The sequence below is a fragment of the Carcharhinus amblyrhynchos genome, chromosome 26 (genome assembly GCF_965287045.1).
Source record: "Carcharhinus amblyrhynchos chromosome 26, sCarAmb.v2.hapA, whole genome shotgun sequence".
Lineage (NCBI taxonomy): Eukaryota > Metazoa > Chordata > Chondrichthyes > Carcharhiniformes > Carcharhinidae > Carcharhinus > Carcharhinus amblyrhynchos.
Genome location: NC_137349.1, coordinates 248,493 through 392,671, shown reverse-complemented (window position 1 = coordinate 392,671; position 144,179 = coordinate 248,493). Strand labels below are relative to the sequence as shown.

Here is a 144,179-nt window from a genome sequence, read left to right as displayed (position 1 = left end):
GATTCTCAAATACCCTCAGGGATGGGCAATAAATGCTTGCCCAGCTGGCAATGCCCACATCCCATGAACAAATAAAAAAAGGAATAGCTAATTTTGCATCTGACATTCTCTCTCCTAAAAAAGGTGTGGGGTAAGATTAGGTCAAAACAGGAATTGGTCAGATTTTTATATAAAATTTTTTTGTTTTTTTAACTCAATCCTTAAACTTATAAAGCCAATGCTCAGAGTGGACCAGTCAAACTCAAATCCAATCCTTGCTTGCTCCAAAAACCCAATTCAAAATCCAATTGAACCCAATTCATGTTTCCCTTAAGAGAGACAAACAAGATCCAAGCTGACTAGATAAGGCTCTGCAATCCATCTTGGGCATGATCTAATACTTGATCTTAGTCAGAAGGCTGAGAAGTGATATAAGAGCAGAGCAGGAGTAAGACATAAAGGACCTCAAGCCTACTCCACCATTCAATAAATTTTGTTTGAACTTCTATTGCAACTTACTTTTCTATCCCTGCACCTCTGGTTATATTAATGCCACAACAGTCTCAGTCTTGAATATATCCACTGACCGAGCATTGACAGCTTTCTGGGGTAGAGAATTTCAAAGATTCACAGCTGGCTGACTGCAGTGAATGATCAGGCAAAGTTCATTATGGAACCAAAGCATTTAAATGAAACTTAAAGTAGTGATGATCTACAATCTGATTAAGTGGCGGAAAAGGCTGCAAGGGCTGAATGGCCTATCTCTGTTCCTAACACACAAGGTAAACTTAAATTAAACTAGGAAAAGCATATTCATGTTATCATTTTTAATTGCTTCTCTGATTTAATAAGGTACCTGCCATGGTTCAGTCGTAGTTCTCTTCCCTTGGAGTCAGAAGACTGTGGCTTCAAGTCCCAGTCTGGAGACCTGAGCACAAGATCTAGGCTGCCACCCTCAGTGCAATACTGAGTCGGCAAAATGTTAAGCCAAGGCCCTTGCTTCACTTTCAGGTGGACCCTGGTGATGTCATTACACTAACTGAAGAAGAGCAAGGGGGTTCATCATCATAGAATTGCAGAATCCCTTCAGTGCAGATGGAGGCCATTTGACCCATCGAGTCTACATTGACTTTCCAAAAGGACAGCTTACCCAAATCCTATCCCTTTTTACCCAACTAATCCTCCTACACATCTCAGGACAGTAAGGGACAATTTAGTATGGCCAATTGACCTAATCTGCATATCTTTGGACTGTTGGAGGAAACTGGAGCACCCAGAGAAAACCCGTGCAGACATGTGGAGAACGTGCAAACTCCACACAGTCACACAAGGCCAGAATTGAGCCCGGGTTCCTGGCGCAGTGAGGCAGCAGTGCTACCCACTGTGCCACACATTATCCCTGATGATATAGCCAAGATCTGTCCCTCAATAAAAATCACAACAACAGAATATCTTGTTAGATTCACATTGCTGGCTGTGGGATCTTGCTGTACACACATTGATTGCTGCATTTCCTATATTGCAATAGTAGGTAGGAGTACTTCATTAGCTGTGAAGCAATTTGGGATGCCCTGAGGTTGTTATTGTCAGTTTTTATTTTCCTTTTTTTATAGTATTATACTCTCACCAAAACAAATTGTGGTAGAATTAATCATAGAATTCTTACAGTAGAGAAGGAGGTCAGTTGACCCACTGAGTCCGCACTGACTCTCTGACAGAGCATCCTACCCAATCCTATCTCTGTAACCCTCCATTTTTACTGTGCTAATCCCCTAACCTACAAATCTTGGGATGCTAAGGGGCAATTTAGCATGGCCAATCCAACTAACTCGCATATCTTTGGACTATGGGAGGAAATCGGAGCACCCAGAGGAAACCCACGCAGACACAGGGAGAACGTGCAAACTCCACACAGTCACTCAAGGCCAGAATTGAACCGAGGTCCCTGACACTGTGAGGCAACAGCACTAACTGCTGTGCTCTTGTGGAAATCAACAAATCCTTTACTGGAGTTCAAGAATAGAAAGCAATTTTTTTGAGCTGTCTCTTTAAGAATTGAGGCAATTTTGTTTCAAGGAACACAGCATCAGACTAAAAATTCAAGGCTAGTTCCAGGTATTAACAACATAAAGTCCAGCATAAAGGGTTGGGATGAATTAGGCACACATAAAGGAGAAAATGATTGGTTCGTCATTGCATTAAAGACACCACTCAACATCCCAACAATCTGATAATTCAAATGCTCAATTTGCAATTTGGAATTCACAATCCATGACAGGATAAAGAAATGGTAATCTAGGTTATAATATCAAATGTGAATTAAATTGAACCTCTTCACTTTAACCTATTCAGTACCATACAGGGAACATATTAAACGGCTTTGTATTTACCAGCTTATTCATTGGAAAATAGAACCATCTCAACGGCTGAGAAACAGTTAAATACTGGCAATATCTGTTTTTTAGTGCAGGTTTTTGTGAAAGTGTTCTTTCTGGGATCTTATCATTAATTGTCCATCTGACCTTTGTACCTCTTTTCTTGCAACCTTCACCCTGCAAAAACACCTCTCCTCCCTCCCCGCCCTCCCCCCCCCCCCCCCCCACCCCCAGCTCCACATTATGTCTGGGGTGCTTGGCAACCCTGGGACTCCTTCCTGCAGTAAGAAGTCTCCCAACACCAGGTTAAAGTCCAACAGGTTTATTTGGTAGCGCAAGCCACTATCTTTCGGAGCGCTGCCCCTTCATCAGGCGAGAGGTAGTGGCCTCCAGTGGCCACAGCCTCCGCAGTGGCACTGCTGAGCAGGAAAGCTGCCAGCCTCGGATTAGCTGGTGGTTCTTGGGAGGCAGCACCTCCTGGCCACATCTCCTGTTCTTTGTTGTCACCTCACTGGCTGTTCTTATCAGGCAGTGTTCCTTCTTTCTGCAATGTTTCTTTCTTTCCACACCTTCTTTCCATCCATCAATGCTACTGTATCTCTTTTTATTTTCCAGCCTTCACTACTTTCACAGCAGATAATTTCCTTAGTTTCTAAATTTACACCTTCCCCAATTTGTACCTAATGGGTTCCGCACCATTAATGCCGATAAAACTTATGCCATCCTGATACTTTAGTGCAAAATGTAGTTCTGGCAGCTTTTCATCAATGCTGAAAATGGGGAAATATAATCACAAAGTTTGCCTGCTTTCTGTGGTATGGGAATCCACCTGTGGCCACTGTCACCAGAGTTCCTTAGGCAGCACCTTCCAAACCTGAACCATCACCATCTGGAAGGACAAGGGCAGCTGACACATGGGAATACCACTGCCTGGGGGTTCCCTTTCAAGACATTCACTACCCTGTCTTGGAAATATATTGCCGTTCTTTCACTGAGGCTGGATCAAAATCCTAGAACTCCTTCACTAACAGCACTGTGGTTGTACTTACATCTCAGGGATTGCAGCAGTTCAAGAAAATAGTTCATCACCATTTTCTCAAAGGCAACTAGGGATAGGAATAAATGCTGGCCCTGTGAGCAACACCCACATTCCATAAATTCATTAAAAAACGTAGCGCCAGAGTTTTAGAAGCTAGACAGTTAAAAGAGGCTTTGCATACAAACTGAGATATTGATCACACTCCTTGATTAAACTCCCAGGCAATTAGCTTTCAAAGAAAACCCTTAGCAGAAATGTAATATCCAGCTACAAACTTCAGACAGAATCATTGATTTTAACATGGCAAAGTCAGACCTCACTTTTATTTAATAAGTCCCTCAGTGCTTTTAATAATTTTCTCATTCATTATTTGTTTCATTGGTATAAAATCATTTAATTAAACTGAACTAAGGCCCAAACACACCAAATACATATTAAAATAATATAAGGTTGACTCATGAATTTTACGGATCTTTATTGCCCTTCAATACTGCACCCAAGTGAAGAACACCTAAACAATGAATGTCAGCGTGCTATTCAGTCGTACAAAATTCTATCCTCAGAGAATATCTATACATAGCAGCCAGAACTATTAGCCAAACATCTAGAGTGTGAACTTTGATTAATCTTTTCACAGAAATCATAAAAACCCTATAGTGCAGAGGGAGAGCACTCAGCCCCTCGAATCTGCACTGCCTACAATCCCACCTAGGGCTTATCCCCATAACCCCACATATTTACCCCACTTTTCTCTCTAACCTATGCATCCCAGGACAATCAGGGGCAATTTAGCATGGCCAATGTACCTAACGTGCAATCTTTGGACTGTGGGAGGAAACCGGAGCACCTGGAGGAAACCCACGCAGACATGGAAAATGAATCCAGGTCTCTGGAGATGTGAGGCAGCAGTGCTGACCACTGTGCCACCCATTTGCTTTCCCTTGACTAGGTTGTTGTCCTGATATACTTAAGTTAAGTCATCACAAATCAAGAATTAAAAACTTTCTACTCTCTGGTCTTTAGTGGCTTGAATTTAAAATTCTTATTTGTAAACTCAAATCCCTCGTGGCCTTGTCGGTTCTTATCTATCCAGAAATCAAAATGCCACGGCACTCAGGTACTGGTGTGTTCTTACCCCTCCCAGTCCTGCAGCACTCCACAAGAACATTGCTAAAGCAACTCAACTAGTTCCACTCTCACACCCTGTCTTTTCCCCTGTCACCATGCACATTATTTTTTCTTCAGATAACTGTCAAATTTACTTTTGAAAGCCACGATTGAATCTGCCACCACAACTCAACTGCTGAGGCCCTCACTCTGAAATTCCCTCACTAAAACACTCTACTTCTCTTCCTCCATCTTCTCCTTTTAAGATGCTCCTTAAATCCAACTCTTTGACCAAGCCTTTGCTCGCCTATCCTATATCTCATAGGATTTAGAACCCTACAGCCCGAGTCTGCGCCAACCACAATCCCACCCCAACCTTACCCCTTAATGCCATGCATTTACCCTAGCTAGTCCCCCTAAAAACTAAGGGACGATTTAACATGGTCAATCCATCTAACCCACACATCTTTGGTCTGTGGGAAGAAATCAGAGCACCAGGAGGAAACCCATGCAGACACGGGGAAAATGTGCAAACTTCACACAGTGACCCAAGCCAGGAATCAAACCTATGTCCCTGGAGCTATGAGGCAGCAGTGCTAACCATTGTGCCACTGTGCTGCTCCAATGCTTTCAATGTCAATTTAATTTGTGAAGTTCTCAAGGATATTTGGCTGTGACAAAAACCATTAGATAAATGCTGTCATAAGCATAGTTCAGGTGGAGACAGGAGTGTCTTCTGTTAGGTTGGTGTGAGGCTTTGAACAAAGAACAAAGAATAACACAGCACAGGAAACAGGCCCTTCAGCCCAACGAGCCCGCGCCGCCATTTTAACATTATGAGTGCCCTCCTCTACCCATGACCTTTGTCTGCACCTATTGGGGGAAGATTGAGGCAAGACTAATTTAGGGACAATTTGTTACACCAATCAGCCTAAGAGCACATTTTTGGGATGTGGGAGGAAACCGGAGAACCCGGAGAAAACCCACACAAGCACGGGGAGAATGTGCAAACTCCCGCAGACACCGACCCAAATCCATGTATCTGCACAGCAAACAGTGATAGTCACTGAGCTGTCGTGTTGCCCGTCAGTTGGTCCAGTTTAAGCGTACACTAACGACGTGAAGCACTAGGCAACTCTCGAAGCAACATCCAAGAGCAGCCCTCGCACGACCCACTGCCTGTATGTCCCTTGTTGGCCAACAAGTCGGACCGAATCACCTGTGAAGTAAAAGACATCAATAAACATGAAAAACTTAGACAGACATTTACCAAATCCCCAGAAGCCCAGAAATAAAGCAAGTGAGCCATGAAATATTTTGGAAGATCCATAGGAATCAATTGATTCCCAGGGACATCCCAAAGCTCTTGATCTTTATTTAGAAAAGTCTCCTGTATCCCTCCATCTCTAGTTCGCTCATGTGCCTGTCTAAGTCAGCCTTAAACAACTCCAGCGTGCCTGCCTCCACCACCCTACTTGGCAGTGCATTCCAGGCCCCCACAACCCTCTGTGTGAAAAGCCTCCCTCTAACATCCGAGTTATACCTCGCCCCCCCTCACCCTAAGCCTGTGGCCCCTTGTAATTATTGTATCTTTGGTGGGTGCTTAGGATGGGAAGTAGATTAACTTTGATATTAGCATTCCCTGCCCCGCTTCCCACCCCCCACCCCCCTCTCCTCCAATCCATCCAATTCCCTTCCCACACCCTCTGGTGCGGTAAATCAGGCTTCAATCTCTTTTCATACCCAGTAATTCCTGGAACAGCTTGAGGGGCACCAGTCCATGTCAAAGTTGGCAGATGAGAAGTCTCTCCCGCTCTTACCGCCAGCCATTGGTGTGTTTGGAAGGATTTACAGGCTGACATACTGAATCTGTTTGACCGCGTTATAAACTTTCTTTGGCCATCAAGTCCCAGGGTGGAACTCAAATCCACAGCTTCTGCCTCAGAGGCAGGGTTGCTACCCACTGCACCATAAGACTTCCTCAACCCCACTTCATGCTGAGTAATAGGAAGTGGTGTCTCTATAGAATACATCAGGGCTGTTCTGCTGAAAATCTCAGACTAAAGCAAAGGAAGACCCAAAAAGCAGATGACAGAACATCAAACCTAACAGCAAGGCAAAATACTTCACTAAATTTGCTGTTACTCGGGGGCATAACTGTAAGGTTCATGGTGGGAGATATAGGAGGGATGTCCGAGGTAGATTCTTTATTCAGAGAGTGGTTGGGGTGTGGAATGCACTGCCTGCTGTGATAGTGGAGTCGGACACTTTAGGAACTTTCAAGCGGTTATTGGATAGGCACATGGAGCACTCCAGAATGATAGGGAGTGGGATAGCTTGATCTTGGGATTGGACAAAGCTTGGCACAACATTGAGGGCCGAAAGGCCAGTACTCTGCTGTACTGTTCTACGTTCTATGTTCTATAAATAAATATTGGAAAGTGAGATTACAGGGATTTAAATATCTGGTGACACTTTTCCTCAAACACACTTTCAACTGCCGAAGCTAAGCATCTCTTGTATAACGGTGTCTCAGCAATGGGCAGCCCACATGTACAAACAGAAAGTCTGATGACTGATAATTCTGTAAATATTTATGTACAATTAAAAACAGCCACCAGTATTCGGGTAGTCACTTACATCAGTTGACTTCATATCTACTGAAAGATCTTGACTAGAATTGTTAGCAGTGAGAAGATAAGAATCTCACCATCCTTTTTCCTCAGGTGGATGTAGCTGTTACTCGAGGGCATAACTACAAGGTTCATGGTGGGAGATATAGGAGGGATGTCCGAGGTAGATTCTTTACTCGGAAAGTGGTTGGGGTGTGGAATGCACTGCCTGCTGTGATAGTGGAGTCGGACACTTTAGGAACTTTCAAGTGGTTATTGGATAGGCACATGGAGCACATCAGAATGATAGGGAGTGGGATAGCTTGATCTTGGGTTTGGACATAGCTCGGCACAACATTGAGGGCCGAAGGGCCTGTACTGTGCTGTACGATTCTATGTTCTATGTTCTTCTATTTCTTTTGGTAACCCAAACAGTCAGCATTCTCCATCCACCTGACGAAGAGGGAAACCTCAAAAGCTTGTGAGTTTACTATCAAATAAATCGGTCGGAGTTCTTACTGTGTTTACCCCAGTCCAACGCCGGCATCTCCACATCACGTCTATTCACTCCTCACAGATGTTGTCAGACCTGCTGAGATTTTCCAGCATTTGGGTAGCCACCTTCATCAGTTGACCTCACAACAGTGGCACAGTGGGTTAGCACTGCTGTCTCACAGCACCAGGATCCCGGGTTTGATTCCTGTTTTTGGTCCCTGTCTGTCCAGAGTCTGCATGTTCTTCCCGAGTGGGTTTTCTCCGGATGCTCCGGTTTCCTCCCACAGTTCAAAAGATGTGCTGGTTAGAAGTATTAGCCATGTTAAATTCTCCATCAGTGTAACCGAACAAGAGCTGGAGTGTGGCGACTCAGGGATTCCCCAGTGACCTCATTGTAGTATTATTGTAATGTCTACTTGTGGCACTAACAAATAAAGAAACTTTAAACCTTACATCTACTGGAAAATTTTTATTAGCATTGTTAGCAGTGAGACTATAAGACTGTCACTGTCCTTTTCTCTTTTTTGGTAACCTGAAGCCAGCAGAAAAGCCCACTGCGTTCCCACTTAATGCTGCATTACTCAGCGATCTTTTCACTGGGAGCTGCACAAGTCTGTAGTTTTTTGCCCTCTATTGGGCAAGCTGAAAAAGTGCAATGTTGCAGGTCTGTTGTATATTCCTGGTGAATGAGAGACATCAGCTGAACAGTAACCTTAGCACCATCTCTCGGATCAGTTTTAGATTGCAGTATAATGTGACTCTCATTACACACAGAGGAATGCTTTCTTCAGTGATACAATCAATACCATCTGTTGAAACAGATAGGATCAGTGTCATGTGAAGTGAAGTACTGTGTGGCTTGGCAGCAGGTTTTGAATTGGGACAATTACTAAAGTAGGTCAACCTGGGGGTGACAATGGTTCCACACGGCCGCAGAAGGAGCGGCAGCAATTTCAAAGGATGCTTTCATTTTCTATATCCTTATAACGTGATCCTGCAAAGCCTGTTACTCTCAGGTCACTGGGTTGAAACTCGTACAGAGTCTACGATCACCAAAAAAATCAAAATGTTGTGACACCCACGTACTCATTCAGTTTCACCATCACAAGCTGTGCAGAGTGAACATTTAGTGTAACCTCCACACTGAAATGCACCTTTATTGTTTTAATTACAATGAAGGGAAACAGATCAAAGTCATCGCTTTAAACTCTGTGAAAGTCCAAAAACACCGTTCACTCATGTAGCAAATTTATTTTGCTGCATTAGGTTGGTTTATAAGAACATCAGTTGCCTTTACCTTTCCTTCAGAGAATCATTTTTCTTTTTCACTCCATTCTTTAAGTTACAAAGCTGATGGATGGGGCAAATCCAAATCCATTCGTTGCTTGCTCCAAAAACCCAATTTAAATTCCAGTTGAATCCAATTCCTGGTCCCACATGAGAGACAAACAAGATCCAAGCTGACAAGATAAGGCATTGCATCGCCACCTTGTGTTTGATTTTAGCCAAAAGGCCAATCATTTTACTTTACAATAAAACCTTCCTTTCTTCCTGAATTTGCTTTTATACGCTAATTTAAACACGTCACAAACATCTCAAAGAACTTCACACCATAAATTAAAATCCAATCATTGTCAAAGCAAATACAGTGGCCATTTTATATACAACAAACAGCAGTGATAAAAGATTAATCTAATAGTTGTGATATTCATTGAGGAAAGAATGTTAGCCAGCACTACTGTTTACACTTACTTAAATATTGACATGGGATTTTTAACAGGTGTCTAAGCAGATACAGAGGGATTTGTTTTAATGCACTGCTTCCCAAAACTTTTCCCAGTGTGTCCTTATTTTAATGTCACAGGCTTCAAGTCATTCCAGGGAGGGTTTTTAGTGTATTTGAACTCTGATTATCAATGTAATAACATCCTGATTATTAATTTTATAGGATCATGATTATTAAACTAATTGGCAAATGACTTTAATGGAATAGGATCCCAGTTATTGATGCGGTAGGGCTGATTATTATCACAGAATCCCTATAGCGCAGAAAGTGGCCATTCGGCTCATTGAGTCTTCACTGACAACAATCTCATCTAGGCCCTATCCCTGTAACCCCATGTATTTACCCCGCTAATCTCTCTAACCGATGCATCCTGGGACAATATGGGGCAATTTGGTATGGCCAATACACCTAATCGGCACATCTTTGGAGTGTGGGAAGAAACCCACACAGAAACAAGGAGAATGTGCAAACTCCACACTGACAGTGACCCGAGCCAGGAATCAAATCCAGGTCTCTGGAGCTGTGAGGCAACAGTGCTAAACACTGTGCCACTGTTCCGCCCCTTAATTAAATTAATCCTGGTTAATGTATTTGCATCCTGAATACTGATAGAATAATTTCCTAATTATTAAGTGTAAATATGGATTGAACTGATTAATCAACTGATTAATCAACCAATCAATTTTCAGCTGAAAACCATGTGTACAATAAGGAATGGCACAATGCACAGTTGTTAGCATTACTGCCTCACAGCGCCAAGGACATGGGTTCAATTCCGGCCTCAGTTGACTGTGTGGAGTTTGCACATTCTCCCTGTGTCTGTGTGGGTTTCCTTCAGGTGCTCCAGTTTCCTCCCACACTCCAAAGATGTGCAGGTTAGGTTGATAGCATCAATATTTAGTATGACCAAAGTGTCAGGAGTAAATATGTGGAGTTACAGGAATAGGGCCCGGTGGGATTGTTGTCAGTGCAGGCTCGATGGGCTGAATGGCCTCCTTCTGCATTCAAGGGGTTCCATGGTTCTATGGGACAATTATGCCTGTTATGTTATGAGAATGTGCATAAGATCTGATACATTGGGTAGAATCTTATGGCCATTCAAGTTGCTGGGATTTTCTGGTCCTGCTGCAGCAATTGGAGATTTGACTGGGCCAAATTCTCCATCCGCACCTGCAGTGGCGGCAGGGTGTGAACAGTGGTAGGATCATGTCCATTGTGTCACTGTTGAATTTGCTAGCTTGATCTTTGTAGGAACACAAGGATTAGTGGAAATAGTAAGTGGAAAATAGGAGTGGCCAATTCACCTTGCAAGCAAGCACTTAACAGAAGTATTGTGTGTCTTATGTGCTGCATCTCTAAGATAGGATATGGACATTGAAGTGACCAAAAGCCTGTAATTACAACAAATCAGGAATGGGGTGTAATAACTTCAATGAGTTAATTTTCTTTAAAAAAATGTTTTATTTAAAAGTTCAATATATCCATATGTAATATGTAATAATAATATCGTCTACTAATTTGACTTTGTCTCCCTTCTGCAGTTGACAAAGATTTTAAAGAAAACATTCAACTCATCTCCAAACTCCGTGGCCTGGGCATCAGCCCCTCCCTCTGCAACTGGATCCTGAACTTCCTAACTCACAGACCAGTAAGGATAGGCAACAACACCTCCTCCACAATCATCCTCAACACCGGTGCCCCACAAGGCTGTGTTCTCAGCCCCCTGCTATACTCCTTATACACCCACACATTTTAACTGTGTGGCCAAATTTGCCTTCAACTCGATTTTCATGTTTGCTGACGACTGCAGAGGATCGGATCCCAAACAATGACGAGACAAAGTACAAGAATGAGATGGAGAATCTGGTGAATTGGTGCGGTGACAATAATCTCTCCCTCAATGTCAACAGAGGGTGGTGAGGGATTGGAATGCCCTGCCTGCTGCAGTTGTAAATGCGCCTAGTTTGGGGGCGTTTAAGAGGTCTGTGGACAGGTTTATGGACGAAAAGGGATTGGTTTAGGCTAGTGGGTCATTGTTGTTGTTTTTTTTTTAACTGGTCGGCGCAACATCGTGGGCCGAAGGGCCTGTTCTGCGCTGTAATGTTCTATGTTCTATGTTCTAAAACAAAGGAGATTGTCATCGACTTCACGAAGCATAGTGGAGAACACGTCCCTGTCTATGTCAATGGGGCGAAGTAGAAATGGTTGAGAGTTTCAAGTTTTTTGGTGTCCAGGTCACCAGTAACCTGTCCTGGTCTCCTCCATGCCAACACTGTAGTTAAGAAAACTCACCAACACCTCTACTTTCTCAGAAGACTGAGGAAATTTGGCACATCAATTATGACTCTCACCAACTTTTACAGATGCACCATAGAAAGCATTTTTTCTGGTTGTATCACAGCTTGGTATAGTTCCTGTCATAACCAAGACCACAAGAAACTACAAAAGGTTGTGAATGTAGCTCAATTCATTAAGCAAACTAGCCTCCATCCACTGGCTCTGTCTACACTTCCCGCTGCCTCGGAGAAGCAGCCAGCATAATTAAGGACCCCACACACCTGGACATTCTCTCTTCCACCTTCTTCCGTTGAAAAAAAATACAAAAGTCTGAGGTCACATACCGACCGACTCAAGAACAGCTTCTTCCATAGAACATTACAGCTCAGAAACAGGCCTTTTGGCCCTTCTTGTCTGTGCTGAACCATTTTTCTGCCTAGTCCCACTGACCTGCACCTGGACCATATCCTTCCACACACCTCTCATCCATGTACCTGTCCAAGTTTTTCTTAAATGTTAGAAGTGAGCCTGCTTTCATCACTTTATCTAGCAGCTCATTCCACACTCCCACCACTCTTTGTGTGAAAAGCTCCCCCCCACTTATATTCCCTTTAAACTTTTCCCTCTTCACCCTTAACCCATGTCCTTTTTTTTGACACAATTAAAAATAGTACCAAAAAAAGTGCTATTTAAAAGGGCCATTTAAATAGACCTACTTCGCATTAAGTTGATCTTTCTCTATGCCCTAGCTACAACAACACCACATTCTGCATTCTCTTCTTCGCTGTGAACAGAATGCTTTGTCCTTAGAAACAATACTTTCCATTGTATACATGTGACAATAATAAATCAAATCAAACCTTGAAAAGGGAAAGAGGGGAACCATTTGATGCTTCCTTACCTGATCATAATAAAGTGTAATCAGACACTGATTATCAGTGCAATAAGATTCTGATTGTTGATGCAATAGACCATTAATGTATTAGTATTCCGATAATGAATGTAATAGTATCCTCAATTTGAAATAGGATTCTGATTATGAATGCAATACTGTAGCAACTTTACGAATGATATAATAGGATTTGGGATTAATGTGGTGGAATCATGATTATTACTGCATTATGATTCTGATTATTGAAGAAGTAGGCTTCCTACAAAGGAAACTTTGTAGGAAGCCTACTTTATTTATTTAATAATGAATTTTTTTGTCTCCACAGGCATTTAAGTCCAGCAAGGGGCATGCATGCGGCAGGTTGTAGTGGGCTGCTCTTGGACGTTGCTTCGGGAGTTGCCTATTGCTTCATGTCGTTAGTGTGCTTAAACTGGACCATCTCGAGGCCAACATGACAGCTCAGAGACTATCTCTGTTGCTGTGCGGACACATGGATTTGGGCCTGTGTCTGTGGGAGTTTGCATGTTCTCCCCGTGGTTGCGTGGGTTTCCTCCGGGTACTCCGGTTTCCTCCCACATCCCAAAGATGTGCTTTTAGGCTGATTGATTGGGTACTAAATTGTCCCTATATTGGACCTCCCTGATCCTCGCACATTAGGCGTAGACTAAAATCATGAATAGGTCACTGAGACAGTGGGACGGCGGCGCGGGCTCGTTGGGCCGAAGGGCCTGTTTCCCGTGCTGTGTTGTTCTTTGTTCTTTGTTCTTTGAAACCCTACCTTCTCACAGGCTTTTGTCTTTCACAGTAGCATTCAGGCCTCCTAGAGCAGAACATTAGGCCACACAAAAAAAGAGGATTTATAGGGGCTTCACAGTGGTCAGAAATACCTGTCGGAGCAGCCGTTGCTGCCTCTGAACTGATGACCACAAAATCTCATCTCGTGACCACACTGGGGATTTGTGACTCACCAGGGAAGCTCTGGTTTAATGCTTCATTCGAAGGATGGCACTTCAGACAATGCAACATTTCCTCAAATGTTCTCAAGCCTTGGAAATGGGCTTGAGTCAACCACCTTCTGATTCAGAGTCAAGGTTGCCACCAACTGAGCCAAACAAATAGTTAGGGTGGGGAGGGAGCATAGATGCATTAACTTACTAGAGATGCTTTTCACAGAATCATAAAATCTCTACGGTGCAGAAGGAGACCATTCAGCCCATTGCATCTGCACCAGCCACAATCCACCCAGGCCCTATACCCCTAATCCCACGTATTTACCCTGCTAAATCTCTTGAAATTGTGGGTCAATTTAGCATTGCCAATCAGCCTAACTTGCACATCTTTGGACTGTGGGAGGAAAGCAGAGCACCTGGAGGAAACCCATGCGGACACGAGAACATGCAAACTCCACACAGGCAGCAATTTTAAAGGCATTTTTTAAATCACTTCTATATAGATTAATCATCAGCTCAGAAGCTGTTGGTGAAACTGGTTTCTAGACCTAGTTTGCTATCAGGGATGAGCGAATGTGATTTAGAAAGTCACTATTCCGGCCTGGTAGCCACGATTGCTGTCAATTTGTTATGCCATCGAAGTTACTTATATCCAGCCCTCCAAAATATTTAATGCAATAAATCAGCTGCGTTCTGTCTATGGCTATTAACCGGTTTTGGTTAATAACCGTAAATAACTATGGTTATTGACTGATTTTTACAAACCTTACCCAATCACGGTGAAAGCCAGTAATGGTAACTCAGCTATGATTTGACTTGACATTAAACCTAGGACCTTCCGCAATCTCTGCAATTCCGATTCAGTATTAAACCAAGCTGCTCATTCCTCAGATAGTTATTGCAGTCATATAAGGTTCAAATTGTAATCTGCTGATACAAGTTGTAATTTAAACTTCTACACATGGATTCCAAACTAAACAATACTATTTAAGTGGGTTTTGCAACTGGTCTTTTGATTGCAATGTTTTGCCTAATGTGGCCAGGTAGCCCCACAGCCCCCTCCCCCCAACTTAAAATAATGGAGAAAGCAATTTCCCCTTGGTGAAGTGAAATAAAATGTTACACTTTTAAATTATTTCATAAATTCATAAAATTCCCATAGTGCAGGAAGCCATTTGCCCCATCGAGACACTAACTACAAACGTCCCCAAGCCCTAACTCCATAACCCCAGGTATTAGCATGATCAATCCAGTTAATCTACACATTTTTGGAGTGTGGGAGGAAACCGGAGCACCCAGAGGAAATGCACATGGACATGGGGAGATCGTGCAGACTCCACACAGACAGCGAGGCCAGAATTGAATCCAGGTCTCTGGTGCTCTGAGATAGTAATGCTAACCACTGTACCACAGTGCCAGCTTCCGGTTATTTATTTCACAGATGGGATCCTCAAGGATGTTTCCGATTGCCTGATTAGTCAGGGAGTATTGAAGGTGACGAGATGATAAGACAGGCAGGTGGAGCTGAGGATTGGATCAAATCCACTGTGACCTCACTGAATAGCAAAGAAGACCTGATGGGCTGATTGACCTACTTCTGCCTCTTCGCCTTACGGTCTTATAGTTAATCACAACTTTGTAAGTATCTGTCACCTTGTTGTTTTGTGTCAGATGTATCGCTATTAATTCTCAATAAATTTGGCACCTTCAATCTCTTTGTTAACCCAATGGTAAGACATGATTAGTTTGATCAACAGGGGGCACTGGGAATCGTACAGCACAGAAGGAGGCCATTTGGCTCATTGTGAAGGCTGCCCCTCCCCCAGCAGATCCCACCACTTGGATCCAACTGATTTTCTTTGGAAATCAGATTGAAATTCCACTGGCTGGAGTAAAACATAGAAACTAAAAGCAGGATTAGGCCATTCAGCACCTCCCCCACTTCAAACCCACCTATAGCTGATCATCAACTTCAATACCATGTTCCCACCTTTTTCCCATATCCCTTAACCTCTCCAGCCCCAAGAACTACATCCAATTTTCTTGCCCATTGTCACTTTTTGCCCCCTCGAGGAGGGAAAAGAAAGCACGTTCATACGGATAAGCACATTTTCTCCTCACCGCAGTAAGGATTTGAAGGGATACAGTGGCATAGTGGTATTGCTAATAAGCCAGAGACCCAGGGTGCTGTTCTGGGGATTCAAGTTCAAACCCCACAATGGCAAAATTAGAATTCAGTAAAACAAAACCTGGAATGACAAGTCCAACGATGACTATGAAACATTGTTGATTGTTGGAAAAACCCACTTAGTTCACTAATACCCTTCAGGGAGGGAAATCTGCCATCTGGTCCACGTTACTCCAGATCCACGACAGCATGGCTGCCTCTTAAATACTGTTCTGATAAGGGCTCACAAGCCTCTCACTTTAAGGGCAATTAGGGATGGCAATAAATGCTGGCATAGCCAGCAACACACATCCCATGAATGAATTTTTAAAAAACTAGAGACATTGGAGATCACACATGGCAACATCTACCTAACTTTCATTTTGGCATCTTTTTCTTTGTTAAGGCCCAGGATATGAAGGAATGAAAAATAGGTTGCAAGTGAAATACAGCTAAAGCAATTGCTTCTTTTTCAGAGTAACGTACACACTGTTTCTTGGCTCTCTTCCAGCTCAGTGAGATTGAAGTATTCCTTGTTCTGTGAGCAATTGCAAACTTCAGCATGTAACTTGGTTCTCCTTTTCATTACTGGGTGCCCATCTATGCTTTTCATTCAAACAATATGTTTGGACAGGCAATATAGAAAAATTACAGCCACATGCAAGTGTAAAAAATTAAATCAATAATACACGAGTCTAGACAAATAAACTAACAATGTTAGTTGCAGCGTGACATAGATAGGATGCAAGACTGGGCAGAGAAGTGGCAGATGGACTTCAACGCGGATAAATGTGTAGTGGCCCATTTTGGCAGGACCAATGGGATGAAGGAGTACAATATCAAGGATTGGAGTCTTAGCTGTGTTGAAGAGCAGAAGGATCTTGGGGTCCGGGTCCACAGGACTCTTAAATTGGCCTCGCAGCTGGAGGATGTGGTCAAGAAGGCATATGGTGTGCGAGCCTTCATTAATCGAGGGATTGAGTTTAGGAGTCGGGAGGTAATGCTGCAACTTTATAAGACCCTTGTCAGACCCCACTTGGAGTACTGTGCACAGTTCTGGTCGCCTCACTACAGGAAGAATGTGGAAGCTATTGAAAGGGAGCAGAGGAGATTTACAAGGATGTTGCCTGGATTGGGAGGCATGCCTTATGAAGATAGGTTGAGGGAGCTAGGTCTCTTCTCCCTGGCGAGACGAAGGTTGAGAGGCGACCTGATAGAGGTTTATAAAATGTTGAGAGGAATAGATAGGGTGGATTCTCAGAGGCTATTTCCCAGGACTGAAATGGTCGCTACGAGAAGACACAGGTTTAAGGTGCTGGGAAGCAAGTACAGAGATGTTAGGGGTAAGTTTTTCACTCAGAGGGTGGTGAGTGAGTGGAATCGGCTGCTGTCGGTGGTGGTAGAGGAGAACTCGCTGGGGTCTTTTAAAAGACTTCTGGATGAGTACATGGGATCTAATGGGATTGGGGGTTACAGACAGTTCTATGGCTTGGTAGGTATAGATGTGATCGGTGCAACTTGTGGGCCGAAGGGCCTGTTTGTGCTGTAGCGTTCTATGTTCATTTTAAAAATGAAAAATTACATTAATACACTCAAATACATGTCTATTTCACTTTGAACTATTTGTCTGGACAGTTCTTAAATCCATCATCATAAAGGATGAAAAAAACAAAGGATGTAAAATATCTGTCCAGATGAAAATCAGACATTTTGTTTCTGGAGACAAATAGTTAATAACCAACCTGCACCTGTTATACCCCATCAATAAAATGATTACTAGTGTAAGCCACCATTAAACTGCAGCCTGATTGGGAGGTGATGCATTTGGTAGGAAGAGCATGGACAGAAAATACAGAATAAGAGGTGTATATATGCATAGATCATTGAAGATGGCAGGACAGGTGGAGGGAACAGTTAATAAAGCATACAGTGTCCTGGGCATTATTAACAGGAAGTTTCAAACACCAGGTTAAAGTCCAAAGGTTTATTTGGTAGCACAAGCTTTCAGAGTGTCACTCCTAGTTCAGGTGAGTGAAGAGTCGTGTTTACAAACAGGGCATATATAGACAAAAACTCACTTTACAAGATAATCGTTGGAATACAAGTGGAGTACAACAACGTGAGTGGAGAGAGGGGTACGCACAGGTTAAAGAGGTGTGAATTGTCTGCAGCCAGGACAGTGAGTGAGATTTTGTAAGCCCAGGCAAATTGTGGGGGTTATAGATAGTGTGACATGAACCCACGATCCCAGTTGAGGCTATCAGTTTCTGCTCGGCAATTCTGTGTTGTCTTGTGAAGGCCGCCTTGGAGAATGTTTACCTGAAGATCAGAGGCTGAATGCAGAATCACTGTTAACTCCCAGTCTTACAGTGATCCTCAAAAATGTGTTGCTACTTGTCAAGACTTCTTTAACAACATCTCCAAAACCTACAACTCCTACCACCTTTGACATGGACAGTAGGGAGATGCAAATGCCATCACTTGCAAACTCAAAGAAGAACAAAGAACAGTACAGCACAGGAAACAGACCCTTCGGCCCTCCAAGTCTGTGCCGCTCATTGGTCCAACTAGACCATTCATTTGTATCCCTCCATTCCCAGTCTGCTCATGTGACTATCCAGGTAAGTCTTAAGTGATCCCAGCGTGTCCGCCTCCACCACCCTACTTGGCAGTGCATTCCAGGCCCCCACCACCCTGTGTGTAAAAAAAGTCCCTCTGATATCTGTGTTAAACCTCACCCCTCTCACCTTGAGCCCGTGACCCCTGGTAATCGTCACCGCTGACCTGGGAAAAAGCTTCCCACTGTTCACTCTATTTATACCCTTCATAATTTTATACACCTCTATTAGGTCTCCCCTCATTCTCTATCCTTCCAGGGAGAACAACCCCAGTTTACCCAATCTCTCCTCATAGCTAAGACCCTCCATACCAGGCAACATCTTGGTGAACCTCCTCTGCACTCTCTCCAAAACTTCCACACCCTTCTGGTAGTGTGGTGACCAGAACTGGACACAGTACTGCAAACGTGGCCTAATTAATGTTCTATATATCTGCAACATCAGACTCCAGTTTTTATACTCTATACCCCATCCTATAAAGACAAGTATACCATATGCCTTCTTCACCACCTTCTTCACCTGTGCTGCCACCTTCAAGGATTTGTGGACTTGCACACCCAGGTCCCTGTGTGTTTCTGTACTCTTGATGGTTCTGCCATTTATTGTCTAACTCTGCCCTACATTAGTTCTACCAAAATGCATTTATCACTTCCCATTTATCTGGATTAAATTCCATCTACCATTTCTCCGCCCAATTTTCCAGTCTATATCCTGCTGTATTGTCTGACAATGTTCATCACTATCAGCATGTCCAGCCATCTTTGTGTCTCCCCTCCAAATCACAGGAAAGTTATCTTTTCTTTGCTGTCACTGGCTCAAAAGTCTGGAATTCCTCACCAAACTGCTTTGGAACAATACCTTCACCAAGTGGATTGTAGCAGCTCAAGGGAGAAGCTCACCACCACCTTCTCAAGGCATGGGGTGAACTTGCTTTGCCAGTGCTGGTCCCATCTCATGAAGGAATTTTTTTTTTTAAATAAGTGCACAAGCACCACAGAGGATCTGTTTTAAGCAGCATAAAAGGAATAGTGAAGGCTTGATTATTCCAGATGCTGGAATGCGGAAAAATATACAGTGTAAAATAAGCACAGTGAGTGGTGTTGCATCTTCCACACACCCCCTCCACTCCCACCGCCTCCCCCACCCCCCTAGACTATTGCTCTTTTACTGAAGTCATTAACTCATACTGGAAAACAGTTTCACAGGCACTATTCCCTGGTGGTCATTCCTTACAAAGAAGCCTTGACAGGAAGTGGCTGGAGGCTACGTTATGATGCAAAACATCGCGGGCAAACTAGGTCCATCAATCTACATGCAGTTTCTCGCGACAGTCCTCAGATAGCAAACAGTAATGGGAATTTTTTTTATTTTTCTCGCCAGAAAGACAGGCCAATCATCACAGCTTCTACCTCTACCCTGGCTGCGATCAGATCACTCATACTATACCAAAGGCAAAATGTGTATGGTTCAATATCAAAGTCAAACACAGTGACACTGAGAAAGCACCCCATCTGCTCTTCAAAAGTACAAAATAATCTTTCCACATCATTTGACAAATAAACATAATTGAGCTTTTATATCTTTTCCTTGTATTATCTGTTTTTGATTCCAAAGCCAGTTTTCAGGTTCACTGTTTTAATCACATCCTCCAGCAGATGACAAAGAACCTATTGCTTCTAAATCCTTTTGTGATCTTCCACTCTTAACTGATTAATAAATTAACAAAATACTGAAGTTTACTTCCTCTCACTCTGCAACCATTTCATCTCGCTCCTTTCTTGAGGATCAAATTTTTACTACCTGTGTTTAGGCAGCTAAGATTTTATAGAGCTCAAATTAGCATAACATTTCAATTTCATAATAAATATTAAGCTAAAGGTTTGCTTGGTTCCCCCACTCATTTTTTGTAAGCAATATACCTGGACTACCTCTAGGGATGAACAAGGGAATGGCTGTCACTTATTTTGTTTAGCCGAAATGCTTGCAACATGTGTACATGCTTTTTCTGTCTGCAAAGGGTGGTGACTCAAAGGGTGGTTCACTCAAAGGGTGGTGAATCTCTGGAATTCTCTGCCCGTTGAAGTGGTGGAGGCTGCCTCGCTAAATATATTTAAGACGCGGGTTGATGGGTTTTTGATAAGAGAGGGGATTAAGGGTTATGGGGAGAGGGCGGGAATGTGGAACTGAGCCACGACAGATCAGCCATGATCTTATTGAATGGCGGGGCAGGCTCGAAGGGCTAGATGGCCTACTCCTGCTCCTATTTCTTATGTTCTTATGTTCAAAGAACAGGGCCCTGTGAACTAACATACGTACATGCAAACGTACCACACTATGAGCCTAACTGACAACCGCGAAATGACTGTCAGCATAATTCTTATCGTACTGAAAATTATTTAGTGAATGCTGTCCAATCACATTGTTTTGATTTTTGTAAACGTGGGCCATTTGAGCACAGTTGGTACCTTGCCACATCCTGATGAATACAAGATGAAAAGCTTCAGCAAAAGGCCTCTTTTTCAGCAATATATTGAAGCATTTAAAAAGGACAAGCAAAAACACTGACTTAAGATGGCTGCCACAAATCACCCGATGTATGAAAGCAAGCGGACTTGTTTCTGGAACGCGGTCTCCTTAAAATGTACTGTGGCCAGCAGATACCTATCCGCACATGTGCACTGGTCCATGCAAATACAGAAATCCAATGACGCGCACATATTTTACCCACACGCCGCCAACTTATCTTACTTTTTAACTTGATTCTCGTAATATGTTATTTTGTGAATTCCACAGATCCCAAACAAAGTTGATTTAGTTGGTTACTGAACCAACTCACTTGCTTCAACTCACTTTAATAACTTCTGTCATCTTGCAATTATAAGTACTGTGAACATTTGTTGTTAATTATTCAATGGTTAAATATTCAGTCAAGACGGGAGAGAAAAGTATATTGAAATGTCGTACCGAGCTCACCAATTCTGGCAGTTTAATGGCAGAATCCTGCCTTAAAATGTTCATACATTCAACCATGTTCTCAAATCTCTTCAGTTTAAGGGTCAATGAATTAATAATATTGCAGAAATATAAGCACTGACAGCTGATGCATTACTGTTTTTAAAATAAGCTGGGTCAGGTAGCACATTGCTCCAATAAAGATGGCAGTCACACATAGACTGTACCGTATATTGCCTCCTATAAAGTTGGTGGCCATGCGTACAACCGTACGTGTGTGATGTTGGCAGCAAACTCTCTCCGGGAAAGTTCCAATGTTAATTACAATGCTGAAATGACCAGCAACCCTCATGGAATTTCACAATTAGCATTGCTGCCACACAGCACCAGAAACCCACATTCAATTCCTTGCTTGGGTCACTGTCTGTGCACGTTTTCTCTGTCGGCATGGGTTTCGTCCAGGTGCTCTGGTTTCCTCCCATAGTCTGAAAGATGAGCTGGTTATAGGTGCATTGGCTATGCTGAATTCTCCCTCAGTGTACCTGAACAGGCGCCGGAATGTGGCAACAAGGGGATTTTCACAGTAACTTCATTGCAGTGTTAATGTAAACCTACTTGTGACACAAATAAATTTAAATTTAACTGATATCAAGAACTACTTTCAAAAGGACTAACTAGAAACTATACTGGATTGTTTATTTGCATTCCTATATGGTTAACTCTCAAGTGGTGACAAAGTCTGCTTGGGAAATAATTACACATATTCCTCCTATTGAATTAAGATGGATAATTGGTATTCAGGAGTTCACGACTGGGACATTTCAGAATCTAATCACCTCAGACATGAACCAAAAGCCACAGTCTGAACAGAAATCGGTGAGCAAAACTTTCTGAAACCATTATGGGGATAAAGGCTATCTGATTGAAGCAATATTTTGTACTGCTCTTTTATACAGCATGCAAGCTGTTGAGAGTAGTCTGGAAAAGCTGCTAGTGAAACCCTTCTCTTCTCTCCCTAGACAAGACCCTATTCTCTTACAGTTTTAAAATCCAGCACAGAGATGGTGAACTTCCATCAAAAGGAACCTTGAGTACAAAGATTGTCAAATTCTGAAAAAGACAAATTACATTTTAAACATAGATGGTCTCTGACAATTGCAGCTTTATGGGCTTTAATGCCCAAAATCTCAAAACCACCCTGGAGGGTAGTTGGGGAACCACCCTAAATGCAGCTCAAAAAAGTGTACACAATTTTTAAACCTTTCAGCATCGAACTCTAATCTGGCTAAGAAAGTAACAAGCTACTGCATAACTTGTAATCCTGGATGTGTGTGCGGGCGTGTTGTGTAGGTCAAGAAGTTTACTTTGTTGCAAAGGCATTTTTTAAAGATTTTTAAAAATTCTAATTCAATCCAATCAAGTCCAATTCAGACTCTCAACAAGTTGGGACGTTCCCGATCCAAGCTGACAAGACAGGGCTCTCGCCTCCTGTCTGGGGCTTGATCTACATGATCCAAGCTGATTGGAGTAGGTGTAGCTCCTCTTCCAAGGCTTGATTCATTTGCATCTTAGCCAAAAGGCCGAGATGGCGCTTTTAAAAATTGCTTCAAATGAAGCTAAAGTGTCACCTAATGACTTCAACCAAGCACAGCATGTCGATACTACCTCGATCTTAGCCAAAAGGCCGAGAAGTGATTGAATAAGTACTTTCATCCTTCGTAAGTTCATGAAAACCTTGTTACGGTAAGATTTGGAGTCGTAGGGCAGGAATTTTTACCTCTTCTCATGTTTGGAACACTATTCACAATCCTTTGCAGGGATATGATTTCAAACCTTTATAGAGACAGGGATGCTAGTAGAAACTTGCTTACACTTTATATTACACAGCATTATGGTTTGAGCACAGTGTGGCACAGTGGTTAGCATCGCTGCCTCACAGCTCCAGGGAACTGGGTTTGATTCCTGGCTCAAGAGACAGTGTGGAGTTTACATGTTCTCCCGCTGTCTGTGTGGGTTTTCTCCAGGTGCCCCAGTTTCCTCCCACAGTCCAAAGATGTGCATGTTAGGTACATTGGCTATGCTAAATTGAGTCCCAGGATGCAAAGGTTAGAGGGATTAGTGGGGTAAATGTGGGGTTATCAGGACAGGATTTAGATGCGATTGTTGTTGGTGCAAACTCGATGGGTCGAATGGCCTCCTTCAGAATTACATGCTGAGTTTGATATCAAATCAAGTGGGCTTGATTTTCTGGACTTAGATCCGCCATTTCTTTGCGTGTCCAAATATTGGTTAAAATTATTCCGAATGAACACTTCATCTCCAAAGAACGTGATGAAAAGTTAGGAACTAAATGCACCACTTACACAAATGAAAGCTGTTACAAAATAACCAGTGAATTTTTGAGTTAATTGAAGCAGACGAATTTGAACCAATATTGTTTGATTCCTTATAAAATTTAAATGCAGGTTTAAAAAAATGTTATCCAAGTGTGAAAACTAGCTACAGATGCATTGCGAGGAATGTGGAAAATTAGAGGGACTACCACGCATGGACTTTCTGGAGATCAGTCTGTAGAACTCAATAACATAATTAATGATTTTTGGATAAGTTCTCTTGATGCTCCCTCCTCACCTTATTGCTTTTGTTGGAATGGTCCATCAGTATGTGGTGGATAACAGGGACTGAATTTGAAAGTTCATTCACTGAACGCAATGGCATGGTGGCACAGTGGTTAGCACTGCTGCCTCTGTCAGGGACCAGGGTTCGATTCCCGGCTTGGGTCATTGTGCAAATTCCAGACAGACAATCTCCCCGTGTCTGTGTGGGTTTCCTTGGGGCTCTGGTTTCCTCCCACAGTCCAAAGATGTGCGGGTTAGGTTGGTTGGCCGGCCGGTCATGCTAAATTGTCCTTAGTTTCGAGGGAATTAGAATAAATAATGTGGGGTTATGGGGATAGGGTGGGATGTGTCAGTGCAGGCTCAATGGGCCAGACGGCCTACTTCGGTGCTGTAGGGATTCTATGAATAAAACACCAACGTCTTTCAAGTTAGCTGGGGGCTATATACATAATGAAATCACAAGATGACTGATAAAATGTATAACTGAGTGTTTACAAATAGTTTACTGTATTTTTACACAGGGTGGCACTGTTGCATTGGGAATGACAGCATAGAGTAAAAACAGAAAAGTAACCACCTCCACAGTCTCTCGGGAAGGTGTATTTCAAATACCTTGTTACTGAAGAGGCAAGTTTAATAAAATATAACCAGTTCCTTAAATGGTTCACTGGGTAAATGCCATTCAGCCACAAGTTAATGAAACTTCCAGTTGTTTCCTGGTTTACTAAACTCATCGGGTGCTGATTAGCTTTGCCCTGAATTGTGGTGGGGTGAAGGGAGGTAAGGGATTGAAACAGCCTTTTAAATCTTCCCGAGATGATTTTTGGAACTGCACGCGAATGGTAGGTAAGAGGAGCTGACGATGGTGCAATAGTCAAAAGGGCCCATCAGCATCCACTGGTGGAAGGGGTCAGTACAAATGGAGAAAAGGAGCCGGAGGGGGGGACACCTTCAGACTGTTTGTCACAACATTGTAAACACTTCATCACCATTTTCACTGTGTAGCCATACACTGGAACACAGCATGGATGGATATGAAATAATTTCCCATAACTTTTAATTTTTAATCATTTTATTAATTGAAACGGCTATTTTTGTAGTACATTTACAAGTTACGCAATTACTTTCTCCACAATAGGAGCATCATGCCTGGACTTGCTACCAGTTTATTGATCTGCAACACTGTACTAATTATGCTGCCTACACAATATTACATCGACAATTTAAAAAATTGCTAGCATGAAAGCTCAATTTTTATCAGGTTACAGCAGCGCAGTTACTGGTCCCCTTCAGTTTTTTTCTGAAGATCTGTTGCAATTAAACTTCATTCTACCAGCGTGAAACAACGCATTTGCAATGCTGTTCAGTAGGAAACCCTTCATATTTTAACAGGACCTAAAGTAAGGCTGTAGAGGTGCTCAAAAAGGGCATTCTAAATGTGCTGAAGCAGTCAACATATTTTAATGATCTGGATCTCCACTTGTTTCTTTTCATCTCATTTCAAGAGTTGCAATTACTGAAGAATACCTTTCGAATAGTCACACAGACTCATTCAGCCAAACAATTGGTCCTATTAGAATCTGGGTTGCAATTTCAAATTACTGAAACCATGAAAGATGGGAAAATGATTTATTCACATGGACACAGGAACATGTTATGATCATACTTGGATGGACTGTTTTTTTAAAATGGGATGTGCAATGGGAGTAATTAGGATGCTATAGAAATACAGACAGTTGAGACGATGGATTAAAAAGAAAACATTGTTCTTAATTTACCTCCACTCCCACACTGTGCCTTACTTTAATTATGCCTATCCCCTTAAGGGGCATCATATACTCGAAGAATGGCAGGTTTTATTGCCTCTCATCAGTCCTTAATCTAAGTACACATTCATCCCAATGGTGGGGGGGGGGGGGGGGGGGGGGGGGGGTCAGTACATGGTTTTAAATTGTCAAATTGGAGTGTATTTGTGAATTACATATCTTCAACCTTCTGAATCCCACCAGTGATCACTCATCAAGCTTAAGTTAATTTATCATCATTCACATGTAGGCTTAATATTAACACTGCAATGAAGTTACTGTGAAAACCCCAAGTCACCACACTCCAGCACCTCTTCGGATACACTGATGGAGAATTTAGCGTGGTCAACGCACCTAACCAGCACATCTTTCGGACTGTGGAAGGAAACTGGAGCACCCAGAGGAAAACCACGCAGATACGGTGAGAACGTGCAAACTCCATACAGACAGTAACCCAAGCCAGGAATCGAACCTGGGTCTCTGGCGCTGTGAGGTGGCAGTGCTAGCTACAGTGCCACTGTGCTGCTTCAGCGTTAAGCAGAGGTCATTCTGCGGGTACTAAGTTATTGCTGCTTGAGGAACAGACAGAAATGTACAGGAAAGGAAGTAGAAGCGTGATAGAAAAATGAAAAGCTTGTAAGTGAGCATTAAACAACTATCCCTCATGCGCCACTGAATATCTGAGTTAGTAAAAGAGATGGCATCTTTTCATTTCAAAAACACAAGGTGTGGTAAGCAAATCTTTATTTTTTTTTAAATTATACTGTACTTAAAACAGCCAACCTATTTCCATTGTGCAATGCATCTTCAAAATGGCTTCCAAATCACAGCCATCAGATGAAAGGAAAATTCTTACTTTTATAGATCAACTAAATTCGTCAGTCGGGGGAAAAGAAAGTGCTGAATGCAGAATTTTAAAAAATTTCCCACAAAATTTATTGGTGTCATTCAGATGCCTGGCAACATTCAGGACACCAAAGTTGTGAACATTTTTCAAACAGAAACAGAAATGCATGCATTGATATACTTGTCAGTGAGCAATACAACAGTTGAGACAGCAGAAACAACAAATCAAACAGAACATTTTTCTAAATTTGGTGCCAATTTTACACTGGCTTACTTAGTTACGGTCGGCAAGATCCACTTTTGACAGTTTTTGTTTTGGTTGGGGACATGTTAAAGCAGTGCCAAATTGACAGACTATCAGGAAAATTTCTCGTCATGCTTGCATTTGCTACCAAGAAACAAATCCTTAAACATCTTAAAAGCTCCAAATCACGACAGTCAAAACTGCAGACGAAGTGATCTTTTTGTTCAAACCTCAGGTATTGTTTTAACATTCAGACATGGGACCAAGCTCTTAGAAACACCAAAATCAAATGATAAAAGACAGATGCATTTATACACACCATTTGTTAATGGATAGCTATGTACATATGTTGCACTTCTATTCAGATCGTTCAGGAGCGCATTACAAAGTCTGTGGCACACGTAAAGTACTGCTTTATCTAACTCAATTTTAAAAATGATGAGCGTGTTCTTTAGTTAAAACTTCATGCAATTTCTGCAGCTTTACTGGGTCTCATCATTTCAGTTCCCATGTGTTTACTCAGCTGAATTTCTAGTTTTCACATTCAAATACTTCTGCACAGCCAACTAAGCAGCATAACTATCTGTAAGGGCTAACTGAAACCCACTGACTAACCAAACCATTATTGATGTGAACTGAGAGGATTCTGTTGAAAGGTTTCAAGTCCTGGATTGCAGATCTCCAGGAACACAGCAAAATTAAAGGAAAGCTCTCACAATGATCTTAAGACAAGGGTGAGATACAGACAAGGAACTGTCAACTATAAGCATATTTTCCCCTTACCCTCTCAACTTTACACTGACGACATACCTTTATCTTTTCTATTAAAAGCACAAAGACACTTCACATCACATAATCAACCTCTAACTGTACACTAAAATACATTTCTCTTACCTGCAAGTTGTGCATCACTATAGTTATACAGCTTTTTAAAAAAGTCAGTGGGAGAAAAGGTTTGAGAATATAAAGCTTCTATCATTACAATTATTGAAGTTGGAAATCATATTTCACATCATTGATCATTAAGGTTTGCCTTAAGAAAATAATTGCTCTTGCATGTAAACAAAATCAAGGAGGACAATAGTTTCTTTTTTAAAAAATGATTATTCACTGACTTGTATACAATTGATGGCCGATACAATATTAACAAGCTTAGTAAATGCCACAAATTTAATTGTTATCTGCTTGGATCACATTTCTATATATTGTATGTTACCTACTGACAAGCATACCTTTGGGCATCTCGAGGTTTCATGTCTCGCCAGGCAACCCAAGGAATACAAAATGCTGTACAGTGAGCCAATCTGGCTCTTTAAACAGGAAGTGACTGATGGCCCAGCAGCTGATAAATTAATGCTGCTGGACTCTTGTCGCAAATTGCTCTGAGGAGGTCAGTAGAGGCATTGCACTTCATCCATGATTCAAATATTTTCAGATTCAACACAACACGGAATGGTTGTTAAAAAGAATTTTTAGTAGGCATGTAATCAATTACCACTTCAATGTTTTAAGATAAATTGTCAGATAGATTTTCTTCTCCCCCCCTTCCCCAACAACCCCCCTACCCCCCAACACACTCCCATATCTCTAGTCCCTTGGTTTGATGCCAACAGCCTCCCATTTTCCATTAAACAAAAAAATGGGAAAATGTTGGCCATCACTGAGCTTTCCATAGCATCTATAAAACAGCCAATCCAAAAAAAAAACTTCGAAAAAATCCCTTTTAGTATGAGGAAAAACAAAATCGAGGACTATAAAATAGAATGAAAATACCCAGAGTTCAACAGCTGCATTAATCTTAAAACACATTACAATGGTTAAAGATTTATATATATTTGTGAAAGAAAGAACAGCAGACATTTTCCACTGCTTAAGATAATTCACAGCAGTATGATTACAGCAATGTGCACACGGGGCCTTTTCCCACCCCAAGTGAGATGAAATAAACTGAACATAGCAGCTTGTCGATAAGAAAAAGTTAAATCGGTCCCAGAAGTTAAATCCATAAAACAAATCTTGAAAAGGAAAAGTGGGTATTCACGTTCGAGTAGAGATTTTAGAAAAGAGTTCTTTGTTAAAAAACTCCATTTACTCTGGCTTTCTTTGTGCCATGCATAATACAATAATTTAAATTAGAAAATGTTTCACGGTAGTCATCAAACACTGTTGCATATGAAAACAGTAAACCTTAGATGCTTTTTGTTCAAATTCAGGAATTGTTTGTTGCATTCTCATTACTTGGCGAACTTGAGGCAGACGAGGATGACGACGAAGAGAAGTTCATCCTTGATAAATCGGGAGGATTCGTTGCTGTGTTTTGCCCACTGAGGCTTTTCCGACACACTGGACAGGTATCATGCTAGGAGCGGAAGGAAAGAGAGAGAAACGCTACATGAAACATGTCTGTGTCCCAAGACTCCTTTTTGCCTCTCTTATAAGCTTCAACACCCTTAGCGCCTCTGAACATGCTTTCCATATCAATGTTCCCTCTAATCTTGTGTGTGGCCTGCTTCCTGCACTGCATAAATCATTTAATGCTGTCACATGGCATGTTAAAGGGAACACTGGCTGTCACTGGGTACTGTTGCAGATTGTGGTACAGCTGCATGCCGCTTAGCTTAGATGGGGCATGGATCCTGATACTCCCTCACCCTCAGATTGATGGTCCAATAGAAATCTTGCCTCCAGAATTCTGCATCATAGAATCATAGAACCCTACAATGCAGAAAGAGGCCCTTTGGCCCATCGAGTCTGCACCAAACACAATCCCACCTAGGCCCTACCCCCATATCATACCCACTAATCCCTCTAACCTATGCATCCCTGGACGCTAAGGGGCAATTTCTTAGCGTGGCCAATCAACCTAACTTGCACATCTTTGGACTGTGGGAGGAAACCGGAACACCCAGAGGAAACCCACGCAGACAATGTGCAAACTCTAAACAGACAGTGACCCGAGCTGAGAATCAAACCCAGGACCCTGGCGCTGTGAAGCAGCAGTGCTAACCACTGTGCTACCGTGCCACCCGATCCTGAGGATGGCATTGAGAGCAACTGTAGCAACCACTGTGCAACAAATGCAGCAAAAACACCAAAATCAAAATTGGAATCTTCTTGTTTAGGTAGTTCAGTTCACAACACATTTGGAGTAGTTGCAACTGATACTAAAATCCAATTTGTGTTCTGCAGCCCAGATGTTAAAAAATCTGCCAGAAACCCAAGCAAACAGAACAAGATTGATCTTCATTTACCCTTCAAATTAAGTGAAACTGTATTTATGTATGCTGACACTGTGATCAGCGTGAAATGATAAAATCCAAGCCTGTGCAGATCAGAAGAGATTTTCTGTGATGTTTTAAGTAATGCACTGCCTCTAGCTGAATCAACAGTTCACCCACGAAGAGGGGATAGTGCCACCCTAATCACCGACAAAGGTCTGTGTTTCACATATGTTGCAGGACTGTGGAATTTTACTTTGCTCACTGTGAACAGAGATACTCCAAGGTTATTTTTCAATCACTAGATTGCTGAAATCTGATTTTCTCAGAGGTGGGATGCTGCTTCAGAGGAAAAACTGCAAACAGTGCCTCATGTTTTACCACAGGAAGGCAGGTTCAGGAGAAATGGATGGAACAGGGAAGAACACACATGGCTTTTATCTTTCAATGCCAATACTATTCACTTATCTATTTGACAGAATCAAAAGAAGTTTCTGCTCCAGTCAGGAGCAGATCCTCGACAGATTGGTCAAAAATCAGTCAGTTCTGTTACAAGATGCTAGGTAATCGGCATGGTAATTGGTAATGATAAAAGGTTTGATCTGTACTCTACTTCCAATGAGAAAGCTAGCCTTTCTGGCCATCTCTTCATTGCTGTGCTTAATGAAGAGGCACAAGTGTTTGCATACTTCCAAACAGCTGGAAAGTTCTTCCACCCAAGTACTCTTTCGTGTCTTGATAGAGATCAGAAGTCACAACAGCCTGTAATTAACTATTGGGAAGCCATCATTTTCAGTCCCCACTCTAACCTCTGTTCCCTGGCTTTCAGCTCAAGACTAAATCAGCCTGTTCTCAACCTTGATGTAATATCTTAATAAAGATGAACTTCCAACCACATGTTCGTGCCATCATTAAGTCCACCTTTCTTATTTCTGGACTATCGCGGCCTCCGCTTATGTTTTGCTGAAGCCTTCATGTATGTTTGCTGCCTTCTAGACACACAATTTTCGTTTCTGCTAATCACTTTGAGGCGGAAACATGAAAAATTACATCAGCAAGATAATGAAGAAATCCTGCCTTTTGTGGATCCCTAGCAAGAAGGGTGGTGAATCTCTGGAATTCTCTGCCCGTTGAAGTGGTGGAGGCTGCCTCGCTAAATATATTTAAGACGTGGGTAGATAGGTTTTTGATAGGCAAGGGGATTAAGGGTTATGGGGAGAAGGCGGGAAAGTGGAACTGAGCCACTTCAGATCAGCCATGATCTTATTGAATGGTGGGGCAGGCTCGAAGGGTTAGATGGCCTACCCCTGCTCCTATTTCTTATGTTTTTATGTTCTTAAGAAGCTAAAGGCATTAAGAGAAATGGAACAAGCTAGTGTAAAGAGGGGGAAAAAATTCTGCTAAAGTACAATGCAGAATAGTGTACAACTCAAATTAAATTAAAAATGTTTAAAAATATGCTTATATAGTTACAAATTTTACAGGTCAAAGATTAATCCCATAGCTTTAATATCCTATCATTTCACTAACAATAAATTAAAATTTACAGTCAAATGACCCAGCGAGAGACAAGAGTTGCCTTGGATTTATTTTTCATTTATTCACTCATGGGATATAGGCATCACTGACTAGGCCAACATACATGTCCCAATCCCATTTGTCTTCAAGGAGGCGGTGGTGGCGAGCTGCCTTCTTGAACTGCTGCAGTCCAAGTGATGTAGTTACACCCTATACTGTTACGGAAGGAGTTCCAAATATTTGACCCAGTAAGTGAAGGAACAGTGATTTTGTTCCAAGTGAGGATGGTGCGTGGTTTTGAGGGGATTTGCATCTGCTGTCCTCATCCTTCTAGGTGGTAGAGGTGATGGGTTTGGATGGTGTTATCAAGGAGCCTTGGTGCATAGACGCATTGTATCTCATGTATGGCACACACTGCTACCATTGTGCATCGACGGTGGAGGAACTGAATGTTGAAGGAAGGGACGCCAATTGGGTGGTTGCTGTCCTGAATGGCATCAAGCATAGTGAGTGCTGTTGGAACTCACCCAGGCAAGTGGAGAGTATTCTATCACACTCCTGATTTATGCAATGTAGAAGGTGGACAGGTTTGGAGACACAGGAGGCTTGCTGTAAAGTTCCCAGCCTCTGACATGCTCATGTAGCCAACATATTCATATGGCTAGTCCAGTTTAGTTTCTGATCAATAGTAACTTCCAGAATATTGTTCAAGGGATTCAGCTACAGACAGCAGGGGAATTTAGTGAATTGTGGCCCAAAAACGGGCAGATACATTATTTTTCACACGACCAAGAAAACTACATTGGTTCTCTGCAGGTCTGAGCAGAAGTATACAAACCTGTTCAATGGAACAGTTTAACAAGGCTGAATGTAGTATTGCTACTTACCATTTCTAGCCAAGGTATTATACAGTCATTATGGAATAAATGGTTGCACGGAAGTTGCCTAACAGTTTCTCCAACACTGTAATCTTCTTTACACACGGGGCATTCTACACCAGAACCTGCCAAGAAAGAATGAGATAGACATTCAATTTCTTTAATCTGTCCCATGAAATGTCTAGTTTGCCAATGTGAATGCACTGGAAGCAAACACAATTCAGCTGAATCAAACTGTTGACCAACTGGATTCATTTTTAAAAATTATATGTTACAGACCTTAAGTTCCATCTCAAAAGACTGAGGGAGATGCACATTTAGCTATTATAAAACTCTGGAGCCCTTACAACAATAAACTTTTCCATTGAATTTCTCAAATTTGTTTAGACTGGTAAACAGGCACTGGTGATGGGAGAGTAGTTGGGTGAAAGATGTACCTGTAGACTGCAAACTAGTTGGATTACCTTGAGTGCATTGGTCAGCTAATTACAATCTGTATATATCAATTATAGTACGAGAAATGTTTGGTTACTTAGGACACCCACCATCTCCCTCCAACTCTTCCCCCAAGAATGTTAACAATAAATGTGTTATACATAATGTTCTGATCCAAAACTAAATTGACCATAACCCACGAAGACCAATTCAAACAAGACAGGCCTTGTAGGGTTTTAGCCCCATGACATCCAGATCCATGAACATGTGCTGCAACACCGGGGTTACCACCAAGACTGTAGTTGATTGCAGCTTGGTTGATTAACCATGATGTCTTGCAGGGATAAAGGAGGCAAAAATAAAAATAAAAATTGCTAAGTGTTCTGCAGTAACATCCAGGGTATTACCAAACCAGTCATCCGATGTCTAGCTTGCCAATGTGATATCAAATGCGTCTCTGGACTCATCTATGAGGAGAACCGCAGAGTGCAGAAAGTTTTCAGGGATGGAATCACATATGGTGTGCTCTCCAATTCCAGGGACACACTATGAACTCGGTGGTTGCAGAACTCCACAACACCTGTTAAATATTAAGTGTATTATGTGATGGTATGTGTGAGCATCTCAATTTTATGTATCTACAATTCTTCAAACATTTAGAAATACAACACAAGTTTGAAATATTGAACTAAATATTGCACTTTGCATTCAATTCCAAATAGAATTTCATCTCCTTGATATTGCTGCTAAATCACCAGCATGATTACACATTTCATAAATTTGTCTTGAAGCAGAGATTCTATTTGCTCACTTCTTAATCACCTACATCCTACCATTCATTTTAATCATCTCATTTTACTGTCTGAAGCAGACTTGGTCTGATAACTTTGGACTTCTCTGTAGATGAGGAAGAGACAGGAAATTGGTGTTGAGGCTAAGACCTTTTAAGCCATGGTCTTGTTGAACAGCAGACTTACTAAGGAGGTGTTTTGCCTACTTTCCTATTTATGTAAACTTCCAATACAAAAGGATTTAATGCAATACAAGGGTCTGGCACATTAAGAGTGGATGTTGGATTGAGTACATTGCTATCCACTTAGTAATGTAGGAGAACACAGCCTGCACCTGGGGGTTAGTGCCATGTTGGACAGAGTTGCTGGACAAAGCCAAGCTCTTAGCTTAGGTCTTTACTGTAGTTAAGATACTTGCTGTTTAACTACCCAAGACTATGAATACCTTAATAAGGCATACAAAGTAGGCCCAACACCTTACAGCATGGTGCAGCACTATGAACAACACAAAACTTTGCAGAGGTTGCAGGAAAAATATTGGAAATTCTGGAAACTGAAGAAACATTGTGAGCTGAAATGCAGAAGGAAATTGCTATAGAAAAACTCGAGAAAAGCTTGGGAGCTGAAGGCAGGGATTAAATTCCTCACCGCAGAAGACGACTCCATTAGATCAAAAGAAGCCCAGCTTCGATATCCAGAGTGTACAGAATCAGCAGACCTAGGAGGAATGAGCTAAACACTTTGAATTCCTGGGCAACACTAGTCCTGAAAAAAGTTAAATACTGCAATGGTTAGATTTCGCAGTTCAAGAAACCAGATTCCCAAATCAGTGCCTGAATATGTGGAGGCTGAGCTTGCTCTGACTAAAGAAAATCATCAGTTAAAAATGAATGATGACTTTAAAATCCCAGCAAAAGACAAGATTCAATGCTTCCTAGACCTAAGAACATTGGAAAGACATTAACCAGTCAATCCAGACAGCCATTGTTGAAAAAGCTCAAGCACTAAGATTGCAAATGCCATTATTCCAAGAGCCTGCTAAAAAATCAACACGTGCCAGAAAACTTTGCACAGAAGCAAAAGGTAGCACCATCTTGGATTGTTGGAAAGCTCTGAAAGCTGAGCATGTACATGAAAAAAACAAGTTTTAACTATGGACAAGAAATCGACTCTTCGAGATCAATTTAGTCTTATCCAAGGCCTACATCAATCAAAATTGGGAGCCCCGAAGAAAGATAACCAAGATACCGGATTGCCTCAGGTCCAGATAAAAAGACAGAACCAACACGATAACACACTGCTTTATTATCCACGCCCGATAGCCGTCAATATCATAGTTAGACAAGCAACTGAAGAATCATCTGGAGAATGTGATGTTTTCAAATCACTTAACCTCACAAGTAACAAAATCCTTGGCAGGGGTAAATTTAAAAAGCGTGTCCAGCAACCATGAAAACCAGTCAACTCTTCCATTAATCAGCTGTAGAGAATTGTTAAAGGCTGTAATTACAATGACTTGAAATCTTAGCTCATCAGGGATACAATAGTTGCAGGAGTGGTGCATAATGCTCTCCAGATACGCTTCAAGCAAAGGAAGGTAATACGGCTATTGAGAAACCCATCCAGATTGTCAGGCAATCTGAAATCCACTTGCAACACAGATCCATATCAAGGGGAAGAAGTAAACCACGATACAAAGTAAGCCCCACTGTCCAGTTAGTGAAACAGCACAGAAACAGGGACACTCCAAGCCAAGGGAAGCAAGTCCGTAACTGAGCAGTACAGCAACCATGCCAAAGCAAAGTGCTCCCACAGGAAGTGAGGGAGTGCAGTGAAAGTTTACCAGGCTGATTCTGGGATGGCAGGGCTGTCATAGAAGGAGAGACTAAGTGGTTAGCACTGCTGCTTCATAGTGCCAGGGATCCAGATTCAATTCTGGCCTTGGGTCACTGTGGAGTTTGCACATTCTCCCTGTGTCTGCATGGTTTTTCTCCAGTTTCCTCCCAGTCCAAAGATGTGTGGGTTAGGTTGATTGGCCATGTTAAATTGACCCTAGCTTTAGGGGGAGTTAGCAGGGTAAATATGTGGGGCTACAGGAACAGGGCCTGTGCAGACTTGATGGGACGAAATGGCCTCCTCCTGCACCGTAGGGATTCTATGATTCCGTCCGTGTTCATTGGAGTTTATAAGTGCTGGCAGGGGTGGAGGGAGTTCCCTCAGAAACTTATAAAATTCTAACAGGATTAGACAGGCTAGGTTCAGAAAGAACATTCCTGATGGCAGAGGAGTTCAGAACTAGGGGTCATAGTTGGAAAATAAGGGGCAAACCTTTTACGACTGAAGTGAGGAGAAATTTCTTTATCAAGAGTGTTGAACCTGGGTAATTCACTACTACAGAAAGTAAATGAGGCCAAAACGTTCTGGTTTCAAGAAGAAATTAGATATAGATCTTGAGACTAAAGGGGTCACGGGTTATTGGGGGGACGGCGGAGGGGGAGAAGACAGGATCAGGATATTGAATTCAATGATCAGCCATGGTCAAAATGAACAGTGGAGCAGGCTCGAAGGGCCAAATTGTTGAATGACCAATGTACAATTTCAGCCCAAAACTTTCAACATGCACAGAAGGTCACAGGAGGGTATACAACGTCGAGACAGCACAGCAGGAGGGGACACAACCATGCTTCTCGGGGTGAGGTCAAAGATCCTGAATTTTCATTCTGGAATGCAGGCAACTCTACTAATGACCATTTCATAAACTTAAAATTGGACACAAGGGTCAGGGTTACGGTCCTATTGGACAAAGAACTGTGGCTGAAGGACCTCTAACTATGAACAACAGACACACCAATTTATGGGACCCAGAGGAATCCAACTTCCAGTCAAAGGCATGATTCTGGAACCATTAAGGTATTAGCCCCAGACAAAATTTTGATTGCATGTCATTCATAATGAGTCTTCTTCCCTCAAGAGAAACCTGTGTTGCCCTAAATCTCCTCAAACTGGCAGAAGGTGTCAAAGCAGCCACTGTTCAAATTACACAAAACTGCAAATTCCTGAGAGTTCCAACAACAAAAAAACTAACTCAGCTCCGAACTGTCGCCTTCTTTGCAGAGCAGGTTTGTCGACTTTGAGTAACAGGTGTCAGACGCTCCTCATTAGTCAGATCTGTCAGCACTCAGTTACCATGACATCTCGAATAGGTGACAATCAAGAGGAGAGCCAGCAATGAGAAGAGCCTCAATCTCCAGTTCCAGTTGAAAGGCTAAACCCCCGAGGCATCAGGGCAAATGCTGTATTCCGAAGCTAGCATAACAAGTGCCACAAACTATGCTGGAACTGAGGAGCAGTCATCCATTGACAACAGCACAGCATACAGCCAAACAAAGGTGAGCTTTGGAAGAGCCATCTTCCATCTCAGCATGCATCATGGCGAGCCACATGAAGAAAGAAAAACACTACAGAGGCATCTCTGATGTTCATCTGTCCACATAGAGCTGGATAAACAAACCATCATTCATCACTACAATCGGCAATCGACAAAGAATGATTCAATAACAAGGAACAGGAAAAAAAGAGGAAAAAGCGGCCAGGTGCCTAAACAACATAAGAACATAAGAAATAGGAGCAGGAGTAGGCCATCTAACCCTTCGAGCCTGCCCTGCCATTCAATAAGATCATGGCTGATCTGAAGTGGATCAGTTCCACTTTCCCGCTTTCTCCCCACAACCCTTAATTCCCTTGTCTGTCAAAAACTTATCTACCCGTGACTTAAATATATTTAGCGAGGTAGCCTCCACCACTTCAACGGGCAGAGAACTCCAGAGATTCACCACCCTTTGAGTGAAGAAGTTCCTCCTCAACTGCGCCCCCCCCCGCCTTATCTTGAGGCTGTGCCCTCTAGTCCTGCTATCCTTTCTAAGCAGGAAGAATCTCTCTACCTCTACCCTATCCATCCCTTTCCTTATCTTGTACATCTCTATAAGATCCCCCCTCATCCTTCTAAACTCCGAGTACAGACCCAGTCTATTTAGTCTCTCTTCATAGTCCAACCCCCTCATCTCCGTTATCAGCCGAGTGAACCTCCTCTGCACTCCCTCCGAGGCCAATCTATCCTTCCGCAAGCGCGGCGACCAAAACTGCACACAGTACTCCAGCTGCGGCCTCACCAGTACCCTGTACAGTTGCAGCAAAACCTCCCTGCTTTTATATTCTATCCCCCTCGCTATAAAGGCCAGCATACCATTCACCTTCTTGATCACCTGCTGCACCTGCAGACTGGGTTTTGCGACTCATGCACAAGGACCTCCAGGTCCCTCTGCATCGCAGCATGCTGCAGCTTTTTGCCCTTTAAATAGTAATCCCTCCTACTATTATTTCTGCCAAAGTGGATAACCTCACACTTGCTAACATTGTACTCCATCTGCCAGGTCCTCGCCCACTCGCTCAGCCTATCCAGATCCGTCTGCAGACCTTCCACACCCTCCGCGCAATTTGCTTTTCCACTTCGTGTCATCAGCAAATTTTGTCACTCTACACTCAGCCCCCTCCTCCAGATCATCTATGTAAATGGTAAATAGCTGAGGCCCCAGCACCGATCCCTGCGGCACTCCACTAGTCACCAACCGCCAATCAGAATAGCACCCACTGATACCAACTCTCTGCCTCCTATTAGGACAACCAATCCTCTATCCACGCTAACACCTTACCCCAACTCCGTGCACCCTAACCTTCTGTAGCAACTTTTTGTGAGGCACCTTATCAAACGCCTTTTGAAAATCTAGAAACACCACATCCCTCTGTCTACTGCACTAGTCACATCCTCATAGAAATCCAATAAATTTGTTAAACACGACCTCCCCTTAACGAATCTGTGCTGCGTCTGCTCTATCAAACCATTCCTTTCTAGGTGCCTCGCCATTTCTTCTTTGATCATCCGATTCAAAGTTCACCTGCAGTTTACCACTCCTCCAACAATAGGGAGACCAAGATATCGAAGTGTTGTAAAGCTTCCAGACCTCCTGAACTTATAAACTCTTTGCAGGTAGTGGGGGCATAAATGGATAGTAGCAATAATGATGCAAATACATGGGGTCAATGTAAGGATGTTGCAAGGACACAACTCCGAGCTCGGATCTTTACTGCACCTGTGTATATAGCTTCTGTAAGTTAAATACTTACTGTTGAATTAGCCAAGACAGAATATCTTAAGACCTACCAGACTATGCCCAGTGCCTCGCAACTTTTGATGCTTCTATTTTAAACTATTGTGTGGAAATGACAAAAAAAGGACCAGTTTTCTTCACACTGGATTGCTTTCTGGGAAACCAAACAGTGCTTAGTTAGCATTATCTGCGGAATAAAAGTGCAACTTCAGCCCTGAATGATGAAATCAAAGTCTAAAACAAATATTTTAAATGAAAAAGGGCTTGGACAGTCTCAGTACAGATTTTTTTGAGCCCAAGTCTACAGCATAAAACTGTCCCTGACTCATAACTAACTGACACGCAATAATTGGTATGTGCAAATGGAGAAAATGTCACATTGTGGCGTTAAGTGGCATTATGTCTGGGTTAACGTAGGTTAACACAGTAAGAAGTCTCACAACGCCAGGTTGAAGTCCAACAGGTTTATTTGGTAGTAAGCGCCACTAGCTTTCAGAACGCTGTTCCTTCGTCAGGTGAGTGGGGAGTTCTGATCGCAAACAGGGCATATAAAGGCACAAACAGTTTACAGAATACTGATCAGAATGTGAGTCTTTCATTCTAATCAGTATTCTGTAAACTGTGTGTGCCTTTATATGCCCTGCTTGCGATCAGAACTCCCCACTCACCTGACAAAGGAACAGCGTTCTGAAAGCTAGTGGCGTTTACTACCAAATAAACTTGTTGGACTTTAACCTGATGTTGTGAGACTTCTTACTGTGTTTACCCCAGTCCAATGCCAGCATCTCCACATTAATGTAGGTTACATAGCCTTCTTCTGCATCTGGTAATGTTACAGCTTACCTCAAGAGTGCCTGATGCTAATACAGTCCTTACCATGTATGGTTGTGACAACCACCTTGTAATGTGCAATTAATACCAGCTATTTCCCATTCCCGCAACGATAGAAGCACTTTCTTTCATAACATATAAAGCACTCCAGCTATTTTGGGTGGTTGGCCATTCAGACAGCAGTTTGCACCTTACTAACATATGATTACCATATCGACATTACGATAATACAATTGTGATTTGAAGTCACGGGCAATCATATCTAGGGTGTATTCTGAAGATGCACTCGGAGACCCCATTACCCCTGGAACTCTCCATATAAGGAGTGCTTGGCTTGTACCCTTCTCTTACCCACTGGAAGGAGCTCTTCAGGGTAGGGGCCAGGCTCAACCATCTTCTGCCACATCATCAATAACTAACTCCCCCACCAGAGTCAGGTCAAAAAGGACGTTTGCTGATAATTGCACAGCGTTCAGCACACAACTTAGAAACTGAAGTCCATGCCCACATGCAGCAAGACCTGGACAATATTCAGGCTTGGATTGATGTGGCAAGTAACATTTGCTCCATGCAAGTGTTAGACAACAGCCATTTCAAAGACAGGAGAATCCAACCATCTCTCCTTGATGTTAATGTCATTACCATCATTAAACCCTTCATTACCATTCCAGTGACCAGAAATGCAACTGGACTAGCCAGGTAAATACTGTGGCTTAAAGAGCAGATCAAAGGCAAGGAATTCAGCAGAAAATAGCTCACCTCCCGACTCCCCAAAGCCTGACCACCATTAATAATGTACAAGTCAATGTGACAGAATATTCTCCACATGCCTGGATGAATGCAACTCCGAAAAACACCCGAGAAGCTTAATAGCATCCAGGACAAAGATCGGCACCCCATGCACCATCCACTCATTCCATCACTAATATATAGTGGCAGCAGTGCACACCATCTACAAGATGCACCACAGCAACTCACCAAGGCTCCTTTGATAGCACCTTCTAAACCCACGACTTCTACCACTTAGAATGATGAGGACAGCAACTGCCTGGGATCACCAGCTGCAAGTTATACAATCCCCTCCAAGTTATACAATCCTGACTTGGAATGTTACAGTTACTGTTCCTTAACTGCCTGAGTCAAAATCCTGGAATTCCGCCATTCTACCAACATTATGAGTGTTTCTATACCAAATGGACTGCAGCATGGATGAATGAATGGATGAAGTGGCTCATCACCACCTTCTCAATGTCTTTTAAAGACAGGCAAGAGAAAGGTTAGCATCGTCAGCGGCACCCATATCCCAATAAAGAAATTAATCTCTCTATCACACACCTGGAGCTGTTTCTTTGTTTTTAGACTCAGGTTGAAAAACTGATTCAATATTTTATTGGCAACGTTATGTGAACTGTAAATCCAAATGCAGAGTTCAAGGTACATAAATGTGATGGATTTCAGTACAATCAAAGAAGTTGAGCAGCAAACATGACAAGCTTGCTGGACAGAATTGGTCTGTACCTGAGGATTTTAGCCCTAACGTTTTTTTCTAAATCACATTATCAATGGACCGTCCTACTTTGTTACAGCAATATAAATTAGAGTTACAGAAATCTACTTTTTGCCCTTGATGGTTATTGTATGCATTGTGTAGTTTGACTATTTTTAATATTTTCAGCTGAATTCACCACTAACCAACACAACTTGCATCACAACTATTTTATTATCTCTGGGAGCAGATAACTACAAAAGCAAATTCTCTTGATACCTCAAGCATGTCCTCATGACACTTTTTTTTCCTCCTATACTCCAGCTCCTCCACAACATATTCTGTTTGTTAGGATATCAGATCAGAAACCAAAGTATATTGTGAAGTCAGACTAGAGCCCAACAATTTTCTATTTTTGGCAATATGAAGATTAGATGTTTCATTGCAGGCATCATTCTACTGACATAATGGGAAGCTTATATCAAAACAAACATTTAACAATGCAGTTTAACTATACCAAATGAATTAGCTTAACTTTTGATAATTGAACTGTACGTTAACACCACAACTTGCAATTCTTAACTGCTAATCTATTGCTATGAGTTCCAATTCAAGCAATATTCCTCTTATAGATTCAAACTAAATATAGGCATATGTGTGTGTCTTAGATTAATAGTCCTGGAGTTTTCACAACACCTCTGGAATGAGACACCTGCTTACTTCTGGCAGCCCAGGCAACGTCTGCTTGTATTTCAAAATGAAATGGAAATACTTTTTTGGCTGCTAGCTAGCTCCTCCCATTAGGCACATGAATCTGTACCTGCCAATCAACCTAATCAAAACTCTACTCTGAAACTGCAAGGAGCTTAAATAAATACAAGGTCCATTAACTCTACAAAGTACCACATTCCTTAGCTAAAATCAATTATTAGTCTGCATTTTTAGCATCTAAGGTATGTTTACCAGACAAATTGATTTTGATAACAAAACTCTTGACTCTTAACGCAACCCCACCTTAAACACAGATCATCAAAATAGCACAGTATCATTACATGCTCTGTAAGATGAGGTTATGGCAACTTGAGTTCAGGGCTGACTCAACTAAATAATTACAGGAATGAAAGCTTAATAAGCCAGAGATCCAAAGTGCAAATGTAAATTTTTTTCACACTAAACTACGTTACAGCATCAATATTCAGACACCACGGACAATTTTTCATACAGAGTGCTTGGTTCCTAAACTGGAGCCTGTTGCCAAACATTGAAAAAAAATGTGAAGACTGAATGCTCTTGTGCATATGTGCACACATCAGGTTGCTTTCCCACAAACAGTCTCTCATTCTCATATCAAAAGTTGACTTGCTGCTTATACCAATTTTTGATATGGTGTTCAGTGCAAAAAGTGTAAAATGGAAGAAATCTCAAATTCACAGAATTATTACGTTATTATTATTATTATTATTATTATTATTATTATTGTGCGCAGTTCTGGTCGCCTCACTATAGGAAAGATGTAGAAGCTATTGAAAGGGTGCAGAGGAGATTTACAAGGATGTTGCCTGGACTGGGAGGCATGCCTTATGAAGTTAGGTTGAGGGAGCTGGGACTCTTTTCCCTGGAGAGACGAAGGTTGAGAGGCGACCTGATAGAAGTTTACAAAATGTTGAAAGGAATGGATAGGGTGGACTCTCAGAGGCTATTTCCCCGGGTTGAAATGGTCGCTACGAGAGGACACAGATTTAAGGTGCGGGGAGGGAGGTTCAGAAGTGATGTTAGGGGTAAGTTTTTCACTCAGAGGGTGGTGAGTGAATGGAATCGGCTGCCGTCAGTGGTGGTGGAGGCGAACTCGCTGGGGTCTTTTAAAAGACTTCTGGATGAGTATATGGGGTTTAATGAGATTGAGGGTTATAGATAGGTCTGTAGGTTGGTAGGTGATGTGATCGGCGCAACTTGTGGGCCGAAGGGCCTGTTTGTGCTGTAGTGTTCTATGTTCTATTACGTTGCAAGATGCCGCCATTTGGTCCATTAATCCTCTGCATGAACTCATCTAGTACCATTTTCCTGCCTTCTCCTCGCACCTCTGCGCATTCTTTTTTTTTCCAGACAACAGCCTTAATCGTTCACAAGTGGGAACACAGTTCTATTTAGTCTGTCCAGGTGTCTCATGATTTTGAACGCCACTAATCAAATCTCATCATCTTTTCTGAAAAGTAGTTCTAACTTCTCCTATTTTCATAACTGGAGCAATTCGAGAATCTTTTCTGCACCCACTCAAATGTCTTTGCCTCATTCTTAAAGTTTGGCACCCAGAACTGGATGCAATACTTCCGCTGAGGCCGAACCAGTGATTTCTTAAAAATTCATTTATGGTATGCGACGTGGCTATCACTGCATGGGCCAACGTTTATTGCCCATCCTTTATATCCTTGGCTTGCTAGGTAATTTCAGAAGGCATTTTTAATAGTGAACTGCTGTGCATCTGGAGATGCACGTAGACCAAATCAGGTAAGGATGGCAGATTTCCTTCCTTAAAGAACATTAATGAAGTGGATGGGTTTTTATGACAATAGCAATGGTTGCATGATCATCAGACTTTCAATTCCAGACTTTTATTGAATCCAAATTCCACCAACTGCCACGATGGGATTTGAACCCTGGTCCTCCCAGGGACATGTGCCCTAGATTACTAGTTCAGTGACAATGCCACTGCATTGCTGTCTCCCCTTGTGGCAATTCAGCATCATCTTCTTGCTATTGTACAATATGCCCCTATAAATAAAGCCCATAATACTTAAATGCCTTCTTAACTGTTCTCTCAACCTGTCCTGCCACCTTCAATGACTCATGCACATATATAGCCAGGTCCCTGTGCTCCCTCCACCCACTTTAGAGTGGTACCATTTTAGTCTCTCTATGTTCTTCCCACCAAAATGAATTTTCTACCACCGACGCTCAGTAGCAACAGTGTGTATTATTTACAAGATGCACTGCAGTAATCCAAAGATCCTTCGACGGCACCTTCCAAACACACGACCACTTCCATCTAGAAGGATGAGGACAGCAGATAAATGGGAACACCACCAGCTACAAGTTTCCCTCCAAGCCACTCACCATCCCGACTTGGAAATATATCACCATTCCTGCGCAGTCACTGGGTCAAAATCCTGGAATTCCCTCCTTAACGGCATTGTGGGTCAACCCACAGAACACGGACTGCAGCAATTCAAGGCGGCAGCTCACCACCACCTTCTCAAGTACAACAAAGGATGGGCAATAAATGCTGGCCAACCAGTGACGCCCATGTCCCACAAATGAATGAAAAAAAATTGAACTACACCTCAAACCTATTTCATGGCTCTGAAAAGTAGTTTCGCAGATTCAAAATATTAACTTTTTCTCCCACGGATGCTGCCAGATCTGCTGAGCTTCTCCAGCATTTGTTGTTTTTATTTTACAGGTGGTTGAACCATTTTATTCAAACATGATATTCACTTTAACCACGAGATAACCTAATACATGAAATAAAAGATTTCTGCACAAAGCCAGAAGGATCAAAATCATCCCATAGTAACTTGACAAAGTTATACAAATTGATCGTATCAAATGATAAAATTCCATAAATCTGAAATTTCAGCAGTTGATTTATTTACAAGTGCATTCTTGACAAGGTTAAGATTTGGGGGAGGAAAAGAATAACGAGACGAGACATTTGGTTACTGGTCTGAAGTACACCCACCTACATGTTCATCTGTTATTTCTACCGTGGGAAGAGTCTTGATTTTATCTTTATCTGCAGGAGGTGGACCAGTATTTTCAAATTGGTTCAGAAGCTGAAGGAAGGAAATAATTAATTAGAAAGTGAACTTAAACATAACTAAACTGACTGTCATCTGCACGTGTTGGCTGAACATTCACAGGATGTACTACAGCAACAAGCTACTGGTGTTTCAGAGCACCGTCCAAATCTGCAACCACCACCACCAGAGAAGGACAAGAGCAGCAGCTCCAAGTACACAAGTCACACATCTAAATTTGACTATTCCTTCATCATCACACAGTCAAATTCCTGGAGCTTCCTATCTAATAAGCGGCAACCTAGGCAACCTTATCTCACCTGACTTCCCGACTTAGGCTGGCAGGTTGTATATAGTACAGCGTGCTCCTGGGATCTATGGTCAAGGGCAGCTTGGATGAAGGTTGCTCAACTGAAGATAGCTAAGCCATTCCTCCTTTTTAATGGCACTAGCTGCTGTAAGCTAGTTTAAGTTTAAAGGTCCAGCCTCATTTAAAAGTCTTTGGCAAGCCAGGGAGAAGGTACGTTTATAAAACAAGTAGATAAGATTTGTTTTGGAGAAGTGGGTGGGTGGGGGCCAGAAGTCAGACCTGGGGCAGAAGTCACTGCAAGCGACAGGCCAAGCAAGTGTAAGGATGGTAGTACTGGGGAGGAGTGATAGTCCAGTGAAGAGGGATAGTCCTGTGTGGGGAGGGTCAGTTATCCAAAAGGTAGAAGGGGTTTCCATTATTCAAACCTTTTTTGGATAACTACTGCTGTAACATTCAGATCAATCCGAAATGTGACAAAAGATTATGCTGGAACTATACTTTGCTCCCTCACCATCACTGGCCAGAACCTCCCTCCCTCCCTCACCACCACCCCACCTGCCCGCCTCCCCAAACTCGATTCAATTACCACACCATCAGAACTTACGGCTCATAATGATCGTTCAAGCTCAAAATGACTAGCCTAAGAAAAGGGATTTTTTTAAAAAAAATGATGAAAAACCTGTCGGATTACTGGTAGTAAAACCACAAATACAAGTTAACAATGCACTTGACCCAATAACATGAATAAAAACTATTTAAAAATCAAATAGTTATTGACTCATACTTTGTTCATTTTCTAAAGAACAGTATAGATTTCTATGGTGTCTCATCAGCAGCCCCAAATTCAAAAACAGCAATCTTGGTGTCATTATGGAGAAGTCAAACCAATACAATCTTTAAATGGATTTTTGTAGTAATGGTTCAAGTTCTCTTATAAGGCATGACTTAGCCTAATATTAGCCTTATATTTCCTCATATTGGGAAAATTTTAGAAACCAGGAAAGCATGACTAAAAAAACCAAGAGGGAGAAAATGGAATATCAGAGAAAAATAGCAACATATAAATAAAAGAGCATGGCTGAAGTAAACACTGGTTCCTTGGAGGCTGAGAAGGAGGATTGGCAATGGGAAAGAATGAAACAGCAGAAACTTTGAGTATTGAGTAAGTGTTTGGTTCACAGTAGAAGACAATTAAGGTACCCCAAGAATAGTAAGAAATCAAGAGGTGACAAGGGAGGAATGACGATCACAAGGAAAAAAATGCTAGAAAAACTAATGGAACTAAAAGCTGACGCTTACATTCTAGGGTCTTAAAAGAAGTGGCTGCAGAGATCATGACTGCATTGGTTGTAATCTTCTAGACTCTGGAAAGGTGTTAGTAGAATAGAAACTCAAATATAATACCACTATTTGCCAAAGCAGGAAGACAAAAAGCAGACCATCATTGAAAAACGTTAGAACCAATTTTTAAAGCACCATGACACTTCAAAAATCAGGATACAATTAGGCAGAAATAACACGGTTTTTTTGAATGGCAAATCACATTTGACAAATTTATTTGAACAGTCAGTACAGAGCTTGAATATTGCTGAGAAGGAGAGACATGCTGTTGAAGCTTTTTGAACTTAAGGGTAGATTCGTTGAAATACTAATTGTAAAGGGAAATCCAGGGCTGGGAGCACGGTTTAAAAATAACGGGTCTCCCATTTAAGACAGTGAAGAAGAGTAATTTCTTTTGAGGGCATGGGATCCAAGGGACTTTGGCCTTTTGGATTCAGAACCGGCTTGCCTGCAGAAGGCAGAGAGTGGTTGCGGATGGGTCTTTTTCTGCATGGAGGTTGGTCACCAGTAGAGCGCCCCAGGTATCTGTTCTAGGACCCTTGCTGTTTGTCATTTTCATAAATGACCTGGATGAGGGATGAGGGAGTGGAGGGATGGGTTACTAAGTTTGCCGACGACACGAAGGTTGGTGGTATTGTGGATAGTCTGGAGGGATGTCAGAAGTTGCAGCGAGACATAGGTAGGATGCAAGACTGGGCGGAGAAGTGGCAGATGGACTTCAACGCGGGTAAATGTGTAGTGGTCCATTTTGGCAGATCCAATGGGATGAAGGCGTACCATATCAAGGGTAGGACTCTTAACAGTGTTGAGGAGCAGGAGAAGCAAAAGGACCTGGGGGTCCGGGTCCGGGTCCATAGGACTCTTAAATCGGCCTCACAGCTGGAGGATGTGGTCAAGAAGGCGTATGGCGTGCTAACCTCCATTAATCAAGGGATTGTGTTTAGGAGTCGGGAGGTAATGCTGCAACTTTATAAGACCCTTGTCAGACCCCACTTGGAGTACTGTGCGCCTCACTACAGGAAGGATGTGGAAGCTATTGAGAGGGTGCAGAGGAGATTTACAAGGATGTTGCCTGGATTGGGAGGCATGCCTTACGAAGATAGGTTGAGGGAGCTAGGTCTCTTCTCCCTGGAGAGATGAAGGTTGAGAGGTGACCTGATAGAGGTTTATAAAATGTTGAGGGGGGTAGATAGGGTGAATTCTCAGAGGCTATTTCCCAGGGCTGAAATGGTCGCTGAGGGGACACAGGTTTAAGGTGCTGAGGAGCAGGTACAGAGGAGATATTAAGGGTAAGTTTTTCACTCAGAGGGTGGCGAGCGAGTGGAATCAGCTGCCGTCGGTGGTGGTAGAGGCAAACTCGCCGGGATCTTTTAAAAGGCTTCTGGATGAGTACATGGGATTTAATGGGATTGGGAGTTATAGATAGTTCTATGGCCTGGTAGGTATGAATACGATCGGTGCAATTTGTGGGCCGAAGGGCCTGTTTGTGCTATAGTGTTCTATGTCCTATTAGTGTCTAGAATTCTGTTGCTCAACCTTAAGTGAAGGCTGCAATATAATATACATTTTGGCTAGAAAGGAGGCAAAGATCATGCAGAACAGGCAGGAAAGTGGAGTTAAAACCACAACCAGAGTAAGGTACTCGAGATCAACTGACATCTGAGGAGCTGTAACTTCATAAATAGCCAATGCCTCCCAGGAGAAAATGCAAAGTGAAATTAAATCAGAAAATTAGGGCGGGATGAAGGAGGAAAATCCAAAAGGAGAACAGACAAACATTTTAGAGATGTAAAACATGCTTTCTGCTAGGTTGAAATTGCAAATTATTCAATACACTGTAACCTCTCCAGTGTGAAATGCTAGGAAACAAATAATTTCCGAATGACGTTACAAGGCCTAACCATAAGTGAGAAAAACAGGAAACACCATAGAAATATTTACTTGAAGTATAAAATTGACAAATGTTTTAAAGCAGTAATAAAAATGGTTTTATTTATCCAAATAACGTATCTACCATGTTTCTGCTCCCAAAGTACTGCACTAAAATTATGCATCGAGTTGTTTGGGTCTGCTTAAAATATTTCCAGACAACTGGGGTTTCTGAACAACAGGTTTCTGGTGTGGAGAAGGTACAGTGTATAATGAAACATCCGTTCATAAAATTAATACTTTCACTTCTGTCAGAATCAACATTTCTTGCATCCATCTTAATACAATTTCAACATGAACAGTATTGCACTAACCAGATTAACTACCTGTGTAATGATCGTGTCCAAGCCATTGGCTCCCCACGCATAATCCATTGGATTTGAATGCAAAACACCCCTATAAACCATAAAAACTTTACATTAGAAGTTGATATACAAAAATAAATGAAATTTTATATTGAGTAATGTCTTTGTTAGGCTTCAAATTGAAATAAAAAGCAATTTTCTTTCCCATTCTCTCATGATACCCAACAGTAGATTCCATTACTTTAGCCAAGGAATCATTTCCATATGAGCTGGATAAGCCAATAATGCTGTTTGACAAATACACTAGGTCATGAGGCTGTTCTTGTACAAAATTCACATTTCTAGAATGTGAGCGATTCTCACCCTAATTTATTCTGATCCATCAGCTCAACAGTGTGATTGATTTGGAGAATTTCTGGGTTTACACAGCTCAATATCATGTCCAGATTTATCTACCAAAGCATGCGGATTCTCTAATTAAAAAAATACTTCACGGGTATATTTAAGAGCAATTCATCTCAAAAGGCCGACCATTTGGATCAAAACAACAGTTGTACTGAACCACATCCCAGGAAGATCCCATCACTGTGACAACCAAGCAGACATTAGCTGATGTTTTGGACAGCTACTGGTCAGGTTTGGAGTTTAGAAAAGGTTAACAAGGAGTTGAAGCTAGAAACAGAAAACCAGTTCTGGGGAGCAGCATGTAGTATCACCTTACACCAAACTAGCCAGGTTCTAAAAGACGTAGTTGCTGGACTGGGACTGAGGTAGGTGGTAAGGGAACAAAGTGAAAAACATACTTGACCTCATCCTTATCAAACTGCCTGCATCTGACCATGACAATATCAATAGGAGTGACTATCACACAGTCCTTGTGGAGATAAAGTGCCGTCTTCACATTGAGCATAACCTCCATCACGTTGCGTGGCACTACCACTGTGCTAAATTGGATTGACTTTGAACAGATATAACAACTCAAGACTAGACATCCATGGAGAGGTGGTGTAACCCATCAGCAGCAGAATTGTATTTAAACATAATCTGTAACCTCATGGCCCAGCATATCCCCCATTCTACCAATACCACGGAATCAACCCTGCTTCAACGAAGAGTGCACAACAGCATCCCAGAAGCAACACCAGACATACCTAAAAATGAGACATCAAGCTGGTGAAGCTACTACACAGGACTACTTGCATGCCAAATAGCATAAACAGCAAATAATAGAACTGAGCGATTCCACAACCAATGGGTCAAATCTAATTTGTACTGTCCTGCCATATCCAGCCATTAATTTTGATGAATTATTAAATAATTCACTGGAGAAGGTGCCACAACATCCCCAATCTCAATGATGGAGTCCAGCACATCCGTGCAAAAGACAAGGATGAAGCATTCACAACAATCTTCAGCCAGAAGTCCCTTGTCTAATTCTGCCTTCTCCGAAGGTCCCCAGCATCACAGATATCAGTCTTCAGCCAGTTCGATTAACTCCACGTAACATCAAATGCTGAAGGTACTGTATATTACAATGGACACTGACAATATTCTGGCAATAGTATTGAAGACCTGTGCTCCACAACTTGCCACCTCAGCCCAGGTGTTCCTGTGCCGTTACATCACTGGCATTAACAACATGGAAGATTGCCTGGCTACGTCTTGCACACAAGATGTGGAGATGTCAGCACTGGACTGGGGTAAGCACAATAAGAAGTCTCACAACACCAGGTTAGAGTCCAACAGATTTATTTGGTAGCACAAGCTTCCGGAGTGTTGCTCCTTCTTCAGGTGAGTGAAGGGTTGTGTTCACAAAAAGAGCATTCATAGACACAAACTCAATTTATAAGATAACGGTACAGGTCAAGATGACAGTTCGTGGAGACAATTCAGATTTCTTCAAACTGTGTTTAACCCTCTCTCCACTCAAATTGCAGGTAATTAAGTCTTTACAAGTACTGACAATGCGAGTGGAGAGAGGGTTAAGCACAGGTTAAAGTGGTGTGAATTGTCTCCACTAACTGTCCTGGCTGGAGACAATTCACACCACTTTAAGTGGTGCTTAACCCTCTCTCCACTCACATTGTTTGCACCTGTGAAGACTTGATTACTTGCAAAGACTCACATTCCAACCATTATCTTGTAAATTAAGTCTGTGTCTATGTATGCCCTGTTTGTGAACACAACTCTTCACTCACCTGAAGAAGAGGCGACGCTCCAAAAGCTTGTGCTACCAAATAAACCTGCTGGACTTTAACTTTGTGTTGTGAGACTTCTTACCTTCTATACGCAAGAAACAGAACAAATCTAATCCAGCCAATTGCTGTCCCATCAGTCTATTCTTGACTATTAGTAAAGTGATGAAAGGGGCCAACGACAGTGCTATCAAGTTGCACTTACTCAGATATAAACTGTTCACAGATACTGAGTTTGGGTTCCACTAGGGTCACTCAGATCCTGACCTAATTACAACCTTGGTTCAACATGAACAAAAAAAGCTGAATGTCAGAGGTGAGGAGAGAGTGACTGCCCTTAACATCAAGGCCATATTTGACCAAGTGTGGCATCAAGGAGCCCTAGCAAAACTGGAATCAATGGGAGTCAGTGGCAAAACTCTCCACTGGTTAGAATAATACCTAGTACAAAAGGATGATCATCACTGTTGGGCATCAATCATTTCAGCTCGAGGACATCACTGCAAACGTTCCTCAGGGACAAACCATCTTGAATCGCTTCATTAATGACCTGCTTTCCATAAGGTCAGAAGTGGGAACGCTTACAGATAAATGCACAATGTTTAGCGTTTATTAACAGGGGGTTTGAGTTTAAGAGCCATGAGGATATGCTGCAACTATACCGGACGTTGGTGAGACCACATTTGGAATATTGTGTTCAGTTCTGGTCACCTCACTGTAAGGAGGATGTGGGAGCATTGGAGAGACTGCAGAGGAGATTTACCAGGGTGCTGCCTGGTTTGGAGGGTAGGGCTTATGAGGAAAGGTTGAGGGAGCTGGGGCTTTTCTCTTTGGAGCGGAGGAGGATGAGGGGCGACTTAATAGAGGTTGATAAGACGATGAGAGGAATTGATAGAGTGGACGTGCAGAGACTATTTCCTCGGGTGGACGCAGCTTATACTAGGGGGCATGGCTATAAGGTTCATGGTGGGAGATATAGGAGGGATAGAACACTACAGCACAAACAGGCCCTTCGGCCCACAAATTGCACCGAACACATCTATACCTACCAAGCCATAGGACTATTTGTAACTCCCAATCCCATTAGATCCCATATACTCAACCAGAAGTCTTTTAAAAGACCCCAGCGAGTTCGCCTCTACCACCACCGACGGCAGCCGATTCCACTCACTCACCACCCTCTGAGTGAAAAACTTACCCCTAACATCTCCTCTGTACTTGCTTCCCAGCACCTTAAACCTGTGTCCTCGCGTAGCGACCATTTCAGCCCTGGAAAATAACCTCTGAGAATCCACCCTATCTATTCCTCTCAACATTTTATAAACCTCTATCAGGTCGCCTCTCAAGGGAGAAGAGACCTAGCTCCCTCAACCTATCTTCATAAGGCATGCCTCCCAATCCAGGCAACATCCTTGTAAATCTCCTCTGCACCCTCTCTATAGCTTACACATCCTTCCTGTAGTCAGGCGATCAGAACTGTGCACAGTACTCCAAGTGGGGTCTGACAAGGGTCTTATAAAGTTGCAGCATTACCTCCCGACTCCTAAACTCAATCCCTCGATTAATGAAGGCCAGTACACCATACGCCTTCTTGACCACATCCTCCACCTGCGAGGCCGATTTAAGAGTCCTATGGGCCCGCACCCCAAGGTCCTTCTGCTCTTCAACACAGCTAAGACTCCTGCCCTTGATATTGTACTCCTGCATCCCATTGGATCTGCCAAAATGGACCACTACACATTTATCCGCGTTGAAGTCCATCTGCCACTTCTGATGTCCGAGGTAGGTTCTTTACTCAGAGTGGTTAGGGTGTGGAATAGACTGCCTGTGATAGTGGAGTCAGGCGCTTTAGGAACTTTGAAGCAGTTACTGGATAGGCACATGGAGCACACCAGAATGATAGGGAGTGGGATAACTTGATCTTGGGATTGGACATAGGTCAGCACAACATTGAGGGCTGAAGGGCCTGTACTGTGCTGTACTGTGTTCAGCACCATTTGTGACTCCTCAGATACTGAAGCACTTCATGTCTAAATGCAGCAAAACCTGGACATATATGGGCTTGGACTGACAAGCAGCAACCAACATTCATGCCACACAAGTTCCAGGCAATGACCATCTCCAGCAAGAGGGGATCTAAGCATTGTCTTTTAACATTCAATGAGATTACCAATGATGAGTTCCCCATTTTCAGCATCCTGAAGGTTACCATTGACTAGAAACTGATCTGGACTACCAACATAAATACTCTGGCTACTGGAGCAGAAGACCAAGAATATTGACACTCCAAAGCCTGTCCACCATCTACAAAGCACAACTGGGGAGTGCAATATGATACTATCCACTTGCCTGGATAAGTGCAGCTCCAACGATACCGAAGAACTCAACACCATCCAAGAAAAAGCAGCCCGCTTGATTGTTACCCCTTCCATAAACATTCAATCCCTAAACCACCAAACGTATAGCATCTATGTGCATTATGTACAAGATGCACTGAAGGAACTCACCAAGGTTGCTTAGACAGCACCTTGCAAACCCACAACCACTACCATCTACAAGGTCAAGAGCAGTAGGTACCTGGCAATACCACCAGCTGGAGGTTCCCCTCCAAGTTACTCACCATCATGACTTGAAAAGAGTGGATAGAGGATTGGTTGTCTAATAGGAAGCAGAGAGTTGGTATCAATGGGTGCTATTCTGGTTGGCAGTTGGTGACTAGTGGAGTGCCCCAGGGATCGGTGCCAGGGCCTCAACTGTTTACCATTTACATGGATGATCTGGAGGAGGGGGCTGAATGTAGGGTAGCAAAATTTGCTGATGACACGAAGATGAGTGGAAAATCAAATTGCGTGGAAGGTGCGGAAAGTCTGCAGAGAGATCTGGATAGGCTGAGCGAGTGGGCGAGGACCTGGCAGATGGAGTACAACGTTAGCAAGTGTGAGGCTATCCACTTTGGCAGAAATAATAGTAGGAGGGATTATTATTTAATAGGCAAAAAGCTGCAGCATGCTACAGTGCAGAGGGACCTGGGGGTCCTTGTGCACGAATCGCAAAAACCCAGTCTGCAGGTGCAGCAGGTGATCAAGGCGGCAAATGGGATGCTGGCCTTTATAGCGAAGGGGATACAATTTAAAAACAGGGAGGTCTTGCTGCAACTGTACAGGGTACTGGTGAGGCCGCAGCTGGAGTACTGTGTGCAGTTTTGGTCGCCACACTTGCGAAAGGATGTATTGGCCTTGGAGGGAGTGCAGAGAAGGTTCATTAGGCTGATACCGGAGATGAGGGGGTTAGCCTATGAAGAGAGACTAAATAGACTGGGTCTGTACTCGTTGGAGTTTAGAAGGATGAGGGGGGATCTTATAGAGACATACAAGATAATGAAGGGGATAGATAGGGTAGAGGTAGAGAGACTCTTCCCGCTTAGAAAGGATAGCAGGACTAGAGGGCATAGTCTCAAAATCAGTTAAATAGGACTGTAGTTAGGGCTTTAAACTAATTAGGGGAGGGGGGGGGGGGAAGGGTGCAAGGGTAGGTGACATTACGGGAAAGCAAAGGAGAGGGTGCAGGTAAGGGGGGAGGCCAAGGATGTCCCAATAATAAAAGGAGTAGGGGGCGTGAGTACGGTTGGTGGCATTCTGGCAAATAGGGTGCAGGTGAAGGCTGGGATGAAGGCACTTTATCTGAATGCACGAAGCATTCGGAATAAAGTGGATGAGCTAGTGGCGCAGATCAGCACAAATGGATATGATCTGGTGGCCATTACAGAGACGTGGCTGCAAGGTGACAGGGACTGGGAGCTGAATGTCTAGGGGTATCAAATGTTTAGGAAGGATAGGAAGGAGGAAAAAGGGGGGGGCGTAGCTCTGCTGATTAAGGATAGCATCAGGGTGGTAGTAAGGGATGATATAGGAACCAAAGAGCAGAACGTGGAATCGTTGTGGGTGGAGATTAGGAACAGCAAAGGGAGGAAGACGCTGGTGGGTGTCGTTTATAGGCCCCCAAATAATGATCTGGAGGTGGGGCGGGCTGTTACCGCACAAATAAATGTGGCGTGCAGGAATGGAACGGCGGTAATTATGGGGTATTTCAATCTACATATTGATTGGTCGACCCATGTTGGACGCGGTGGGCTTGAGGAGTTCTTGGAATGCTGCCGGGATAGTTTCCTTGAACAGTGTGTGGTGGAGCCGACGAGGGAGCGAGCTATCTTGGATCTGGTGTTATGTAATGAGGCGGGTAGAATTAGGGACCTTGTGGTGAAGGATCCTCTTGGGAAGAGTGATCATCGTATGGTGGAGTTTCTGATGCAGATGGAGCAGGAGAAAGTGGGTTCCTGGACATGTGTCCTTTGTTTGAACAGAGGGGAGTATGGTAGGATGAGAGAGGAATTGGTGAATGTTGACTGGGGGAGTGTGTTGGAAGGTAGGTCTGCTGAGGAACAGTGGAGGATCTTTAAGGCGATCTTTCTTGGTGCTCAGCAGAAATTTATTCCGATGGTTAAAAAGGATCGGAGGAGAGGTAATCAGCCGTGGATAACAAAGGAGGTGAAGGAAAGTGTTAAATTAAAAGTGGATGCGTTTAGAGTAGCTAAGAGTAGTGGGCGAGAAGAGGATTGGGAGAGGTTTAAATGTCAAAGAATGACAAAGAAATTGATAAAGAAGGGTAGGATAAACTACGAAGCTGGGCTAGCGCTTAATATAAAAAAGGATAGCAAGAGTTTTTATAAATACATAAAAAGGAAGAGGCTGGCTAGGGTGAATGTTGGACCCTTAGAGGATGAGAGGGGGGACTTAGTGGTAGGGGATGGGGAAATGGCTGAGGCCGTGAATAGCTTTTTTGTTTCGGTCTTCACGGACGAGGACGTGAATAATTTGCCGGGTGTTAGCGATGGAAAGATGGTAGGAGTGGAGGGCCTGAATGACATTATTGTTACTAGAGAGGCAGTGCTCGACAGACTGGAGGGACTGATTGTGGACAAGTCCCCAGGACCGGATGGAATGCATCCAAGGCTTCTGAAGGAAACGGCGGAGGTGATAGTGGATGCCTTGATGATTATTTTCCAAACATCGCTGGATTCCGGAGAAGTGCTGGAAGATTGGAAAACGGCTAATGTTACGCCATTGTTTAAGAAGGGTGGCAGGCAAAAGGCGGGGAATTATAGGCCGGTTAGTTTAACGTCTGTTGTAGGAAAAATGTTAGAATCCGTGATCAAGGAGAAAATAGTGAGGCATCTTGAGGAGAATTGTTTGGTAGAGCAGACGCAGCACGGTTTCGTTAAGGGGAAGTCGTGTCTGACGAATTTATTGGAGTTCTATGAGGATGTGTCTAGGGCAGTGGATAGAGGAGAGCCGGTGGATGTGGTCTTTCTTGATTTTCAGAAGGCGTTTGACAAGGTGCCTCACAAGAGGTTATTGCAGAAGGTCAGGGGGCATGGAGTTGCGGGTAGGGTGTTAGCGTGGATAGAGGATTGGCTGTCAAATAGGAGGCAGAGAGTGGGGGTCAATGGGTGCTATTCGGATTGGCGGTTGGTGACTTGTGGAGTGCCCCAGGGGTCGGTGCTGGGGCCTCAGCTATTCCATTTACATAGATGATCTGGAGGAGGGAACCAAGTGTATGGTGTCGAAACTTGCTGGTGACACCAAGATTGGTGGAACGGCAAATTGTGCGGCGGGTGTGGAGAGCCTGCAGAAGGATCTAGATAGGCTGGGCGAATGGGCCAGGAACTGGCAAACGGAATTTAATGTTGGCAAGTGTGAGGTGGTCCACTTGGGTAGGAATAATGGTAGGAAGGACTATTACTCACGTGGCGAAAAACTGCAGCAGGCGACGGTGCAGAGGGACCTCAGGGTCCTTGTACATGAGTCGCAAAAACCCAGCTTGCAGGTGCAGCAGGTGGTCAGGAAGGCGAATAGGATGCTGGCCTTCATAGCGAGGGGGATTGAATATAAAAGTAGGAGGTCTTGCTGCAGCTGTATAGGGCACTGGTGAGGCCGCAGCTGGAGTACTGTGTGCAGTTTTGGTCGCCGCACTTATGCAAGGATATTTTGGCCTTGGAGGGAGTGCAAAGGAGGTTTACTAGGCTGATTCCGGAGTTGAGGGGGTTGAACTATGAGGAGAGGCTGAATAAACTAGGCTTGTACTCGTTAGAGTTTAGAAGAATGAGGGGAGATCTCATTGAGACGTATAAGATGTTGAATGGGATGGATAGGATAGAGGTGGAGAGGCTCTTCCCGCTCAGAAAGGACAGCAGGACTAGAGGGCACAGCCTCAGTATAAAGGAGGGGCGGTTTAGAATGGAGTTGAGGAAGAACTTCTTCACTCAAAGGGTGGTGGATCTCTGGAATTCTCTGCCCGTTGAAGTGGTGGAGGCTGCCTCGCTCAATATTTTTAAGACGCGGGTTGATGGGTTTTTGATAGGCAAGGGGATTAAGGGTTATGGGGAGAGGGCGGGAATGTGGAACTGAGCCACGACAGATCAGCCATGATCTTATTGAATGGCAGGGTAGGCTCGAGGGGCTAGGTGGCCTACTCCTGCTCCTATTTCTTATCTTCTTATGTATTGCATTCCTTTACTGTCACTGGATCAAAATCCAGGAACTCCCTCTCTCACAGCACAATGGGTATCCCTTCACCTCAAAGATGAGGGTGGTTCAAGATGGCAGTTCATCACCATCTTCTGAAGGTTACCTGATGGACAAGATAAGCTGGCCTACTCTGCAATGCCCACATCCCATAAGTGATGGGAAAGAAATGCAACTGCAGATAGAACGAAACACCACAGCACAAACAGGCCCTTCGACCCACACGTTACGCCGATCATATCCATACCTAGCAGGCCATAGAACAATCTATAACTCTCAATGCCGTTAAATCCCATGTACTCATCCAGAAGCCTTTTAAAAGACCCCTGCGAGTTCACCTCTACCACCACCGATGGCAGACAATTCCACTCACTCACCACCCTGAGTGAAAAACTTACCCCAACATCTCCTCTGTACTTGCTCCCCAGCACCTTAAACCTGTGTCCTCTCTTAGTGACCATTTCAGCCCTGGGAAATAGCCTCCGAAAATCCACCCTATCTATTCCTCTCAACATTTTATAAACCTCTGTCAGGTCACCTCTCAACCTTCGTCTCTCCATGGAGAAGAGACCTAAGCTCCCTCAACCTATCTTCATAAGGCATGCCACCCAATCCAGGCAACATCCTTGTAAATCTCCTCTGCTCCCTTTCAATAGCTTCCACATCCCTCCTGTAGTGAGGCGACCAGAACTGCGTACAGTACTCCAAGTGGGGTCTGACAAGGGTCTTATAAAGTTGCAGCATTACCTCCCAACACCTAAACTCAATCCCTTGATTAATGAAGGCTCGCACACCATATGCCTTCTTGACCACATCCTCCAGCTGCGAGGCCAATTTAAGAGTCCTATGGACCCGGACCCTAAGGACCTCCTGCTCCTCAACACTGCTAAGACTCCCCCACCCTTGATATTATACTCCTTCATCCCATTAGACCTGCCAAAATGGGCCACTACACATTTATCCGCCCAGTCTTGCATCCTATCTATGTCACGCTGCAACTTCTGACACCTCTCCAGACTATCCACAACACCACCAACCTTCGTGTCATCGGCGAACTTACTAACCCATCCCTCCACTTTCTCATCCAGGTCATTTATGAAAACGACAAACAGCAAGGGTCCTAGAACAGATCCCTGGGGCACTCCACTGGTGACCGACCTCCATGCAGAAAAAGACACATCCACAACCATTCTCTGCCTTCTGCAGGCAAGCCAGTTCTGGATCCACAAGGCCAAAGCCCCTTCGATCCCATGTCCTCTCACCTTCAAGAAGTCTTGCATGGAAACGCCTTGCTTATCAAAGTCCATGTAAACCACATCCACCGCTCTTCCTTCGTCAATGTGTTCAGTCACATTTTCAAAGAACTCAACTAGGCCCGTAAGTCACGACCTGCCCTTGACAAAGCCGTGCTGACTATTTCTGATCATTCTAAACTGCTCTAAATGCTCATAAATCTTGTCCCTCAGAATCGTCTCCATCAACTTCCTGTATCAGAATACTGTATACTACTTCCTGTATCCGGATACAGGAAGTAGTCACAGGGAGGCCTAGGAAGTAGTTTTTTTTCACTTTTAAAAGTTACTCACCTCGGAGAATCGACCTCATTGTTCCTCTGGACCCCCATAAATTGGAAAGATGAGGAAGGTTTCTAGGTCACAGCAGTGTATTGGCAGGTGACAGGGTGGTTTGAAGTGTGTATAGTTTAATGCGAGGAGCATACACAATAAGGTGGACGAACTTGCAGCCTGGGTTGGTGCCTGGGACTTCAATGTTGTGGCCATTTCGGAGACATAGATAGAGCAGGGACAGGAATGGTTGTTGCAGGTTCCGGAGTTCAGATGTTTCAGTCAGAGCAGAGAAGGTGGTAGAAGAGGGGGAGGCGTGGCATTGTTAGTCAAGGACAGTATTTCGGTGGCAGAAAGGACGTTTGATGTGGGCCTGTCTATTGAGGTAATATGGGCTGAGATTAGAAACAGGAAAGGAAAGATCACACTGTTGGGAGATTTTTTTAAATAGGCCTCCAAAAAGTTCCAGGGATGTAGAGGAAAGGATTGCAAAGATGATCCTGGACAGATGCGAAAGTAACAGGATAGTTATGGGAGACTTTAACTTTTACAAATATCGATTGGAAAAGCTATAGTTCAAGCATGTTAGAGGAGTCAGTTTTTGTCCAATGTGTGCAGGAAGGTTTCATGACAGTATGTAGATAGGCCAACAAGAGGTGTGGCCACATTGGATTTGGTACTGGGTAATGAACCAGACCAGGTGTTAGACTTGGAGGTAAGTCAGCACTTTGGTGATAGTGACCACAATTTGGTTACGTTTACCTTAGTGATGGAAAGGGATAGGAATATACCGAAGGGGGAAAGGTAATTATGAGGCTATTAGGCGAGATTTAGGATACATAGGATGAAGTAGGAAATTGCAGGGGCTGGGAACATCTGAAATGTGGAGCTTATTCAAGGAGCAGCTACTGCGAGTCCTTGATAATTATGTACCTGTCAGGCAGGGAGGAAGTGGTCGAGCGAGGGAACCGTGGTGTACTAAGGAAGTTGAATCTCTGGTGAAGAGGAAGAAGGCGGCTTATGTAAAGATGAGACGTGAAGGCTCAGTTAGGGCACTGGAGAGTTATAAATTAGCCAGGAAGGAGCTAAAGAGAGAGTTAAGAAGAGCTAGAAGAGGACATGAGAAGACTTTGGCGGATAGGATCAAGGAAAATCCTAAAGCTGTCTACAGGTACGTCAAGAATAAAAGATTGGTTAGGGCAAGTTTAGGGCCAGTCAGAGACAGCAGTGGGAAGTTGTGCGTGGAGCCTGAAGAGATAGGAGAGGCACTGAATGAGTATTTTTCATCAGTATTCACGCAGGAAAAAGTCAGTGTAGTCGAGGAGAATACTGCGATACCAGGTAGTAGGCTAGATGGGATTGAGGTACATAAGGAGGTGGTGTTGGCAATTCTTGAGAGTATGAAAATAGATAAGTCCCCTGGGCCGGATGGGATTTACCCTAGGATTCTCTGGGAGGCTAGGGAGGAGATTGCAGAGCCTTTGGCATTGATCTTCATGTTGTCATTGGCTTCAGGTATAGTGCCGGGAGACTGGAGGATAGCAAATGTTGTCCCCTTGTTCAAGAAGGGGAGTAGAGACCATTCTGGGAATTATAGACCAGTGAACCTTACTTCTGTTGTGGGCAAAGTTTTGGAAAGAATTATAAGGGATAGGATTTATAATCATCTAGAGGGAAATAAATTGATTAGGGATAGTCAACACGGTTTTGTGAAGGGTAGGTCGTGCCTCACAAACCTTAGAGTTTTTTGAAAAGGGTGACCAAAGAGGTGGATAAGGGTAAGGCAGTTGGCGTGGCATATATGGATTTTAGCAAAGCGTTTGATAAGGTTCCCCACGGTAGGCTATTGCAGAAAATGCAGATGCATGGGATTGAGGGTGATTTAGCAGTTTGGATCAGGAATTGGCTAGCTGATAGAAGGCAGAGGGTGGTGGTTGATGGGAAATATTCAACCTGGAGTTCAGTTACAAGTGGTGTACCGCAAGGATATTTAGAGCTAGTTTAGTTTCATATTCTATCTTTCTTCATCGCTTTCTTAGTCATTCTTTGTTGTTTTTTAAATCTTTCCCAATCTTCTAATTCCCCACTATTTTTAGCCGCTCTGTACGCATCGGTTTTTAGTTTAATACTCTCCTTTATTTCCTTCGATAGCCACAGCCGGTTATCCCTTTTCTTACAGTCCTTCTTTACCATCGGAATATATTTCTGCTGAGTACCGAAAAAGACCTCCTTAAAAATCCTCCACTGTTCCTCAGCTGTCCTACCAACCAATCTGCACCCCAATCTACATTAGCCAATTCTGCCCTCATCTTATCATACTCCCCTCTGTTCAAACAGAGGACACAGGTTTGGGACCCTACTTTCTCATCCTCCATCTGCATCAGAAATTCAACCATACTATGATCACTCGTTCCAAAAGGCTCTCTCACAAGAAGATCCCTAATTCTACCTGCCTCATTACGATGGCTATGGAGTTTAATAACTATGCATTCAAACTACAATATAAACATTTTCAGCAACTTTAATGCAGCTTACCATGGGCCCAATCCCAGGTTTGGCACTGCTGTAGGTGCAATGATTCCATTAACCAATTGCTGAATAATTCTGTAACAAATGAAAGAAAAGTTTGAAAGTGTGAATATCATTTCAAACGACAAACGTGCAAGCATATTTTCCAACCATGAATAAATTAAAATATACAGCCATTGTTTTTATTATACAACATACACAAAAATATTTAAATTTAAATATATTTAAATTAACATCACAACCTAAAATGCAGTTGCAGTGTTTGAATTGCATGTGCTGTTGTGAAATCCTCACTCAACTCTCACCCACATTGCCCAGATTGCAAACATAGATGCCACCAATAATAACCTTCCTGAAACTAAATTAGACATGGTAGTAAAATAAACACCAAATAGCAGCTTTACTGTAAGCTACAGCTAAAGGCAAGTAAACATTTCTTACTAGAAGCAAGTTTCTTCTCCTGGTTGAATGCTGAAATTCCAGGAGGTACACCTACCCTTCGAGAGTCGGAACTCCTTCGTTTCGTGTTGTAGGACGCCGTGATGGGAACCGAGGTGCTCTGGGTTGTCTGGAACTATACCGTGGCCGGGACTGGTGTTCTCGTTCCCTTCTAGTTTCAGAGTCTCTGTTTTCTTCTGCACTCTGGTTGGCTCCAAAGGCGAAGGGATCAAAGGGGTCATCCAAAATGCCAAATGTAAACTGTCCATAGCTGCCTTGCGGTAAGGAAAGCAAGTGCTGGTCTAAACCCTGGAGTAAACAGAATTTTGAAGGAAGATTAGGAATAAATATTTCTGGCTCTTCCAAAAAAGTCTCAGTTTTCCCTTTGGCCCTCGCCAATAGACCTGTCAAAAATAAGTTATAGAATGCCTCCTCAGCTTCTGTAGAGATTTGGGTTTTCTCTGTTCTTTTTATGCCGGATAAGTGTCCACTTCCTGCTTCCACTATTTCTTATTTTACAAAATGCAAGTGATTACAGTATTCCTTTACCCAATTTCCAAATGAAAATCAGAAGACTGGCTGTTCATGGGGCAAGGCCTGGGTGGTTGATGCAGGGTTAAATTTCACAGTGCCATTTAAATTATAAAGTCAATGCATCAATAAGCACTCAAACCAGTCAGAATTACCTGGTTTGTATCCACCATTCAGATTATCATGGATTGTGTGCAGGGATCAAAGAACTAACACAGTTTCCTAACATTTACAAATCTGCCAGGAAATCCAAACTCCACAGGTGAAATCAAGTTTTCCAGACGGAATAGCATATCTTAAGATTGTTCGATAAAACTTTGTGAACCATACACTGCAAAAAATATATTCTTTAAAAAAAAGAGAGCTATTTAACTACTTATGGACTAATTCCAATTTTTAAGTACTTCCTTAGGTACAGCGCCTTTTGATATCGTTTGCTCCTCGGTTAATTTACCGATGACCAAGTAGGAACACAAGAATGAGCAGTAGGCAATTCAGCTCCGAGTCTGCTTCACCATTCAATCAGATCAAGGCTGATCCCTCCCTGGTTTCAAACCCACCTCCCTACCTGTCCCCATATCCCTTTAACTCTTTTTCATATAAATCAGAACATATCTATCTCCTTAATGAAACCGATGACTCAGATTCCACCAGGCTACGGAGCGGCAAATTCCACAAATTCACTACCCTCGGTGAGAAGTAGTTCCTCCTCACCTCAGGTTTAAATCTATCACCTCTCAGTCTATACCTGTGACCAGCCTCTTGTTCTATAATGCCCCACAAGGGGAACATTTAGTCTACATTTACTTCATCGAATACTTTCAATATTTTATATACCTCAAATCAGATCCCCTCTCAGCCTTCTAATCTCCAGCGAGTATAAGCCCAAACTGTTCAATCTCTCCTCAGACGTCAACCTTTTCATCCCCGGTATCAATATAGTTTTAGTCTGTACAAATTAGTATACTGTAAATATGTTTTCCATCTTTCAGAAAGGATACAGCTACGTGTTGGGAACTTCATGTGCCCTTCTGAAAAATTATGGAGTAGTTTTGGGAATAAATTGTCAATCCTGAGCACATTAGTCCTTAAAGTACAGAAGACGGGCATAGGTCAAAGATTTAGATCAAAGGAGACTTGAACTGGTTATGCATCTGTGCTTTTCCTGCAAGCAGAAGACAAAGCAGATCTGGGGAAATGCCAAACCATAACAGATAGCAAGCGTCATAAACATAAAATGCATTCCTGTTTAGATTTAGGTGCGAAGTTTAAATTTCATCAGTTCCTTCTCAGTCTTAAAAAGACGATTGCATCCTTACACCAAATATAGGTTAGCCTGGGATTAAGTTTTCATCTACATGTATTTTTAAAAACAATGTCCATCTCGTATTTAAAACTTTCTTCTGAATTAAACTTGACAAATTTTAGTATGACAGCAATCTTTAGCTCTGACCCCAACCTGGGAATAAATAGCGTTGCTGCAAGGGGACAACTTTTCACCATTTTCAGTAGAATTCTGGAGATATACAATACAAATTAAAAACAGAAAAAACTGAAGTGCTGGAAAACTCATCTTCTGACTAGGCACTTTACAGCCTTCTAAACTCAACATTAAGTCCTGCAACTTCAGACCATGAATGCTGTCTTCTATTTTGAATTTCCCCACCCCAACCCACACAAGTGTCTACCTCATTCACTTTTTTTTTGAGTGTGCTGATCTTTATTCTGCAATGAACATCTACTCTGGACCATTAATACTATAATTTCCACTGTCTTTGCCTTGTGTTCCATGACAAATTTGCCATTGAACTGCCCTTCCTCTAATTATACCTGATCTTTTTGTTAGTTCTACCTGCCCCTTTTTTCGAAAGCATTAAACTCATCACAACTCGAGGTGAGGCTATATTGGATTTGGTGCTGGGAAATGAGCCAGACCAGGTGTTAGACTTGGAAGTCGGTGAACATTTTGGTGATAGTGACCACAATTCGGTTACGTTCACCTTAGTGATGGAAAGGGATAGGCATGAACCTCGGGGCAGTAGTTATAGCTGGGGTAAGGGTAATTATGAGGCTATTAGGAGAGAATTAGGGAGTATAGGTTGGACTAGAGAACTACAGGGACTTGAAACATCTAAAATGTGGAGTTTATTCAAGGAGCAGCTACTGCGAATCCTTGATAAGTATGTCCCTGTCAGGCAAGGAGGAAATGGTCGAGCAAGGGAACCGTGGTGCACTAAAAAAGTTGATTCGCTGGTTAAAAGGAAAAAGGAGGCTTATGTCAGGATGAGGCTTGAGGGCTCAGGTACTGCACTGGAAAGCTATAGATTAGCCAGAAGGGAGTTAAAGAGTGAGTCAAGAAGGGCTAAAAGAGGACACGAGAAGACTTCGGCTGATAGGATTAAGGAGAATCCTAAGGCTTTCTTTAGATATGTTAAGAATAGAAGATTGGTTAAGGCAAGATTAGGGCCAGTCAGAGACAGCAGTGGGAAGTTGTGTGTGGAACCGGAAGAGACTGGAGAGGCACTGAACGAATATTTCTCTTCAGTATTCACGCAGGGAGATGTCAATGTAGTTGTGGAGAACACTGGGTTACAGGGTTGTAAACTGGATAGTATTACAGTAGACAAGGAGGATGTGCTAGATATTCTTGAGGGTTTGAAAATAGATAAGTCCCCTGGGCCGGACGGGATTTACCCTAGGATTCTCTGGGAGGCAAGAGAGGCGATTGCAGAGCCTCTGGCTCTGATCTTCAGGTCGTCGTTGGTCACAGGTATAGTGTCAGAAGACTGGAGGATAGCGAATGTTGTCCCATTGTTTAAGAAGGAGAATAGAGACTTCCCTGGGAATTATAGACCGGTGAGTCTTACTTCTGTTGTGGGCAAAGTATTAGAAAAAAATTATTAGGGATAGGATTTATAGTTATTTAGAGAGTAATGAATTAAATGGAGATAGTCAGCACGGTTTTGTGAAGGGTAGGTCATGCCTTACTAACATTGAGTTTTTTGAAAAAGTGACCAAAGAGGTAGATGGGGGTAAGGCAGTTGACGTGGTATATATGGACTTTAGTAAGGCGTTTGATAAGGTTCACCATGGAAGGCTTCTGCAGAAAATGCAGATGTATGGGATTGAGGGTGATTTAGTTAATTGGATCAGGAATTGGCTAGCTGATAGAAGATAGAGGGTGGTGGTTGATGGGAAGTATTCGTCATGGAGTTCGGTTACAAGTGGTGTGCCTCAGGGATCTGTTTTGGGGCCACTGCTGTTTGTAATTTTTATAAATGAGGGTAAAGAAGGATGGATTAGTAAATTTGCTGATGACACCAAAGTCGGAGGAGTGGTAGGTAGCGAAGAGGGGTGTCATAGTTTACAGAGAGACTTGGACAAGTTGCAGAGCTGGGCCGAGAGGTGGCGGATGGAGTTTAATGCGGAAAAGTGAGGTAATTCACTCTGGCAGGAATAACAGATGTGTAGAGTATAGGACTAACGGTAGGACTCTGAATAGTGTTGACGAACAGAGGGATCTAGGTGTATACGTGCATAGATCTCTGAAAGTTGGAGATCAAGTTGATAGGGTTGTTAGGAAGGCATACGGTGTCTTGGCGTTTATTGGTAGGGGGATTGAATTTAGGAGCCACAACGTCATGTTGCAACTGTACAAGACTCTGGTGCGGCTGCACTTGGAGTATTGTGTACAGTTCTGGTCCCCACATTATAGGAAGGATGTGGAGGCATTGGAGAGGGTGCAGAGGAGGTTTACCAGGATGTTGCCTGGTATGGAGGGAAGGTCCTATGAGGAGAGACTGAGGGATTTGGGGTTGTTTTCGTTGGAAAGAAGGCGGCTAAAGAGGAGACCTTATTGAAACATACAAGATGATTAGAGGTATAGATAGGGTGGACAGTGATAGCCTTTTTCCTCGGATGGAGAAAGCTAGCACGAGGGGACATAGCTTTAAATTAAGGGGTGGTAGTTATAGGACGGATGTCAGAGGTAGGTTCTTTACCCAGAGGGTGGTGGGGGAATGGAATGCCCTGCCTGCTGCAGTTGTAGATACACCTAGTTTGGGGGCGTTTAAGAGGTCCATGGATAGGTTTATGGATGGAAAGGGATTGGTTTAGGTTAGAGGGTCATTGCTTTTCTCTTAATTTGTCAGCGCAACATCGTGGGCCGAAGGGCCTGTTCTGCACTGTAATGTTCTATGTCCTATTCCTACTTCTCCTTGGTTCCAAAAAAGTCATATTGCATTCAAAATATTAACTCGATTTTCTCTCTCTACAGATGCTGCCAGACATGCTGGGTTTTTCCAGTTCTTATTATTTCAGATTTCCAGCATAGGAATTAGGAACAAGAGTTGGCAATTTTATCCCTCGAACCCACTTCATCATTCTATATTACCATAGCTGATCTGCATCTCATCCTAATTCCACTTCCCTGCTTTTTCCCCGTAGCCCTTTATGCCACATCTGAAGCACCTTGCTTTTATCTTAGTGCACATTGCAAAACTCCTCTTCTTTGCAAACCATTGTGCTTGTCTGCTTTATTTTTAATCTCATCCAAGAGTTAAAATTTACAAATCTTAAAAAAAAAAGTCAAGAAGCTTTAAGGAGATGGGCTGTCAGTGAATGTATTGCTGTCCTTATCAGATGGTCACATTTGGTGTACTTCGAGCAGAGATCATTACAGAGCAATCGAAAACAGAGAACCAGAGACTGACAAGTACGCTTACCACACCCCTGATTCAAATAGCTGACTCAAAACAGATCAGGTATCAAACTTAGACATTCTTCTTTGCTGCACTATACATTTACCACAATATAGTGACATTTGAACTTTGAAATTACATATTCAAATATATTCAGCCTGATTCATATATTCAAAATATATGGACCGGATGGAATGCATCCGAGGGTTCTGAAAGAAATGGCAGAGGTGATAGTGGATGCCTTGGTGGTTATTTTCCAGATGTCGCTGGATTCCGGGGAAGTGCCGGAAGATTGGAAAACGGCTAATGTTACGCCATTGTTTAAGAAGGGTGGCAGGCAAAAGGCAGGGAATTATAGGCCGGTTAGTTTAACGTCTGTCGTAGGTAAAATGTTAGAATCCGTCATCAAGGAGGAAATAGCGAGGCATCTTGAGGGGAATTGCTTGATAGAGCAGATGCAGCACGGTTTCGTTAAAGGGAAGTCGTGTCTGACAAATTTACTGGAGTTCTATGAGGATGTGTCTAGGGCGGTGGATAGAGGAGAGCCGGTGGATGTGGTCTTTCTGGATTTTCAGAAGGCGTTTGACAAGGTACCTCACAAGAGGTTACTGCAGAAGGTCAGGGGACATGGAGTTGGGGGTAGGGTGTTAGCGGGGATAGAGGATTGGTTGTCAAATAGGAGGCAGAGAGTGGGGGGTCAACGGGTGCTATTCGGATTGGCGGATGGTGACTAGTGGAGTGCCCCAGGGGTCGGTGCTGGGGCCTCAGCTATTTACCATTTATATAGATGATCTCGGAGGGAACCGAGTGTATGGTGTCGAAATTTGCTGATGACATCAAGATTGGTGGAACGGCAAATTGTGCGGAGGGTGTGGAGAGTCTACAGAAGGATCTAGATAGGCTGGGCGAATGGGCCAGGAAATGGCAAATGGAATTTAATGTCGGCAAGTGCGAGGTGGTCCACTTTGGTAGGAATAATGGTAGGAAGGATTATTACTTAAGTGGAGAAAAACTGCGGCAGGCGACGGTGCAGAGGGACCTCGGGGTCCTTGTGTATGAGTCGCAAAAATCCAGCTTGCAGGTGCAGCAGGTGGTCAGGAAGGCGAATGGGATGCTGGCCTTCATAGCGAGGGGGATTGAATATAAAAGTAGGGAGGTCTTGCTGCAGCTGTATAGGGCATTGGTGAGGCCGCAGCTGGAGTACTGTGTGCAGTTTTGGGCGCCGTACTTACGCAAGGATATTTTGGCCTTGGAGGGAGTGCAGAGGAGGTTTACTAGGCTGATGCTGGAGTTGAGGGGGTTGAGCTATGAGGAGAGGCTGAATAAACTAGGCTCGTACTCGTTAGAATTTAGAAGAATGAGGGGGGAATCTCATTGAGACATATAAGATGATGAATGGGATGGATAGGATAGAGGTGGAGAGACTCTTCCTGCTCAGAAAGGACAGTAGGACTAGGGGGCACAGCCTCAAGATAAAGGGGGGGGCGGTTTAGAACGGAGTTGAGGAGGAACTTCTTCACTCAAAGGGTGGTGAATCTCTGGAATTCTCTGCCCGTCGAAGTGGTGGAGGCTACCTCGCTAAATATTTTTAAGACATGGGTTGATGGGTTTTTGATAAGAGAGGGGATTAAGGGTTATGGGGAGAGGGCGGGAATGTGGAACTGAGCCACGACAGATCAGCCATGATCTTATTGAATGGCGGGGCAGGCTCGAAGGGCTAGATGGCCTACTCCTGCTCCTATTTCTTATGTTCTTATGTTCTAAAATCAACAGTGATGAAATGACAACCCACCATAGGCTGGTTTTATTCTATCCTGATTAGATGGATGCCGCTGACAAAATAACTAACCAAATCCACCACCTCCATTTATCACATCTGTTACTCTATTGTATGCAACAGATGCTCCAAAACTGACCCTCCTCGTGTGTGCAGTTCCCTCCATTGACAGTCTATCTACAGCAGCTCCACCAGGATGGCATGAACATCTATATGTTTAACTTGGATAACCACTGGGACAAGAATAACAAAGTGTCTGTTAAGTCTCATGTTGTATGTTACTGGAAAGAAAATGCTAATTTCAATAACAGCACTAAATCAAATCACCACAGTTGGAGATCTTGTGGGATGAAAAGCCTCCTTAACTCTTGAAACAGATACCAGCATAAATAAGTTGTCTTAGGGCTAACCTTTCAGCTAAATATATATGTACTATTTGCATTGTTTTGCACTAAACAATGATCACGTTTACAGGGATTGAAATGATTTTAAGGACTTGCTTGTCTATCTTTAACATGACAGCACCTCAACTACATCATCATACTGGGGCTGACAATGAAGAACGATAATTTTAGAAAACAAGTTATGTTATCTTCTATTTTCTCATTATGTTTTTAGCTGAAAACTTTGGCTGGAGCATTCAACTGCTTCTGTCTATTCTCTTTAGTAAGCAAAGGACTTTGGTGGATATCACTTTTCTTAACATTGCAAGCAGAATGGATAGTACTGTGAGAGGCATAGCAAAATAGGCTTTCCCTAGATTACCAGCTCTCCAAGTGGCAACAATTGCATTGTGCACGTTATGTCTCGCTGATAATTCCAGATGAATCTATGGCTATATCTGAACAGAGTAGGAAAAATTTTGATTGTTATCTCTGCATTAAAAAGCTTGATATACTGTTGAAGGCAAATGGTTTAGTGCTGCCTTCTTTTAAAAAAAATCACTGTCCTTTCTTATCCCTCAATGTGTTACAATCTCTGTGGAAACTGAAAGAAATTCATACTTCCAGTTAATCGCTAAAAGAATGACAAGACTTCACATTTAAGATGTTTACTGTAATACACGTTTAAAAGCTCTACTGACTAAACATTATTTTTGTAGGCAACTTACATGTTAAACAGAATGGAATTTCTCTTTTTAATTTTTAGCATAACTGAAAAAGCAAACTTCACAAGTATTCATTAGACTGTCCTTTCAGTGAATGCTCAATTCTCCTGAAACCGGTTCAAAATTATTTCTATCCAGAGGGTTTATTCTGTTCCTTTCTAAGCATGGTGATGTCTAATCTCAGTATTCAGAGAATCAGAGAATCCCTACAGTGCTGAAGGAGACCATTCAGCCCATCAAGTCTGCACCGACCAAAATCCCATCCAGGCTCTATCCCATAACCCCACATACTTACCCCACCAATCCCCTGACACTAGGGTTAATTTAGTATGGCCAATCAACCTAACCCACACATCTTGAGTATGGGAGAAAATACACGCAGGGAGAATGTGCAAACTCCACACAGACAGTGACCCAAGGCTGGAATCGAACCCAGGTCCATGATGATGTGAGGCAGCAGTGCTAACCATTATACCACCTGTCCTTCACAGTCAAGAGTATTACTAGATATCCTTCCGAAAGCATAAGCTAGGTGAACCTTCCAGCCCGGTTTCAACTCATGAATTTGGTCTTTTCGATCTGAGCACAAGTTTCCACCCACAAGTGCGGGGAATCACACAGACTTTCGGCCTTTGGCTACTCCCCCGCCTCTCTCAAACACTGGCAGACTATCCAGCCTGATATTCAGTGATATTTTGAGGAAAGCTTCTGCATTGTTGTATAACCTTTAAAATGGGTCCTCTGCACAATTCCATATGACAAAATGAATCACTGGTGCCTTATATTCAGGCTCAAATGATGATTAGCTTTTCTTTAGATTCCAAACTCTATCCTAACTATGAATCAAATGGATAGTTCAAAATAAACCATTTTGCAATGTGATATTTTTAACAATACCCTTGAACTTGGTGACCCACAATCTGTCCACCAGCATTCACAGCTGCCTGCAAGTGTAAATGCCCCGCACCATTTTCCCAGTAAGACAATCTAGGCCTTTGAATCTTTGACAGCCCTACCACACAAGCCTGTTGTGAGGTAGACTTAAGCACAGCACACGTGACTCCCTGAAACAGTCCAAAACATCATAATCTTATAAAACCTCAAATATAGTAACATCCATCAAGAACTGTGGACGTGGTCATGATAGTAGCTTACTGCACATAGTAAAGAATCTGAGAAGTTATATGCCAAATTGGTTGTTGAATATATACCAGAGGGGGGAATGTAACACCTATCACCACATGCAGTGATTTCTTTGGTTCCCTATTAGTAAGTAAATTCAAAGTGCTTGTAAAAAGAATAAGTATCTAATTTGCCACAGGTAACAAAAATATCCTGGGGGCAAAACTGAGCTCTGTAGTGCCCAATATTTGGGATCTGCATTGTTGTGTGACTTTTGAACGGACCTACCTTATATTAAGTTGATCTTTCCCTGCATTCTAACTATGATTATAACACTATAATCTGCACCCTTTCCTTTTCTTTATGAACCGGATGCTTTGTCCATATAGTGCGCAAGAAAAATACTTTTCAATGTATTACAGTACGTGACAAGCAGGTATGAAGGATACCCCATTACTTTACCCCACTATTTTAAAGAATATTCAACTTGTTTAGAAGTTGGTTAACTTCTTCTGACTGCTGCTGAGCTGTACACGTCTGATGTTTCCAATAGCTGTTTTAAATTGCAGAAATCCACAGGAGTGATGTGGCAGGTGCTATAGGACCCTCTGCTGACTTCCAAGGCTTCTGCACAAACCAGTTGCTCCCAGATGTGTTTGCATTAGCTCAGCTTTTGAACAGAGCATGTCTGGGAGATTGACCAGGGGACAACTGGTTGCTAAAAGATGGAAGAGGGGGAGGATCATATTATGATTGAATTTTAAATTCTGTTTGAGGGAGAGAAGAGTGGGTCTAAGCTTATAATTTTAAGCTTATAAAAGAGCAATTATGAAGGCAAGAAAGCAGAGCTGGCCAAAGCAAACTAGCAAAAGGACAGGTCAGTAGAGATACATTGGAGACATTTAAGAGGATATATTAGAACACAAGAGATACATGTTATCAAGAAAAAAAAATTCAAGGGAAAGACCATCATCTGTAGTTAACTGAAGAGTTAAAGACAGTAGTAAACTCAAGAAAAAACAAATAATTGCACAACATGGGTGACAGGTCAGGACATAGGGCAGAATATACAAAACAGTAAAAAGAGTGACTAAAAGATTAGCAAGGAGGCAAAAATTGAGCACAAGAGAAAGCTAGCTAGAAATATAAAGAAAGATAGTCAGAGTTTCTACTGACATTTTAAGAAATTATTTAACAGCGGGCATTGGCTCAATAGAAATTGAGCCTGAGGAATTAACAATGGAAAGTAAAATGAGGGCAGATGAATTGAACAAGTATTTTGCAACTGTCTTCAGAATAGAACATACAAGGAAGATCCCAGATTTAGTTGTAAATCAGGAAATGGGGATGGGGGGGTGGGTGGGTGGTGGTGGAAACTCATGACAATTACAATGACCAGAGAAGTGACAGGGAAGTTGAGGTGCAGATAGGGAAACAGATTCTAGAGAGATGTAGTAATAACAGAGTTGTCGTGATGGGAGGCTTCAATTTCCCAAACATCGATTGGAATATCCCAAGGGTAAGGGGTTTGGATGGGGAGGAGTTTGTTAGGTGTGTTCAGGAAGGTTTCCTGACACAGTACGTGGATAAGCCTACGAGAGGAGAGGCTGTATTTGACCTGGTACTGGTGAATGAACCAGGACAGGTGATGGATCTCTCGGTAGGACAGCATCTTGGGAATGGTGATCATAATTCTATCTCCTTCACAATTGCATTGGAACGAGATAGGATCAGGCAGGCTAGGAAGGTGTTTGTCTGGAGTAAGGGGAAATACGAAGATGTCAGGAAGTTAATTGGACAAATAAACTGGAAGGAGGCGTTCTTAGGGAAAAGTACCGAAGGAAGGTGGCGGATATTCAAGGAATGTTTGTCTGGAGCTCTGCACGACAACGTTCCGATGAGACAAGGAGGTTTTGGTAGGTCGCGGGAACCGTGGTGCACGAAGGCTGTGGTGACCCTAGTCAGGAGGAAAAGGAAGGTGTACAAAAGGTTCAGGGAGCTAGGAGATGTTAAGGATCTTGAGGAGTATAAGGATTGTAGAAAGGAGCTTAAAAGGGAAATTAGGAGAGCCAGAAGGGGTCAAGAGAAGACCTTGGCGGGTAAGATTAAGGAGAATCCCAAGGCCTTCTATAAATATGTGAAAAGTAAAAGGATGAGAAGAGAAGGGATAGGACCTATAAAAGGTGAAGGGGGAAAGGTCTGTGTGGAACCAGAAGAAATGGCAGAGGTGCTTAATGAGTACTTTGCCTCAGTATTCACGATGGAAACTGATCTGGGAGATTTTGCTACGGATTTGCAGCAGATGGAAAAGATTGAGTATGTGGATATTAAGGAAGAGGATGCGTTAGAACTTTTGAATTCTATCAAGATAGATAAGTCGCCGGGACCAGATGGGATGTACCCCAGGATAGTGTGGGAGGTGAGGGAGGTGATTGCAGAGCCCCTGGCGATGATCTTTGTGTCGTCAATGGAGACGGGAGAGGTTCCGGAAGATTGGAGGATTGCGGATGTAGTCCCTATTTTCAAGAAAGGGAACAGAGATAGCCCGGGAAATTACCGGCCGGTGAGTCTGACCTCAGTGGTCGGTAAGCTGATGGAAAGGCTTCTGAGGGACAAGATTTACGAGCATTTGGAGAGGTTTGACATGATCAGAAATAGTCAGCATGGTTTTGTCAAGGGCAGGTCGTGCCTTACGAGCCTAGTTGAGTTCTTCAAAAATGTGACTGAACACATTGACGAAGGAAGTGCCGTGGACGTGGTGTACGTGGACTTCAGCAAGGTGTTTGATAAGGTCCCCCGTGCAAGACTTCTTGAGAAGGTGAGAGGACATGGGATCCAAGGGGCTTTGGCCTTGTGGATCCAGAACTGGCTTGCCTGCAGAAGGCAGAGAGTGGTTGTGGATGGGTCTTTTTCTGAATGGAGGTCAGTCACCAGTGGAGTGCCCCAGGGATCTGTTCTAGGACCCTTGCTGTTTGTCATTTTCATAAATGACCTAGATGAGGAAGCGGAGGGATGGGTTAGTAAGTTCGCTGATGACACGAAGGTCGGTGGTGTTGTGGATGGTCTGGAAGGATGGCAAAAGTTGCAGCAGGACATAAATAGGATGCAGGACTGGGCGGAGAAGTGGCTGATGGACTTCAACGCGGATAAATGTGTAGTCGTCCATTTTGGCAGGACCAATGGGATGAACGAGTACACTATCAAGGGCAGGAGTCTTAGTAGTGTTGAAGAGCAGAAGGATCTTGGGGTCCGGGTCCACAGGACTCTTAAATCGGCCTCGCAGGTGGAGGATGTGGTCAAGAAGGCGTATGGTGTACTGGCCTTCATTAATCGAGGGATTGAGTTTAGGAATCGGGAGGTAATGCTGCAACTTTATAAGACCCTTGTCAGACCCCACTTGGAGTACTGTGTGCAGTTCTGGTCACCTCACTATAGGAAGGACGTAGAAGCTATTGAAAGGGTACAGAGGAGATTTACAAGGATGTTGCCTGGACTGGGAGGCATGCCTTATGAAGTTAGGTTGAGGGAGCTGGGACTCTTCTCCCTGGAGAGACGAAGGTTGAGAGGCGACCTGATAGAAGTTTATAAAATGTTGAGAGGAATAGGTAGGGTGGATTCTCAGAGCTATTTCCCTGGGTTGAAATGGTCGCTACGAGAGGACACAGATTTAAGGTACGGGGAGGCAAGTACAGAAGTGATGTTAGGGGTAAGTTTTTCACTCAGAGGGTGGTGAGCGAATGGAATCGGCTGCCGTCAGTGGTGGAGGCGGCGAACTCGCTGGGGTCTTTTAAAAGACTTCTGGATGAGTATATGGGATTTAATGGGATTGGGGGTTATAGATAGGTCTATGGATTGGTAGGTGTTGATGTGATCGGCGCAACTCGTGGGCCGAAGGGCCTGTTTGTGCTGTAGTGTCCTATGTTCTATAAGTGATATTGAACAAATTGTTGGATCAGTAGGCTGACAAGTCCCCAGATCTTGATGGACTTCACCCTAGGATCTTAAAGCAAGTGTCAGAGTTCAGCGGCCCACACCTAACTGATTTGCTCCAACCTCTGTAGCCCTGCCACATTCAGTCATGGATGGCTTAAAGTTTTAAAGTTTATTTATTTGTCACAAATAGTCTTATATTAATACTGCATTGAAGTTACTGTGAAAATTCCCTAGTTGCCACACTCCAGCACTTGTTTGGGTACACCGAGGAGGAATTTAGCATGGCCAATACTTCTAACCAGCACATCTTTTTTGGACTATGGGAGGAAACTGGTGCACCCAGAGGAAACCAATGCACGTACGAGGAGAACATACAGACTCCGCAGTCATCCAAGTCAGGAATCAAAGCTGGGTCCCTGGCACTGTGAAGTAGCAGTGCCAACCATGGCCACGTGGTGGACAATTAAACAACTAACTAAAGGAGGGGACTCCACAAACATCCCCATCCTCAGAAATGGAGGAGCCCTGCACATCAGTGCAAAAGAAAAGGCTGAAGCATTTGAAGCCAGACATGCTAAGTGGACGATTCCATCTGGGCTTCCGCCAGTGGTCTCCAGCATCTCAGATGCCAGTCTCCAGCCAATTTGATTCCCTCCACATGATATCAAAAACAGGTGAAGGACTGGATACTGCAAAGGCAATGGGCCCTCAACATTCCAGCACTGTAAGACTTGTGCTCAAGAACTTGTCACTCCCCTAGCCAAGCCCTTCCAGTACAGTTACAACACTGGCACCTACCCAACAGTATGGAAAACTGCCCATGTTCTGTCCACAAGAAGCAGGACAAATCCAACCCAGCCAATTACTGCTCAATCTACTCTGGATCACCAGTAAAGTGATGGAAGTGGTTATCACCAGAGCTGTTAAGCAGCACCTGCTCAGCGATACCCAGTTGGGATTTGCCAGGGTCACTCAGCTCCTGATCTCATTACAGCCATGGTTCAAACATGGACAAAAGACTGAATTCCAGAGGGAAAGCAAGAGTGACAGCCCTTGACATCAAAGCCACATTCGACCAAGGGTGGTATCAAAGAGCCCTAGCAAAGCTGGAATCAATGGGTATTGGGGGCAAACTCTCCACTGGTTGGAATTATACCTGGCATACAAGATGGTTGTGTGCGTGTGCATTGGTGGGGGGTGGGGTTTCAGTCATCTCAGCTCCAGGACATCTCTGCAGGAGTCTCTCAGGGTAGTGTCCTACACCCCAACCATCTTCAGCTGCCTCGTCAATCATCTTCCCTCTGTCATAAGGTCAGAAGTGGGGATGTTCGTTGATGATTGCACAATGTTCAGCGCCATTCACAACTCCTCATACCAAAGCAATTCATGCTCAAGTGCAACAAGATCAACACAATACCCAGGCTTGGGCTGACAAGTGGCATTTGCGCCACACAAATGCCAAGCAATGACATCACCAAAAAGGGACACTATAACCACCAGTCCTTGACATTCAAATGACATTGCCATTACTGCCTCCCTCGCTGTCAACATTCTTGCAGTTACCATTGACCAGAAGCTCAGCTGGACTCACCACAAACACAATGGCTCCAAGAGCAGGGCAGAGGCTAGGAACACTGAGGCAAGTAACTCACCTCCTGACTCCCCAAGGCCTGTCCACTATCTACAAGGAACAAATCAGCAGTGTGATGGAATACTCCTCACTTGCCTGGATGGGTGCAGCTCCAACAACACTCAAGAAGTTTGACACCATCTAGGACAAAGCAGCCTGCTTGGCTGGCACCAAATCCACAAATATCCAGCACCAACGCTTAGTAGTAGTGTGTATCAGCCACAAGATGCACTGCAGAAAATCAAAGACCTTTAGACAACACCTTCCAAACCCATGACCATTTTCATCTAGGAGGATAAGGGCAGCAGATACATGGAAACGCCATTACCTGCAATTTCCACTCCAAGATACTCACCACCCTGACTTGGAAATATATCACCTTCTTCGCAGTTGCTTGATCAAAATCCTGGAATTCCCTCCCTAAAATCATGTAGACTGCAGTATTTCAAGGCGGCAGCTCACCACCACCCTCTCAAGAGTAACTAGAGATGGGCAATAAATGCTGGCCAGCCAGCAATACCCATGTCCCACAAATGAATGAATATGCCCAAGCCAGGAATCGAACCCAAGTCCCTGGAGCTGTGAAGCAGCAGTGCTAACTACCGTGCAGCCCCAAACATAGTTTTGGAGATGGAAATCATATTTAACCAATTAAATGGAGTTCTCTGAAAAAGTAATACATGACGTGGATAATGGAGCACTGGTGGATGTGCTGTACTTAGATATCCAAATATTGGATAAGGTGCCACATCAAAGGTTATGAGGAAAATAAGAGCCAATGGTGTCAAGTGTAGTACGTTGGCATGGATAGAAGCACAAAGTAGGTATAAATGGGTCACTTTCTGGTTGGCAAGATGCAACGAGTGGTGTGCCACATAATATAGAAACATAGAAAACTGAAGCAGGAGGTAGCCATTCGGCTCTGAGCTTGCTTCGCCATTCATTTTTATCATCGAATTCATTATCCCAATCCCCCCTTCCTCCTCATAATGAGAACGTTGCGTTTACAATCGATCAGCCATGATCTTGTCGGGAGGCCTAGTCATTTTGTCCTGCTCCTAATTCATACGTTTGCACAAAAAGAGGTCTTTCAGCAGGAAGCCACATCCATCGTGTTCAGGAAGTAATGTGCCTTTCTGAACTCAAACACAGAGCAATGAAAAATTAAAGCAAGACATGGGCTGCATTGCCAATGGCTATGAAGATGACTGCGACTTCTAACTTTTATCCTTCCAAGCTCATTCTTGGATTATCTGCCAAATCTCAGTTTGCCATCTCCAATTGTGTAAGAGACTCAATGACCTCCAAGGCAGCTAACTCCATTTTATTCTCTCTTGCCAAAGACAACTTGCAAAGTTTCCACAAGGGTTTGCTCAAACTACAGGTTACCTCATGTTGTAGGCTGCATATTATTTTGCGAATTCCTCATGTCAACCTTTTTGATGCAATTTGAATTGACAATACGTGTGACAAAGTATTGTTTCTTGCATGTTTCAGAGACAAAGCATACCATTCATAGAGTATGCAGGGGGAGAGGAGAGGGTGCAGAATGTAGTGTTATAGTCATAGCTAGGGTGTGGAGAAAGATCAACTTAATAAAAGGTCGATCCATTCAAAGTCTAATGGCAGCAGGGAAGAAGCTGTTGAGTTGGTTGATATGTGACTTCAGACATTTTAAAATCTTTTTCCCGACAGAAGGCGGGAGCATGTCCGTTAGAACCTCCCGGTTGCAATTCAGTAAAGGAGACACGAGTTCTGCTTCTTTTTAAAACTTTCTTTATTTCTTTGATCCAACTCCACATACAACCCCCCACCAACCTCCAGTGCCACCTGTAGCCCCTGTATTTATCAGTGACTTCTAATAAACAATTGACATCAAATTAGGACTTAATTTAAAGGTCTGTTAACCCATTCCTAACAATGCCCCAGGGTGCACGGGATCCACTTTTCTCAGGCAGTAAGAAATACAGTCGACGGACGGGAGGCTGCTTTGTGCAATGGACGAGGCTACGTTCATGACCCTTTTTAGTTTCCTGCAGTCTTGGACAGAGCAGGAGCTATACCAAGCTGTGATACAACCAGAAAGGGCGATTTCTATGGCGCATCTGTAAAAGCCGGAGAGCGTCGTAGTGGACTGGCTGAGTTTCCTTGGCCTCCTGAGAGAGTAGAGGTGCTGGTGGACTTTGCTAACTATAGCATCAGCTGGGAAGAACAACTTGGTCATGTACTGAAACAAAACAGAATTCACTTCCTCAACATCCAGCTGTTGGGAGGGCATACAACCCCTAATGTTTTGGTAGCAGTGGCAATACCTTAATTCTGCAGTAATTTACTGTGCCAGCTGCATTTTCAGCCTCCACAATAAAACAAAGGGTGGTTACAATACAAACAGGACTATTCACTCATGATATAGCTCGCAATTTGGTTCGGAACTCACACAAAGATGTGCAACATTATAGAGTAAGAACTACATTATCAGGAGACATTTAATACAGCAGACCAGTGTCATGCCGCAACAACAACCACTAGACCACACTGAAGTTCTCAATTTAGCAGGTCACATGATTTGTTGGGATCTATTGCATGTTGAACAACTTCATCATATAAGGGGACAACCCTTGCCAATTATCAAGCAAGCAGCTTAGAAGAAGCATGAGGAGGAGGAAGAGGAGAAATTGGGCACCAAGCTAGACAGCTCCTTTCTACATGGGCTACGGAGAATTAATCTGGGTGCAACACCAGTAACAGCAACCCTAATTCTCCATTCACCAACAATTCAGCATTGTTTCCCTTCCCTCCTTCACTGACCATCACACCATTCTCTTAAACACAATATGGACAAAAGCCACACAAAACGAACAATGCACACAATCTATAAATAAAACGCCATATTCCAAATACAACTAAACTAAGTCACCTTTGTGCTGTCCCTTAGCTCCCATCTTCAATGTGCCTTTACTTGTCCTATTATTTCTATGATGTACTATCCCCAGTGATGCAGCACAATTGCATCACTGGTGGCTTTCAGCGGAAAACATTGCAGATAACCTTGCAGGATGACCTCAAACAGCCATGTGCCAGGCAGGCTCGGCTTCAGACTGCATTTCAGCATGTGCAGCAGTAGTTTGGGCTGATTAGCAGACAAACAACAGCAGGGACATTTGCAGAGAAGCAGTGACGGGAGCATGAATCCTCAGACAGATATCAGGATCGTGCTAAATGAAGCCACTGCCTCTCTCCTGGAGTAATATCTCAGCAATCCTGGACAGCACCAACATGCTGCATACCCCTTTGCTTAATGGTACACTCAGTCTTGTTGGCAGTAGTCTAAGCTTGCATGATAACAGTTTGAGCTACCAATACAGCATTCAGATTTTTGGTGCTAGCTGTTTATATGCAGTAGAAGTTGATATGCCAGCCGTTGGATGCTATATCACTGTTAAGTCCAACAGTGTGTTTATGGGTTGCTCATCACTTCCTTGCTGGAAAGGATGTGTTCCAAGCTATGTACCAAATTAGGCCTGGATACTTCCATGCTTCTAGAAATGGAGTGCAGGCTTTCTGATAGGGTTCCAATTGCACATGCATTTTATTGCATCTGCCCAGTCCCCCTCTAGGTTCACATCAAAGTCTTCATCCTGGTCCTGTGCAGAACTACGTTTTGATGAACTGTTACTTACAGTGTGCTTGCCCTGGAGTCAGCAGCCCCGTGTCTCAGCAAGCGCAGATCTTGCCTTTAATCTCTTAAAATAAACGTAATGTCAATGTTTGAGCTGTTGGCTGAGAGTGTGAAATTAAATGATGGTGTTGTCTCTTCACCACCTTATTCTTTGATAGTCCTCCACTACCTGACCGGTTTGGATCTCTTGGGTAACTGAAAGATAAATGGCACAAGGGTTAAATTGTGGGGAGGGGAGGATTTAAGTGGTGCACGCTAATCGCATCTGCAGCTTTTAATTCAGGAGATGATGCAAAGTGGAGCTTGAGGAGGATTAGACAAGGAATATAATAACCTTCAGTGGTTTTAGTGTGCTGTTGGCCACAGTTTCAGCAATGGCTGTGTCAATACTGGACAGTACAGTCTCCTTCACATGGACTAGAACACAAAGGCATGCCTAGCCCTAGCTCTAGTTAATTCCTGCTTCCAGTTGTGTCGCACCTTGTACTACAAGGGAGAAGGATGTCAGTTGAACATCATATAATCTGTTCAGATGATGTGATCGCCATGATTGAATGGTTGGCAACGCGTGAACTTTGAGATGTGGGTATGAAACCCGCAGCAGTGCCAAAGTGAGTGTTCAATGAAGCAAATGAACATCAGGAGTGAGATTGATCAAAAGAGATTGTTGGTGGATGGATGGTGAGAATGTGGTGAATTGAGGAATGGTAGGATGTGACACCAAGATGCATGCACTGACCATGACCATTCCTGAGAGATCACTGAATTTCACTCAGCACTGCAACGAGGTTTTGTGGGCTAAGCTCCAGGAATTGACCTCCATGGCTATCTGCTCCCATAGCCTTTTGATGGGGAGTGAATACAGGAGATCTCTTCAGGTTTCCATCTTGTGCCTCCAAACCTCCAGATGGAAAATCTTGGAGCCTGCTCCCTTTTGTGCAGTGTTGCTCTTCCCTTATGAGATCTGGTTATTTCTTGCATCACTGCCAGCACTTAGTGGCTCTTGAATGGTTCAATATAAAAATTGCAGTATGTTTTATAACCAGTTAAAAAAGCTATTAGCTGCATCCTTTTCCCAGTGTTTCCAGAGTTGGTTGGTTTGGAGCAGGGAGATATTTCATGAGAGAAGGGGTTTAAAATTGCTGTGTTTTGCAGGCTGTGGCAGCAGCAATTGGGCCTCAGAACAGACCATTAAGCCATGCCCACAAACAGGAAAAAGAATTGCAAAGATTACAGGATTATCTGTCAAAAACTCCTAGTTCCAGAGTTGCCATTGCTGCCCTTGAGCTTGCATTCCCAAAATCTCATCCCACGATCCGACTGGGAGTGAGAAGCCCTGCTTCATCAGGTGGTGTTTGAATGAAGTAAAGATCTATGTGAGAGTGGTGCCCTGCCATACACATAGCTTATTACAGAACTATGTCACCAACCCTTTCAAAATAAGGTAATGATTTAATCACCTCATCAAGTGATTTTTTTTAAAATGTATTCTTGAATGCTTTGTAATTATTAGGATTAACGCAAAATGCTATAAGATTTTAACCATTAATAAAAAGTTATAGTTAAGAGAACAATTATTCAATGCACATGTAGTTCAATCAAAAAGTTAGGAATGGATAAGACAAATAACATGATAATTAAGCCCTGTAGAGTAATTAAAACTTGAAACCCTGGGAAAACCATGCTACCAACCTCAAGTAACTGTCGAGTCTGGTCACTTGTGGAAGCTGTTGAACTCGAGTCATTTTCAATATTTCTACAAGAGTTCCAAATATTGCATAATTAGCAATGTCATAAGATATCATTTCCATAAGAACTTGCAACTAGCTATAACAGATTAACGTACAATAAGGTAGGCTGCTTCATCTGTACTAATTACCGGCTGAAAGTCAGAGACAGAGACCATGTGAAAGTCAAACAGTTAACATCAGTTTCAGTTGAAGAATTATTTCACTCTTTTTGTTTCAAATCCCAAAACTTCCCAAGAAGAACTGAAAATATTAAAGTAACGGTCACAAGATCAATGGGATTCACCTTTCACATTTCCTTGCAAGACTGTAGTCTGCAACTGCCAGGACCTTTCAATGTGGCTAGCCATTTACTTAAAAAAAGTTGAATGCCTGATTTTATTTCAAGTAGCAACATTATAAGCATGCTTTGTAAAGTGGAACTGACTAGATGATCTAGCCTACTCTCAGTGATACCCAAGTTGTCGTTTAAAGGAGAAGAAAAGCATAGAGAGGACCATATATATTATTTAGAAACCTGCCATTTTGAGTTCCTCATATCAGGATGCTGATCGATGGACAGCCATTACGAAGCTTATGCAGCTGTACAGGAAATACCGCAGATCAGGTTCAGCACTTGCTAACTTGGAGTAGTCAGAGCAGAGGGAAAAAAAGTAATGCCTAAACAATTACTAACAATCTTGCCAGCTCAGAAGATGGTAAAGAGAATCACTTCAGATAGTCACGTCTTCAAACTTAGACAACGAACACTTGAGTTGAACATTCAAAGGGTAGAACGGTAAGCACATTAATGACCAACATTTTGAGCAGCACGTAGATCCAAGCCACACAATATAGTAAAATATATAAATCCAGAAAAGTTTTAGCAATGGTTATTAGTCCAACTCCATGAGAAAGCAATGCTTTATCCTCCCCTGCCTCCCACCCACCCATGGGTTAAAGATTGAAACTCATGCTTGCATTACAATTTGATGTACAATAGCAGCTTGCCAGCATCTCACCCCAAGTCGACATTCTTTTTTGACATATGCTCTGGAAGAACTTTTATTTTTCAAATGTGGAAAATCAAATAGGACGTGGACAACATATTATAAGCTTTGATGCTTTGCAGTTTTGTTTAACGTGCAGACTTTTCCAGACAATGAACTTACATTCTCAGTCAAGTCAGAGCACATCAGCATCGAGTCCATAAAACAATGGTACCGCAAGGGTTAGAGAGAGATTTTCCTGTACCCCAGAAATTATTTTATTCAGCATTCAGGTCAAACCGATATTAGATATGCTCCAGTTGGAGCTCTAACTCCACTCTCATGGTAGCAAAGTCTTTGTTTCAACAGAACAGAAATTTCTGCCACTATTAAATGTAATGGCTAATTATTGATAATGCGTGATGATCCAATTATATTGTATATTTTTGCAGAGTATTATTCCATGGTATTCAAAAGCGTAGCAAGATTGAAAGCATTAACCAACCGCTACCTTAGTGGGGGGATTTTGTGCTGAATACAGAAGAACTCTCAAAAAGCCAGGCCATTGATTTGAAAATTTTCCTTTCGCTTTGCATAGAAACTCGGAGTAGTAGGTCTCCTGGCCTCCCAGATGTCTATATCTGCGCTGGGTGCGTCGAGCTGTGGCTCTTAAGGGACCGCGTTAGGGAACTGGAGCTGCAGCTCAATGACCTTCGTCTGGTTGGGAGAACAGGGAGGTGATAGATAGGAGTTACAGACAGGTGGTCACACTGGGGCCACAGTTAGGAAAAGAAAAGGTCAGGTGCCAGAGAGTACCCCAGTGGATGTGCCTTAACAAGAAGTACTCCTGTTTGAGTATTGTTGGGGGGTGGGGTGGACAGCCTACCTGGTGGAAGCAGCAGTGGCTGTGGCCCAGGCGCGGAGTCCGATCCTGTAGTTCAGAAGGGTAAGGATAGGCGGAGGAAGGCAGTAATGATAGGGGATTCAATAGTGAGGGGGGGGTCAGACAGGTGATTTTGTGGAGGCAATCGAGAAACTCGGATGGTAGTTTACCTCCCTGGTGCCAGGATCCGGGATGTTTCTGATCACATCCAAGATACCCTGAAGTGGGAGGGAGAGGAGCCAGAGGTCGTGGTACACACTGGTACCACTGACATAGGTTGGTAAAGGGAAGGAGTCATGAAAAGAGAATATAGGGAGTTAGGTAGAGAGTTGAGAAGAAGGAACGCAAAAGGTAGTAATCTCGGGATTGCTGCCTGTGCCACGAGACAGAGTACAAATGGAATGAGGTGGAGGATAAATGCGTGTCTGAGGGATTGGAGCAGGGGGCAGCGAGCAGCGATTCAGGTTTCTGGATCACTGGGACCTTTTTTGGGGCAGGTATGACCTGTACAAAAAGGATGGGTTGCACTTGAATCCCAGGAGGACCAACATCCTGGCAGGGAGGTTTGCTAAGGCCACTGGGGAGAGTTTAAACTAGAATGGTTGTGGGGTGGGAATCAAAATGAAGTGACTGGGAGAGAGGATGTTAGCTCACAAATAGAGAGAACTTGTCGACAGTGTGAGAGGGAGGATAGGAAGTGATGGAGAAGGGGAGCGCTCAGACTGAAGGTTTGAGATGTGTCTATTTTAACGCAAGAGTGTTGTGAACAAAGTGGATGAGCTTAGAGCATGGATCGCTACTTGGAAATGTGATGTAGTGGCCATTACAAAGACTTGGACGACTCAGGAACAGACTGGATACTTCAAGTGCCAGGTTTCAAATGTTTCAAAAGGGACAGGGAGGGAGGAAAAAGAGGTGGGGGAGTGACACTGTGATCAGAGATAGTGTCACAGCTGTAGGAAAAATGGATGCCACAAAGGGATTGTCTACAGAGTCTCTGTGGGTGGAGGTTCAGAACAGGGAGGTGTCATTAACTTTACTGGGTGTTTTCTACAGGCCGCCCAATAATAACAGGGATCTTGAGGAGCAGATCCTGGAAAGGTGTAATAATAAGAGTTGTCGTGATGGGAGATTTTAATTTCCCAAATATCAATTGGAATCTCCCTAGGGTAAGGGGTTTAGATGGGGAGGAGTGCGTTAGATGTGTTCAGGAGGGTTTCCTGACACAGTATGTGGATAAGCCTACAAGAGGAGAGGCTGTACTTGATTTGGTATTGGGAAATGAATCTGGACAGGTGTCAGATCTCTCAGTGGGAGAGCATTTTGGGGATAGTAATCATAACTCTATTGCCTTTATATTAGCATTGGAGAGAGATAGGGTGAGACAAGCTAGGAAAGTGTTTAATTGGACTAAGGGGAATTATGAGGCAATCAGGCAGGAAATTAGAGGCATAAAGTGGAAAGAGGTTTTCTCAGGGAAATGTACAGAAGAAATGTGGCAAATTTTCAAGGAATTTTTGTCCGGAGTTCTGCACAGCAACGTACCGATGAGACAGGGAAGTTTTGGTAAGATACAGGAACCATGGTGCACAAAAGCTGTAATGAATTTAGTCAAGAAAAGCTTACAAAAGGTTCAGGGAGCTAGGTAATATTAGAGATCTAGAAGAGTATAAGGAACTTGAGAAAGAAATTAGGAGAGCCAGAAGGGGTCATGAGAAGGCCTTGGCAGGTAAGATTAAGGAAAACCCCAAGGCATTCTACAAGTATGTGAAGAGCAAGAGGATAAGACGTGAAGAAATAGGACCTATCAAGTACGACGGTGGGAAAGTTTGTATAGAACCAGTAGAAATAGCAGAGGTACTCGATATGAATACTTTACTTCAGTATTCACAGTGGAAAAGGGTCTTGATGGTTGTAGTGCAGACTTGCAGCGGACTGAAAAACTTGAGCATGTTGACATCAAGAAAGAGGACGTGTTGGAGCTTTTGAAAAGCATCAAGTTAGATAAGTCGCTGGGACCGAATGGGATGTACCCCAGGTTACTGTGGGAGGCAAGGGAAGAGATTGCTGAGCCTCTGGTGATGATTTTTGCAAAAAGTCTGACAACACCAGGTTTTAGTCCAACCGATTTATTTGATAATAGATTCACAGGCTTTCGGAGTTAGTCCCTTTGTCAGGTGAATGGAGAGTTCTGGCCTCAGACAGAGCATATAAAGCACAGACAGTTTAGAGATTACTGATTAGAATGCGAATCCTTACACCTAACCTGCTGTTCAAGACCTGAAGTGGCTGACAATGTGAGTGGGATCAGTGCTCCTTCCACTCACATTGTCAGCCACTTCAGGTCTTGAACAGCAGGTTAGGTGTAAGGATTCGCATTCTAATCAGTAATCTCTAAACTGTCTGTGCTTTATATGCTCTGTCTGAGGCCAGAACTCTCCATTCACCTGACGAAGGGACTAACTCCGAAAGCTTGTGAATCTATTATCAAATAAATCGGTTGGACTAAAACCTGGTGTTGTCAGACTTTTTACTGTGTTTACGCCAGTCCAATGCCGGCATACCCACATAATGATCTTTGCGTCATCAATGGAGACGGGAGAGGTTCCGGAGGATTGCGGATATGGTTCATTTATTCAAGAAAGAGAAAAGAAATAGCTCAGGAAATTATAGACCGATAAGTCTAACCTCAGTAGTTGGTAAGTTGGAGAAGATCCTGAGAGGCAGGATTTATGAACATTTGGAGGTATAGTCTGATCAAAAATAGTCAGCACGGCTTTGTCAAAGGCAAATCATGCCTTACGAGCTTGCGTGAATTTTTTGAGAACGTGTCTAAACACATTGATGAAGGAAGAGCCGTAGATGTAGTTTATATGGACTTCAGCAAGGTGTTCGATAAGGTACCCCATATGCAAGGCTTATTGAGAAAGTGAAGGGACATGGGATCCAAGGGGACATTGCTCTGTGGATTCAGAACTGGCTTGCCCACAGAATGCAAAAAGTGGTTGTAGATGGGTCTTTTTCTGCATGGAGGTCAGTCACCAGTGGAGTGCCCCAGGGATCTGCTCTGGGACCCTTGCTCTTTGTGATTTTCATAAATGACCTGGAAGAGGAAGTGGAGGGATGGGTTGGTAAGTTTGCTGATGACAGAAAGGTTGGAGGTGTTGCGGATAGTGTGGAGGGATGTCAGAAGTTGCAACGAGACATTGATAAATTGCAAGACTGGGCGGCGAAGTGGCAGACGGACTTCAACCCAGATAAGTGTCTGGTGATTCATTTTGGCAGGTCAAATAGGATGACAGAATATAACATTAAGGGTAAGACTCTTGGTAATGTGGAAGATCAGAAGGATCTTGGGATCCGGGTTCATAGGACGCTCAAAGCAGCTTCGCAGGTAGAGGATGTGGTTAAGACAGCGCATGTGTACTGGCATTCATCAATCGAGGAATTGAGTTCAGGAGTTGGGGGATAATGCTGCAGCTGTATAAGACCCTGGTCAGGCCCCACTTGGAGTACTGTGCTCCGTTCCGGTCGCCCCATTACAGAAAGATGTGGAAGCCATAGGAAGGACGCAGAGGAGATTTACAAGGATGTTGCCTGGATTGGGTGGCGTGCCTTACGAGGATAGGTTGAGAGAGCTCGGTCTTTTCTCCCTGGAGAGATGAAGGATGAAGGGTGACCTGATAGAGGTGTATAGGATGATGAGAGGTATTGATCGAGTGGATGCTCAGAGGCTTTTTCCCAGGGCTGAAATGGTTGCCACAAGAGGACACAGGTTTCGGGTGCTGGGGAGTAGGCACAGAGGAGATGTCGGGGTAAGTTTTTCACTCAGAGGATGGTGGGTGCAAGGAATCGGCAGCCGGCAGCGGTGGTGAAGGCAGATTCGATAGGATCTTTTAAAAGACTTTTGGAACTTAGTAAGATAGAGGGTTACAGGTAAGCCTCATCAGTACGGACATGTTCGACGCAACTTGTGGGCCAAAGGGCCTATTTGTGATGTAGTTTTTCTATGTTTCTAGCCCTTTGAGCCTGTTCCACCATTCATCTTGATCAAATTCAATGTTGTGTTCCCCTTTCCCCCCCCATATCCCTTTAGCCCCAAGAACTATATCTATTTTTCTTGAAATCAGACAACATTTTGGCCTCAACTACAGTTGGTCATAGTGAATTCCACACATTCACCACCTTCTGAGTAAAGAGATTTCTCCTCATCTCAGTTCCAGAGGTTTACCCCTTATCCTCAAACTGCAACCCCGAGTTCTAGACTCACCCCCCACCACTGGAAACATCTTTTCTGAATCTACCCTGGCTAATCAGAACAAGATCCATTTATGCCAACTCTTTGGTTCCTATCTGCTAACCAGCTTCCTAGTCAGTTTTTATGTTCCCCGTTAGCTTACTTTCATATTATATTTTTCATCTTTTTAATCGATCCCTTGTTTCTCCTTTGCTGAATTTTAAACTGCTCCCAATCCTCAGGCCTATTGCTTTTTCATGCCAATTTGTATGCTTCTTCCTTCAATCCAATACTACCTCTAATTTCCCTTGCAAGTCATTCTTTTACCACTCTTGCGCCAAACAAGAACAAATAACTTCTGGAGTTCAGCTATTCATTCTTTAAATGTCTGCTATTGCTTGTCCACTGTCTTTCCTTTCAGTAATGTTTGCCAGTTTGTCAAGGCCAATTCATGCCTCATACCATCAGTTACCTTTACTGAGATTCAGGACCCTTGTCTCAGAATCAACTACATCGTTATCCACCTTGACAAAGAATTCTACCATAGCATGGTCACTAGTCCCCAAGGGTTCTCTCAACTAGACTGCCAACTAATCCTTTCTCAACTTTGCGCAACATCCAATCCAATATGGCCTACTCCCTTTTTAGGCTCAACTCCAGTATTGCTCCAGAAAACCATCCTTTATGCACTCCAGAAATTCCTCCTCTATTGTACTGTGACTAATTTAACTCTCCCAATCTATATGCAGATTAAACTCGCCCGTAACCACAGATGTTCCTTTAATATATGCATCTCTGATTTCTTTTCTAATGCTTTGCCCAATATTATCACTAGTCTGATACTCTCTACGTATACCATCCCCACCAAAGCTTTTTTGGCCCTTGCTGTTTAACTTGACCCATACAGATTAGGGACAGGGATGGTTGCTGCAGGTTCCGGGGGTTAGATGTTTCAGTAAGATCAGGAAAAGTGGTAAAAGAGGGGGAAGTGTGGCACTGTTAGTCAGGGACAGTATTATGATGGCAGAAAGGATGTTTGATGCAGACTCATCTACTGAGGTAGTATGAACAAAGAACAGTACAGCACAGGAAACAGGCCCTTCGGCCCTCCAATCCTGTGCCGCTCATTAGTCTAACTAGACCATTCGTTTGTATCCCTCCATTCCCAGACTGCTCACGTGACTACCCAGGTAAGTCATAAACAATCCCAGCATGTCTGCCTCCACCACCCTGCTTGGCAGTGCATTCCAGGCCCCCACCATCCTCTGTAAAAAAACATCCCTCTGATATCTGAGTTATACCTTGCCCCTCTCACCTTGAGCCTGTGACATTTTATGATTGTCACTTCCGACCTGGAAAAAAGCTTCCCACTATTCACCCTATGTATTCCCTTCATAACTTTATACACCTCTATTAGGTCTCCCCTCATTTGCCTTCTTTCCAGGGAGAACAACCCCAGTTTACCCAATCTCTCCTCATAGCTAATACCCTCCATACCAGGCAATATCCTGGTAAACCTCCTCTGCACTCTCTCTAAAGCCTCTATGTCCTTCTGGTAGTGCGGCGGCCAGAACTGGATGCAGTACTCCAAATGAGGCCTAACCAGCGTTCTATACAGCTGCAACATCAGACTCCAGCTTTTATATTCTATACCCCGTCCTATAAAGGCAAGCATATCAAATGCCTTCTTCACCACCTTCTCTAGCTGTGCTGCCACCTTCAAGGATTTGTGGACTTGCACACCTAGTGTTTCTACACTCTTGATGATTCTGCCATTTATTGTATAACTCCCCCCTACATTAGTTCTTTCAAAATGCATCACTTCGCATTTATCTGGATTAAATTCCATCTGCCATTTCTCCACCCAATTTTCCAGCCTGTATATATCCTGCTGTATTGTCCAACAATGGGCTGAGGTTAGAAACAGGAAAGGAGATGTTACCCTGCTGAGTTTTCTATAGGCCTCCGAAAAGTTCCAGAGATGTAGAGGAAAGGATTGCAAAGATGATTCTGGATAGGAGCAAAAGTAAAGGGTAATTGTTATGGGGGACTTTAACTTTACAAATATTCACCAGAAAAGCTATAGTTCGAGTACTTTGGATGTCAGTTTTTGTCCAATGAGTGCAGTGGGTTGCCTGACACAGTATGTAGATAGGCCAACAAGAGGCGAGGCCACATTGGATTCGGTACTGGGTAACGAACCAAGCCAGGTGTTAGAATTGGAGATAGGCGAACACTTTGGTGACGGTGACCACAATTCGGTTATGCTTACATTAGCGATGGTATATACCTATCCCTTTCCAAAGGGCAAGTGTTATAGCTGGGGGAAAGGAAATTAGGATGCAATAGGTAAGATTTAGGATGCATAGGATGTGGAAGGAAACTGTAGGGGATGGGCACAATTGAAATGTGGAGCTTGTTCAAGGAACAGCTATTGCGTGTCCTTGATAAGTATGTACCTGTCAGGCTGGGAGGAAGTGGACAAACGAGGGAACCGTGGTTTACTAAAGAAGTTGAATCTCCTGTGAAGAGGAAGGAGGAGACTTGTGTCAAGATGAGGCGTGAAGCCTCAGTTAGGGTGCTTGAGAGTTACAAGTTAGCCAGGGAGGACCTAAACAGAGAGCTAAGAGGAGCCAGGAGGGGATATTAGAAGTCTTTGGCAGACAGGAACAAGGAAAACTCTAAAGCTTTCTATAGGTACGTCAGGAATAAAAGAATGACGAGGGTAAGATTAGGGCCAGTCAAGGACAGTAGTGGGAACTTGTGCATGGAGTCTGAAGAGATAGGAGAGGCACTAAATGAATATTTTTCGTCAGTATTCACACAGGAGAAAGACAATGTTGTCGACAAGAATACTGAGATACAGGCTATTAGACTAGATGGGATTGGGGGTCATAAGGAGGAGGTGTTAGCAATTCTGGAAAGTATGAAAATAGATAAGTCTCTTGGGGCGGATGAGATTTATCCTAGGATTCTTTGGGTGGCTAGGGAGGAGATTGCAGAGCCTTTAGCTTTGATGTTTAGGTCGTCATTGTCTACAGGAATAGTGCCAGAAGACTGGAGGATAGCAAATGTTGTCCCCTTGTTCAAGAAGGGGAGTAGAGACAACCCTGGTAATTATAGACCAGTGAGTTGTCTGTTGTGGGCAAAGATTTGGAAAGCATTATAAGAGGTAGGATTTATCATCATCTAGAAAGGAATAACTTGATAGCCAGCACGATTTTGCGAAGGGTAGCTTGTGCTTCACAAACCTTATTGAGTTCTTTGGGAAGGTGACCAAAGAGGTGGATGAGGGTAAAGCAGTTGATGTGGTGTACATGGATTTCAGTAAAGCATTTGATGAGGTTCCCCATGGTAAGCTATTGCAGAAGATACGGAGCCATGGGATTGAGGGTGATTTAGCAGCTTGGATCAGAAATTGGCTAGCTGCAAGAAGATGTGCGGTGGTGGTTGATGGGAAATGTTGACCTGGAATTCAGTTATTAGTGGTGTACCGCAAGGATCTGTTTTGGGCCACAGCTGTTTGTCATTTTTATAAATGACCTGGATGAAGGCGCAGAAGGATGAATTAGCAAATTTGCGGATGACACTAAAGTCGGTGGAGTTGTGGACAGCGTGGAAGGATGTGGAAGGTTACAGAGAGACATAGATAAGCTGCAGAGCTGGGCTGAGAGGTGGCAAATGGAGTTTAATGCAGAAAAGTGTGAAGTGATTCACTTTGGAAGGAGAAATAGGAATACAGAGTACTGAGCTAATGGCAAGTTACTTGGTAGTGTGGTTGAGCAGTGAGATCTCAGTGTCCCTTTGCATAGATCCCTGAAAGTTGGCACCCAGGTTGATAGGGTTGTTAAGAGGGCATATGGTGCGTTAGCTGTTATTGGTAGAGGGATTGAGGTTAGGAGCCATGAGGTCTTGTTGCAGCTGTACAAAACTCTGGTGCAGCTGCACTTGGAGCATTGCATACAGTTCTGGTTGCCAAATTATAGGAAGGATGTGGAAGCATTTGAAAAGGGTGCAGAGGAGATTTACCAGGATGTTGCCTGGTATGGTGGGAAGGTCTTATGAGGAAAGGCTGAGGGACTTGAGGCTGTTTTCATTAGAGAAGAAGAATAAGAGGTGACTTAATAGAGGCATATAAGATGATCAGAGGATTAAATAGGGTGGACAGTGTGAACCCTTTTCCTCGGATGGAGATGGCTAGCACAAGGGGATGTAGCTTTAAATTGAGGGGTAATAGCTATAGAACTGATGTCACAGGTAGGTTCTTTACTCAGAGTGGTAAGAGCGTGGAATGCCCTGCCTGCAACAGTAGTTTATTCGCCAACATTAAGGGCATTTAAATGGTCATTGGACAAACATATGGATGATATTGGAATTGTGTCGGCTAGATGGGCTTTAGATTGGTTTCACAGGTCAGCGCAACATTGAGGGCCAAAGGGCCTGTACTGCGCTGTAATGTGCTATGTTCTATGCTATTACAATCTCTTACAACATGATATAAATAATTCTCATTTAAATCATCTTTCAACCTCACTCATCCAGCATTGTTTGCAGTGGGTACATTTGACAGCACTTAATTAAAATTCAGTAAAGAGACCTCAAATTGCTCCAACATGAACGACAGTCTAAAAATGCAACGGCATGAATCAGTTTTCCATCAAACATTTAGCAAATGTATTTTGGTTAAACAGACTCATACTTTCTTACACTATCAACAGTCCATGATATTATCTAACCTACTGTGAACAATGTGCTGTTTTAAAACGATAGAACAATGGTTATCATTTGTTTGCTAAGATATTAAATTGGAACTGCATTTATCCAACCTGTCCACCCAGGTATACCAAAGTGTTTTTTTAATTCATTGGTGGGACAAGGGTGTCGCTGGCTGGCCAGCATTTATTACTCACCCCTGGTTGCCCAAGGGCAGTTGTGAGTCAACCACATTGCTGTGGCTTTGAAGTCACATGTAGGTCAGACCAACCAAGTACAGCAGATTTCCTTCCCTAAAGGACATTACTGAACTAGACGGGTTTGTCTGACAATCGACAATGATTTCATGGTCATCAGTAGATCTTTAATTCCAGATATTTCTATTGAATTCAAATTCCACCATCTCTCGTCACAGGATTCAAACCCAAGTCCCCAGAACTGAACTGATTTTTTGGATTACTAGTCCAGTGATAACACCACTAGGCCATTACCATAAAATAAGCATAAACCAGAAGTCAGTTAAGTCTAATTATTGTTAAAAGGTGGGAAGTAGGCACATACCTTTAAATTTCAACATCAATCTACCCACTTCCCTCACTAACAGCAAATATCCTGCATCTGAACATTCTAAAACTATTGCCATTCTTAATTTTTTTTTAAATGAACTGCACACATGGCAAAGTTACAATCTCCCAAAGTGCTCATCGGAGAGTTAAAGGATATACTTAAGGGTTTGTTCCTCCATTCAAACTGGAGAAACTATGCCTGCAAGATTTTTAAAAATATTTTAACCGGCATCCCAAGGTGTTGTTCAATATGTTCATTGTCCAGTCAGATTACTGGTGTTACACCAAATTGCACTAATGGATAAACAGATATCAGTTTTGCTGGGCAGTCATGAAGATCTAGTAGCACTCGGAGGAAAGTCCGGAGTTTTGGTAGTACCACGTTGAGGTTTTATACATTTTGGCCGAAATGTACGGGGCGTAGTTCTTGGATTCAAGCACTGTGGAGACGGAGCTGGCCATCTAACTTTCCTGAGGAATAACATTCCAAGCCTACAGTCATAAACCCCACAAGGGGTGGCACAGTGGTTAGCACTGCTGCCTCATGGTGCCAGGGACCCAGGTTCAATTCCCATCTTGATTCACTGTTTGTGTGGAGTTTGCACATTCTCCCCATGTCTGCTTGGATTTCCTCCAGGTGCTCCAGTTTCCTCCCACAGTCTGACACTAGTAAATAAACATTAAAACTTTAAGTAGCTAAGGTTCCAAAATTCATCTCCAAGTTTCACACAAATGCTTACTATACAAGCTCAAAGTTGTAGAGTTTCAGGATAAAAACTGGGAACGAATGACAAATTAGTAGAAGGTTGAAAACAAAATGATACAGGAGCCATGAGTTGCATTCAGAAATTGAGCAAATTGACCGTGTCCATCACCGCTTCAAATTATTGTGATGTGCCAGTTCAACATGGGACTGGAAGATCTCTACACACACAGGGCTAGTTCTTAAGGTGTACTCTCAGCACAGTCCAGCATTTATAATAGTCTTGTGGATGCAATAGATACTTTACTCTTTCTTTGGCACCAAAATAAAAATCACAATTATTCACAAATACACACTGCCAAATTAGATTCTGATAGGCATAATAACAAGCCACTACATGATTCCAGTTCTACTTTTGGATTATAATTTTTCAATCAGCCTACATGTTATCTTGCTGGTCCAAACTGGATTAGTTGGGATATTATGTTCTAGAAATTTCTCAAAAAATCTGAATTAAAAAGCTGGTTATGACACTGTTGTACAAGAATGCTGTTTTACCTTGGTACTTGATCAAGTAATTCTTCTATAAAACCAGAGTCACATCTTGGACATGTATATTCCTGGGGATAGAATAAAACAACAATCAGAATGCACAAACAATACAGAGACAGAATTTGAAATTCTGTAAAAGAATCCCAAGAAAATTGAGAATTTTGTTTTCAACTGTGCATATCAGTCGCTGGTAACAACATTCAGAAGTACAACTGCAGCCATAGATAAGGGTAGGAGCATTCTATCCCCAGGAATATAAATGTCTGACAGGATGGAGGAGGTAGATGTTCTGAGGGAAGATGTATTAGCAATGTTGAAAAACTTGAGACTCGATAAGTCCCCTGGGCCAGACGGGATGCATCCTAGGATACTTTGGGAGGCAAGGGATGAGATTGTGGAGCCTTTAGCTTTGATCTTTGGGTCCTCACTGTCCACGGGGACAGTGCCAGAGGACTGGCGAATGTCGTTCCTCTCTTCAAGAAAGGAAATAGGAATGACCCTGGTAATTATAAGATTTTGCAACTTTATAAGACCCTTGTCAGACCTCGCTTGGAGTGCTGTGCGCAGTTCTGGTCACCTCACTACAGGAAGGATGTGGAAGTTATTGAGAGGGTGCAGAAGAGATTTACAAGGATATTGCCTGGATTGGTAGGCATGCCTTATGAAGATAGGTTGAGGGAGCTAGGGCTCTTCTCCCTGGAGAGACGAAGGTTGAGAGGCGACCTGATAGAGGTTTATAAAATGTTGAGAGATAATAGATAGCCTCTGAGAATCCACCCTATTTCCCAGGGCTGAAATGGTCACTACGAGAGGACACAGGTTTAAGGTGCTGGGGAGCAGGTACAGAGAAGATGTCAGGGGTAAGTTTTTCACTCAGAGGGTGGTGAGTGAGTGGAATCAGCTGCCGGTGGTGGTAGAGGTAAACTCACCAGGGTCTTTTAAAAGACTTCTGGATGAGTACATGGGATTTAATGGGATTAAGAGTTATAGATAGTTCTATGGCCTGGTAGGTATGGATATGATCAGCGCAACTTGTGGGCCGAAGGGCCTGTTTGTGCTGTAGTGTTCTATGTTCTATTATAGGCCAGTTAGTCTTACTTCGGTGGTCGGTAAGTTAATGGAAAGGGTCCTGAGATAGGATTTATGACCATTTGGAAAGATGCAGTTTTAATCCGGGATAGTCAGTATCGTTTAGTGAGGGGTAAATCCTGCCTCACAAATTTGATTGAATTCTTTGAGGAGGTAATTAAGTGTATAGATGAAGGTAGAGCAGTTGATATCATACACATGGATTTTAGTAAGGTGTTTGATAAGGTTCCCCACGGTAGGCTCATGAAGAAACTAAGGAGGTGTGGCATAAAGGAAATTTGGCAAATTGGATGAGTAACTGGCTGTCTCATGGTAGAGGGAAAATTTTCAGACTGGAGGCCAGTTACCAGCAGTGTACCACAGGGATCAGTGCTGGGTCCTCTGCTATTTGTGATTTTTAATCAATGACTTGGAAGAGGGGGCTGAAGCACGGGTTGGTAAATTTGCTGTTGACACCAAGATTGGTGGAGTAGTGGATGAGATGGAGGGCTGTTGTAGGCTGCAAAGAGACATCAATAGGATGCAGAGCTGGGCCGAAAAGTGGCAGATGGAGTCTAACCCTGATAAGTGCAAGGTGATTCATTTTGGTAGGACAAACTTGAACGTGGATTACAGGGTCAACAGCAGGGTTCTAAGGAACATGAGGAACAGAGAGATCTTGAGGGTTCATATCCAGAGATCTCTGAAGGTTGCCATTCAAGTGGATAGAGCCGTGAAGAAGGCTTATAGTGTGTTCTTAACAGGGGGTTTGAGTTTAAGAGCCATGGGGTTATGCTGTAACTACACTGGATCTTGTTGAGACCTCATTTGGAATATTGTGCGCAGTTCTGGTCACCTCACGTAAGAAGGATGTGGAAGCATAGAAGAGAATGCAGAAGAGATTTACCAGGATGCTGCCTGGTTTGGAGGGTAGGATTTATGAGGAAAGGTTGAGGGAGCTGGGGCTTTTCTCTTTTGAGCAGAGGAGGATGAGAGGTGACTTAATATAGATTTATATGATGAGGGAGATAGATGAAGTGGACATGCAGAGACTATTTCCTCAGGTGAATGTAGCTGTTAATAGGGGGCATAACTGTAAGGCTCATGGTGGGAGATATAGGAGGGATGTCTGAGGCAGATTCTTCACAGAGCGGCTGGGGTGTGGAATGCACTGCCTGCTGTGATAGTGGAGTTGGACACTTTAGGAACTTTCAAGTAGTTATTGGATAGGCACATGGTGCATACCAGAATGATAGGGAGTGGGATAGCTTGATATTGGGTTTGGACATAGCTCGGCACAACATTGAGGGCCGAAAGGCTAGTACTGTTCTATGTTCTATAGAGTAAAACTGTATTTCTTTCACCAACTATTTGGCATGTTTGTCTTGTGTGTTAACTCTTAGGTTCATAATTTCCTGTTAAAGATCAGCACGCAGTCCTAGTCAGGTGCTGCTGTACAGCCAGCTACTAGGAGGGGAGTAGGCATTCTAATTTTCTTTTTCTAGTGAGTTCACAGAATCCCTGCAATGCAGAAAGAGGCCATTTGGCCTATCAAGTCTGCAGTGACTCTGGCAGAGCATCTTTTTCAGGCTCTCTCCTTGTAACCCCACTTATTTACCCTGCTAATCCCAACCTACATACGTTGGGACATTAAGGGCAATTTAGCATAGCCAATCAACACAACCTGCACATCTTTTAACTGTGGGAGGAAGCCACAGCACCCAGAGGAAACCCACACAGACACAGGGAGAACATGCAAACTTCACACATACATTCATCCAAGGCCAGAATTGAACCTGGATCCCTGGCGCTGTGAAGCAGCAGAGCTGACCACTGTGTCACCTTGTGCTCGGCACCTGAAATTACTGTGCCTTTATGCCAAATCATTTAATCAGAATAACAAGTGAACCAAAAAGCTAAGAAGCTTTGGTGCTAGAAGGGCCACACATCCAACTCAGTACATTTCAGAATTTAAGTACCCTCCTTGATTACTTTTTTCAAGTTCAAAAAGATGAATAATAAATGCAGGCTCTGCAGAGAAGTAGAAGTTCTAAACTGTGCTCCGTTGCTTTTTCAGTTATTGCTTTGCTAGATTCCTTCTGTTTTACAATTAGTTAAAGTATATTTCATTAATCGATCTCAGAGTGTGCCATTAGTGCTTTTTTCCAAAAATGCTATTCCCTTGCCATCCAGCTCTCCCTTAATAAGTCCCGAAAAGGTCTTCTCTGGAACTTCCAGGCACTGATGTTGTCGAGGCGAGAGTTCACAGACTGAAGCAAGCTTAGTTGCTGGTATTCATTCAGACTTTAGGATTAAAATAAAATTGAGTTGCAGCTGGCAGCTTGAACATTCCCAACATTAGCCTGAAGTTCTGGCATAAGTCGCAGCAGCTTTTGTGGCCTGGTTCCAGTCATGAACTTGACATTTCAGAAAGATCTCTAGTGAGGGGCCCAGCGTGCTACTAGTTGCACAGCCTAAGAACATAACAAAAAGGAGCAGGAGTAGGCCACCTAGCCCCTCGAGCCTGCCCTGCCATTCAATAAGATCATGGCTGATCTGAAGTGGATCAGTTCCACTTATCCACCTGCTCCCCATAACCCTTAATTCCCTTATCAATCAGAAATCTATCTGTGACTTAAATATATTCAACAAGGTAGCCTCTACCACTTCAATGGGCAGAAAATTCCAGAGATTCACTACCCTCTGAGAGAAGTTCCCCCTCAACTCTGTTCTAAACTGCTCCCCCCCCCCCACCTTATTTTGAGGCTGTGCCCTCTAGTTCTGGCTTCCTTTCTAAGTGGAAAGAATCTCTCTACATCTACCCTGTCTAGCCCCTTCATTATCTTTAGAAGGCTTTAGAACCCTTCTTTAGAAGGCTGAGAGGGGATCTTATATCTATTAAGATCCCCTCTCAGCCTTCTAAACTCTAACGAGTACAGGCCCAATCTACTCAATCTCTCCTCACAAGCTAATCCCCTCATCTCCGGTATCAACCTGGTGAACCTTCTCTGTACTCCCTCCAAGGCCAATATATCCTTTCGCAAATAAGGGGACCAAAACTGCACACATTACTCCAGTTGCAGTCTCACCAGTGCCTTGTACAGTTGCAGCAAGACCTCCCTGTTTTTATATTCTATCCCCCTCGTTATAAAGGCCAACATTCCATTTGCCTTCTTGATCACCTGCTGCACCTGCAGTTAGCAGTTGGTGACTAGTGGAGTGCCACAGGGATTGGTGCTGGGGCCTCAACTGTTTACTATATACATAGATGATCTGGAGGAGGGGGCTAAGTGTAGGGTAACTACGTTTGCCGATGACACAAAGATGAGTGGAAAAGCGAATTGCGTGGATGACGTGGAAAGTCTGCAGAGAGATTTGGATAGGCTGAGTGAGTGGGCGAGGACCTGGCAGATGGAGTATAACTTTGGCAAATGTGAGGTTATCCACTTTGGAACGAATAATAGTAGGATGGAATATTATTTAAATAGTGAAAAGTTGCAGCATGCTACTATGCAGAGGGACCTGAGGGTCCTCGTGCACAAAACTGCAAAAATTCAGGTTCCGTTACATACTGTTCAAGGAACCTATCCCAACAGCATTCCAAGAACTCTTCAAGTCTACTGCGTCCGACTTGAGTCAGCCAATCAATATGCAGGTTAAAATCCCCCATGATTATTGCCGTTCTGTTTTTGCATGCATCAATTATTTGTTTGTTTATAGCTTGTCCCACCTATAGACCACACCCACCAGAGACTTTCTCCCCTTACTATTCCTTATCTCCACCCACAACGATTCCATATTTTGCTCCTTGGAGCCTATATCATCTCTCACTACCGCCCTGATATTATCCTTTATTCATGATGTGGATGTGCCGGCGTCGGACTGGGGTAAACACAGTAAAAAGTCTGACAACACCAGGTTTTAGTCCAACCGATTTATTTGATAGCAAACTCACAAGCTTTCGAGGGGACTCCCTCTTCGTCAGGTGAATGGAGAGTTCTGGCCTCGGACAGAGCATATAAAGCACAGACAGTTTAGAGATTACTGATTAGAATGCGCGTCTTTACACCTAACCTGCTGTTCAAGTCCTAAAGTGGCCGACAACATTGTCGGCCACTTTAAGACTTGAACAGCAGGTTAGGTGTAAAGATTCGCATTCTAATCAGTAATCTCTAAACTGTCTGTGCTTTATATGCTCTGTCCGAGGCCAGAACTCTCCATTCACCTGACGAAGAGGGAGTCCCCTCGAAAGCTTGTGAGTTTGCTATCAAATAAATCGGTTGGACTAAAACCTGGTGTTGTCAGACTTTTTACTGTATTATCCTTTATTAACAGAGCTACCCCATCTCCTCCTCCTTCCTGTCTATCCTTCCTAAATGTCTGATACCCCCGGATATTCAGTTCCCAGTCCCCCTGCAACCACGTTTCTATAATGGCCACTAGATCATACCCATTTGTGCCATCAACTCATTCACTTTGTTTCAAATGCTTCGTGCATTCAGGTAAAGTGTCTTTTATGCCAGCCTTTATCTGGGCCCGATTTGTTGAAACGCTACTAAGCTCTCCCGTGCCCTCTACTCCTTTAACTCGTGGAATGTCCTCAACATTAACCTGCACTTGTACCCTCTCTTTTACTTTTGATTTTGTAATTCCCCACACCCCTACACCCTCCCCTCCACTAATTAGCCTAATTTCAGTTTACCATTCTTAACAATATAGAATTATGCTTTTGCATTAATTAATTCATTGTTAAAAGATTGTTCAAGATTTGTTATTGGTATAGTTAGTAAAAATTGACAGCATTCAGATCATCTTTACTTTGCACACTGCCACTATTTTTCATTCAGCCCACTAACTTTTATTTGCTAATGTCCAAAAGTCCACACTCACAGCAAGCAGTGATTATTCAGTCAGCTGATGAGTAACTGCATGCTGATATTAATTAGCTGAGCAAATTCCAGTAACTCCACAGCTTAGTAACACAAATTACTAGATACATACAAATAATGATGGTTCAGCAATAGAAATAACCAACACTTGTGTAAAAATCAGACGTTTCACTAAGTTGTAATCTACTTACTGAAATGACAAAAAATTGTCAGTCTTAAAAAGATGTGCAGAAGGAAAAAGAAAATATTCTAAAATCATGGAGTGGCCATAATTTGACGTTAGTGTTGTGACAGCCAATCATCGTAATAATTATGCTATCATGTTAAAGTCTAGTGAAAATGGTCACAACCTTTTATTAGCATCCTATTCCTGATTTAATGGCCAGTAAATCTTCAAATTACTTCCTTAATCAAACTGTGGTAAATGCAATTTATATGGTACATCAGTCATGGCACAAAGTATCCAATTGTGCCTCAATTCCATGAAATAAGCATTACCAATTCATTGAAAAAAGTAATACATGTGTAGTGCTATATACAGAAAATTTTTTTCCCCAGTCCAAGTCACACTTTATCTGTGAGGTAACATTCTAGAAGTTATTTTCCGCCGAGACAGCAAATTGGAGAACAAGTTTTACAAGTCACACACTTGCCTAACAAAAAAGCTGCATGCAAGAGCAGCTGTTGCACTGTTTTCCCAGCAAATCCTCAATCACATTTATGTTCAGTACTCACAGGTAGAATCGATAAGAAATTAAATTGCAATGATACTTCTGGTTAAAGGACATAATTGATTCTTAACATTTAATCTGTACAGAAGTCTGCAATTACAATTATGCAAATACCATTCTAAATTCTGACAGCAAAAAGAGATTTCAAAATTGACAGGCTCTTTCCCACAAGCAATTCCAATACATACAGTAGAGGAAGGCATACTCATCCAATTTACGTGCATAATAGTCATTACATTCCTCACCTGTACACGTCAGAACAAATAGTCCCCTGTAGATTCAATGTCACACTAGTCAGTCAATGCGCTTTGCCCCACCACTACCCCCAACCCTGGTTTCACACACCATCCCAACAAACATAACTACAGTTCTTGTACCGTTGCTGGGCTAAAATCCTGGCATTAGGGGAGAGTAACCCTCATGGTGTGCAGTGGTTCAATGAGATGACTCACCATCTCAAGAGCAATGAGGGATGGCAATAATCTGCAGTCTTTCCTGCAAAGCCCATGTCCATTAATTAAGTTTAAAAAAACCAAATGGAATCCAGCTGTTTTTCCAAGGGAGTGTACATGCTATCTCTGCTTATTCTGAGCTACATGGCTCCAGTACAAAGTATATGGTTGACTATTAATGCCATTTTAACAAGTCATTCTTTGGACAACAGCAAGATTAGATCCACCAATGAATCAGCCAATAAGTTAAAGATTGAAAAGCATCAACCTATTACATATCTAGATAATACTGACCATTGTGAAATGCTGTCAGTAACTTATTCTGTGTTACTTTTAACTATCAAGTTGCTCTTATTTTGGGCACCATCATTATTTAGTCATCTTACATAGTTGAAAATACCCTCTAAAACAAGTCAAATTTGCAAGATAAAAAACCCATGCCTATTCTTGTTTCTTTTGCCTTTCCAATAAAGTGAATAAAACTTTTAAGAATGTCTCTATATGCTTTCCTGAGAGCCTAATCGGAACTGTTCTTGTTATCATCATTTGATATGATGCAATGTTTGAATGGTGCATAGCTACACATGATAACTTTGGCAATGACTTCAACACCTCCTTGTAATTTATCTTTGTACACTTACATATGTGTAGGCAAGGACAATTTAAAGCTCAAATGAAAGAATATTTTAAAAGTTAATTCTTTTAAAACTGTCATAAAATAGCATACATTTACCATTTTTGCTCAAAGTGAATTTCTCTAGTTGCAGTCAGAGCTACACCAGACCCACTAGTTCCCCCTCACCTATTCTGCAAGTCTTATTTTACTCTTTCACAGGGTGTGTGTGAGCTTTTTGAACCACTGCAGTCCATGTGTTGTGGGAAAACCCAGTGCTGTTTGAGATGGAGTTCCAGGATTTCAACCCAGCAACTGTGAAGGAACACTGTTACAGTTACAAGTGAGGGTGGTATGTGGCATGGAGGGGAGTGATAGTGGTGTTCCTATGCATCTGCTGTCCTTGCCTTAGGTGGTGAAGGTCGCAGGTCTGGAAGATGCTGTCAAAGGAACCTTGACAATTTGAAATATTGCATGCAATTCTGGTCACACTTCCAGAAGATAATGCCATCATGACTGCTGGATATTCCAAACAGTTTACAGTCAATGAAACAGCATTACTGTTGTATTGTAGAAAGTGCAACAGAAAATTTTGGAAAAGGTGTGAAGAAGATTTACCATGTTGTTGCTTGGTCTGGAGGGTTTTTCATACGAGTAAGTTCATTAAATTGGATTGTTTTCACTGGAAAGATGGAGGCTGAAGGGCGACCTGATAGAAGTCTGTAAACTGAGGGGCGTAGACAGTGCGGATAGTCCAGAGCCGTTTTTCCAGGTGGAAAGGTTGACCACAAAAGGGCACAGGTTTAAGATGAGGGGTGGTAAATTTAGGGGAGACGTGCCGGAAAAGATTTTCACACAAGAGGATGGTGGGTGCCTAGAATGCACTGCCAGTGGAGGAAGCAGGCATGTTAGCAACATTCAACTTATATCTTGAAAAACTCAGGAACAGGAGGCGATCAGCAGGATAGAAACTGCTATCGGCGAGGGCCTGTTGCTCTGCCGTATTGTCTTTTAACAAGCTGTTGCAGTGAAACTTATAGTTAGCTTTGACGAAGAATCATCCAGACTCAAAACATTAATTCTGTTCTCTCTCCACAGATGCTGTCAGACCTTCTGAGATTTTCCAGCATTTTCTGTTTTGGTTTCAGGTTCCAACATCTGCGGTAATTTTTTTTTTTATCTATTAGCAAACTGTTGCTTCAAAGGTCAGGAACAGCATAACTCGATGCAATAAAGCTCAATGTTCTTGATAGCACTGAACTTTGCATTAAAATGAATCAAAAGAAACATCAAAGGCAGGATAAGTCCAGACATGGAAAAAGAAACTTGCATCTTGGAAGTATCCACTACTGCATTAGTGTGAAATAATCATCAACTGCCACGTCATCCAATCTGGCACAGCGAGGAGATTGTCAACTATCAGAGAGGGAGTCATGGCCAACACTCATGAGAAATTAAGTTTAGACTGCTCCAATCAATTTCATAGATCCCCTATCAGCCAGAGAGAAAACTTTCACTTGCGACCTTGATTAAGTCTTGTATCCAAACTGACAGCCTCTTACATCAGTTTTTAATGTAGGAGGGCACAAACTGGAGCATTGAAAGGCTACAAAGGAAGAAGTTAAATGCAATTTCAGCTTGCATCACAATGCTCAGAAACTAGTTGCAACTTATATAAAGGAAAGAGTTTTACCACTTGGGCATCACCTTTTGCACAAAATATAGAAGTGTCCACCTAATAAAACAAAAATACTAAAACAACGACTAATGAAAAATGACAAAAGTACTAATGATAATGCTAATTAGCTCTTTGATAATCCAAGCAATTTTTCATTGATAGTCAAATATCTAAATGGTAAATTTAAATCAGGTCAGTCTAAAAGGATTCATCTAGTAAATTATGCAAGCCTATTAATGGAATGCTATAAGTCACTAAAGGCATTACTATCCTCCTTACTAAAATCAAAATGAAGGGAGAAAGGTAAAAAATAAGGGAAAAAAGTATTTTCTATGTGCCATTATGACTGTTGGATATTCCAAACAGTTTACAGTCAATGAAGTAATGTTACTGTTGTACTGTAGAAAATGCAACAGAAAATTTTCACACAGCAAGCTCTTACAAATAGCAATGTGATAATGACAAGATCTGGGTTTTAGTGACGTGAACTGAGGGATAAATATTGGTCTCAAAATGGTGGGATTGTTTACATCTTTCTCAGGGGGAAGGTTTAATGACTCATCTGAGGGATGGTACTTTGACAGCAAAGCAGTCCATCCCTCAGTACTGCACTGAAGCATCAATTGTCAGTCTCAAGTCCTGGAGCAGGACTTGAACACAAACATCTGACTCAGAGACAGGACTGCTGCCAAAGGAGCCAGATCTGATACCATGCGATATGTGGCAAGGTGTCTGCAGCACAGGTCTCGTTAATTGACTAACAAGAACTTGTCAAGTATATCACAACGATCTGATTCGGTTTTTCTATTGACCCAAGGAACGTGGGTTAAATTCTCCACTTCATTTCTAAAATGACTAACACCTAGTATTGTCATCTGAGCAGACAGTTTAATTATAGTGATCAATAGAAATGCACTTCTAAGTATTTAACACCACTTTTAAATATATTGCTGCAAAGGGATTACAGTATTCCAGCTTCTTTCAAAACAATACTTTTCCTTTGTTAATCCTCTGTCTAAACCTGTGCTAATTCAAAGCTCTGTACTCCATATCTTAATGCACACAAAATCCCATTCACCCATCACTTCTGTTCTTGAAACTTGGTTTAGGGAGGCTTTAAGGAATATCTTAATGCTAATTTTCACTGGTTTCTGTTCTGACCGGCTATTACTTCAGTTGGAAAATTCTTATCCTGGTCTTCAAACTTCTCAATGGCCTGACCCTATCCTTGTAATATTTTCCATCGCCACAAGCCTGGGATTTCTCTGTTCTCCCAGTTGTGGCATCTTTCAAATCCCTAATTTTAATCGCCCAGTGCTTTCCTTGAATTTCATCTGTATATTTCTCGATTTTGCTCCAAGATACTCTTTAAAACCTTCGTCCTGAACCAAGTTTCAAGTTATGTGCCCTAATACCTGCTTGTCTGGCTTTGTGTCAAAAGTTTTTCTTAATAATTCACATGTATGCAATTTGGGATGTTTTGCTACTTTAAGAGGTTATATAAATGCAAGTTGCTGATTTTGAAGGAACAAAGGAAGTAGGAGTAGGCTTAGCAGGACCTTCTGGTCCTGCTGATGTCTACACTGTTTTGCTCATGCCACCACTGGGGAAACCATCCAGGGGTTTAGTTTCGGTGGAAAGGGCCAGAACAGCCCAGCTACAGTATTTATAGCACTGGTCCTATTCAGTTTCTGGTCAATGGCAATCCCAGGATGTTCCTAGAGGAAGGATGCAATGATGGTAATGTCATTAAATGTCAAGGCAGATAGCTGGGTCCTCCCTTATTGGAGATTTTGATTTGATTTATTATTGTCACATGTATTATCAGTGAAAAGTAATGTTTCTTGCGTACTTTAGACAAAACATACCATTCATAGAGAAGGAAACGAGAGAGTGTAGAATATAGAGTTACAGTCATAGCTACTGTGCAGAGAAAGATCAACTTAATGCAAGGTAAGTCCATTCAAAAGATGGCCATTGCCTGGTACTTGTGTGGCACAAATGTTACTTGCCACTTACCAGTCCAAACCCAAATATTGTCCAGGTTTTGCTGCACATGGACACAGATTCCTTTAGTGTCTGAGGAGTTGTGAATCATGCTGCACATTGCGTCATCTTCCCCAATTCTGACATGATTGAGGATGGTCACCTGATGAAGTAGCTCAATTTGGTTGGGCCAAAACACTACCCTGAGGAATTCCTGCAGCACTGCCCAAGGGTCAGATGATTGACCTTCAACCACCATCTTTGTGCAAGTTATGACTCCAACCAGTGGAGTGTTTTGTCCGAATTCCCATTGACTTCAGCTTTACTAAGGCTCTTTGATAACACACACAGTCAAATGCTGCTTTCAAGGGCAGTCATTTTCACCTCAGCGTTTACATTGGACCAAGGCTGTTCAGGTCAGGAGCTGAACCCAAACTGAGCACCAGTAAACAGGTTATTACTAAGTTCCACCTGAGAGGAGGTGGATAAGATAGTAATTAGCCATGTAGGATTTGTCCTGCTTTTGGTGGACAGGAAATACCTGTGCAAGTTTCCACATTGTCAGTATTATAGCTGTACTGGAACAGTTCGATTAGAGACGCAGCTAGCTGTGGAGCATGTCTTCATTACTACTGTCAGAATGTTGTCAGAGCCCATATCCTTTGTATTAAAACAGTGCTTTCAGCCACTCCTTGACAGGCGTGAACTGAATTAACTGAAATCTGGCATTCGTAATGCTTGGGACCGGAGGAGAAAGCAGAGATAGATCATCTATCCAGCACTTCCGGCTGAACATTTCAAATCCTTCAGATTCATCTTTTGCACTGGTGTGCTGTGCTTCTCTCATCTTAATGATGGGCATATTTGTGGAGGCTCCTCCTCCAATTAGTTGTTTAATTGTTCACCACCATTCATAACTGGATGTGGCAAGACTGCAGAAGTCTGATCTGTTGGTTGTGGGTAGCTTAACTACGTCACATGCTAGTTCCTTTCGCTGTTTGGCATACAATGTAGCTTCATAAGGTTGGCACCTCATTTTTAAGTATACCTAATGCTTGGTATAGTCTCCTGCACTGAACCACAACTGTTTTCCTGTTTTCTCTCTCCCTCTTTCTTAAATAGTGGGGGTTACATTTGCTACCTTCCAATCTACAGGAATCATCCCAGAAACCATAGAACTTTTAAAGATAACGGATCTTCAAACAAGACATCCATTATCTCTAGAGCCACTACTTTCAACACTGTAGGATGTAGATCATCATATTCAGGGAATTTACCAACTTTCAGTACCACTAATTTCTCCAGTACTTTTTTTTACTAATACCAATTTCTTTCGGTTCTTCATTACTGCTAGCCACTTGGTTCTCTAGTATTTCTGGGAGATTTGTCTGTATCTTCCTCTATGGAGACAAAGTATTTGTTTACTTCTCAGCAATTTCCTTATTCCCCATTATAAATGTTTGTGACTTGTGTCTGTCTGTAATGAACCCACACTTACCTTTGCTAATTCTTTCCTCTTTACGTACTTACAGAACCATTAGTCTGTTTCCCATATTCTATTTTCCTTTATCAATTATTTGGTCCACCTTTGCTGAATTCTATAAAGCTCCCAATCCTTAGGTTTACTATTTTTGGGACAATTTTATAAGCCTCTTCCTTTGATCTAATACAAACTTTAATTTCTTGTTATCCACAGTCTCATAGCGAGGGGGATTGAATATAAAAGTAGGGAGGTCTTGCTGCAGCTGTATAGGGCATTGGTGAGGCCGCAGCTGGAGTACTGTGTGCAGTTTTGGGCGCCGCACCTGCGCAAAGATATTTTGGCCTTGGAGGGAGTGCAGAGGAGGTTTACTAGGCTGATACCGGAGTTGAGGGGGTTGAGCTATGAGGAGAGGCTGAATAAACTGGGCTTGTACTCGTTAGAGTTTAGAAGAATGAGGGGAGATCTCATTGAGACGTATAAGATGAATGGGATGGATAGGATAGAGGTGGAGAGACTCTTCCCGCTCAAAAAAGACAGTAGGACTAGGGGGCACAGCCTCAAAATAAAAGGGGGGCGGTTTAGAACAGAGTTGAGGAGGAACTTCTTCACTCAAAGGGTGGTGAATCTCTGGAATTCTCTGCCCGTTGAAGTGGTGGAGGCTGCCTCGCTAAATATTTTTAAGACGCGGGTTGATGGGTTTTTGATGAGAGAGGGGATTGAGGGTTATGGGGAGAAAGCGGGAAAGTGGAACTGAGCAGCGACAGATCAGCCATGATCTTATTGAATGGCGGGGCAGGCTCGAAGGGCTAGATGGCCTACTTCTGCTCCTATTTCTTATGTTATGTTCTTATAAGGAATGCAAAGCCATTAATTCTTTAAATGCTAGCCATTGTCTGTCTCCTATCATATATTTTAATGTAATTTTAAAATTCACTATAGTCAACTTGCCACATGTACCTTTGTAGTTTCCTTTAGATTTAAGGCACTGGTTTTGGATTGAACTACATCACTTTTACATATGATGTAAATTTTTAATCATTTAATGGTTATTCCCCAAATGCTCTTTTACGAGGTTTTAATGAGCTCTTTCTCATTGCACAATTCCAGATTTAAAATAGCCTGTTCCCTATTTGGTTACTCAACACACTGTTCTATAAAACCATCTTGCATATTTTCCAGGAATTCATTATCTACAGCACTAGTGTTAATTTGATTTACCCGGTCTAAATGTAGAGTGAAGTTCTCCATGATTGCTGTATTACCCTTGTTACGGGCATCTCTAATTTCTATCTGTGATGTCAATTAATCTACCTTGTTGTGAATACTGTATGCATTTAGATAGGGTAAAATTAATGTTAAAAAGATAAAACTAAAGGCACCCTTTCTTCCCAATCTGAATTCCCTCTGGTTTCCACCTCCGCCAATCTATTTTAAACCCTCTCCCAACAGCACTCGCAAACGTCCCTGTGAGGTTATTGGTCCTAGTCTAAAATGTAACCCATCCATGATATGTGTCTCAACTGCCCCAGAACATAAGAAATAGGAGGAGTAGGCCATCTAGCCCTTCGAGCCTGCCCTGCCATTCAATAAGATCATGGCTGATCTGAAGTGGCTCAGTTCCACTTTCCCATTTTCTCCCCATAACCCTTAATTCCCTTGTCTGTCAAAAACCTATCCACCCGTGTCTTAAATATATTTAGCGAGGTAGCCTCCACCACTTCAACGGGCAGAGAATTCCAGATATTCACCACCCTTTGAGTGAAGAAGTTCCTCCTCAACTCCGTTCTAAACTGTCCCCCCCACCCTTATCTTGAGGCTGTGCCCTCTAGTCCTGCTGTCCTTTCTGAGCGGGAAGAATCTCTCTACCTCTACCGTATCCATCCCTTTCATTATCTTACACGTCTCTATAAGATTCCCCCCTTCATCCTTCTAAACTCCAACGAGTACAGACCCAGTCTATTTAAGCTCTCTTCATAGTCTAACCCCCTCATCTCTGGTATCATCCTAGTGAACCTCCTCTGCATTCCCTCCAAGGCCAAAATATCCTTGCGCAAGCACGGCGACCAAAACTGCACACATTACTCCAGCTGCGGCCTCGCCAGTGCCCTGTACAGTTGCAGCAAGACCTCCCTGCTTTTATAGTCTATCCCCCTCGCTATAAAGGCCAGCATCCCATTCGCCTTCTCGATCACCTGCTGCACCTGCAGACTGGGTTTTTGCGACTCGTGCATAAGGACCCCCAGGTCCCTCTGCACCGTAGCATGCTGCAGCTTTTTGCCCTTTAAATAGTACTCCCTCCTACTATTATTTCTGCCAAAGTGGATAACCTCACACTTGCTAACATTATACTCCATCTGTCAGGTCCTCGCCCACTCGCTCAGCCTATCCAGATCCCACTGCAGACTTTCTACACCCTCCGCACAATTTGCTTTTCCACTCATCTTTGTGTCATCAGCAAATTTCGTCACCCTACACTCAGCCCCCTCCTCCAGATCATCTATATAAATGGTAAATAGCTGAGGCTGGGGCCAGCACCGATCCCTGCGGCAATCCACTAATCACCAACCGCCAATCAGAATAGCACACATTGATACCAAACCAGAACCAGGCCCAGTGCCTCAGAAATCTCGTCCTCCCTTCTGCCACGCATTAATTTATTCTACCCTCCTATTTCTATAGCACATGGCACAAAAAGCGATTCTGAGATCTCTGCCTTTTGAAGTCTTGCTTTTTAATCTCTTTCCTAGCTCCCAAAATTTACTTTCAGGACCTCATCCCTCCTTCTTCCTAAGTCACTGATATTGATGTGAACCATGACCTCCGATTTTCACCCTCCTTTGCAAGAATGTTCTACAGCCACTCTGATATTCTTGATCCTAGAACCTAGCAGGCAATATACCATCCTAGAGTCATTTACAGCCCCATTGTGCTTGTTCCTTTAACTATTGAACACTCTTCTTTTTCCTCCCTAACTGTGCAACTGAGCCACCCGTGGTGCCACAGACTTAGTTCTGGCTGCACTCCTCTGAAAAAACAACATCGTCATCAGCATTCAGAACGGAAAACCAGTGAGCGAGTGAGATGGGCTATTTTTAATTTGCAAGGTGATCACCTTCTGAAATGTGGTATGCAAGCAATTCTCAGCCTCTTGAATGTTCCACAGCGACTCCAGTGCTGGAGTTTCAAAACCCAGGTCTCAAGCTTCTGCAGATGGTGGCACTTCCTGCATGTGCTTGTCTAGGCCTTATGAAACATCCATGACTTTCCACATGTTACAGAACAGGCATTTAGGCCAAGCTACCCTGCTATGCCTTAACTTTACTTTGTGGACTGTTGACAATAAACTGGAGACTAGGAAACCTAGACCATACTGCTACCAATAAACTTTAATACTGCTAATAAACCTTGCTACTTCCAATAAAATCTTACAATTGCTAATAAATTACCCACATTTTGACAAGTAAATTAGAACATACTAACCATAACAATCACCATGCGTGATATGAAGAATCAATTTTCAACTTCTTGGCATAAGGATAATCTTAAATGTTGTACATGCTGAATGGATGAACGATAACAATAAAGTCCTCTTGATGCTACCATAGCAATAAATAACTCCCATCTCAAAAGAACACCCTTACTGTGCCAATCTGACCCTAACACCATCTTTATTGCATCTGACTAGACTGTACAATGGATTAGTTCCAAAACAGCTACAACACTGGCATTTATGCAACAAGATGAATAGTTGTCCAGATGTGTCCTGCCCACAAAAAGTGAGATAGGTCCAATACAGCCAGCTACTGCTCCATCAGTCCACTCTTAATTAAAGTGATGGACAATGTCATCATCTTTAATGTCATCATTAAGTAGACTTACTCATTAGTAACCTGCTCACTGTTGCTCAGTTTGAGATCCCCAGGACCACTCAGTTCTTGATCCCGTTACAACCTTGGTCTAATCATGAACAACAGAGCTGAACTCAAGAGGAGGTGAGAATGACTACCTTGGACATCTATTCAGCATTTGATGAAAAGTAATTGGAGTTAATGGGAACTGGGGCAAAAACGCTCCACTGATTAGTCATAGCTCATATCAAAGAACATGGCTGCAGTTTGAGCCAAATCACCTTAGCGCCAGGATAACACAATGAGTGTACAAGAAGTCCCTCAGCATAATCCTAAACCCAACCATCTTCAACTGCTTCAATGACCTTGCTCCCCTCATAAGGTCAGAAATGGGAATATAATTTGATAATCGCAGTGTCGAATATCATTCAGAACTCCTTAGATAATGAAGCAGTCCATGCTTGCATATGCAGCAAGACTCGGGACACTATTCAAGCCTAGGCAAGTAACATTCATGCCACAAGTGCCAAGAAACGGCCATCTCAAACAAGAAAGAATCTAACCATTCTACAACACTCAATTAAAGAGGACTGTAGACAGGGCTTTAAACTAATTGGGGGGCGGGGGGAGGGTGCGAGGGTAGGTGACGTTACGAGGTCTAAAGTTAAGGATAGGGTACAGGTAAGGGAAGAGGTCGAGGATGTCCCAATAATAGAGGGAGTAGGGGGCGTGAGTACGGTTGGTGGCGTTACGGCAAATAGGGTCCAGGTGAAGGCTGGGATGAAAGCGCTTTATCTGAATGCACGAAGCATTCGGAATAAAGTGGATGAGCTGGTGGCGCAGATCGACACAAATGGATACGATCTGGTGGCCATTACAGAGACGTGGCTGCAGGGTGACAGGGACTGGGAGCTGAATGTACAGGGCTATCAAGTGTTTAGGAAGGATAGGCAGGAGGGAAAGGGGGGGGGGGCGTAGCTCTGCTGATTAAGGATAGCATCAAGGTGGTAGCAAGGGATGATATTGGAGCCAAGGAGCAGAATGTGGAATCGTTGTGGGTGGAGATTAGGAACAACAAAGGGAGGAAGATGCTGGTGGGTGTCGTCTATAGGCCCCCGAATAATGATCTGGAGGTGGGGCGGGCTGTTAACGCGCAAATAAGTGCAGCGTGCAGGAATGGGACGGCCGTAGTTATGGGGGATTTCAATCTGCATATTGATCGGTCGACCCATGTTGGACGCGGTGGGCTCGAGGAGGAGTTCTTGGAATGCTGCCAGGATAGTTTCCTGGAACAGTGCGTGTTGGAGCCGACAAGGGAGAGAGCTATCTTGGATCTCGTGCTATGTAATGAGGCGGGTAGAATTAGGGACCTTGTGGTGAAGGATCCTCTTGGGGAGAGTGATCATTATATGGTGGAGTTTCTGGTGCAGATGGAGGAGGAGAAAGTGGGTTCCCAGACACACGTACTTTGTTTGAATAGAGGGGAGTACGGTAGGATGAGCGAAGAATTGGCGAATGTGGACTGGGGGAGCCTGTTGGAGGGAGGGTCTGCTGAGGAGCAGTGGAGGATCTTTAAGGAGATCTTTCTTGGTGCTCAGCAGAAATTTATTCCGATGGTCAAAAAGGACCATAGGAGGAGAGGTAATAAGCCGTGGATAACAAAGGAGGTGAAGGAAAATGTTAAATTAAAAGCGGAGGAATTTAGAGTAGCTAAGAGTAGCGGGCGAGAAGAGGATTGGGAGAGGTTTAAATGTCAACAAAGATTGACAAAGAAGTTGATAAAGAAGGGTAGGAGAAACTATGAAGCTGGGCTAGCGTTTGATATAAAAAAGGATAGCAAAAGTTTTTATAAATATATAAAAAGGAAGAGGCTGGCTAGGGTGAACGTTGGTCCTTTGGAGGATGAGAAAGGGGACCTAGTGGTAGGGGATGGGGATATGGCTAAGGTATTGAGTAACTTTTTTGTTTCTGTCTTCACAGAGGAGGACGTGAATAATTTGCCGGGTGTTAGTGATGGAAAGGTGGTAGGACTGGAGGGTCTTAATGACATTACTGTTACTAGAGAGGCGGTGCTCGACAGACTGGAGGGGCTGATTGTGGACAAGTCCCCAGGACCGGATGGAATGCATCCGAGGGTTCTGAAAGAAATGGCGGAGGTGATAGTGGATGCCTTGGTGGTTATTTTCCAGACGTCGCTGGATTCCGGGGAAGTGCCGGAGGATTGGAAAACGGCTAATGTTACGCCGTTGTTTAAGAAGGGTGCCAGGCAAAAGGCGGGGAATTATAGGCCGGTTAGTTTAACGTCTGTGGTAGGTAAAATGTTAGAATCTGTCATTAAGGAGGAAATTGTGAGGCATCTTGAAGGGAACTGCTTGATAGAGCAGACGCAGCACGGTTTCATTAAAGGGAAGTCGTGTCTGACAAATTTACTGGAGTTCTATGAGGATGTGTCTAGGGCGGTGGATAGAGGAGAGCCGGTGGATGTGGTCTTTCTGGATTTTCAGAAGGCGTTTGACAAAGTACCTCACAAGGTTATTGCAGAAGGTCGAGGGACATGGAGTTGGGGGTAGGGTGTTAGCGTGGATAGAGGATTGGTTGTCAAATGGGAGGCAGAGAGTGGGGGTCAACGGGTGCTATTCGGATTGGCGGATGGTGACTAGTGGAGTGCCCCAGGGGTCGGTGCTGGGGCCTCAGCTTTTTACCATTTATATAGATGATCTGGAGGAGGGAACCGAGTGTAGGGTGTCGAAATTTGCCGATGACACCAAGATTGGGAGAACGGCAAATTGTGTGGAGGGTGTGGAGAGTCTGCAGAAGGATCTAGATAGGCTGGGCGAATGGGCCAGGAAATGGCAAATGGAATTTAATGTTGGCAAGTGTGAGGTGGTCCACTTTGGTAGGAATAATGGTAGGAAGGACTATTACTTACGTGGCGAAAAACTGCAGCAGGCGACGGTGCAGAGGGACCTCGGGGTTCTTGTGCATGAGTCGCAAAAACCCAGCTTGCAGGTGCAGCAGGTGGTCAGGAAGGCGAATGGGATGCTGGCCTTCATAGCGAGGGGGATTGAATATAAAAGTAGGGAGGTCTTGCTGCAGCTGTATAGGGCATTGGTGAGGCCGCAGCTGGAGTAGTGTGTGCAGTTTTGGGCGCCGTACTTACGCAAAGATATTTTGGCCTTGGAGGGAGTGCAGAGGAGGTTTACTAGGCTGATACCAGAGTTGAGGGGGTTGAGCTATGAGGAGAGGCTGAATAAACTAGGCTTGTACTCGTTAGAGTTTAGAAGAATGAGGGGAGATCTCATTGAGATGTATAAGATGATGAATGGGATGGATAGGATAGAGGTGGAGAGACTCTTCCCGCTCAAAAAAGACAGTAGGACTAGGGGGCACAGCCTCAAGATAAAGGGGGGGCGGTTTAGAACGGAGTTGAGGAGGAACTTCTTCACTCAAAGGGTGGTGAATCTCTGGAATTCTCTGCCCGTTGAAGTGGTGGAGGCTGCCTCGCTAAATATTTTTAAGACGCGGGTTGATGGGTTTTTGATAAGAGAGGGGATTAAGGGTTATGGGGAGAGGGCGGGAAAGTGGAACTGAGCCACGACAGATCAGCCATGATCTTACTGAATGGCGGCGCAGGCTCGAAGGGCTAGATGGCCTACTCCTGCTCCTATTTCTTATGTTCTTATGAACTGGAACAGATGTACGAACAAGTTAGAGGCTGGGAATTCTGCAACAAATAACACTTCCTGACTTCCCAAAGGCTGTCAATCATTTACAAGGCACAACTCTGTGATTGAATATTCTCCCCACTGAACTTTATAAGTGCAACTCCAACAATACCAAGAAACTCATCATCTAGGATAAAAGCAAAGACCTGAAATAAAAACTAAAGATGCTGGAAAACTCATCAGGTCCAGCAATATCTCTGAAGGCAAAAACCTAGTTAATGTTTCAAGACCAATATGATCCTTCTTTGGAATGGAAGTAGGAATGGGATGGATTTTATGTTGTTGAAAAAGAGGGGGTGGGGCAACTGGCACAAAAGAAAAAAAAAATCAGGGATAGGTTAGTGAATGGGTGAGATTAAAAGACAAATGTGTCATGGAACAAAATATAGTGTGGTAATGGTAGTAAAGAAACGAAGTACTAGTCCAGAGTAGGTGATAATAGCAGAATAAAGGTCAGCGTTATTGTAAAGCAAAACATGAGAACAAGATACAGATTGGATTGTTGATCCAGAAGGCCGTAAAGTGCCTAATTGGATAATGAGATGCAATTCAACAACTTGAGCTTGCACTGAGCTTCACTGAATCACTGCAGCAGAATGATGACAGAAATATGAATGTGAAAGCAAGGTGGTGAAATGTAAGTGGCCAGAAGGCTGGCACCCAGTAAAGCAGTCATCTAGTCTGTGCTCGGTCTCCCCATTATAGAGGAGAGCACACTGAGCGGTGAATACTGTAGGCTAACTTGAAAGAAATACAAGTAAATCACTTTCATCTGAAATGAGTGTTTGGGGACTTGAATGGTGAGAAGGAAGTGATGCAACAAGTACTATATCTTTTAGAGGTTTACAACATGGAAACAGGCTCTTCAGCCCAACTTTTTAATCACTAAGCTAGTCCCAATTGCCTGTGTTTGGCCCATAACCCTCTATACAAATCTTACCCATGTAACCGTCTAAATGATTTTTAAAAGATAAAATTATACCCACCTCTAGCAGCTTGTTCCTGATATTCACCATCTTGTGTGAAAAAATTGCCCCTCTGGACCGTTTTGTACGTCTCCCCTCTCACCTTAAACCTATGCTCTCGAGTTTTAAATTCGCCTACCTTTGGGAAAAGATATTGACTATCTAGCTGATGTATGCCCCTCATTATTTTGTAGAACTCTATAAATTACCCCTATGGCTCCTACACTCCAGCAAAAAAAGTCCCAGTCTATCCAGCCTCTCCTTATAAATCAAACATGGGAAGGTGCCCTGGGAATGGGATGAGGTGTCAAGGGTGATAGAGGAGAGAACTATAGTGTCATGGAAAGAACAAACCCTTTGGAATGCTGACAGGAGAGCTGAAGGTGTAGTATCATGATGGAAATGGCAGAAGATAATCCATTGAATGCAGAAGTGCAGGAAATGGGTTGAGCACAGTTGAGAGCTCCAGAGTGGTTTGCAGAATCCTTAGTTGAGGAAAAAGGAAGCCATGTCGGAAGTGCTGTTGTGGAAGGTAGCATCATCAGAACAGCTGTGACAGAGATGGAGAAACTTGGAGGAATCAACCAGGGGAAAGCAGCACACTTGAATAACATCTCAACAACCAGTTTAAATACCCACTCCCTCCACCACCAAAGCACAACAGCAAGTTGTAACATCTATATACAAGATGTACTACAGCAACTCACCAGGGTTTTTCAACAGCATCTTCCAAATCCCTGAGCTCCATCTCCTTGAAAAACAAAGGCAGCAGGCACATGGGAACACCACCTCCTGCAAGTCCCCTCCACATCACATATGGTTCCTTCAGTGTAAGGGAGGGAGTTCCAGCATTTTGATCTAACAGCACTGCTGATGTTGCTACATTACATCAACTGTAGCAGGACACTGCCATCTTCTTGAGGGAAATTTGAAATGGACAATAAATGCTGACCGTGCTACATTGCATGAATACATTTGTTTAAAAAAAAACAAGTCTTGCTGGGAGCTTGGTCCAAACATGCTTCATGTGAAACGCTCAAGCTCAAGCTCAGTAAGAAGTCTCACAACACCACCAGGTTTACTTGGTAGCAAGCGCCACTAGTTTTCAGAGCACTGCTCCTTCATCAGGTGAGTGGGGAGACCAAATAAACCTGTTGGAATTTTACCTGGTGTTGAGACTTCTTACTGTGTTTACCCCAGTCCAATGCCAGCATCTCCACATCACAAACACTCAAGCTGACAGGGTGCAGAAGAGCAGACAATTAATCTGAATGGAATTCAAATCAAGGTTCCAATGTCAAAGATTCTAATCCCACTGTGCCCAAGCATTAGAAATGATTTCATGCAGCTCAAATTTATAATTACTTGGATAAAAATGCAATGCAAACATGACTGTAATCAAATTCATATAACTTGCAAACACAGCACACGTTTAGTCACACCTTATGCCACTGCTACTATACACATTCATGCTATTTTCACACCTTGAGTGCTATTCTGCAAGAGAAAACAATGGTCCCTGTTCCAGTCACAAGCTGCAATGCTAAAAGCAGCATAATTATTCAAATCACAAAAGCAGTGTAACCTTCCACAAACAGATATCTCTAGAACAAAGTACCACCAATAATGATTGCCATGGAAACTGGTATATTAACAGAAATATCCTATGACATTTTACAGCTAAAAAAGCTAATCTTTTCTCCACCAAACAGGAACAAGTGTGACATATGGATATTAGGTTAAATTCACTTAAGGGGGGGGGAAAATCACACCTGCAGCTTTTTCCAATTAGAGATCTTTCACACTTAGATCAGTATATCATGCGAGACTCCACATGTTCTGTTTATGCTTGACTAAGAATTTTTAAAACTCAAATCATCTTTTAATACACATTTAAAATGGGCTTAGTCAATAGTCACATTTTTAAAAGAAGTGTCAACCTCAGCAACAGGAGTCAAATCACGGCAAATCCCAAGAAGAGATTTGAGCTATATTTTGTGGACTGTTCAACATTTTAACAGCCGTGACAAACTGGTTCTCAAGATAGTTTAGATTGTGAAAATGTAACCATCACCTCCCCCAACCCCATGCACATACTGAGTTAATACACATCAGTGCCTAAATTTAAAAACTGACTCATGGACTCATCAGTTATTAGTTCTCAGGAAGGAAAAAATATAGAAATGACAAAATGTATTTGCATACTACAATCACAGAATTGTTACAATACAGGGGACTATTTGCCCATCGTGCCGGCACCAGCTCTCTAAACGAGCATCACGACTTAATGCTATCCCTTGCCTTTTCCACATGCACCCACAAATCATCTAATGCCCTCTTGAATGTCTTGATTCAACCTGTCCAGACCACACTTCTAGCATTCCAGACCTAAACCACTCACTGTATGAAAATATTTTCTCTCATATTTGCTTCTTTTCGAAATCACTTTAAAATATGTGCCCTCTCATTCTTGACTCTTTTAAAGTTGTTTTGTTAGTGTCACAAGTAGGCTTAGATTAATACCGCACAGAAGTTACTGTGAAAAACCCCTTTTATCTTTTTATGATCACGAACAGTTTCTCCCTGTCTAGCCACGTCATGATTTTGAGCATCTTTATCAAATCCCCTCTTAGCATTCTCCTTTCCAAGAACAACAGTTACAGCCTCTCCAATCTATTCTCATAACTGAAGCTTTGCATCCCTGGAACTATTCTTGTAAACCTCTTCGGCACTCTCTGCAATGCATTCACATTCTTTCTATACAATGGCACCCAGAATGATGCACAATACTTCACCTAAGGCCTAACTAGTGTCTTGTGCAAGTTTAACATAACCTTCTTGTTCTTTTACCCTATGTCCTTTTAAAAAAAGGCCAAAATGCTATCACAGCTCTCTCTACCTGCCCTGCCACCTTCAAATTTCTGCCCTGAAATTACCTAGAATTTACTGCACAGAAAGAAGTCAATAGTCTGTACCAGTGTTTATTCTCAAAAAGCCTCCTTCCACTCCACTGAACCCTCTTTGCATACTCTTTATTCCCTTCCTCATGTATGTACATAGATTCCCCAGTGTCAGCAGAAACTAAAGACAAACGCAAAGGACCACTAACAGTCAGAGATATTTTCAATAGGATAAATGAATGGTAATCCACATTTGCAAGGGCAACATAGAACAAACAGGCAGTCAACGAAATGCAGTGCAATACTCTCAGGAACAAAGAATTAACAAAACCAAAACAGGTAAACGATCACATGCTTTGAGCTGGCACTTTCCAGAGACTAGTATTTGAGCTCTCCAGAGACCTTTCTCGAACATTTCACAAGCACTACTTGCAACAGAAAAGATGATTCCACGTGAATTGTACTTTTTACGTCAAATGTAGGGAACATTCAACCAATTATAGGGTGGTCTCACGTAGTAATGACCAGATATACTGTTTTATTATGACATTGGCTGAGGGTAAATATTAGTCAACACACCAGAGGAAGCTCTCTAGTACCAACGCACTCAGCTTTTTGACTGCTGCCTTTTTCAATCCACCCAATGGGGTACTGTACTGGGACACAGCACCAGAGAAAGGCTGACACACACCTATTCTAATGCAATCATTTGATGTCTATTAGTCACCAAGACAGAATGTTCCAGAATATGGAAAGCAAAAATGCAACTACAAATTGAAACAGAAAGCTAAAATAAATGTGGTTATGACTGTTCACTTGCTTAGTCAACAGCCACATTTTTTTTTAAAAAAGTGTTAACTTCAGCGTCAGAAGACAAATAGTTCACAGTAAATGTCAAGATTTGAGCTACATTTTGTGGACTGTTCAGTATTTTAAAGAGTAACGATAAACTAATTCTCAAAATAGTTTTAGATTGTGAAAACGTAACCACCACCCTCCCCGAATCCCATGCACATTGAGCCAGTACACATCAGTGCCTAGATTTACTAAAGCCCAGATCTCCTACAAATACCTGATGACCATTAGGCTTGTCCTGTGTAAAAAAAACCAAAAATACGAAATAGAAAAGGAATTCTTCAAGTACTAGCGTTTTCATACTTCCTTTATTTATTTCCAGCGATCAATAGGTGGCGCCCCAAGAAATTCTGTCGAGAGACTTGCCAAATTATGCTCCAACTAAATACTGGCACATGGTGTCACTCATTTCCAAGTAAGGAGAAAGCAGAAATTTTTTCCATAATAAGCCTCTGGCATTATAACCGGAAAGATAGCTCGCTATATGGCGAGACTGGACATTCCCCTTTTGTGAAACAGAAGATGATACTCTCCTGTTTATTTCTGCTCTTTACATATACCAATTAATAGTGATAGGGAAATAAATCCAAATGATGGGATAAAATAATTCAACATTTAAATTCTGCTGGTAAATAGAGATAGTCTGGTTACAAATATGACTAGCAACCTACATTGTGGAACTGCAATTACAATTTTTTTTAAAAAGAAAACCTGCCAGGATAGCTGTCTCTCTCACTCCACAGATGTTGCCTGACCTGAATGTTTCCAGCATTTTATGCTTTCATTTCAGATTTCTAACAACATGAGACATACAATGCCTAATCTGTGATTTAATTAGACATACAATGCCTAATTAAATCACAGAAGTTACACAATCCTACAACAGTTGATTAGTTGAGAGTGATCATGAATGTGTCCATGAGTGCCTGAATAGTAAGTTCAAATTGCAAAAAATGAATTTTAATGTGAGTTCATTTAAAAGTTATTCTAGAAATAGTTGATGGATTTGAGGGAAAGTAAATAAAGAAAAATAAATACTATACAAAGTATTTATATCGACATAAATGAAATAATAGGGTATATTAGAAATGTGGCACAGTGGCAGAGTGGTTTTGCACTGCAGCATCAGGAACCCAGGCTGGATTCCGGCCTTAAGTCACTGTCTGGGTGGAATTTGCACGCCCTTAAGGTACATGTGGGTTTCTCTCTGGTGCATCAGTTTCCTCACACACACCAAAATGTGCAGGTCAGGTGGACTGGCCATAGTAAATGTGTAGGGGGGTGGTTCTGGATGCTCAGAGAGCTGGACGGCCTCTTTCCACACTGATGGGATTCTACGGTTCTCTGGAAATGCTTGAGAGCTAGCATCTTTGATCCATTACACATCCATATCAAAATGGGTGGGGATAGGGGAAACTAGTGTCCTGTAACTAACCAATCTCACTTATAACTCCAAGTAGCGAACAGTGGCGGTGGGGGTGGGGGCTGACTGAACCCTATGGGTTGGGAAGGAGGGTGCTGACTGAACCTTGTCGGTGGGTGATGGGAGATGGGCGGGGGGGCGGGGGGGTTCTGCTGAAATGAACGGGGGGGGGCTAAAAGTTGCACAAAGTTGGGAGACAAGTTCCTGCTGTTGCTGAGCATGGGGGGGGGGGGCCACTGCGCCTGCGCCCTGAAGCGAGCCCACTATGTGGCAGCCGGACCCTATCTAGCAGGGGGGGGGGGGAGGGGTGAGGGCGGTGAGTTCGCGGGGAGTAAAGCAACCCCGGGCTCAGCGATTATCGGCTCGGCGGCCCCGGCCCCACATTCTTCCACAAGCACTCACCCCGCACCCAGCCAGTTTAAAGGTCGCCCCACCAGCCGGCCGGTTACAATCAATCCCTCACCCGCTCCTCCCCCACGATAAACCCCACCCCTCCTTTCCCCCAGCGGGCCTCGGGGAGAGGCTGAACTCACGGGCAGCCTGGGGAGAATCTCGGCCGAACAGCGGTGACAGAAATAGCGAGAAAGTGAGGAAGCCTCCGCCATGTTCACGTAAAGCCGCCACAGTGACGCACATCCGGGTGCCTGGTGCGTCAAACCTATGACCTCACACGCCGATTGTGACGTGCCGTGGAGCTGTCAATCACTGCCCCGCCCCTTTTCCATTGTCCTGCTGAGAACCAGAGAAGCCCACAGTGCGGAGCAGGCCATTCAGCCCATCCTGACTACGCTGCTGACCCTCTGTAACAGTGTCTCAGTCTGCACTGACCCTGTCTGTTAGAAGTCTCACCACATTAAAGTCCAACAGATTTATTTGGTACCAAACCCACTAGCTTTTGGACTGCTGCTCCTTCATCAGGCAAGTGGGAGTTCTATTCACAAACAGGGCATGTAAAGACACAAACTCAACTTACAGAATAATGATTGGAATGCGAGTCTTTACAGCTAATCAAGTCTTAAAGGGATGTGAGTGGAGATAGCATTAAGCCCAGGTTAAAGAGATGTGTATTGTCTCCAGACAGGACAGTAAGTGAGATGTTGCAAGTTCAGGCTAGTCGAGGGGGTTACAGATAGTATAACATGAACCCAAAGTCCCTGTGAGGCCGTCCTCACATGTGCAGAGCTTGTCTGTCAGTCTCTGCTCAGTGACTGTGCTGTCATGTGTCATGAACGCCCCCTTGGAGAACGTTTACCTTAAGATCAGAGGCCGAATGCCCGTGACTGCTGAAGTATTCCCCAACAAGAAGAGAACAGTCTTGCCTGGTGATTGTCAGGCGGTGTTCCTTCACCTGTTGTTGTAGCGTCTGCATGGTCTCCCCAATGTACCGTGCCTCAGGACATCCTTTCCTGCAGCGTATCAGGGAGACAACGTTGGCTGAGTTGCAAAAATATGTACCGTGTACCTGGTGGATGGTGTTCTCATGTGTGATGATGGCATCCATGTCACTGATCCGGCATGTCTTGCAGAGGTTGCTGTGGCAGGGTGTGTGGCGTTCTGGTCACTCTTCTCCTGAAGGCTGGGTAGTTTGCTGTGGGCAATGGTCTGTTTGAGATTGTGCAGTTGTTTGAAGGCAAGAAGATGCAATTTTCCGGATGCATTTCACAACTCATCCGCTTCATCCTGGACCACAATGTCTTCACCTTCAACAACCAGTTCTTCATCCAGACATACGGAACAGCCAATGGAGACCAAATTCGCACCTCAATATGCCAACATCTTTATGCATGGGTTCGAACAAGACTTCTTCACCGCACAGGACCTTCAACCGATGCTATACACTAGATACATCAATGACATTTTCTTCCTTTGGACTCATGGTGATCGATCACTGAAACAACTATATGATGATATCAACAAGTTCCATCCCACCATCAGACTCGCCATGGAATTGGTTGCTTTCTTGGACACACACATCTCCATTAAGGACGGTCACCTCAACACCTCACTGCACCGCAAGCTCACAGATAACCTCATGATGCTCCACTTCTCCAGCTTCCACCCTAAACATGTTAAAGAAGCCATCCCCTATGGACAAGCCCTCCGTATACACAGGATCTGCTCAGATGAGGAGGATCACAATAGACACCACCAGATGCTGAAAGATGCCCTCATAAGAACGGGATATGGCGCTTGACTCATCGAACTACAGTTCTGACTCACCACAGTGAAAAACTGCACCAACCTCCTCAGAAGACAAACATGGTGGACAGAATACCCTTCATTGTCCAGTGCTTCCCCGGAGCGAAGAAGCTATGACATCTTCTCCAGACTCTTCAACATGTCATTGATGAAGACAAACATCTCACCAGGGCCATCCCCACACCCCCACTTCTTGCCTTCAAACAACTGCACGACCTCAAAGAGACCATTGTCCGCAGCAAACTACCCAGCCTTCAGGAGAACAGTGACCACAACAACACACAACCCTGCCCCAGCAACCTCTGCAAGACATGCCGGATCTTTGACATGGATGCCATCATCTCACGTGAGAACACCATCCACCAGGTGCACGGTACATACTCTTGCGACTCGGCCAACGTTGTCTACCTGATACGCTGTAGGAATGGATGTCCTGAGGCATGGTACACCGGGGAGACCATGCAGACGCTACGACAACAGACGAATGAACACTGCCTGACAATCACCAGGCAAAACTGTTCTCTTTCTGTTGGGGAACACTTCAGCTGTCATGGCCTCTGATCTTCGGGTAAACGCTCTCCAAGACGGCCTTCACGACACACAGTAGCGCAGAGTTGCTGAGCAGAGACTGATAGCCAAGTTCCGCACACATGAGGACGGCCTCAACCAGGATCTTGGGTTCATGTCGCACTATCTGTAACCCCCCACAACGTGCCTGGGCTTGCAAAATCTCACTAACTGTCCTGTCTTTTGACATTACGCATCTCTTTAACCTATGTTTAAAGCTCTCTCCACCCACATTGTCTGTACAGACTTAATTAGCTGTAAAGACTCACATTCCAATCATTATCCTGTAAATTGAGTTTGTGTCTTGATGTGTCCAGTTTGTGAACAGAACTCCCACTCACCTGACGAAGGAGCAGTGCTCCGAAAGCTAGTGGCTTGTGCCACCAAGTAAACCTGTTGGACTTTAACCTGGTGTTGTGAGACTTATTATTGTGCTTACCCCAGTCCAACCCTGGAATCTCCACATCCTGACCCTGACAGAGCATCTCACCCAGACCCTCTGCCCATAATCCCATTCATTTACCCTAGAATCCTCAGAGCAGTGTAAGCAATTCAGCCCATCCTGGCTGTGCTGACCCTCTCTAACAGAGTGTCCCAGTCTGCACTGACTCTGTCTGACAGAACATCTCCCCCAGACACTCTGGCCATAACCCCGTGCATTTACATAGAAACCCCCCCCCCAGTGCACAACAGGTCATTCAGCCCATCCACTCTCACTGACCTTCTCTGATAGAGTGTCACATCTATTACCCCCACATCCTCATAACACCACACGTTTACCATAGAATCCCCACAATGCAGAGTAGGCCATTCACCCATCTGGTCTGTGCTGATTCTCTGTCAGCGGATCTGATCCAGACCCTCTACCACACTCTAACCCCATAACCCTGCACATTTACTGTAGAATCTCTACAGTGGAGAGGAAGCCATTAAGCCCATCCAGTCTGTCCCGACTCTCCGACAGAATACCTTACCCAAGTCTCTCACCCACCCTATCTCTGTAATCCCATGCATTTCCCATGGTCAATTCCCCCTATTCTGTACTTCTTGGGATACTAAGAAGGCAATTCACCATGGCCAATCCATCTAACCTGCACATCTTTGAACTGTGGGAGGAAACCAGAGCACCCGGAGGAAATCCACACAAACACTGGGAAAAGATACAGACTCCACACAGGCCAGAATTGAACCCAGGTCCTTGGCATTGTGAAGAATACTGCTAACCACTGTGCCATCCTTCTTTCATTTTGAGGAGTTACTAATTATACACCTCTTTATGGGATGTGGATGTCACTGGCAAGACCAGCGTTTGTTGCCCATCCCTAATTGCCCCTTGAGCTGAGGGAGTGGGAGCTACCGTGCCGTTCACAGTCACCAACATTGAATTAACCTACAGCAGCCCAACTCCCTCAGGGTACCTCAGTCACAGCCTGAGTATGGAGGATAGGTTGTCTTCCCTCACCAAGACATTGGTGAACCAAACAGGTTTTTTTTTACTGGCAATCAGGTGACACAATGGTCAACACTACTGTCTCAAAGCACCAAGGACCCAGGTTCACTGCCGGCCTTGGGTGACTGTCTAAGTGGAATCTGCACATTCTCCCCCGTGTCTGCGTTGTTTCCTCAGGGTGCTCTGGTTTCCTCCCACAGTCCAAGGATGTACAGGTTAGTTGAATTGGCCACGCTAAATGTGTGGGGATAGAGCCTGAGTAAGATTCTCTTTGGAGAATCAGTGCAGACACAATGGGTTGAATGACCTCCTCCTGCACTGTAGTGATTCTATGACAATGATTTCATGGCCACCATTACTGAGAATAATTTTCAATTGCAGCATCATTGATGAATTGAACGGCTGGTATGGTGGGATCTGAATGCACATTCCCAGAGCCTGTGTTACTGAACTAGTGACATTACTGCTATGGCATTGACTCATTTCCTCTCATAGTCCAAAAGATGTTCTGGTTAGGTGCATTGGTCATACTAAATTCTCCCTCAGTGCACCTGAACGGGTGATAGAGTGTGGTGACTGGAGATTTTCACAATAGCTTCATTGCAGTTTTAATATAAGCCTACTTGTGACACTAATAAACAAAAACATTTCTGTGTTGGAGTCCATATGGGCTTTCTCTGCAGCGCCTATTTATGTGATACTTACACAATTGTTAGAGCTTTATGGGGTCAGTGATTGGACATGGTTACTGTGTAATAGACAGTGTATATTGGCACTCAGTCATTTTGCTCATTGTGTCAATAAAGATGTCAAGCAAATTTGCTGGAATGGGTACTTGTTTGTGAAAAACAGATTGAATAAAACAAGTTCATTCCTCGATTGGTAGGTGAGGTGCACAATTCCCTCAGAATCATTCACAACTAATAAACCTTCCTTATGTGCTTATTACTCATTAGAGTTTAGAAGAATTAAATGTGATCTTACTGAAACATAAGACCCTATGTCGGTTTAATTAGTAAGTTTGCAAACACAAAGGTTTTGGAACTGTGGATAGTAATGAGAATTATCAGAGGATCTAGTAGGATTTCGATGAAGTGGAGACTTGGGTGGAGAGATGGCAGATGGCATTTAATCCAGACAAATATGAGGTAATGCATTTTGAAAGGACTAATACAGGTGGGAAATACACAGTAAATGGCAGAACATTTAGGGGGACTGGTAGACAGAGGGATCTGGGTGTACAGATACACAGGTCACTGAAAGTGGCAACACAGATGGAGAAGGTAGCCAAGAAAGGAAACAGCACGCCTGCCTTCATCAGCTGGGGCACTGAGTTTAAAACTTGGCAAGTTATGTTGCAGCTTTATAAAATCTTAGTTAGGCCGCACTTGGAATAGTGTTCAATTCTGATCGCCACACTACCAGAAGGATGTGGAGGCTTTGGAGAGGGTACAGAAAAGATTTACGAAGATGTTGCCTGGTATGGAGGGCATTAGCTATGAGGAGAGGTTGGAGAAACTTGGTTTGTTCTCACTGGAGATTAAGGAGGTGGGGAGTTGTGGGGGGAGGGGGGGGGGGTGCTGGGGGGATGGTGGGGGAAGCAGGGTGGGAGTGGGGGCGACCTGGTAGAAGTCGACAAGATTATGAGAGGCATGGACAGGATGCATAATCAGAAGTTTTTCCCAAGGTGGAGGAGTCAACTATTAGGGGGCATAGATTTAAGATGCGAGGGGCAAGGTTTAAAGATATACAAGGCAAGTTTTCTACACGGAGAGTGGTGGGTGCCTGGAATTCGCTGCCAGGGGAGGTAGTGGAAGCAAATAGGACAATGACTTTTAAGGGGTGTCTTGACAAATACATGAGTAGGATGAGAATAGAGGGATATGGTTCCCAGAAGGGTAGGTGCTTTTAGTTCAGTCAGGCAACATGATGCAGGCTTGGAGGGCCAAAGGGCCTGCTTCTGTCCTGTAATTTTCTTTGTTCTTTGTTCTTGAATATATAGAACATAGAACATAGAACACAGAACATTACAGTGCAGAACAGGCCCTTCGGCCCACGATGTTGCGCCGACCAGTTAAAAAACAATGACCCTCTAACCTAAACCAAACCCTTTCCATCCATAAACCTATCCACAGATCTCTTAAACGCCCCCAAACTAGGCGCATTTACAACTGCAGCAGGCAGGGCATTCCAATCCCTCACCACCCTCTGGGTAAAGAACCTACCCCTGACATCCGTCCTATAACTACCACCCCTTAATTTAAAGCTATGCCCCCTCGTGCTAGCTTTCTCCATCCGAGGAAAAAGGCTATCACTGACAACCCTATCTAAACCTCTGATCATCTTATATGTCATCTTATATTATGATCTCTGATCATCTTATATAGTGTGAGCTCCTCTTTCATAGTTTGATTACAAATTTCACCTTTGGCTATTTTCTCCCCAATTTTAATGCTGCTGCTTAATTTTCTTTTAACTTTTTCAGTAACTACCAATCTCTGCATCGCACAACATCCTTAATGTTGAAGGATGTTCCAAGGTGCTTGACTGAGCTGCCTTCAAACAAAATGGATGCAGAGCCAAAAAGAAAGAGCTATCAGGAGACAGCAGCAAAAGCTGGACTGGACTACATTCACAACCTTTGTTTCTCGCCATCTTGATCAGAGCAGGAGCCATATCAAGCTGTGAAACACCCAGAAAGGATGCTTTCTATGGTGCATCTGTAAAGAGGTGGATTTTAAGCAGTCTCAAAGGAGCAAAGTGGAGGGGTTTATGGAGGATCTGGGTCTAGACAAATAATACCACAGATGATAGCAGTGAGGTAAAGAGAGGGAGGGAGGCAGGTGGTGTAGAAGTTATGGGGATGCTCAGGATTTGGTTTGATTTGATTTATTATTGTCACATGTGTTGAGATATAGTGAAAAGTACTGTTTCTTGCACCATACCATTCATGGAGTACAGAGGGGAGAAGGAAAGGAGAGGGTGCTGAATATAATGTTATGGTCAGAGCTACGAATTTATGATAAAGTAGGTCCATTCAAAAGTCTGATAGCAGCAGGGAAGAAGCTGTTCTTGAGTCAGCTGGTACGCAATTTCAGACTTTTATATCTTTTTCCTGACAGAAGAAGATGGAAGAGAGTACGTCCAGGGTGCACAGGGTTGTAGATTATGCTGGCTGCTTTTCCAAGGCAATGTGAAGTGTAGACGGAATCAATGGATGGGAGGCTAGTTTGTATGATGGACTAGGCTACATTCACAACACTATGTAGTTTCCTGCAGTCTTGGGCAGAACAAGAGCCATACCAAGCTGTGATACACTCAGAAAGGGTGCTTTCTACGGTGCATTTGGAAAATTTGGTGAGAGGCATTGCAGACATGCCAAATTTCCTTAGCCTTCTGAGAAAGTAGTTAGAATAATGAGAGTGCAAAATAGTTCTGTAATCTTTTGATGGGATTAATGGATGAATGGCAGGTGACACTGGTTGCCCGCAATAGCTCAAGGGAAGTCCATCCACTCATTTAGGTAAGTTTCTTGCAGTGACATTTTCTTACCCCTCGGAACTCAGAAACAGGGATCAGATTTTTCTATGTACCTTTCACTAACTCTGACTGCAGTTATTTCAATAAGTATGGTGTGTAACTGGGCTAATTATCCAGTGATCTGGATGAATGTTCCAGGGATGTGAGTTTAAATCCCTCCGTGAAAGTTGAGGAATTTAAATACAGGTAATTTAGCAAAGCTGCAATAAAAAAAGTCTCAGTAGTAGTGACTCTAAAACTATTGAGCTGTTGTAAAAATCCATCTACTTTGCTAAAGTTGTTTCGGTTTGGTCTTTGTGTGATCCAAAGCCTACAGCAATTTGGTTAATTCTAATCGGCCTTTTAAAACAGCCTAACAAGCTACTCAGCAAGGTCGTACACTAAATTCTGTCATTGTCAGCAATGCTCACATTTCATGAATGAATGAATAGAAAAACTTTGCTTCTAACCACATAGTTGTCTGTGTTTGTTCTGCCAACCTTTGTGGCTATGGGTAGCTCATTAGTCTTTTCCCATCTACTGAGATCTCCCCGTGTGTCCATTTTGACTCTTTCTAAAGATAGACAGATTCTTTTTCAAGACAAGAGCAACATTCCAGCTCCAAACAAAGATACCCCAAGTATACTCATAATTGTTATATGCATGGCATTTGTCCCTGAGTGCTGAAAGTAATCTGTTTATCTTTAGGAGGGAGTCAATAATTGACACATGGGGAGATCTCAGTAGATGGGAAAAAGACTAATAAGTTACCCATAATCACAAAGGTTGGCAAAAAACAGACACAGACAACTATTTTCGATTCATTCATTCATGAGATGTGGGCATTACAAACAATGCCAGAATTTATTGTTCAACCCTGCTAAATGTCTTGTAGGGTATTTAGGAGAAAGTGTTTATTCAGAATATTTACCATTTTATGTTCATCGGGCCTATTAGATTTGATTTATTATTGTCACATGTATTAGTATACAGTGAAAAGTATTGTTCCTTGCACGCTATACATACAGACGCATACAAAGCATACCATTCATAGAGAAGAAAATGAGAGGGTGCAGAATATAGTGTTACAGTCATAGCTAAGGTGTAAAAATAGATCAACTTAATATAAGGTAGATCCATTTTAAAGTCTGAAGGTAGCAGGGAAGAAGCTATTCTTGAGTCGGTTGGTAAGCGATCTCAGACTTTTGTATCTTCTTCCCAATGGAAGAAGGTTCTCACCTTTTCTCTGAGTATTCTGTTGTACTGAAATAACATTTTAGTTACACTTAATGTCAGTGGCTGTGCCTTTATCCACTTCTCTCTTTGCATCTCTGAGCAGCCTTTCAACACGTTTCGGCATTTTCCGCATGGAATGTTAGTCATGGCTCAGTCAGTAGCACTCTTACCTCTTGAGTCACCAGTTTCAGTGTTCAAGTCCCACTCCAGGTCTTGAGCACATTAATCAAGGCTGACATTCCAGTGCGGTATAGATGGAATGCTGCATGGTCAGAGGTGCTGTCCTTTGGGTGAAACATTAAACTCAGGCCCCAGCTGCCAGTTCAGGTGAATGTAAAAGACCATCTGGCACCATTTTACAGAAAAGCAGGGGCCCTGGTGTCCTGTCCAATATATCCCTCCATCAACATTAGTCTGGTCATTATCACATTGTGAGAGTTTGGCTGCCACATTGAAACAGAGACTATGCTTCAAAAGTAACTCATTGGCTGTCAAGTGCTTTCAGATGTCATGGGAAATGCTATATAAACAAAGATTGGTCAGGTGATTAACAACAAGGCTGAATGTCTTGAGCTACAAGATATAGATAGAATAGTCAAATGGGCAGATGAGTGGCAGATGGGATTTAACCTTGAAAAGTGTGAAGTGCTACACCTTGGAAGGAGTAATTTCTTCATCTGTTCACATGATCAATTAATGACTTGGAAGAGGGAGCCAAGTGTACTAACTCTAAATTTGCAGATGAAACAAAGTTGGGTGGGACAGTAAGCTGTGAAGACGATGCAGAGATGCTTCAGCATGATTTGGACAGGCTGAGTATGTGGGCATACACATGGAAGACACAGTATAATGTGGATAAATGTGAGGTCCACTTTGGTAGCAATAATAGGAAGACAAATTATTATTTGAATCGGTGTAAATTGAGAGAGGTGGATACTCAGTGAGATCTCGGTGTCTTTGTGTATCAGTCCTTAAAAGTAAGCACACAGGCACAGCAAGCAGTAAAGAAGGCAAATGGTATGTTGGCCTTCATGGCGAGATGATTTGAGTACAGGGATAGGGATGTTTTGCTGCAATTGTATACGGTATTGGTAATGCTACACTTGAAGTATTGAGTGTAGTTTTGGTGTCCTTATCTGAGGAAGGATGTACTTGCTACAGAAGGAGTACAGCGAAGGTTTACCAGGTTGATTCCTGAGAATGGCAGGTCTATCATGTGAAGAGAGCTTCAGTCGGCTAGGATTATATTCACTGGAGTATAGAAGAGTGAGAGGGGATCTCATAGAAACTTATGAAATTTTAATACGATAAGACAGGGTAAATTCAGAAAGAATGTTTCCAATGGTGGGGAGTCCAGAACTAGTGGTCATAGTTTGAGGATAAGGGGTAAACCTTTTAGAATTGAGGTGAGGAGAAATGTCTTCACCCACAGAATGGTGAATGTGTGGAATTCAGTACTATAGAAAGTAGTACTTTAGGCCAAAAATATTGTGTGATTTCAAGAAGACATTAGATATAGCTCTTGGGGCTAAAGAGATAAGAACATAAGAAATAGGAGCAGGAGTAGTCCATCTAGCCCTTCGAGCCTGCCCCGCCATTCAATAAGATCATGGCTGATCTGAAGTGGATCAGTTCCACTTTCCCGCTTTCTCCCCATAACCCTTAACTCCCTTGCCGACCAAAAACCTATCTACCCGTGTCTTAAATATATTTAGCAATGTAGCCTCCACCACTTCAACAGGCAGAGAACTCCAGAGATTCACCACCCTTTGAGTGAAGAAGTTCCTCCTCAACTCCGTTCTAAACTGCACCCCCTTTATCTTGAGGCTGTGCCCTCTAGTCCTGCTGTCCTTTCTGAGCGGGAAGAATCTCTCTACCTCTACCATATACATCCCTTTCATTATCTTATACGTCTCTATAAGATCCCCCCTCATCTTTCTAAACTCCTTCTAGATCAAGGGATATGGGGGAAAAAGGGGATCAGAATATTGAATTCGATGGTCAGCCATGATCAAAATGAACAGTGGATCAGGCTTGAAAGACCAAATGGCCTACTCCTGCCTCTGGTTTCTATGTTTTTTTTTCCCCCAGTCTTCCAACTCCTCTCTCCTCTCCAATTCTTCAGGCCTTGCAGGCACCAATTCTTTTGTATAAAATAAATTAGACCAAATTGTCAAACAGAGGGACAAATTAAAAGAAGCAGCCCCTTAAAAGGATATTGCCTTCAATAAAAACAAATCACAAATGAAACTTAAACATCAAATTAAAGGGTGATTAATGGGATTGATAAGGCACCCGAATGCCTGCAGTGCCCAATGAGCAGGGAAGGCCTTGACAATGCCAGTGGACACTGCAGGGTCCCTCTCCAGGGAGATCTGGCAGCGAATGTGGGGCAGGCAGTCAAGTCAGATGACCCCCTCAGTAGTCCAATTCGTGGATCTGTTAACAGTGAGTTTAGCCAGGCCCAGGAGCTAGAGTCCGCCTCAGCATTGTCCCCTGGCACAGTGTCAACTTGGCAGTTTCAACCTGTGCCAGGGGAACAGTGCCAGGCAGCATTGCCAGGCCACTGCCCAAAAATGTCCCTCACCCCCCAGGGGCTGCGCTCAACATTACATCCCTGGGGAGATCCCCATAACAGGTTCACATCTGGGTGAACCTGCTGTCGACTGCACTCACGTGACATCACGTTGGTGAGGTCTGAAAATTTGTCGGGGGGGGTGGATTTGGTGGTGGGCGGGGCAGTTAATTATATTAAAATTTATTCTGCTACACTTAAATGAAGTTGTCACCCTCTACAGGCATGAATCTCACTATGTTATTGGTGACGGGTGGAGAAAATCACAGAACATGATCTGTTGAGAGAGAATTGGAAAACACAATTCCCTTCAGATTTCCAGCCCAGCTTGCTGCTCTCTCACTCAGCAATTCCCACTTCCTTCCCAATTACGGCATGCTGCTAGATCCCTTAAAATCATACTCAAAAAGAAATTGTTCTTAACTGCTGCTAGCCTTAGATTAACAGGGATGTCATTTTTGCAATAAACAAATCTTCTCAAATTTGACATTTTTTTATTTATTAGTGTCAGTAATAGGCTCACATCAACACTGCAATGAAGTTACTGTGAAAATCCTCTAGTCGCCACACTCCGGCGCCTGTTCCAAGTACACTGAGCGAGAATTTAGCATGGCCAATGCACCTAACCAGCATGTCTTTCAGACTGTGAGAGAAAATCAGAGCATCCACAGGAAACCCACACAGACACACAACTGTCAGGAATCGAACCTGGATTCCTGGTGCAGTGAGACAGCGGTGCTGACCACTGTGCCACCGTGCTGCCCCTACTGTTCAAATTTGTCACCAGCTGAATATTTACAATATCACAGGCATTAATATAGATTACAGCATTGACAATTTGCACAAGGTAACAGATAAAATATGAGTAATTCCCATGAATGCAGCCGTCAAATTGTTACTGAAATGTATTTTGCCGTACAACTTTTCTTTGGTGTTGTAAGAAGTTCCTGTAATTGCATTTATTAATCTACCTGTAGAGGGCACTTTAAGCATGTAGTATATCAGAGATTTATCAGTTGAATCAAAAATAATTCCATGAACTTGTTATCACAATGACATGCACAAAAATATTTGCAATCACTAAATACCATAATATATACTCATTTGACTTAATCTTCCAATTAAAAATATGTAAATAAATATTTTCAATGTAGCAAGTGCCTCAGGGGTCGGTGCTGGGGCCTCAGCTATTTACCATTTATATAGATGATCTGGAGGAGGGAACCGAGTGTAGGGTGTCGAAATTTGCTGATGACACAAAGATTGGTGGAACGGCAAATTGTGCGGAGGGTGTGGAGAGTCTGCAGAAGGATCTAGATAGGCTGAGCGAATGGGCCAGGAACCGGCAAATGGAATTTAATATTGGCAAGTGCGAGGTGGTCCACTTTGGTAGGAATAATGGTAGGAAGGACTATTACTTACATGGCGAAAAACTGCAGCAGGCGACGGTGCAGAGGGACCTCGGGGTCCTTGTGCATGAGTCGCAAAAACCCAGCTTGCAGGTGCAGCAGGTGGTCGGGAAGGCGAATGGGATGCTGGCCTTCATAGCGAGGGGGATTGAATATAAAAGTAGGGAGGTCTTGCTGCAGCTGTATAGGGCACTGGTGAGGCCACAGCTGGAGTACTGTGTGCAGTTTTGGGCGCCGCACTTACGCAAAGATATTTTGGCCTTGGAGGGAGTGCAGAGGAGGTTTACTAGGCTGATACCGGAGTTGAGGGGGTTGAGCTATGAGGAGAGGCTGAATAAACTAGGCTTGTACTCGTTAGAGTTTAGAAGAATGAGGGGAGATCTCATTGAGACATATAAGATGATGAATGGGATGGATAGGATAGAGGTGGAGAGACTCTTCCCGCTCAGAAAGGACAGTAGGACTAGGGGGCACAGCCTCAAGATAAAGGGGGGGCAGTTTAGAACGGAGTTGAGGAGGAACTTCTTCACTCAAAGGGTGGTGAATCTCTGGAATTCTCTGCCCGTTGAAGTGGTGGAGGCTGCCTCGCTAAATATTTTTAAGATGCGGGTTGATGGGTTTTTGATAAGAGAGGGGATTAAGGGTTATGGGGAGAGGGCGGGAATGTGGAACTGAGCCACGACAGATCAGCCATGATCTTATTGAATGGCGGGGCAGGCTTGAAGGGCTAGATGGCCTACTGCTGCTCCTATTTCTTATGTTCTTATGTTGTGTGGTTCAGACAGTAGCACTTTTGTCTTTCAGTTTATGGATTCAAGTCCCAATCTAGGGGTGGAATTTAATTACCCTCTCCCAAGGGCAACAAAGTTAGCACTGCTGCCTCACAGCACCAGGGACCCAGATTCGATTCTGGCCTTGGGTCACTGTCTGTGTGGAGTTTGTACGTTCTCCCCGTGTCTGCGTGTTCCTGTTTCCTCCCACAGTCCAAAGTTACGCAGGTTAGGTGGATTGGCCTTGACTTAATTGCCTTTTAGTATTCCAAGATGTGTAGGTTAGATGGATTAGCCATGATAAATGTGTGGGGTTACAGGGATAGGTTGGGGGAAAGGGCCTAGATAAGGTACTTTGGCAGAGAAGGTCAGTGCAAACTCGATGGGCTGATTGGTCTGCTTCTGCTCTGTAGGGATTCTATGAAAAGCGAGTTTGGAGGCGGATGGTATTTAACTGGGCAGGACAGTGGTGTATGGTGATCATATAACCTACCCACCTCTGCACCGATTAAGGCTTGTGTACAGTCTTTGCACCCTGCTGCCAATTGCGATCACCCTGCTATTGTTGGCATTCAACCAGCGCAGGTGCCTCATTGACCAACTGGATATTGGGAAAGGCCCCCCCCCCCACCGAGAACCGTCACTCCCTCCGTTACAACTCCCATTCCATGACCCCCTTTTCTTTTCAAAAATACACTTTATTCATAAGATATCTGTGAGAACATTATAAACTTTCCAAAATAGCCATCACACAAAAAGCAATAATAATATTCAGGTCCTTTATATATATTAAGTAACACTCTGAGATGATTTAGTATAGTAAAGGATATGTTTCAGACATCTTATAATGATCTTACAAATGTTGTAAAATTATTTTAAAGATTGTCTACATAAAACAAGTTGCACCATGAGATGCTTCAGTATAACTGAGATACATACAGTATTCACCAAATGCATCCAGAGTCATTAACTGCCATCCTGCCCTCACACATCTTTGGCCTGGGTCCCTCAACACTCCTGGGACTCTGGTGGGTGCATTACTGCAGCCAGCACCACTCCCACGATGGCTGCTAATGTCTGGTTGGCCAGCAAGATTTTGACCTTAGATGGTACTGCCTATTTAAGTGCATGATGGGCATGTCATTTGATGAGCCTTCCAAAAAGGAGGCAATGTAAAGTTCTCGCCGGCTCTCCAGCTAACTGGGTGAGGGCCCATCGCTCGTGTTAAATACCACCCCAGGATCTGAGAGCAAAAGTCAAAACTGGCACTCCAGCTGAATATGGAGAGTGCTGCCTTTGGAGTGCTGTCCTTCTAATTAAACCTAAACCCTGGCAGATCCTGTGACACTATTTCATCAGAGTTATTCCTAGTTATTATTTGTCTCTAAACGATCATGACAAAAACAGATTATCTGGTTATTATCATAATGCTGATAGAGTGAGCTTGCTCTCTGCGAATTGGCTGCCATGTTATCTACATTATGACAGTTCCTATGTTTCCAAAGTATTTCACTGCTTGTAAAGCTTGTAAAGCATTTATGTCTGTGAAAGGATATAATGGCATCAGCCTTTCTTGAAAAGGAATATTGTGATCCAATAAATACCTCTACTCACATGCACTTATACAGGCAGCAATACCTCCTCATTCCCCAAAGGCTGTCCACCGTGATCTGCAAGGTATAAGTCAGGAATGTGATGGAATTCTCCCCACTTGCCAGGATGAATCATCGAACCCTACAATGCAGAAAGAGGCCTTTCGGCCCATCAAGTCTGCACCGAACACAATCCCACCCAGGTCCTACATATTATACCCACTAATCCCTCTAACCTACACATCTCTGGACACTAAGGGGCAATTTCTTAGCATGGCCAATCAACCTAACTCGCACATTTTTGGACTGTGGGAGGAAACCGGAGTACCCAGAGGAAACCCACGCAGACACGAGGAGAATGTGCAAGCTCCACACAGACAGTGACCCAAGCCAGGAATCGAACCCAGGACCCTGGAGCTGTGAAGCAGCAACTCCAACAACACTCAAGAAACTCATCACTTTCCAGGACAAAGTAACCCACTTGACTGACATTTCTTCCACAAACATCCACTCCCTCCACCACCAACAAACAGCGGCAACCCTGGGTACCATCCACAAGATGCACTGCAGGAACTCATCAAGGTTCTTTAGGCAGCACCTTCTAAACCCACGAGCACTACCATCTAGAAGGACAAAGGCAGCAGTCACAGAATACCGTCACTGGGAAGTTCCCTTCGAAGTCACTCGCCATTTTGATTTGGAAATATATTGCTGCTCCTTCACTGTCACAGGGAGAAACTCTTTGAACTCCCCCCCTAACAGCATTGAGGGTAACTACACTACTGCAGTGGTTCAAGATGGCAGCTCATCACCATCTTTTCAAGGGCAGTTAGGGATGGGCAAAAACTGCTGGCCCAGCTGGCAAAGCCCACATCTTGTAAATTAATTTAAAAAGAGATGTTTATCACGCCAGTACTGCCTGAAACTTTTCTTCAGCAGATTATCAGTATCGTTGTTTATCAGAATTTTCCATTGTTCTGTTGTGTGCATGGTGCTCTGAAACCCACAAGCCTTTACTCATCTCAAGACAAGCCTTCATGATAAATGTGAGCTTTCAGATTTAGTATTATGATTGGGTGAGCTATGTTGTAACACTGAACTGAAGATTGAGAGATGATAGCGACCATGTTGCACAGTAGGCGAGTTATCTCTTTTAGTGTGCTTTTGGGCATTTCCGATGATAAAACTTATCCCATGAGGTGTAACCTGCTTTTGTCACCGATTAAACATATCCATCTTCACATTTCTCAGCTTTATTTATCTGCAAAAAGCTTACATTTGAAGGGTGTTTTCAACTAATCAGAAGCTGTCCCTATAATTCTAGGACCTCACCTGCAAATGGGACTGTCTGGACCCACTGCTGTCATGATGTGGATGTGCCGGCGTTGGACTGGGGTAAACACAGTAAAACCTGGTGTTGTCAGACTTTTTACTGGACCCACTGCTGTGTACAGGGATTTGACTGAGCACCAAATTCTTCGTTCTGGCTGGCTATGGTCAGGGAATGTGCGAAACCAGTGAATTCGGGTCTGCATTTTTCAATGTTGATTTGACCTGAGACTTGGAAAATTCCGATAGATGTTAATATGTGGTTTACAATAAACAATTTGATACTTAATTGAAGTTGAAATCCTGTGAGAATACCTTCTGTTCAAATTGGTCCCTATATTACACAGATAAGTAACTTAAAAAAAAGTTTTAATTTTTGTTTTAAAAATGCTGATTAATTTGAAATATAAACAAAATACTGGAAACATTCAGCAAGTCAGGAGAGAACAATACAATTGGAATGGTAGTATAAAGGTCTGGCACAATAAGGGTTAACACGGGGTTAACTACTGTGCCGTCCACATAGTGATGCAAAAGAACACATGACTCACATCTAGCGGTCAGTGTAGTGCTGGACAGAGCCATATGTTGAACGATTTAAGACTACAAAAACCTTAATAACTCCTAAAAACTACCTTATAGCATGTCAGCAGCAGATGAAACAAATTAAAACCTCACAGAGACTAGAAAAGGAAATTAAAATCCTGGAAAACTAAATGAAAAAAGCCAAAGAAGCAGTCTGACCTGAAGAAAAGCTCAAGAGGCAAAGGCACATGAGGAAATTGCTGGAGAACAGCTCCAAAGAAAGCCCTGGAAGCTCAAGGCAGAATCAGCAGATGTAGTGGGGAGAGTAAAAATTTTAAAATTCCTGGACAACACAAGTCTTGAAAAAAGCTAAATACTTCAGTGGTCAGGATTTGCCTTTTGAGTTGCAGTGCAAGAAACCCGATTACCAAGTTAGTGCCTGAACACATGGTGGCTCAGCCCGCACTGAACAAAAAAAAATTTATTAAAAATTAATCACAGCTGAGTAAGCAGCTTTAAGAATGTAGCAAGAGCCAGGGTTCAATGCTTCAAGAACATTGCAATGAAACAGGAAAGGCTCTAACCAGTCAGTCCAAGCAGCCATTGTTGAAAAAGTTTCAATGCTGAGATTGCAAAGGCTACAGGATCAGCCAAGACTGGCAAGTGCAGGAGTCCAGTTTATGAATGAACATACCGTAGCATCATCTTGGATTTTCAAAACATCTTTCCTGTTGAAACTGCAATTTAAAAATTTTAACCATTGGTCAGAAGTCCAGATCAATTTGGCCTTATCTTTGCAAACAAGGGTGGAGTTCGTCAAAATGGTGAATTCATTGATATCTGCACTTTGCCGCAATATCAGCTTTCTGGCAAAAACAACTCAGTGGCAGTGCGAGCTGCTTTGGAAACAAATGTGGAGTCAATGAAAATGCTTAACTGATTGAGATGCGCTGGGCATGGTGGCACAGTGGTTTGTACTGCTGCCTCACAGCACCAGGGACCCTGGTGACTGTCTGTGTGGACTTTGCCTTTCTGCGCGTGTCTGCACGGGTTTCCTCCGGGTGCTCTGATTTCCTCCCACAGTCCATAGGTGTGCAGGTTAGGTCGATTGTTTTGGCCATGCTAAATTGCCCATCAGGGTCAGGGGGATTTGAGGGGTAAATATGTGGGGTTACAGGGATAGGGCCTGGGAGGGATTGTTGTTGGTGCTGCCTCGATCGGCCAAATGGCCTCCTTCTGAACTGTCGGGTTTTTATAGTTCCCATACCCACATCAGTCTTAAAATTAGGGACTTTGAAGAGAAAGATTCCTTGAATACAGGATTGCTTCATCTGGATAAACAGGTGGAAGCTCAACCATTTTATTCAGTCGGCTCAGTAGCCAATGATATAATAATTAGACTAAAGGCCAGAAAAAAACCATCTGCAGATTTTGATGACATTTTCAAATCATTTAACTTCAGAAGTAACAAAATCCTTGAGAGGGCTAAATTTAAAAAGCATACCCAGCAAACAGGAGAACTTGTTGACTCTTTCACTAATCAGTTGTACACAATAGCTGAAGGGCTAAATTACCGAGACCTGAAGTTTGAGTTAATCAGGGATACGATCGGTGTAGGAGTGGCAGACAACACTCTCCATACTTCAAGCAAAGGAAGATATGATCATTAAGAGAGCCATCCAGATTGTCAGCCAATCTGAAGTCTGTCTGCAGCACAGATCCACATTGAGGATGAAAAGCAAACCATGGTACAAAGTTAACCCCACTGTCCAGTTAGTGGAACAGCACAGAAAACCCTTACCCAAGGAACATAGAACATAGAACATTACAGTGCAGTACAGGCCCTTCGGCCCTCGATGTTACGCCAACCTGTGAAACCAATCTAAAGCCCATCTAACATACACTATTCCAATATCATTCATATGTTTATCCAATGACCATGTAAGTGCCCTTAATGTTGGTGAGTCCACTACTGTTGCAGGCAGGGCATTCCACACCCTTACTACTCTGAGTAAAGAACCTACCTCTGACATCTGTCCTATATCTATCACCCCTCAATTTAAAGCTATGTCCCCTCATACTAGCCATCTCCATCCAAGAAAAAAGATTCACACTGTCCACTCTATCTAATCCTCTGATCATCTTGTACGCCTCTTTAAGCCACCTCTTAACCTTCTCTCTAACAAAACAGCCTCAAGTCCCTCAGCCTTTCCTCATAAGACCTTCCCATCATACCAGGCAACATCCTGGTAAATCTCCTCTGCACCCTTTCCAATGCTTCCACATTCTTCCTATAATGTGGCGACCAGAACTGTACGCAATGCTCCAAGTGCGGCCACACCAGAGTTTTGTACAGTTGTAACATGACCTCATGGCTCCTAAACTGGAGATCTGGATAGGCTGAGCGAGTGGGCGAGGATCTGGCAGATGGAGTACAATGTTAGCAAGTGTGAGGTTATCCACTTTGGCAGAAATAATTGTAGGAGGGATTACTATTTAAAGGGCGAAAAGCTGCAGCATGCTACAGTGCAGAGGGACCTGGGGGTCCTTGTGCATGAGTCACAAAAACCCAGTCTGCAGGTGCAGCGGGTGATCAAGAAGGCGAATGGGATGCTGGCCTTTATAGCGAGGGGGATAGAATATAAAAGCAGGGAGGTCTTGCTGCAACTGTACAGGGCACTGGTGAGGCCGCAGCTAGAGTACTGAGTGCAGTTTTGGTCGTCGCACTTGCGCAAGGATATTTTGGCCTTGGAGGGAGTGCAGAGGAGGTTCACTAGGCTGATATCAGAGATGAGGGAGTTGGACTATGAAGAGAGATTAAATAGACTGGGTCTGTACTCGTTGGAGTTTAGAAGGATGAGGGGGGATCTTATAGAGACGTATAAGATAATGAAGGGGATGGATAGGGTAGAGGTAGAGAGATTCTTCCCACTCAGAAAGGACAGCAGGACTAGAGGGCACAGCCTCATGATAAGGGGGGGGCAGTTTAGAACGGAGTTGAGGAGGAACTTCTTCACTCAAAGGGTGGTGAATCTCTGGAATTCTCTGCCCGTTGCAGTGGTGGAGGCTACCTTGCTGAACATACTTAGGTCATGGGTAGATAGGTTTTTGACAGACAAGGGAATTAAGGGTTATGGGGAGAAAGTGGGAAAGTGGAATTGATCCACTTCAGATCAGCCATGATCTTATTGAATGGCGGGGCAGGCTCGAAGGGCTTGATGGCCTACTCCTGCTCCTATTTCTTAAGTTGTTATGTTCTTAAACCCAATCCCGCTACCAATAAAAGCTAACACACTGTACGCCTTCTTAACAACCCCATCAACTTGGGTGCCAACTTTCAGGGATCTATGCACATGGACACCGAGATCTCTCTGTTCAACCACACTATCGCCTAACTTACCATTAGCCCAGTATCTGTATTCCTGTTACTCCTTCCAAAGTGAATCACTTCACACTTTTGAAGGAAAGCAACGCCTGACCAGTAGAGCAACCATGCCACTGCTCTGGGTCAATGCACGCCCTCAGGTGTGATCAACGTTTGGCAATTTTAGCCTATTATTTTCAATGCAACTGAGCAGGACACTTCGGGAAGCTGTGCAAAGAGAAAACACCAAAATGCACAGAAGATCCCAAGAGGGTTTACAAGGTCGAAATGATACATTAGGAGGACACATGACCATGCTTCTCAGGCAAGATCAAAGATCCTGAATTTTCATTGTGGAATACAGACATCGCCATTAATGACCATCTCACCAACTTTAACTGGGCACTGCAACCAGTGATACAGTCCTATTGGATAAAGAACTGTGGCAAGAGATTTCAGGCTACAAACAACAGAAACATCACTTTATAGGCCCAGAGGAATCTGACTGCCAGTCATAGGCATGATTCTGGAACCATTAGGTATGGCAGCAATCAAATCTTTGAGTTGATGTACATCTTCCGTCAACTAATCTTTCTCTCGCTTGATCAGAGAGGTCGGTCTTGGCAATTTGTCTTTGTTTTGGCTTGGATGATTTATAAAAGTAACATTTTTTTTAAAAATTGGCTGATCTTTAGAATTTTCGTAATGAGGTCCTTTTATGTATAACTTTTAAACAATTTGAAACTTAAGAACATAAGAAATAGGAGCAGGAGTAGGCTACCTAGCCCTTCGAGCCTGCCCCTCCATTCAATAAGATCATGGCTGATCTGAAGTGGCTCAGTTCCACTTTCCCGCCCTCTCCCCATAACCCTTAATTCCCTTGCCTACCAAAAACCTATCTACCCACGTTTTAAATATATTTAGCGAGGTAGCCTCCACCACTTCAACGGGCAGAGAATTCCAGAGATTCACCACCCTTTGAGTGAAGAAGTTCCTCCTCAACTCTGTTCTAAACTGCCCCCCGCTTATCTTGAGGCTGTGCCCTCTAGTCCTGCTGTCCTTTCTGAGCGGGAAGAACCTCTCTACCTCTACCCTATCCATCCCTTTCATCATCTTATACGTCTCAATGAGATCCCCCTTCATCCTTCTAAACTCCAACGAGTACAAGCCCAGTCTACTCAGCCTCTCCTCATAGCTCAACCCCCTCAACTCCGGTATCAGCCTAGTGAACCTCCTCTGCACTCCCTCCAAGGCCAAAATATCCTTGTGCAAGTGCGGCGACCAAAACTGCACACAGTACTCCAGCTGCAGCCTCACCAATGCCCTATACAGCTGCAGCAAGACCTCCCTACTTTTATATTCAATCCCCCTCGCTATGAAGGCCAGCATCCCATTCGCCTTCCTGACCACCTGCTGCACCTGCAAGCTGGGTTTTTGCGACTCATGCACAAGGACCCCGAGGTCCCTCTGCACCGTAGCATGCTGCAGCTTTTCGCCCTGTAAGTAGTAGTCCTTCCTACTATTATTCCTACCAAAGTGGATAACCTCACACTTGCCAACATTGTATTCCATCTGCCAGGTCCTCGCCCACTCGCTCAGCCTATCTAGATCCCTCTGCAGACTTTCCACACCTTCCACACAATTTGCCGTTCCACCTACCTTTGTGTCATCAGCAAATTTCGACACCTTACACTTGGTTCCCTCCTCCAGATCATCTATATAAATGGTAAATAGTTGAGGCCCCAGCACCGATCCCTGGGGCACTCCACTAGTCACCAACCGCCAATCCAAATAGCACCCATTGACACCCACTCTCTGCCTCCTATTTGACAACCAATCCCCAATCCACGCTAACACCCTACCCCCAACTCCATGCCCCCTAACCTTCTGTAACAACCTTTTGTGCGGCAAAAGGTTTTTGCAGCAAACAGATTTTAAACTATTGAAGTTTAATAGTTCAAATTTAAAGCTGAAAATTTAATTGCATAATAAAAGCAAAATACCGTGGATTCTGGAAATTTGAAGTATTAAGAGAAAGTGTTGGAAATACTCAGCAGGTCATTGTCGAATATGGCTTATATCAAATTGGAGGACTCCACTCCAGTTC

The 144,179-nt window shown here is 43.3% G+C and overlaps 1 protein-coding gene across 2 annotated transcripts; it reads right to left on the bottom strand.

Annotated features, from left to right (window-relative positions):
* Positions 1-28,344: 28,344 nt before the first annotated feature.
* Positions 28,345-122,161, bottom strand: rnf126 (ring finger protein 126). 2 transcript variants are annotated; one of them, XM_080212760.1, is made up of 9 exons: positions 122,071-122,161; positions 94,928-94,989; positions 82,244-82,307; positions 62,130-62,380; positions 61,640-61,708; positions 48,773-48,854; positions 44,821-44,914; positions 32,386-32,501; positions 28,345-29,121 (listed from the first exon to the last, which is right to left on the bottom strand). In XM_080212760.1, exons 1-9 carry the CDS (start codon positions 122,140-122,142, stop codon positions 28,972-28,974), a joined length of 960 nt encoding a protein of 319 aa, XP_080068886.1. In that variant the 5' UTR covers positions 122,143-122,161; the 3' UTR covers positions 28,345-28,971. The 2 variants fall into 2 exon arrangements, with proteins under 2 accessions (XP_080068886.1, XP_080068887.1); XM_080212761.1 differs by having other exon boundaries at positions 48,785-48,854.
* Positions 122,162-144,179: the final 22,018 nt, after the last annotated feature.

Excerpts from the sequence above, each read along its gene's own strand:
- rnf126 (XM_080212760.1), bottom strand. The coding sequence starts at position 122,142 with ATGGCGGAGGCTTCCTCACTTTCTCGCTATTTCTGTCACCGCTGTTCG. Across the intron at positions 94,990-122,070 it reads AGATTCTCCCCAGGCTGCCC|GAATATACATGTCCAAGATG; the intron begins GTGAGTTCAGCC and ends TTCTATCCCCAG. Across the intron at positions 61,709-62,129 it reads GGAGTTCCGACTCTCGAAGG|AATTATTCAGCAATTGGTTA; the intron begins GTAGGTGTACCT and ends CATTTGTTACAG.